Consider the following 130,000-nt stretch of genomic DNA (forward strand, 5'->3'; position numbering starts at 1 on the left):
CTCACTCTTGGTGTTAGGGGTAGGCTCACACTTGGTGCGCACTGAGCTGTAAGTTGGCAATCTGGAAAATGTTTTAATAGCAGACGGGACATGGGCAGCGGCACGAGCAGAGGGAAGAAAGTCGCACCTGTGCGTGTCAACGAGGTGGACGTGACCAAAAGAGATGCGACTACTGTCGCTTCTCAAAAACACGACAACAGCCGCTCGTGTAGGCTGCGGGCACTTGACGCACATTTGCGCAACAACTGCCGCAACCGCGCGCAACTGGACTGCCACAGCGAAGGGCACGACTCCGAGTTTTCTGCGGAGGACGAGGACATAATAGATGCGGGGGGACTGGAGCCGGTTCTCACGGACTATAAGGATCAGGGCGGGGCTGCGAAAGGGACAAATCCGCCCAAGAAGTCTTTCATCAGATCCAAAACGTATGGACTGTGTAACTTCAGCCGCGTCCACACCCAGGAGGACGAATTCAACTCTCCTGGGTCTCCTGCCGAGGAGCCACGTGGCTCACATGGTGCTTCAGGAGATGTAAACAACACACCTTCCTGCCCCAGTCAGCACAGCGTAAGCCTACTCGTTTAGCCTTGATTGATTATAATATTAGCCTACATAGAGCCTATTTACTAGCCTACTTTCTTATTGTAGTAGCCTACATGATTAATATTGTAGCCTACAAATTGCACATAATGCCTTTCTGTTTATTTTGTTTGTTTTTTACATATTTTTGTATTTTATTTTATTTTATAACAGGTGGCATAATTCCCCCTGGGGATCAATAAAGTATTTCTGATTGATTCTGATTGGGGGGCGGGGCACTGTTATGGCTAAACACCAGCCTATCCCCCTATCACCTATCTCCTATATGGCATCACTAGCCTATAGCCTATACTATTCTTATAATATTCCTTCAAGGAGTTATAGTTTTATTATGTTATTTTACAGTATGCTATTGCCGGAAATATATGCCTATAGTCTTCTTAGGTCCTTTGTAGGCTAGGTCATGAGATCATTAGTTTAAAGGAATAGTTCACCCAAAAATGAAAATTCTGTCATCTCCCCCTCATGCCAGTGTAAACACAGAGGAAGTTAGCTCCTCCCCCTCATGCCAGTGTAAACACAGAGGAAGTTAGCTCCTCCCCCTCATGCCAGTGTAAACACAGAGGAAGTTAGCTCCTCCCCCTCATGCCAGTGTAAACACAGAGGAAGTTAGCTCCTCCCCCTCATGCCAGTGTAAACACAGAGGAAGTTAGCTCCTCCCCCTCATGCCAGTGTAAACACAGAGGAAGTTAGCTCCTCCCCCTCATGCCAGTGTAAACACAGAGGAAGTTAGCTCCTCCCCCTCATGCCAGTGTAAACAGAGAGAAGTTAGCTCCTCCCCCTCATGCCAGTGTAAACACAGAGGAAGTTTGTCCATATAACACAACTCCATAGCAGCCTTCTCCAAAACACCTGAGGTCAGTGGGGATCAGTTCTTCAGATCAAAAAAGACATATTGACTCTATTCAGTGGAAATCTGAACTACAGCTGACTGCTTTGCAACAGATACTGGTCCTTCTATTCAACGTGTCATTGTTTCTGTTTTGAAACTCCTAAAGAATAGTCCCCATTGACTTGACTTCATTTGTTTGGAGAAGGCCATCTATATGAAGTTGTGCTGGTAACCTCCCTTTCTTATGGACTAACACATTTACACTTGTGTTTATCTATATGAAGTTGTGCTGGTAACCTCCCTTTCTTATGGACTAATACATTTACTTGTGTTTATCTATATGAAGTTGTGCTGGTAACCTGCCTTTCTTATGGACTAACACATTTACACTTGTGTTTATCTATATGAAGTTGTGCTGGTAACCTGCCTTTCTTATGGACTAACACATTTACACTTGTGTTTATCTATATGAAGTTGTGCTGGTAACCTCCCTTTCTTATGGACTAACACATTTACACTTGTGTTTATCTATATGAAGTTGTGCTGGTAACCTCCCTTTCTTATGGACTAACACATTTACACTTGTGTTTATCTATATGAAGTTGTGCTGGTAACCTGCCTTTCTTATGGACTAACACATTTACACTTGTGTTTATCTATATGAAGTTGTGCTGGTAACCTGCCTTTCTTATGGACTAACACATTTACACTTGTGTTTATCTATATGAAGTTGTGCTGGTAACCTCCCTTTCTTATGGACTAACACATTTACACTTGTGTTTATCTATATGAAGTTGTGCTGGTAACCTCCCTTTCTTATGGACTAACACATTTACACTTGTGTTTCATTTGGCATGAGAGCGAATAGATGAGCACTGGAGAATTTTCATTTTTGGGTAAAGTATTCCTTTAAGTCAGTACATTTTGGAATATCATTAACAGCATGCTGATTTATTAATTAGGCTACTGTTATGTTAAAGGGTATATAATGATACAATCATTTTTTTAATCAATTGTCACACCTCCTCACAGAGCTTTTTGACAAGGAGTCCTTGTGTGGAGCCAGTTCCCAGATCAGAGAAACAGACGTAAGTAGCCTGTCGACCACTCTGATAAATAATTGATGCTCGGGCTCAGCGATGCTCACTACGAGGTCTGTAGTAAAAGCCGACCAGAGCCAGATCAAATTCACCTTGAAGGGGGTCGAAATACCAAACTAACTGTTCTCAGTGCAGATCAGATTAGTCAGACAGATGTCGGAAAACTACTGTATGTAGCCTATTCATTTTTGCATAAAGGCCTATCATTTGTGCCTCTCAAGCATGACACACTGATTAATCAGATGGTTGGCTATACCAGTGGTTCTCAAAGTGGGGTCCGGGGACCCCCAGGGGTTCCCTAGCAAAAAGGCGGACCATTTATTTTCACTAGCCTATAATTCCATCCATAAGTAAGCTAACACCATGACAGAATGTACGACTATTTTGGTCATGGGTTTCATACACTTTCTGGAATAAAACATCTAGGAGCAGATGAGGGACCCTGGGCACAAAACCTTACCAAATGGAGGTCTGTGGTCTAATTTGTGTCAGTTTAGGGATTCTTGACGTGAAAACGTTTGAGAACCACTGGGCTATACTGTATGATTAATCAGATGGTTGGCTATACTGTATGTAAGCTAAAATTTACTTCTTGAAAATAATCCATCCAGCTGTACTTATTATTCAGCATCTTGTTGGTGTGTTCCTGCACTCTGCCCAGGTCTTTTGGCTGCTGCCACAGCCCCTCTCTCACCATGCCAGTCATCCTGTACGATGGATCAGAAGAGGAACTGATGGATACTATTGAGAGGGAGTTTAGTTGACCCCCAGCTGAGACTGCTGCAGTGGAGAGGCTGCAGCTGGCCTGTTCCACCACCTTCTTGTTATAGAGCACACAGTTGCCTGAAGAAAAGTTAAAGAGGGGGTCTGTTGTCAAATTTCCTGCCATATCCCAGGCTCCAAGTGAGATCAGAAATGCTGCGTTCATTGTGTTTATGCAGGGTTTTTTTCTTGGTTAGATTTAGCATTGTTTGTGTATATAACCAAAACAGCTGCTCCAGTCATTTGCCTAACTCTTATTTAACGACATGAAGCTGTGTAATTGCACAGGTACAACAACTTGAATTGATGCCAGTAAGACTCCCCAGTCAGACCAGGGTGTGATAACTGACAGAGGCCACAGGTGTCACTAGCCTGGGTAAACCCAGCCCCCAGTGACCTGCTCTCAGACAGACCCTGATCACCAGTCACAAGTGAGCAGGGTCTGTCTGAGAGCAGGTCACTGGGGGCTGGGTTTACCCAGGCTAAGGTGTCACTGTCACCCCCTGAATCCTGTTATGCTCCTACAGAGCACGCACTCACTTATTTGTAACCTATTACTTGACTTTAACTTGTCTGTTAATAGGAAACAGGAATGATGTGCTGAAACATTCCTGTTGTTGGTTAACCTCAGCATAGTTTTCTACAAAATACCCTTACAGAAAAACCACATGAACTTCACATCAGAAAAACCACATGAACTTCACATCAGAAAAACCACATGAACTTCACATCAGAAAAACTACCGTACATGAACTTCACATCAGAAAAATCACATGAACTTCACATCAGAAAAATCACATGTGACCCTAATACTGCACGAGTGTATATATTATATATACACAAAGTAAAGTAGTATGGTCACATTGGGGCTATGTGCTCCACTGCCAGGGTCATTGATTGTGTATTTTCTACTGCTATTGCTTCCTGAATATGGATCACATGTGAAAACATGTGCTTTGCCCATGGGAAGGGTGTGGTTTTGGAACGTTTTCACATGTGAAATGTGTGAAACCCATGTAAATTCCCATGCGATTACATGTGAAACCTATGTGATTACATGTGAAACCCATGTAAATGTTGTTTTCCACCTATGGAAAACATGTTGCTATACAACATGTGGCAAAACATGTTATCACATGTTATCACATGATATAACATGTGTTCCACATGTGAAAATGTTCCAAAACCACCCGCTTTCCATGGGTGTCACGTGTTCCACATGTTTTCACATGTGAAATTGTTTTTTCTGTAAGGGATACAGTCGCAGGTCACACACTGTTGAATGAACTGCATGATTATATCACATACAAAGATTGAATTCTCCAGTTTTGCACGCTGTGGGCAGTTTCACTTTTTTAGTAAGTGGCAACTGTGCAAAGGTAGGAGCTGGGATTGTTTACTTAAGGTTCATTTCCTGACCACACTTCCTTACAAGGAATGTGTGGTGGCAGGGAGGTTTGAGATCAGCTCAGCGTGGCCTCTTCTTTGGCAGCTGCTTTTCTGCCGATGGAGACAATTTTCCAAGTTCCAGCCATATTCAAAGATAAGGTCCTTACTGCCACTCAGTGGTGGAACAGAAGAACTGTGTGCACGCTTGCACTTAGGCACAAATGCACGCATGCTTGTAAGGTTGTATGTAGGTTATCAGCATGTAAGGTTATCTACATTTCAATAAGAAATCTACAGCAATAATTTTGTAACTTTTATATTACAAATAAAAAAATAATTTAGCATTTTTTATATTGTGTGAAGTTTTTTGTACCAATTGTGTATGTATGTAATGTGTGTGTATGCGTGCAGCACACACATGCGTAATAGAACATTCCAGTAATTTAGTAAAGATTGATACCTAAGCTACTGAAGACATCAGGCAAAATCTTTTTGATGTGGCATTTATTCAACACAGTAGCTGCAGCTATTTCTCAGCTGGCAGACAGTACAATAAGATATCTGTAACACAATAAAATATGCACAAAATGTTTTTCAAAATGAAAATGCTGTCCCAAACCATGACAAAGCTGTTCAACAGTGAAGGGAGTATAGTATTTAAATAATAAGTTGTGTTGCAATGGATTAGGCTGGGCATGCATGTTCCATTCTGATGCCATGATAAATCACTTGCTTGTATTATCAATTTATTTGGTCTAAATTCAGAATTTTATTATTTAGAGAAATGAATAGTCAGATAGTCTGGAAACAAATATTTTCCATACTCTTTTCCTTTTTCCAGACCTGGAAAATACTGAAATCCCATACTTTTCCATACTTGTGTAGGTAGTAAATAAATACGTTCCATCAACTGAGCATGCAAACACACTGACTGATGTCATGCCCCACAATCATGAAGGACGGACAGTCAGTCAGTTATAGAAGTGGCTTCACTGTTCTGATGATGTCATATTAAACGCCCCCGACTGATGTCAAACCCACGGTCAGGTATCACAATCGTCGAGTGGGCCAGTGGTGACTGATGGTGTCATACCCACTGATGATGTCCCACTGATGTCATAGCCATTGTGACATTGTCTGCAATGTCATAGGCATTGTGACATCATCAGTGATGTCACTTAAGCAATTGTAGTGTTTTAAATCCTAATCATAATATAGAAAGAAGTGTCACACTGTGGCTCCATATAATTTATTTCACAGGAAACATTTCAGGTCAAAATCCACATTGAGTCCATGAGGGGACAGGGTTCTCAGGTGTTCTCAGGTGTTCTCAGGGTTCTCAGGTGGTGGATCCAATAATGTTCCCTCCTGGAAAGCAAGAGATCAAAGTGACCTCCTCTAAGAGGGAGTGAGACCTTCTCAATACCAATATATCTTAGAGTGGAAATTGGATGATTGAATTCAACAAAATGAGCTGCCAATGGATAATTCATGTTTTTGCATCTAATCGTGCTTCTATGTTCAGCGATACAGGTTTTCAATGTTCTACTTGTCTTACCAACATATGATTTACCACAAGGGCAAGTGACTGACTTTGTTTGACATGAGATGACTCCTTTTATAGGAATCACTTTACCTGTATGTGGATGTTTAAAGTTGTTACAACGGTAAGTATAATTACACTTAGTACAACAACCACAGTGGCGATTGCCATCTGGGATAGGTGTTAGAACAGTTTGGGCTGGTACTGATTGAAGAGGAGGTAAATGTGAATGTACCAGATGGTCTCTCAGGTTTTTACCTCTTTTATACACCAGGAGAGGCTGTTCTTTGAACACAATATTGAGTTCACAGTCAGATTCAAGAATATGCCAATGTTTTTTTATTATTCCCTTAATCTTTTCTGAACCTTTTGAATATTCCGTAGTGAACATTATCCGGTTGCTTGATTTACCTGTAGGTTTATTTTTTAAGAGGTCAGACCTAGGTCTGTCTATTATTTTAGTGGCAGCAGCATTAAGGACAGATTTATTATATCCTCTTTGTTGAAATTTATTTTGCATTTCACTCATGTTTCTGTCAAAATCCTCCGTTTTCTGGCAAATTCGTTTTAGTCTGCAGAATTGACTAAAAGGGAGACTATTTTTCAATGGTAACGGGTGATCTGAGTCTGCCCTTAGTAAAGTGTTTCTAGCAGTTGGTTTTCTGAATAGATCTGTATACAAGTAATTATTTTCTCTAATGATCCATAAATCCAGAAAGCTGAGGCGTTTGTGATCTTAATCCACAGTGAAAGACAGAAATTCGGAACATGAGTTAAGATATGCAAAAAAAGATTCCAGACCCTTTAAACAAACAAAAAACATAATCCAAGTATCTTTTCCATAAGAATATATTTCCCTTGAAGTCATGATTGGAGTAAATAAACTTAAATAAACAAGCCCAAATATAGGTTAGCAAAAGAAGGTGAAAAGGAACTACCCATAGGTACACCATGTTTTTGAATATAAAAAAAGGATCTAAAAGGATCTTGAAACATCCAATAGTTGTGTTTTAACACCAAGTTGATTTGTCCAAAAGACAGTCCTCAGAGGGACCACCGTTTTAACTTGACAACAATAACAACCGTCACAACCCACCTGAATATCCGGTTTACTTCCTGTATACATAGCTGAGCGCAGGCTGGTATTCGGCTCATAACGTTAGGCCGTGTCTCCGACAGACACATTAACAAGGTAGCCTATTTCTGTCTTTATGTCTTGTAGGTAGTAGTAGTTGTTGTTGTTGTTGTTGTTGTTGTTGATAGTTGCCATAACAACCACCCCTGTCGGAAAGACGTGCACACGCTGGGTAGGAAGCGTTGTTGTCCCGGAGGCCCGATATTTTCTTTTGGATGATGGCGAAGGCATAACCCGCCCCTCTCTGCCTCTGATTGGTCTAGCGTCAAACTTCCATCCAAACACATTCGCTTGGCTATCCTTAGTCTGGGCACCTTCCACCCCGCTTTTTGTCATGGGGGCGTAAACCCCGGACCCAGAATTAACACCGGATGGCAATGCGCCTAACAACGTCTTTGTTGCCGTTAGCTTGACGCGGTGATGTTACCTAAACTAGAGTCTGATCAAAACAAAGCTAGCGTTACATAAAACAAAACGTTCATGCAATATGGCATCTCCGCCACCACCGCCTGACACACCGGTCAAAACGGTGAAAGAGGATTCTGATACTTGGGTCAAATTGTCAAGTTAACGTGAAAGTTGACGAGCTAGAAACGCTGCCATCCGGTCTAGGGCGGGCTCTAGGCCGGACCCAGTAGGGTGACAAAATCAATTGTGGGCGGGAGCCAGGCTCTTTCTCGCCGAGAAGAGCCTGGTGACGCGAGGTTAGGCTATCCTGCATTACATCTCTTTCTACAGTCTGTGGTCAGTACTTCATTTGAATTTGATTATAGTATCCTACTGTGTTCATTTGAATTTGATTATAGTACTGTGTTCATTTGAATTTGATTATAGTACTGTGTTCATTTGGCACCCCTAAATTAGTGGGTGCAGTAATTCCAACAAAATTACCATGGCATTCGGCTACATTGAACAGTTCTGATTGGACATATGTCGTTGAACTTGCAATGATTTCACATCAGATATGAACGAGACGTGATTGGAACAATTAGTGCCAGTGTTGCATTTAATCCGACATATTCAAGTAACAAGCACAAATGCGAAGTAGCAGCTACAATGTACAGATCCTTTCCAAAAAATTAGCATATCATGGAAAAGGTAGTTTTTTCCATAATTCCTTTCAAAAAGTGAAACTTTCATAGATTATAGATTCATTACACACAAAGTGAAATATCTCTAGCCTTTATTTGTGTCATTTTTCATCATTTTGGCCTACAGCTCCAGAAAACCCCCCAGAACAGTATTTCAAGAAATTAGAATAGTGTGAAGAAAATCAGCAGTTACTTCTCAGTTATGACTGACTCCAGCCTCAGTCCACTCCCTCTGAATCTCCGCCAAATTTTTGAATCGTCTGCTTGACAATCCACTGAAGCCCACGGTCATCCATGGTATTTCCATGATATTCAATTTTTTTGAAAGGATCTGTATGTGTATGTAGCCTACATGAATTCAAGCTTTCTCTCTCACACACACACTTTTGTAACATTCATGGTGGCAGATGCAGGATCCACTCTACTCTGCCACCCTGCAATTATTAAATATGGCCCCCATTGCCCCCTTTTTCCATCAATTGACATGAACACAAACACAGGCGCACACATGACACGACTACCTTGCCTCATTTAACCTAAGTGTGGTGAAATTGTTGGGGAGGGGCCAACCGACAGAATGACCTGCTGAGCTGCTGGTCACAACTCTTAAATTAAATAGGATTTGAACATTTAATAACTTGTCAAATACTTTCCATTGACATTTGTCTGGTCATGTCTGTGCACTGTGCAGGTGATGGAAACGCAAATGAGCATCTTTCTAGGACATGGATCTACTGGCTCCACCCCTGTACGATCTGCTTCCAGCTCTGCGAGTAAGTCCTGCCCTGCAAGGCCTGTCATGTTTGGTATTCACCTCTGTAAATAAGTCCTCAGATTGACTGTTACCTTTTCCATTCCATACACAGGACGGAGAATTCAGGACTCTTTCCGAAGAAGAACATTGAACCAACCTCAAAGAGGCAATTATTTTTATTCTTTTTTAGTAATCTCTGGTGAAATGTGTATTGACGAGCAATAATGACTTGAAATATGTTTAACTTAAAGTGGAACTGTCATGGTGAAGCCCATGCCCTATAATAGTAATATGCCAAACAGTAACATTAGCTGGATGAAATTAGTATTTGTTTGTAAATATTGTAAATACATTACACCTTGGGGGCTACACAAGAGGTGGTGGTTAATTAAGTGGAGCACTGTTTGTTGTTGTTTGTTGTTGTTTGTTGACATTTTATTAGCTAATGACTTTATTGGGAAACATTGTGTAACCCTAACCCTGTGCAAAACGTTCGTACCGTGTGTTTTCTCACCGTTTCATTTCTCTTCCTGATCTGCCCGGCCCGCACACAGACTGCAATCATCAAGACAGGTCTCATCTACTATTAAAGGTAAGATGTGAGGCATCTTTATTACATTTAGACTGTTTAATAACAATTGAAAATCTTGCTCGTACACTGCTCAAAAAAATTAAAGGAACACTTTGAAAACACATCAGATCTCAATGGGGGGAAAAATCATGCTGGATATCTTTCCTGACATGGACTTGGTAATGTGTTAGGAACGAAAGGATGCCACATTGTTTGGAAAATAAAATGATCAACCTGCACTAGAGGGGCAACAATAGAGAGGCAAAGTGACCGCCTACTTCCTGCTTCAGCACTGTACCAGAGAATTTCATCTGCCATTTATTTTCCCATAGACATTTCGTAAAATGCTTATAAAATAGTTTGTCGAACCAAACGGTTCAGCTAACGCTATAATCGGGAGAGACCATAGAACATTTCACTTGGACCAACAACAAAAAAACATTGAAAAAATATTTTCTTTAAACCTGCATTTGTTTTACGTTTTGGTCCCAGTGAGATGTTATGCCATCTCTCCTGTTTCTAAATATATCTGTACCGTTTGGTTTGAACCAGTACAACTATTTTTATAAGCATTTTACAAAATGAAAATACATTACAACTATTTCATCAATTTATTCCTAACTTGTAACTATATTTTAACTATCACAGGTCTAACTCCCATCCCCCATCTCTCTCCCACAGTACTCTGTCTACTGCTGCATCCTGTCTCTCATTGCGTCATCATCCTCGGCTGCAAGAAGGAGCTCTTCATGGCCTATGGACGCATCCTCTATCCACACGACTGGAACTGCAACAGGTGGGACTGAACTCTGGATGTCAACCCTGTATCCTGTCACATGGTCTTATTGTACTGTGAGGGGGGAGGGGGTGCTCATGCATTACAGGATATGAGTCATAATTGAACACTAGTCACTCACTCTAGTCACTTAGATTTCATGCATCGTCTAGTTCAGTCTCATGAAGTATTTCAGAGGTGGTGAGATCTTATCAGAACCACTTACAGTGACCACCATAGTATGATGATCATCTTAACCCAGGGCTGCTGCTGGCCATTTGGGTGCCCTAAGCGTAATTGTTTTGTGGTGCCCCCCCCCCCCCCCCGTAAAACTTTCAATAACTGTCAAACGAAAGACTGCAAAATCATTAATTATGAACGATACTAGTGTATCTCACATTTCATTACATGTGGGAAACAAACAATTGTTAGAATTACTGTACATGTCAGCAAACAAGTGATTGTTAAACTGTACATGCAAGCAGGGGCGGACTGGGATCATAATTCAGGCCGGGCATTAGATACCATGCAGGCCAGGCCGATACAGGCCGACGTGCGAAAAATTTGGGCTGTTTGAAGCCCAATTTGGGCTGTTTGAAGCCAGATTTGGACCATCTGAAGCCCAATTTGGGCCGTTTGAAGCCCAATTTGGGCCGAGTCCAATTTTACACTGAGATGCACCCTGAATAAAGTAATAAAACCACTAGTAAACCAGTAGGCGGCGCCTGGCCTGCTGTTCAGTGAGTGGCCTGACTGAGGGCACCAAAAAAAAAAAAAAAAAAATTTTTTTTTGGTGCCCTCAGTCACATGATGCCCTACGCAGTCTGCGTACTTTGCGTAATGGGGTGCGGCGGGCCTGTCTTAAATACCTTGATACCAACATCATTAGACAACCAGGGTCAAAGACACAGAGACAAACGAACAAACAATGTTACAATTAGTAACCCTAATTATTCCTGCATCCCTAAAATGACCATGTATGAATAGGTGAAACATTTCAAATGAAACTGAGGTCCAACCATGAATTCCCCTTTGTGCTACAGCATTAACGATGCATCTGTCCTGAATGAGCTTGGCCTGGTTAAACACCCCCAGGTGATGAGCTGCATATATATCACCCTGTTCCTGGTCACTATGCTCATCATCTCACAACAGGTAAGGAGAATGCTCCTCACCCCATTTCCCTCCCCGTTTTTATCCCTTATTTCTCAGAGACACACACACACATGAATAACTTTGTATTGCTCACAGGCATAAAGACAGACTGATAGCATCCCTATAGAGTTAACGGTGCCTCGCAAGTACCTGGATGGCAGATGTGTGACCTTTGGTTCCTAACCTTTCTTACATCCCTCCTTCATGGCCCTCCTCTCTTTTACCTAGTGTAAGAGCTGCTTTTCTGCCAGTGATGTGGCTTTGACTATGTAACAAGTAGCTTCTTGCGTCTTATGCTATGCTGGAGTTTGTCATTTTGCTTTGAAATAACAGTTTTCTCAAAATAATTTCTCAAATTGAGTGCAAACCTCTCCAACCTCTATATCTAAATATATATATATATATAAATATATATAAAAAAAAGTATATATATAATATATATATGAAGAGTTCATTTGCAAAAACAGGTAAACGCCATTCTTAAAATGAACAAACATCTGTTTGATACTCCCTGGAGTGCACATAGAAAACATTGAGTTGATTTATGTGGAAATTATCAGATGAATATGTTTTATCAATACATCAATATATAAAATAAAATGATAAAAAATCCAAACGGAGATACCTGTTTTTGCAAATGAACTCTTCATATATACTTTTATACATAATATACCGTATATATATATATATATATATATTTTTAGAAGAAGAAGAAAAAACACCTCCCTCATCCTCACCACCTGTCTCTCTCTGCTAGAACGAGTCGTGCTTCCGACTGCTGAAGAACAAGAACCACACGGATCAGGACGAGATCGAGACCAGGGAGAACCTGAACCACCTGCTGCTGGAGAACGTTCTGCCGGCCCACGTGGCCGCGTTGTTTGTCGGGGAGAACAAAAAGAACGAGGTGGGACTCCACTCAAACTCTTTACTTAAGAGAAGCACAAGGTAGGCGCCCCGGGTTACAGGTGGATTTCTGTGACCAACCACCTTCCCTCCCCCCTCCACGTCTCCATCACTCCACTGGCTCTCATTGGCATGTCTGGTGACTTTGACACCGGTACACACGGTTGACATGAAATTAAGCACCCGGGTAGTGCAGCAGTAGATTTCCTGCCTACCTTTAGCTCGGCAGTACCAAAAAAACTTTAATTGCCGATTTCTTACATTTGTTCTCTGCGGGGAAGCCTTCCTGCCTGGGCGATAGTTAACACTCCGTGTGCTGTGTCCACGTAATCCTGCAATCTCTCACGTTGTAAAATCCCTTCAAACAGTTAAATAACAACACAGAGACATTTTATTAGCTAATGACTTTATTGGGAAACATTGTGCAAAATGTGTGTTTTCTCACCTCTTCTCAGTTCTCAGTTTCCTGGTCTGGACTGAGGAGGTGAAACGGAGGCAGATGGGTCCAACCCATGGTCCAACCTCACTTGTAGACGGGGAGCAGTGGAACATGCCAAGTGTGGTTGAGTAGGGGGGTTTAATTGATTACAGTTTTTCACAATTGCTTAAACACATTTCCTGATAGACTACCTCACTTTCTCAAAACCCGCAACACAAATCTCAAAACTCACACACAAAATCCTACACTTCTCTTGCAAAAGCACACTTTGCCCTCAAAACAGTGTTAACTCTTCACTAAATGGTATTTTCTTTTCAAATGACAAACACATACATCATATGAGTAGACATTTCTAAGCACCCATTGAACACTGGTGTGCAGAATGGAAAACACTATATGAATGCTTTATCAGTAGAATTATGCCTTTGCATGTTCAGTTTCAGGTTGTGCACATTGTGTCTAATGTGTTTAAACAATTGTGAAAAACTGTAAAACCAATTTTTGAGGGGTTAAACTACTTGGAGTCATTATAAATGGAGTCATTATAAATGATGACGTATGGGAAAGTCAATGTAATAATAGTTGTGTTGAAGGGGACTCTTGTTGTATTGTGTGGTTAATTGAAAACTAATTATGTTTGTCTCTGCATAGGAGGGGCTGAATTCTTCAATGGGGGATTCATGTCCCTGCTTCTGACAGGGGAAGGCACCAGGACTGCTGCCTACATACTGTAACTGGACCCATTTGCAGGGGCTTAGCCTACTGTATGTGTTTGGTTTAGTTCAGTTTTGTCTTGTCAAGTTTTGAATAGTGATCTGTTTATTAAGGACAATAAAACCTTTTCGAGTCGTTTGTTGGGGAAAGCCATAACAAAACTGCCTAGAGATCCATTGTGGGGGGTGAGAGAGAGGACCAGGCAGGAGAGAGAGAGGACAGTGAGAGAGGCAGGAGAGAGGACAGGGAGAGAGAGGCAGGAGAGAGGACAAGGCAGGAGAGAGAGGACAAGGCAAGAGAGAGGACAAGGCAGGAGAGCTGACCATCCTGTCTGGTGATAACAGAGATCCAAACTGATGTGACAAAATATATACACAACAAAATACATTATGAAATATTATGATACACAATTAGATGCAACAAAAATACTCAGACAGCAAGCTGATTTTCACCAGCTGCAACCCCACAGCACTTCCTTTTTCTCAGCTTCTTCTGTGTTTTATGGCGGTTGGCATCCTTAAATGTTGCATTACCGCCACCTGAATTGTATCAGCTTCACAGTGCTAACTATTGACAGTGTCCACTTTCTCAGCTATTCAGGGGAAAACACTGACATAGCCTACTTCTATTTCTATTTTTGCTATGTAAACGTTTAAATGTAAAGATAGGCCTATGCGTGCAATAACGTACTGATAGTCAGCTTACTCTGTAACATGTAGCTTTTATTAGCCTCTCAGGCTAGCTCCGGGACGCAATCTTTTTTTTCCATGATGGTGAAGGCTAGGCGAAGGCATGACCCGCCCCTCTCTGCCTCTAATTGGCTGACTGCACTCGCCTGCTTCCCAGGCGAGCCAGAAGTCATCTCAAACGAGCCTATACTTTCATTCAATGTCACGATGCTGCGGGGGAAGTAGGCTACTTCATAGCTTAACTACGAAAATAGTGTTGGCTGTTTATCTCCCTTTCTGCAGCAGCATGTTGAAGAAATAAATGTTCAGTTTGAACAACACCCATTCTGGTCATTATAGAGCAAGATGATCGCTTCCACTACCAGGGCCGCCCAGAGAGATGGCAGTGCCCCTGGAGGGGTCCAGCCACTATGCCCCCCCCCCCCCTCCCCCGCATGCGCTTGACTCATATCCCCGGATACCCCGCCCATAGGGGGGGGCGGGGGTAAAGGGGTAGGCTTCAAGGGGCGCCCCCCACCGCTGGTGGCGCTCTCCTCCTCTCCTCTCCTCTCTCCCCTTCTCTCCCCTCTCCTCATCTCCCCCTCTCCTCTCCCCCTTCCTCCTCTCCTCTCCCCTGGTTCCCCCTCTCCTCTCCCCCTCTGCTCTCCTCTGGTTCCCCCTCTGCTCTCCTCTCCTCCTCTGCTCTGGTCCCCCCTCTCCTCTCCTCTCCTCTCCCCCTCTGCTCTCCTCTGGTTCCCCCTCTGCTCTCCTCTCCTCCTCCTCCCCTCTCCTCTGGTTCCCCCTCTGCTCTCCTCTCCTCTCCCCCTGGTTCCCCCTCTCCTCTCCCCCTCTGCTCTCCTCTCCTCCTCTGCTCTTCTCTCCTCCTCTCCCCCTGGTCCCCCCTCTCCTCTCCTCTCCTCTCCCCCTGGTTCCCCCTCTCCTCTGATTCCCCCTCTGCTCTCCTCTCCTCTGGTTCCCCCTCTGCTCTCCTCTCCTCCTCTCCCCCTGGTTCCCCCTCTCCTCTCCTCTGATTCCCCCTCTGCTCTGCTCTGCTCTGGTTCCCCCTCTGCTCTCCTCTCCTCCTCCCCTCTCCTCTCCTCTCCCCCTGGTTCCCCCTCTCCTCTGGTTCCCCCTCTGCTCTCCTCTCCTCCTCTGCTCTCCTCTCCTCCTCTCCCCCTGGTCCCCCCTCTCCTCTCCCCCTGGTTCCCCCTCTCCTCTGATTCCCCCTCTGCTCTCCTCTCCTCCTCTCCTCTGGTTCCCCCTCTGCTGTCCTCTCCTCCTCTCCCCCTGGTTCCCCCTCTCCTCTCCTCTGATTCCCCCTCTGCTCTGCTCTCCTCTCCTCCTCTCCCCCTGGTTCCCCCTCTGCTCTCCTCTCCTCCTCTGGTTCCCCCTCTGCTCTCCTCTCCTCCTCTCCCCCTGGTTCCCCCTCCTCTCCCCCTGGTTCCCCCTCTGCTCCCCTCTCCTCCTCTCCTCTGGTTCCCCCTCTGCTCTCCTCTCCTCTCCCCCTGGTTCTCCCTCTCCTCTCCCCCTCTGCTCTCCTCTCCTCCTCTGCTCTCCTCTCCTCCTCTCCCCCTGGTCCCCCCTCTCCTCTCCTCTCCCCCTGGTTCCCCCTCTCCTCTGGTTCCCCCTCTGCTCTCCTCTCCTCCTCTCCCCCTGGTCCCCCCTCTCCTCTCCTCTCCCCCTGGTTCCCCCTCTCCTCTGGTTCCCCCTCTGCTCTCCTCTCCTCCTCTCCCCCTGGTCCCCCCTCTCCTCTCCTCTCCCCCTGGTTCCCCCTCTCCTCTGGTTCCCCCTCTGCTCTCCTCTCCTCCTCTCCCCCTGGTCCCCCCTCTCCTCTCCTCTCCCCCTGGTTCCCCCTCTCCTCTGGTTCCCCCTCTGCTCTCCTCTCCTCCTCTCCCCCTGGTCCCCCCTCTCCTCTCCTCTCCCCCTGGTTCCCCCTCTCCTCTGGTTCCCCCTCTGCTCTCCTCTCCTCCTCTCCCCCTGGTCCCCCCTCTCCTCTCCTCTCCCCCTGGTTCCCCCTCTCCTCTGGTTCCCCCTCTGCTCTCCTCTCCTCCTCTCCCCCTGGTCCCCCCTCTCCTCTCCTCTCCCCCTGGTTCCCCCTCTCCTCTGGTTCCCCCTCTGCTCTCCTCTCCTCCTCTCCCCCTGGTCCCCCCTCTCCTCTCCTCTCCCCCTGGTTCCCCCTCTCCTCTGGTTCCCCCTCTGCTCTCCTCTCCTCCTCTCCCCCTGGTCCCCCCTCTCCTCTCCTCTCCCCCTGGTTCCCCCTCTCCTCTGGTTCCCCCTCTGCTCTCCTCTCCTCCTCTCCCCCTGGTCCCCCCTCTCCTCTCCTCTCCCCCTGGTTCCCCCTCTCCTCTGGTTCCCCCTCTGCTCTCCTCTCCTCCTCTCCCCCTGGTCCCCCCTCTCCTCTCCTCTCCCCCTGGTTCCCCCTCTCCTCTGGTTCCCCCTCTGCTCTCCTCTCCTCCTCTCCCCCTGGTCCCCCCTCTCCTCTCCTCTCCCCCTGGTTCCCCCTCTCCTCTGGTTCCCCCTCTGCTCTCCTCTCCTCCTCTCCCCCTGGTCCCCCCTCTCCTCTCCTCTCCCCCTGGTTCCCCCTCTCCTCTGGTTCCCCCTCTGCTCTCCTCTCCTCCTCTCCCCCTGGTCCCCCCTCTCCTCTCCTCTCCCCCTGGTTCCCCCTCTCCTCTGGTTCCCCCTCTGCTCTCCTCTCCTCCTCTCCCCCTGGTCCCCCCTCTCCTCTCCTCTCCCCCTGGTTCCCCCTCTCCTCTGGTTCCCCCTCTGCTCTCCTCTCCTCCTCTCCCCCTGGTCCCCCCTCTCCTCTCCTCTCCCCCTGGTTCCCCCTCTCCTCTGGTTCCCCCTCTGCTCTCCTCTCCTCCTCTCCCCCTGGTCCCCCCCTCTCCTCTCCTCTCCCCCTGGTTCCCCCTCTCCTCTGGTTCCCCCTCTGCTCTCCTCTCCTCCTCTCCCCCTGGTCCCCCCTCTCCTCTCCTCTCCCCCTGGTTCCCCCTCTCCTCTGGTTCCTCCTCTGCTCTCCTCTCCTCCTCTCCCCCTGGTCCCCCCTCTCCTCTCCTCTCCCCCTGGTTCCCCCTCTCCTCTGGTTCCCCCTCTGCTCTCCTCTCCTCCTCTCCCCCTGGTCCCCCCTCTCCTCTCCTCTCCCCCTGGTTCCCCCTCTCCTCTGGTTCCCCCTCTGCTCTCCTCTCCTCCTCTCCCCCTGGTCCCCCCTCTCCTCTCCTCTCCCCCTGGTTCCCCCTCTCCTCTGGTTCCCCCTCTGCTCTCCTCTCCTCCTCTCCCCCTGGTCCCCCCTCTCCTCTCCTCTCCCCCTGGTTCCCCCTCTCCTCTGGTTCCTCCTCTGCTCTCCTCTCCTCCTCTCCCCCTGGTCCCCCCTCTCCTCTCCTCTCCCCCTGGTTCCCCCTCTCCTCTGGTTCCCCCTCTGCTCTCCTCTCCTCCTCTCCCCCTGGTCCCCCCTCTCCTCTCCTCTCCCCCTGGTTCCCCCTCTCCTCTGGTTCCCCCTCTGCTCTCCTCTCCTCCTCTCCCCCTGGTCCCCCCTCTCCTCTCCTCTCCCCCTGGTTCCCCCTCTCCTCTGGTTCCCCCTCTGCTCTCCTCTCCTCCTCTCCCCCTGGTTCCCCCTCTCCTCTCCTCTCCCCCTGGTTCCCCCTCTCCTCTGGTTCCCCCTCTGCTCTCCTCTCCTCCTCTCCCCCTGGTTCCCCCTCTCCTCTCCTCTCCTCCTCTGCTCTGGTTCCCCCCACCCACCCCCATCTGCAGTCGCCTTTTATACACGTCCTAAACAACGCAGGACAACGTGATTGGCTGGCTCAGATTTGAACAGATCTGAGCCAGCCAATCGCGTTATCCTGTGATGACGTAATGTCCTGTGCGCCATGACCGGATGGACCATATATGGACTTCCTCCCCCCCCTGGCTGCGCTATCATAGCTGCTACTGTTACTGCACTATCCGTCAGATCCCTTTGCAATCAACCCTGTGCAATCCATAAAGGTACATGGACGTTACTCTGCAGAAACTACAGTAACAAAATCACAAATTGCTCTGTTTTTGGAGCTCTGCATGTCTGTGTTTGTCTAGTTAATGTGTTGTTAGCTAACGGCTAACATTCGCTAGTTAGCCAACCAACCAGCAGCTAACATTAGCTAGCTAGCTAGCTTACCGGAAGCGATATTTTTTTCGGATGATGGCGAAGGCATAACCCACCCCTGGCCCTCTCTGCCTCTGAATAGTGGCAGCGTTATAAACCATAGATATGACTATATTAAAAACATAAACACACTGGCGTCTTTCATGCAGGCTAGCAAGCGTAACTGCTGTATGTCTGTCTGACCCACTGAGTCTGACGGTCTGACCACAGACTGTAGAAAAGAGACGTAATGCAGGATAGCCAAGCCAATGTGTTTACATGGAAGTTTGACGCTAGGCCAATCAGAGGCAGAGAGGGGCGGGTTATGCCTTCGCATAGCCTTCGCCATCATCCGAAAAAAACATATCGCCTCCGGGACAACAACGCTTCCTAAATAGGCTACCTTGTTAATGTGTCTGTCGGAGACACGGCCTAACGTTAACATTTAATATGAGCCGAATATCAGCCTGCGCTCAGCTATGTATACAGGAAGTAAACCGGAAATTCAGGTGGGTTGTGACGGTTGTTATTGTTGTCAAGTTTTAAAACAATAGCCTATTTCGGTCTTTATGTCTTGTAGTAGTTAGTAGTAGTTGTTGTTGTTGATAGTTGCCATAACAACCACCCCTGTCGGAAAGACGTGCACACGCTGGGTAGGAAGCGTTGTTGTCCCGGAGGCGATATTTTCTTTTGGTCAGTACTTCATTTGAATTTGATTATAGTAGGCTACTGTGTTCATTTGAATTTGATTATAGTAGCCTACTGTGTTCATTTGAATTTGATTATAGTACTGTGTTCATTTGAATTTGATTATAGTACTGTGTGTGTTCATGTGGCACCCCTAAATTAGTGGGTGCAGTAATTCCAACAAAATTACCATGGCATTCGGCTACATTGAACAGTTCTGATTGGACATGAAGTTATGGCGTTGAACTTGCAATGATTTCACATCAGATATGTGGAACGAGACGTGATTGGAACAATTAGTGCCAGTGTTGCATTTAATCCGACATATTCAAGTAACAAGCACAAATGCGAAGTAGCTGCTACAATGTACAGATCCTTTCCAAAAAATTAGCATATCATGGAAAAGGTAGTTTTTTCCATAATTCCTTTCAAAAAGTGAAACTTTCATAGATTATAGATTCATTACACACAAAGTGAAATATCTCTGCCAAATTTTTTAATCATCTGCTTGACAATCCGCTGAAGCCCACGGTCATCCATGGTATTTCCATGATATTCAATTTTTTTTTGAAAGGATCTGTATGTGTATGTACATGAATTCAAGCTTTCTCTCTCACACACACACTTTTGTAACATTCATGGTGGCAGGTGCAGGATCCACTCTACTCTGCCACCCTGCAGTTATTAAATATGGCCCCCATTGCCCCCTTTTTCCATCAATTGACATGAACAGAAACACACGCGCACACATGACACGACTACCTTCCTCATTTAACCTAAGTGTGGTGAAATTGTTGGGGACCGGCCAACCGACAGAATGACCTGCTGAGGTGCTGGTCACAACTCTTAAATTAAATAGGATTTGAACATTTAATAACTTCTCAAATACTTTCCATTGACATTTGTCTGGCCATGTCTGTGCACTGTGCAGGTGATGGAAACGCAAATGAGCGTCTTTCTAGGACATGGATCTACTGGCTCCACCCCTGTACGATCTGCTTCCAGCTCTGCGAGTAAGTCCTGCCCTGCAAGGCCTGTCATGTTTGGTATTCACCTCTGTAAATAAGTCCTCAGATTGACTGTTACCTTTTCCATTCATTACACAGGACGGAGAATTCAGGACTCTTTCCGAAGAAGAACATTGAACCAACCTCAAAGAGGCAATTATTTTTTATTCTTCTTTAGTAATCTCTGGTGAAATGTGTATTGACGAGCAATAATGACTTGAAATATGTTTAACTTAAAGTGGAACTGTCATGGTGAAGCCCATGCCCTATAATAGTAATATGCCAAACAGTAACATTACCTGGATGAAATTAGTATTTGTAAATATTGTAAATACATTACACCTTGGGGGCTACACAAGAGGTGGTGGTTAAGTGGAGCACTGTTTGGGTTGGAGATGTGTGTCTTCACTGTAGTCTGTCGCCCATGTCACTGCAGCGTCTCAGCCGTGCGGGGAAGCCTTCCTGCCTGGGCCATAGTTAACACTCTGTGTGCTGTGTCCACGTAATCCTCCTGCAATCTCTCACGTTGTAAAATCCCTTCAAACAGTTAAATAACAACACAGAGACATTTTATTAGCTAATGACTTTATTGGGAAACATTGTGTAACCCTAACCCTGTGCAAAACGTTCGTACCGTGTGTTTTCTCACCGTTTCATTTCTCTTCCTGATCTGCCCGGCCCGCACACAGACTGCAATCATCAAGACAGGTCTCATCTACTATTAAAGGTAAGATGTGAGGCATCTTTATTACATTTAGACTGTTTAATAACAATTGAAAATCTTGCTCGTACACTGCTCAAAAAAATTAAAGGAACACTTTGAAAACACATCAGATCTCAATGGGGGGAAAAATCATGCTGGATATCTTTCCTGACATGGACTTGGTAATGTGTTAGGAACGAAAGGATGCCACATTGTTTGGAAAATAAAATGATCAACCTGCACTAGAGGGGCAACAATAGAGAGGCAAAGTGACCGCCTACTTCCTGCTTCAGCACTGTACCAGAGAATTTCATCTGCCATTTATTTTCCCATAGACATTTCGTAAAATGCTTATAAAATAGTTTGTCGAACCAAACGGTTCAGCTAACGCTATAATCGGGAGAGACCATAGAACATTTAACACATTGACTGCCAGACGTTTTTCTTTGCTGTAGATAGCTTCTGCCAAGCCGTTTTTTGAGGATTATGGCTCATTTTATAAGAGCCGAGGATTCGTTTCAGCTTGGAGTTTGTGAACATACAATATCTCAAAAGTACTAATAGAATGTGTACTTTCTCTGTCTAAAAGAGTTAGTTTGTAGAGTTAGTAGTTATGTAAGCATTAGCAGTTGAATACAGCATGGTTTTAGCGTGAAAAAGAATATTCAGAGATAAACGGCTTTTTGTGAAATTGGATGGAACGGTCACTTTAACCATTCATTTTTGGCTCTCTCTCTCTCTCTCTCCCTCCCCCTCTCGCTCTCTCTCTCTCTCTCCCTCCCTCTCGCTCTCCCTCCCTCTCTCTCTCTCTCTCTCTCTCTCTCTCTCTCTCTCTCCCTCCCTCTCGAGTTGCTTCAACTCCGCCCTCCGTGGGCGGACAAGCTTGTCACCAGTCAGTGCTTTGCTGCTCTCCTGTGCCTGCTGCATGTCTGGGCCGCTGTTTGAGGAAGTCGGGAGGGACTCGCTCGTTTGGAGTTTTGGTTGAGAGAAGCTTTTGCGATTCTGGTCATATTTATGCTGCGTGTTTCAAAGTGTGTTCCTGCACCTGTAATCTATCACCCGATCATAGTAGATCGGCTGAATCTATTATGTAAATTTGCAATCCCGCATCGCCAGCAATCAGCGCGAAAAGGAGAATGGCTGGGCTGAGAATGGCTTGACAAGTTAAAAAAATGCTTTCCTTCCTCTAGCAAGGAGAGCACTGTTGCCACTTAGTGGGTCGGTGGAATGGGTTGTAAACGTTCGGTGGCTCCAATAATTATATAAGAGATGTAAAAGGCTTAGATGCACAACCCACCGTCAAAAAAAAAAAATCGATGCCAAAAACGTGTAAACACGTTGTTGGCAGGGAACAGCTGGATTCTGAAAACGTGTTCATACGTTGTTGGCAGTGAATGAGTTAACTTGGACCAACAACAAAAAAACATTGAAAAAATATTTTCTTTAAACCTGCATTTGTTTTACGTTTTGGTCCCAGTGATATGTTATGCCATCTCTCCTGTTTCTAAATATATCTGTACCGTTTGGTTTGAACCAGTACAACTATTTTTATAAGCATTTTACAAAATGAAAATACATTACAACTATTTCATCAATTTATTCCTAACTTGAAACTATATTTTAACTATCACAGGTCTAACTCCCATCCCCCATCTCTCTCCCACAGTACTCTGTCTACTGCTGCATCCTGTCTCTCATTGCGTCATCATCCTCGGCTGCAAGAAGGAGCTCTTCATGGCCTATGGACGCATCCTCTATCCACACGACTGGAACTGCAACAGGTGGGACTGAACTCTGGATGTCAACCCTGTATCCTGTCACATGGTCTTATTGTACTGTGAGGGGGGAGGGGGTGCTCATGCATTACAGGATATGAGTCATAATTGAACACTAGTCACTCACTCTAGTCACTTAAATTTCATGCATCGTCTAGTTCAGTCTCATGAAGTATTTCAGAGGTGGTGAGATCTTATCAGAACCACTTACAGTGACCACCATAGTATGATGATCATCTTAACCCAGGGCTGCTGCTGGCCATTTGGGTGCCCTAAGCGTAATTGTTTTGTGGTGCCCCCCCCCCCCCCCCCCCCCCGTAAAACTTTCAATAACTGTCAAACGAAAGACTGCAAAATCATTAATTATGAACGATACTAGTGTATCTCACATTTCATTACATGTGGGAAACAAACAATTGTTAGAATTACTGTACATGTCAGCAAACAAGTGATTGTTAAACTGTACATGCAAGCAGGGGCGGACTGGGATCATAATTCAGGCCGGGCATTAGATACCATGCAGGCCAGGCCGATACAGGCCGACGTGCGAAAAATTTGGGCTGTTTGAAGCCCAATTTGGGCCGTTTGAAGCCAGATTTGGGCTGTTTGAAGCCAGATTTGGACCGTCTGAAGCCCAATTTGGGCCGTTTGAAGCCCAATTTGGGCCGAGTCCAATTTTACACTGAGATGCACCCTGAATAAAGTAATAAAACCACTAGTAAACCAGTAGGCGGCGCCTGGCCTGCTGTTCAGTGAGTGGCCTGACTGAGGGCACCAAAAAAAAAAAAAAAATTTTTTTTTTTTTGGTGCCCTCAGTCACATGATGCCCTACGCAGTCTGCGTACTCTGCGTAATGGGGTGCGGCGGGCCTGTCTTAAATACCTTGATACCAACATCATTAGACAACCAGGGTCAAAGACACAGAGACAAACGAACAAACAATGTTACAATTATTAACCCTAATTATTCCTGCATCCCTAAAATGACCATGTATGAATAGGTGAAACATTTCAAATGAAACTGAGGTCCAACCATGAATTCCCCTTTGTGCTACAGCATTAACGATGCATCTGTCCTGAATGAGCTTGGCCTGGTTAAACACCCCCAGGTGATGAGCTGCATATATATCACCCTGTTCCTGGTCACTATGCTCATCATCTCACAACAGGTAAGGAGAATGCTCCTCACCCCATTTCCCTCCCCGTTTTTATCCCTTATTTCTCAGAGACACACACACACATGAATAACTTTGTATTGCTCACAGGCATAAAGACAGACTGATAGCATCCCTATAGAGTTAACGGTGCCTCGCAAGTACCTGGATGGCAGATGTGTGACCTTTGGTTCCTAACCTTTCTTACATCCCTCCTTCATGGCCCTCCTCTCTTTTACCTAGTGTAAGAGCTGCTTTTCTGCCAGTGATGTGGCTTTGACTATGTAACAAGTAGCTTCTTGCGTCTTAAGCTATGCTGGAGTTTGTCATTTTGCCTTGAAATAACAGTTTTCTCAAAATAATTTCTCAAATTGAGTGCAAACCTCTCCAACCTCTATATCTAAATATATATATATATAAATATATATAAAAAAAAGTATATATATAATATATATATGAAGAGTTCATTTGCAAAAACAGGTAAACGCCATTCTTAAAATGAACAAACATCTGTTTGATACTCCCTGGAGTGCACATAGAAAACATTGAGTTGATTTATGTGGAAATTATCAGATGAATATGTTTTATCAATACATCAATATATAAAAAATCCAAACGGAGATACCTGTTTTTGCAAATGAACTCTTCATATATACTTTTATACATAATATACCGTATATATATATATATTTTTAGAAGAAGAAGAAAAAACACCTCCCTCATCCTCACCACCTGTCTCTCTCTGCTAGAACGAGTCGTGCTTCCGACTGCTGAAGAACAAGAACCACACGGATCAGGACGAGATCGAGACCAGGGAGAACCTGAACCACCTGCTGCTGGAGAACGTTCTGCCGGCCCACGTGGCCGCGTTGTTTGTCGGGGAGAACAAAAAGAACGAGGTGGGACTCCACTCAAAGTAAGAGAAGCACAAGGTAGGCGCCCCGGGTTACAGGTGGATTTCTGTGACCAACCACCTTCCCTCCCCCCTCCACGTCTCCATCACTCCACTGGCTCTCATTGGCATGTCTGGTGACTTTGACACCGGTACACACGGTTGACATGAAATTGGGCACCCGGGTAGTGCAGCAGTAGATTTCCTGCCTACCTTTTGCTCGGCAGTACCAAAAAAACTTTAATAGCTGATTTCTTACATTTGTTGTCTGCGGGGAAGCCTTCCTGCCTGGGCGATAGTTAGTGTCCACGTAATCCTGCAATCTCTCACGTTGTAAAATCCTTTCAAACAGTTAAATAACAACACAGAGACATTTTATTAGCTAATGACTTTATTGGGAAACATTGTGCAAAATGTTTGTACCCCCGTGTGTTTTCTCACCTCTTCTCAGTTCTCAGTTTCCTGGTCTGGACTGAGGAGGCGAAACGGAGGCAGATGGGTCCAACCCATGGTCCAACCTCACTTGTAGACGGGGAGCAGTGGAACATGCCAAGTGTGATTCAGTAGGGGGGTTTAATTGATTACAGTTTTTCACAATTGCTTAAACACATTTCCTGATAGACTACCTCACTTTCTCAAAACCCGAAACACAAATCTCAAAACTCACACACAAAATGCAAAATCCTACACTTCTCTTGCAAAAGCACACTTTACCCTCAAAACAGTGTTAACTCTTCACTAAATGGTATTTTCTTTTCAAATGACAAACACATCATATGATGTGAGTAGACAGAAGCACCCATTGAACACTGGTGTGCAGAATAGAAAACACTATATGAATGCTTTATCAGTAGAATTATGCCTTTGCATGTTCAGTTTCAGGTTGAACTGTAAAACCAATTTTTGAGGGGTTAAACTACTTGGAGTCATTATAAATGGAGTCATTATAAATGATGACGTATGGGAAAGTCAATGTAATAATAGTTGTGTTGAAGGGGACTCTTGTTGTATTGTGTGGTTAATTGAAAACTAATTATGTTTGTCTCTGCATAGGAGGGGCTGCATCCTTCAATGGGGGATGCATGTCCCTGCTTCTGACAGGGGAAGGCACCAGGACTGCTGCCTACATACTGTAACTGGACCCATTTGCAGGGGCTTAGCCTACTGTATGTGTTTGGTTTAGTTCAGTTTTGTCTTGTCAAGTTTTGAATAGTGATCTGTTTATTAAGGACAATAAAACCTTTTCGAGTCGTTTGTTGGGGAAAGCCATAACAAAACTGCCTAGAGATCCATTGTGGGGGGTGAGAGAGAGGACCAGGCAGGAGAGAGGACAGGGAGAGAGAGGCAGGAGAGAGAGGACAAGGCAAGGCAGGAGAGAGGACAAGGCAGGAGAGAGAAGACAAGGCAAGAGAGAGGACAAGGCAGGAGAGAGCGGACAAGGCAAGAGAGAGGACAAGGCAGGAGAGAGGACAGGGAGAGGCAGGAGAGAGGACAAGGCAGGAGAGAGAAGACAAGGCAAGAGAGAGGACAAGGCAGGAGAGAACAGGGAAAGAGGACAAGGCAAGGCAGGAGAGAGAGAGGACATCACAGCAAGAGAGGACAACCAGGACAACCAGTCCACCACCATCCCCCACTGGCTGACCTCCCCTCCCGACCTCCGTCACCTCAGCCCCCTGTCCTGTCTCCCGTCCTCCCTCCAACAAAATTCCCTCCTCTGCCATCTATCTATGTATCTCCCAGCCTCCTTCCTCTCACCCTGTTCGCACTCAACCACTCTACTACCATCTCTGCAGGGACTGACCCGCAGAGGAGAGAGGGGAGCGGGCACAGTCCCTGCAGAGATGGTGAGAGTGGTTGAGTGAGAACACGGTGAAGGAAGGAGACCGGGAGATGGCAGAGGAGGGAGGGGGGGAGGGGAGGAGGGAGGGGTGGGGGGATGGGATGGGGGGGAGAGGGAGGAGGGGTGGGGGGATGGGGGGGAGGGAGGCCAGGAGAGGGGTGGGGGGATGGGATGGGGGAGGGGGGGAGGGATGGGATGAGGAGGAGGGGGGAGAGGGGATGGGATGGGAGGGAGGTGGGGGATGGGGGGAGGAGAGGGAGGGTGGGGATGGGGAGGGAGGAGGAGGGGGGCGGGGGAGGGGAGACGACTTCAAATCCCCTGCAGGAATCGAACCTGCACTTCTCCGCATACAATGCGGTCTGTTAAGGTGACCGCCTTAACCCCTAGACCATCAGCCTAGGTAACTTACAATGGATCTCTAGGCAGTTTTGTTATGGCTTTCCCAATGAAAGACTTGAAAAGGTTTTAGTGTCCGTACCGGGATTCAAACCACAAACCTTTGGGTTGGAAGGCATGGTCTTTCACCACTGGACTACAACCCAGCTCAAACACACAGAACATGCAGCAAGTCAAATAGATGTGGTTAAGATTAGGGTTTTCTTAACCACGACCATACCCTAACCCAATTGATGTGGTGGTGGGGGGGGGGGGTATATATATATTTTTAATATTTTGTTTTCAATTATTAATATTATTATTTTCACATTTACTAATCATTAACCACTCTATTCAGGAATTGACCGACTAATCAGCAACTATCTAATGATTAACTAATATATTCACGAACTGACATGTATTAATCATTAAAGTAACAGTTAACTACTCTGAGTCTGCACTGAGTGCTCATAAGTGTCAAAATAGAAAACCAGATTCAAACATAGGCAGAATGGTTCCAGGTCCATGTTTATCACCAGGCTGTTATTGAAAATAAGAATTTGTTCTTAATTAACTTGCCTGTTTAAATAAAGGTTGATGATACCAGAATGTTAGCACAACAATACAAAACTCACAGCAACAAGTAGACCAGTGGTTTATTGATAGTATTCTGTGACATCACCACACAGACATATTGGTCTGATTGTAATCAATTAACAGGTGATTACAATCTAATTACACATAGCCAATGAGCTGTGTGTAGTGTAAAGTGCCATATTGGTCAGAATGTGACATCATGGGAATACTATGAATAGACAAGTCCAAGTGAATCAGTTGTTATTAAGCTTTATACGAGGCGGACGAGTCTGTTGTGGCCTTCACCTTGTCAGTCTCACCGTGAGCATGGGCGCCTGGCCAATCCCGGCGCTTGACTGCTGCGTAGGCGGGCACAGGGCGTGGTTGTTGCGTAACCTATGTGCGAATAGAAATCATGCCTCATTCCCTTTAAGCTTTATTTTCTACTTATAAACAACATTAGCAGTGCTTTTAACACATGATAGACACACACGTCGCAAGTGCCCCACTCCCAGGGACTGAGTATATTATTGTTTTAAAGTAATAAAACCATTTTCCTTTGTTTGACACATTTGTGGCAAATGGATTTTGAATGTTGATAGTATGATATGTTGAATTAAAACAGTAGCTAGCACCTCTTTCCAAGAAAATATCTGTTGCTTGGTTCAGCTCACAGTGTGTTATGCTCGTGGAATTTTGGCTACAATCATGACTCATTTTTGTTGATGGAAAAACACTTTGTTTAGGCCCTAATATAGTCTTTAATGAGGATCCCAGTCAAAATGTTTAACTTCTGCTCACACAGAAAGATATCTACCACGTGCTACGTCCTGCCGGTGAAGCTCCCCGCTGTCAGGTGAAAAGAAGCGGCTGGCAACTGCGCATGTGTCGGGGGAATCATGGTGCTAGTCTACGGCTCTCCCCAGATCGACAGAGGGTGGAGCAGCGACCATGGCAGTGGGGGGCGAATTGGCCAAGTACAATTGGAGAGAAAATTGGGGGGGGGGGGGATCTGGAAAAAATCAATCAATAAAAATGTGTTGTGTAAAGTGTTAAAAATTAAAATGATATGTTTAGTTTGTCTTGGTTAGTGTGACCAGGCAAGCTGTTGTGTTACAGGTTGTCCATAAACATGCCAGGCGAAGTTAAAGTGTCCGCTACCAAACTGAACAGATGGGGGCGCACATGGGCCTGTAAAGAAGCGTGGGATTTATTTATGGATACAGAACATGCAGACGGTCATAATACTGTGCAGACTTTCTACGTCATTTACAAACATGAAGAGGATTAAATATTGCTATCAGATCAGTAGTACAGCGCCACTATTTGAACTGTTTGGATGCAAGTGGTTTTATCTTTTAGATGGAATGCGTCTTATGCAGAAGATGTTTTTCTTCACGTGTAAATTAATAACAATGAATAATAACAATTGATTCCAGCTTGTGTTTATTCTTTCTTGAGTCCAAATTTACCTTTGAAACACATTTTGTGCAAACCAAACAAATAAGAAAAAAAGTCCTACTGATGAGGCATTTCAGTGCAATGTTGCTCAACAATATAGCTTATAGTAATCTTTCAGTTACTGATTTAAATGCTACAGGAGCCACATAAGAACATTTTAAAGGCTGTAAAGTTATAATCCATCATACGATCTTCCTCTAAATAAATGTCTGTTAAGTCACTTTCTATCTCATAGTGAGTGAACACAATGGTGATTGAGCCTATGGCTCATTGATGGAAGTCTTAGCATTTTCAGTATTGCAGCATTTATCAACTTGGTGTCTGTGGTGACACAGGGTGGGCGGAGCTAACACAATAGACTCACTGTACTAGAGTCTGTAAGTTACTGTAGGTTCCCGACAACTCTTGTGTGAAGTAGGATAAGAAGCTAAATTTTTCCGGTCTGCTCGCATTACAGGTGGTTACTATGGCCGAACATTCAAACTGACTATTGTCACATAATTACACTGTTTGGATCTCACCTGCAATTACCACTCACCGCCATTGGTGTCACCCAAGAGAACAAAAGTGAAATCTTATGGATTATAACTTTAAAGCCTTCTTCAGTAAGTAATGATTAAACACTTTCAAAACACAGGAACCACACAATTCCACACAATATATAAATTATAAACAATATATACATATGAGAACTAAAAATAAAATTGCCATAGGTGCTTGACTGATTGATTGATTGAAACGACTGAGGATCACCTGTGAACCTTGGTGGACAGTCAGAATTCACTTTCCACGGAGCCATGACACTTCACTATTGTTAATTGCTTTTAACTCATTGAGTGCCAATGACGACTAAAGTCGTCAATTGCGTTTTTTGACGGTGGGACGTGGATCAAAGCCTCATGCATCTCCTGTAAAAATATTGGAGCTATTGAAGGTGTATAACCTATTTTACGGACCCATTAGGTGGCGACAGTGCTCTCCAAGTTAGAGAAAGTTGAGGAAAAACAGCAGAAAAAGCCATGATGAAAGAGAAACCGATGCATGAGCCAGAGCGGCACAGATTGCTCTGGCTGGAGCTAACGTTAGCTGCGAATCCGCTCCCACAACTGAGCCCCTCTGTCTCTGCTGCATAGCTTCTCCACACGATTAGCCGCCAGAAAAGAAAACCAAAGCCAAACCATTCTCATGAGAATGGCTTTTCGGTGTCGCGCTGGGAGCCGGCGCACAAGGCAGAGCGCTCCGAAAATAGACTCTGGGTGCAGGCACTTTGAAACGCGCAGCAGAAAGCCTAGAATCGGACGCAGCTTCATCCCAGCTCACAACCGAAACCCCAGAAACGCAGATGAACTCAGCGAGCCCGATCCAGACTCCCCCGATGAGCGGCCGCCATCCGAACGTGGATCCGCAGGCAGCAGAGCCTGCCATAGCAGGCAGCAGAGACTCGCCTGACACACGCAGCAGAGCGAGCAGACCCACCAGAGACACTCCCACGGAGGAGGAGTTTGGAGTTGAGGGGGGTGGGGGTGCTGTTTATTGAAGGAAATTACTGTTCAGATGTTTCAGGTCATAAATATTAGCTTCAGAGTCAGTGATTTGCTTGAAATGCTTCATTTCACAAAAGGCTAATTATCTCAGCTTCTAGATGGAAACGTCTGTTTTTGGTGAAATCAACCTATCTTCTCCGGCTGATAACTAAAGAACAGAAAATGATATCAATAAACTTTTTTTTGCTGATGATAGAAGAGAGTCTCATCGTTCTTTGAGCGTGTTCGGTGTTTACATAGTAATATCACACAATATTCTGTGGGCCTCAAGAAATCACTGAAAACGCTCTGAAACTCTGGCACTGGGAGCATCCGTTTTCCAAAAGTGGCTGGCACTCAATGAGTTAAAAGGGATACGCCAACATTTGTGGAGTTTGGTCCATTTGTCATATTGCCTAAATACACAACCATGATACACAATGCCTTTAACATCATTCTCCATGCAGTATACAGTGAGCTACAGTCGTTCAGTTAGTTAGTATTGCCAATTAATTGGAGGAAATGGTACAGCCGTTCAAAGTCACCAAAAACACATTTCTAACAGCGCCAAAAAGCTCTATGTACATGTTGTGACTCGGGTACTCACCACGAGATGAAATATTAATCCAAAATGCTGAGAAATGCTCTTTTTTTTAAGGTAAATAGATTCAAACAAGGAAGTAACTCGGTGTGGGGATTTACTATGAAAATGATGTTTCACGTAACTATGGATTATTATTTCATCGCATGGCGAGTACCTCGAGTCACAACATGCACATAGAACTTTTAAATGTGTTTTTAGTTACTTTGAACGGCTGTACCGTTTCCTATAATTCATTGGCGATACTAACTGGACGACTGTAGCTCACTGTATACAAATAGTATACTAATAGTATACACTAACAGTAATACTGTACGGAGAGTGACGGTAAAGGTATTGTGTATCTTGGTTATGTATGGGTGATATGTCAAATGGGCAAAACTCCCAAAAGTTGGTGTATCCCTTTAAGCAAATATTTTGTGGCACACTGGCAAAGTACTACCTGCTCTTAGAGTACCAACCAGTACTTTCTTTAGTACTACCTGCTCTACCAACTAGGGATGTTCATCAATTATCGAAAATCGATAATCGATCGTTAAGGATTGGAATCGATCCTGTGGCATTTGGATCGATTTTTTAATTATTAAAAAAATTTTTTTTTTTTTTTTTTGACTAGGTTTGGGTGGAATTCGTTCCTCCTCGCCCCACTCCATTGCACAGCCGACTAACGTGAGGTGGAGCTTCATATAGTCTCTAGTTTTCTGGCTGGGCACGGGCCTTTGTGCCAACAAAACTGTTTTAAACATGGGAAATTCACACCGGCATGCGCCGGGGACAGCAGTGTTGGAGAGGAGACACATTGAAATAAAGAGTTCATTGAGGAGAACACGTTGTCTTTCGTATTTTCTGCCATAGGCATTCATTTTGTAAAAAAAAAAAAAAAAAAAAAAAATTGAAAATATTGAAAATTTTCTAAGTACGGTATTAATAAAATCGATGATCGATAATTGATCGTTAATATTCACCGATTATCGATTTTGGAAAATTTTCAAAATGAACATCCCTACTACCAACCAGTACTTTTCCCTCAAATCTTCTCCATGTCTTGCGTACATATCACCCCCTGGAGTGGACTGATGGCTTCCTCCTAGACTAGGAGCCCAGTGTGTTGATGCGTGCCATTCTCTGCTGGAGGCTATGCAGGAGGTGTTTGGGCAAGTAGTCCCAGGAACTAGCCAGGCGCTCCCTATGCTGCAGAGCAGCCTCCATACAAAATCTGGAGACAGATGATAAACAGGATCCAGATGTATAACATTTAGCATCAGAAGGAGAATATCAAATACAAGTCCACTTTGTTAAGCAGTGAGTTCCCTTCTGCTCATACTCACCCGACTAGTGATTTGGGCTGAACATTGAAAACCAACAACTCATTGCTGTGAGCCTGTTCGGGGGGGAAGGGCAAAGAGAGAATGTCAACATCAAGAAAGAGAGTCTCAATATCTTCTGTACGGATAGCATGGTTTGATCTTTGTGTGTGTGATGTGAGGTTATGTGTATGTGACTCACAGCTCTGTGGTGAGACAACAAGTTGTTGGCACAACCTCCAAACACAAACACCTCCCCGTCTGGACCCGAGCACGCTGTGTGCCACAGTCTGGAACACACAAGCACAAAGTCAGGAGATGTCGTGCTCGAGCCACGTGCTCTTTTATGGGTAGTTGTGGCTCTTTTAAGTCTTACTTAAAATAAATATAGAAATAAATCAATCAATAAAAAAATAAAGGGAGGAACGGGACTTTTTTTTTGATTGTGGCTCTTGCAAAGATGTTTTGTGTGTCAATGTGGCTCCTGAGTAGGGCAAGGTTGTGTATCACAGACCCCCAATAGAAACATGATTCATGTCAGTGTCTTGCACAGGAACATTACAGCAGGGAGGGTCAAATGCTGCTTGCTGAAACAGTTCACAGGTTCAAGAACAGTCTACCTACTTAAAGCTGCATTCAGTGATGTTTTTGTGTTAAATGATTCTATATTCTGACAGCAATCACTGAAATAGAGTGTTTGGTGAGTGACTTGAAACCCCCAACTGTCCTCTATCTCTCTCCTGTAGTCATGCCTGCAGGGCGGACGTATCTCTGCAACTGTAACTCATAGAAACTCACAGATGGCTGCATTGGATTTGGGGTGGAAAAATACATATAGGTCATATATATATATATAGGCATCGGGATCTGTCCTTCCCTTTCCCAGAAAAACATTTATCTGATTGGATAGTGGGAGGTTGACGCCAAATTTGTATCCAATCAGAGAAATGTTGACATTTTCTGGGAAACGGAAGGTCAGATCCGTGAGTCTCTACGAGTTACGGTTGCGAAGATACGTCCGCCCTGCCTGAAGGACTACAGGAGAGAGATAGAGGTCAGCAGATACGTCTGCCCTGCCTGAAGGACTACAGGAGAGAGATAGAGGTCAGGAGATACGTCTGCCCTGGCTGAAGGACTACAGGAGAGAGATAGAGGTCAGGAGATACGTCTGCCCTGCCTGAAGGACTACAGGAGAGAGATAGAGGTCAGGAGATACGTCCGCCCTGCCTGAAGGACTACAGGAGAGAGATAGAGGTCAGGAGATACGTCTGCCCTGGCTGAAGGACTACAGGAGAGAGATAGAGGTCAGCAGATACGTCTGCCCTGGCTGAAGGACTACAGGAGAGAGATAGAGGTCAGGAGATACGTCTGCCCTGGCTGAAGGACTACAGGAGAGAGATAGAGGTCAGGAGATACGTCTGCCCTGCCTGAAGGACTACAGGAGAGAGATAGAGGTCAGCAGATACGTCTGCCCTGGCTGAAGGACTACAGGAGAGAGATAGAGGTCAGGAGATACGTCTGCCCTGGCTGAAGGACTACAGGAGAGAGATAGAGGTCAGGAGATACGTCCACCCAGCCTGCAGGACTACAGGAGAGAGATAGAGGTCAGGAGATACGTCTGCCCTGGCTGAAGGACTACAGGAGAGAGATAGAGGTCAGGGGATACGTCTGCCCTGCCTGAAGGACTACAGGAGAGAGATAGAGGACAGGAGATACGTCTGCCCTGCCTGAAGGACTACAGGAGAGAGATAGAGGACAGGAGATACGTCCGCCCTGCCTGCAGGACTACAGGAGAGAGATAGAGGACAGTGGGGGGTTGGGGGTTCCAAGTCACTGACCAAACACTCTATTTCAGTGATTGCTGTCAGAATGTAGAGTCATTTAACACTTATTTTAACACAAAAACATCACTGAATGCAGCTTTAATATGCAACTGCACACACACTGTGAGCTGAGAGAATTACCTGTGGCTCTCTGTGTGACCATGTTTGAACAGTTTCCACTCATTTCTGCTCACGCAGTACAGCCAGGCATCACCTGTAAAACACAGATTACCCCATCTAAGTCACACAAATGTGCTGTCACTGTCCAATCTGTAGATGTGATACAGCATCCAAGACAACTCTGAGCACAACTTTCAATCCAGATTTTTTCCCCGACCCCCCGGAATAGTTGCGCTCACGCCATTTGTAACTCAGAGACAGTCGGAGTTACAAAAACATACACAGCTGGCTAATTTCATTGGTAAAATAGCTGTTGAATTCAACAGATTGCTATAATCAAAGTGAAATCTAAACAATATAATCACATATTGCATAATTACACCTCAAATTAGGTCAACAAACACTTTGATGACGTCAACTCGGACAAATTGGAGCTCAAAATGATACCCGGATTTCTGACGTGTAATTCCGACCTCGACGACTGTTTTGACAATTTGTTTTTTACAGGTCGGAGCCCACTTTGTCGTGCGTTCCGAGTTGTGGTGAACACAACATGAGTCACACATGCGCGAGTGTAAAAGGTTATGGCACAGACCTCCCGTTACCCATGAGCTCACTACCACACATTCATGTGTACCTGAATGTAGTCTCACACTTGAATAGCATTCAGGTTGATGTAGATGTAGTAGTTGGATGTTGTTGCGCTATATCATGAACAGGGCAGAGTATATGTTTTGTCAGATTATTTGGAGCTTTTACTTTGAAGAATGTCAAGTTACATTTTATTTTACGCAGAGTATTTTATTTTGTAAACGGCTGTTCTTGTCGCGCGTTGGCCAACTTGGTACTTCCTCTTGGTTCCTGGACTTTTCCTGGGAAAGGTATGCGCTACTTTGCTCTCCGTATTTTCAATGGTTTTGGTTGTAAATATAATGTTAATTTAGTGAGGAATACTCCTAAAGTCATTGTAAAGTCACTGTATCTACACTGGTATGTTTTAGGTTTGCAGTTTTATTTTGTTTCATGCATAAATCTACTAAGTAGAGGCGAAGTGTGTTGAGGTTGTGTGAGTCACATGGACGCTGTGAATCTCGTCATCTTAGAGTGTCGCGTTACTTTCAAGAAAATGGCGCTAGCCACTAGTATGAGACAGATAGTGATTTCACTGTTATGTTATACAGATGCTGTGAGAGACCATTGTGATTGACTGAGCTTCTGAATGTGCTTTCTCATTGTCAATACAGGTATGTGGGTTTATGCTGTTTATTATTTTTGATGTAAATTACCATGTGTAAGAATTATTTATTTATACAGTGCACTTTATGTATTTATTATTTTTATTATTTTATTTTATGTACATGTTGTTGTCTCTCTTGGTTCCTGGACTTTTCCTGGGAAAGATGCTGTGAGAGACCATTGTGATTGACTGAGCTTGGCCTGGGGCTGGACGCCTGAACACCCGGGACAGGAACGGCTGCTGAGCTGTGGCGCGCCCCGTGCCTTCTCATTGTGGCTACGTTGGCGGCCTGTGGCACGGCCGCTTCGCCGGTGTCGTCAGGCGTCTCGGAGGGCAAATACGCTCCGTGGCTGATCCGGAACGGGGTATCGTTGTTTAAGCTGTCGTCACTGTCCAGGACTGCTCTGGCTCGGGATCCGACATGCCAGGAGTGGGTGCTGATTCGGTCTGCAGATGTGGTGCAAAACAGCCGCAAAACAATGCTTCGGAGGACGGCTTCAAGGGAGATAGACTGCCGTGAACTAGCTGCTGCTATGATCGGCCAGAGAGAGAGAGGTGACGTAGAACCCTTGCTATATATATGAGGATTAACTGACGTCATGTTTGACGTCATAGCAGACGTCATACTAGGACTTTGACTGACCACGTTATGCTAGAACTTGACTGTCGTCAGGGGATGATCGGATTATGCATGAGTGGCCTTCTTCTTGAAATATGGTCTGGAGACCTCACTTCTGAATGTGCTTTCTCATTGTCAATACAGAAACATTGTTCAAACAGCCCTGGGGAACTGTCCATTATTTAATTCATCAAAACACAACGCAGAGTCAGACCCATTACATAGACTCACTAGCCAACTATAGCTTTTATGTTGCCATGGCCATTTTATTAAATCACTAGTTACCGAGTTGGCTAGGTAGCTAACTGATGTAGCAAACAAATCCATCCTGTTTCACATCACATCAGCCAAAGTGATGATAAATATGGATAGTGCTTTGTTTCCAATACTTGTTCACCAAAGCTAGCTAGCAGCTAAAATGTTGTCAAATACGACTTAGATCAGGTAGCAACTCAGATTGGGTCGTGACAATGAGTCAAATAACTGGCAACTAAACAGGCAGTAAGAACTTGGGTTAGAGATTGCCTGGGACTGGGGATCATTTTGGATTATTTGCTCCTCCAGGACAAGTGTCACACTCACTCAGTGCCTCTCTGTCTGTGGTGAAACCTCCGAAGAGGAAGATGTGGTCTGGTGACACAGGAGTGAAGGAGTGCCAAGATCTGCCCACGGGACCCTGCTGGGGGACACTCCTGTGGGGACAGAAAGTCAATGAGCTGTAAGCCAGAATAGTCATTGTGAGGCCAGACTGATATAGGCTGACATCTCTGCAACACCTACATTTCATGCCACTCCCATGTCTCCATGTCAATGTAGTACAGGTCATTTAACCGGTAGTTCTGTGGAGGGGATGAGAGGTGTTGAGATTGACTGATAAACATTTTGGGCATCATTTGTGATAATATATGCAAACCTGATACATTGTGAAGTTCTGTATATTAAACTGAATGTTTTGCATTTTTTTTATCGTTTAGCTATTTTGGCAATCCATGCTTACAATACATGACAGAAATTCTCAAGCAATAGAGAGCCAAAGTGAAACGTCACTTCCTGCTTTCTCGCGCTCAAAAGCTTTGCCGGTAGAGAAAGTGACGTCACTTAGGCGACAGTGTATGTAGTCTTTCTGATTTATAACTTCTAGTGCAACAGTTTAGCGACAAACTGCGACTTTCTTGACATGCAAAGTTATGCTTTAAATTGACAAAATGTACGTTGGCACCCCGTGGCACAATTCAAACGGGATCAAAAAAGTAATGTTATTCTCCGTTCACCGCCATTCATATTCTTCAGCAGCTGGTACAGGGAGAAAAGCAGGAAGTGACGTTCACTTTGCCTCTCTATTGGCTAAATAGGCCCAAATGTTAAATTGTTGCTTTTCTCTGACCTTGTATCGTCCTCCAAACACATAGCCTCTGTTGCCCACTGTGGCACAGCCATGTGCAGCTCGGGGGGACGGGGGGTTCCCCTAGATCACGTCAGATAGAAAGATTTAGGGGTCTTTTTCAGCAGTAAAAACTGGATTACGGCACATAACAGGTACAAGGTATGAAATAAATGGGGTTTATTATGAAATATGAGGCTACTGTTTGCTATTAGGAAACACCAGAGTTTAAAGCTAAGTGTTAAATAGTTTAAAGCTAAGTGTTAAATAGCTTAAAGGTAAGTGTTAAATAGCTTAAAGGTAAGTGTTAAATAGCTTAAAGGTAAGTGTTAAATAGTTTAAAGCTAAGTGATACATAGCTTGAAGGTAAGTGTTAAATAGTTTAAAGGTAAGTGTTAAATAGCTTAAAGGTAAGTGTTAAATAGTTTAAAGGTAAGTGTTAAATAGCTTAAAGGTAAGTGTTAAATAGCTTAAAGGTAAGTGTTAAATAGCTTAAAGGTAAGTGTTAAATAGCTAAAAGGTAAGTGTTAAATAGCTTAAAGGTAAGTGTTAAATAGTTTAAAGCTGTGTTAAATAGCTTAAAGGTAAGTGTTAAATAGCTTAAAGGTAAGTGTTAAATAGCTTAAAGGTAAGTGTTAAATAGCTTAAAGCTAAGTGTTAAATAGCTTAAAGCTAAGTGTTAAATAGTTTAAAGGTAAGTGTTAAATAGCTTAAAGGTAAGTGTTAAATAGCTTAAAGGTAAGTGTTAAATAGCTTAAAGGTAAGTGTTAAATAGTTTAAAGCTAAGTGATACATAGCTTGAAGGTAAGTGTTAGTTTAAAGGTAAGTGTTAAATAGCTTAAAGGTAAGTGTTAAATAGTTTAAAGCTAAGTGATACATAGCTTAAAGGTAAGTGTTAAATAGTTTAAAGCTAAGTGTTAAATAGCTTAAAGGTAAGTGTTAAATAGCTTAAAGGTAAGTGTTAAATAGTTTAAAGCTAACTCATTGAGTGCCATGGACGAGTATGTTCGTCAATTCGTTTAGTAACGTAGAGTGCCAAGGACGAGTATGTTCGTCAATTGCGTTTTTTGACGGTGGGACGTGGATCAAAGCCTCAGGCATCTCCTGTACAAATATGGGAGCTATTGGATGTGTATGACCTATTTTACGGACTCATTAGGTGGCGACAGTGCTCTCCAGATTAGAGAAAGGTCCGGAAAACATCAGGGAAAAGGCGTGATCAAAAATAAACCGATGCATGCTGCAGCCAGAGCCATATAGATTGCTCTGTCTGCAGCTGACGTTGGCTGCGAACACAGTCAATCCGCGCCCACAACTGAGCTCCTCTGCCTCTGTCTGTCTGTCTGCATATAGTTTCTCCACACGATTACCCGCCAGAAAGGCAGCACCCGACGCCGAAGGGCCAAACCTTTCCCTGCAGTCCGGTTTGGCATTTCCGTGTCGCGCTGGGAGCCGCCCGGTGCACAAAAACTGAGCGCTCCGAAAATAGACTGGGTGCGTGTTAGGCTGTGTGTTAGTGTGGGGAGGAGTTTGCAGCTGAGGGGGGGAGAGGGGGGTGGGGCACGCAGGCACCACACAACTACACCACGTCACTACATCAGAAAATATTAGCTAGAGTCAGTGAATGTGCTTGAAATGCTTCATTTCACAAAAGGCTGAATATCTCAGCTTATAATTTGAAACCTGTCTTTTTGCTCAAAACAGCCTATCTTCTCCGGCTCATAACTAAAGAATGGAAAATGGTATCAATAAACTTTTTTTTGCAGATGATAGAAGAGAGTCTCATCGTTCTATGTGCGTGTTCAGTGTTTACATAGTAATATCACACGATATTCTGTGGGCCTCGAGAAATCACTGAAAACGCTCTGAAACTCTGGCACTGGGAGCGTCCGTTCTCCAAAAGTGGCTGGCACTCAATGAGCTAAGTGTTAAATAGCTTAAAGGTAAGTGTTAAATAGTTTAAAGCTAAGTGTTAAATAGCTTAAAGGTAAGTGTTAAATAGTTTAAAGCTAAGTGTTAAATAGCTTAAAGGTAAGTGTTAAATAGTTTAAAGCTAAGTGTTAAATAGCTTAAAGGTAAGTGTTAAATAGCTTAAAGCTAAGTGTTAAATAGCTTAAAGGTAAGTGTTAAATAGCTTAAAGGTAAGTGTTAAATAGCTCTACATTCCGACAGCAATCACTGATAGTGTTTGGTCAGTAATGTGGGTCTCCCAGTGCCTCCGCTCTGCAGCAAACAGAAAATACATTTATGGAATCCTCTCTGCTGATTGGATACAAGTGGGATGGAATCCTCTGCTGATTGGATACAAGTGGGATGGGATCCTCTCTGCTGATTGGATAAAAGTAGGATGGGATCCCAGAAAATGTATTTTCTGTATAGGCTACTGCAGAGCAGAGAAGAGGACCCATGTTACTGACCAAACTAGGGATGGTGAAAATTATTTTTTTCTCCCCTGACCAACAACCGACGCTCATGAACCGAAATAACTAAATAAATATAGCCTCATGCATTCCCCTGGCTGGCTACATGCTCTCTGTGTCTGTCTGCACTGACTACGTAGGCTACATGCTCTCTGTGTCTGCCTGCACTGACTACGTAGGCTACATGCTCTCTGTGTCTGCCTGCACTGACTACGTAGGCTACATGCTCTCTGTGTCTGCCTGCACTGACTATGTAGGCTACATGCTCTCTGTGTCTGGCTGCACTGACTACGTAGGCTACATGCTCTCTGTGTCTGCCTGCACTGACTACGTAGGCTACATGCTCTCTGTGTCTGCCTGCACTGACTACGTAGGCTACATGCTCTCTGTGTCTGCCTGCACTGACTACGTAGGCTACATGCTATCTGTGTCTGCCTGCACTGACTATGTAGGCTACATGCTCTCTGTGTCTGGCTGCACTGACTACGTAGGCTACATGCTCTCTGTGTCTGCCTGCACTGACTATGTAGGCTACATGCTCTCTGTGTCTGCCTGCACTGACTACGTAGGCTACATGCTCTCTGTGTCTGCCTGCACTGACTACGTAGGCTACATGCTCTCTGTGTCTGCCTGCACTGACTATGTAGGCTACATGCTCTCTGTGTCTGCCTGCACTGACTACATAGGCTACATGCTCTCTGTGTCTGCCTGCACTGACTACGTAGGCTACATGCTCTCTGTGTCTGCCTGCACTGACTATGTAGGCTACATGCTCTCTGTGTCTGCCTGCACTGACTATGTAGGCTACATGCTCTCTGTGTCTGCCTGCACTGACTACGTAGACTACATGCTATGTGTCTGCCTGCACTGACTACGTAGGCTACATGCTGTGTCTGCCTGCACTGACTACGTAGGCTACATGCTCTGTGTCTGCCTGCACTGACTACGTAGGCTACATGCTCTGTGTCTGCCTGCACTGACTACGTAGGCTACATGCTCTGTGTCTGCCTGCACTGACTACGTAGGCTACATGCTCTGTGTCTGCCTGCACTGACTACGTAGGCTACATGCTCTGTGTCTGCCTGCACTGACTACGTAGGCTACATGCTCTGTGTCTGCCTGCACTGACTACGTAGGCTACATGCTCTCTGTGTCTGCCTGCACTGCACATGAGCGGGAGAAGGACAGCGAGACCCTGCTGGCCGGTCCAAGCGACAGGGCAAGATGTCTCCCCTCGTCTTTAAAGACCTTAGTTCAGGGGTGGGCAACATGTTTTTCCTGAGGGCCATACTGACTTAAAGTCCCTGGAAACCAGAATCCACAAAAACGTTCTAACTATGTTATTTAGGGTCTTATGTTAGTAATTGTGTCCCTCAGAAATTATTATACAGTACATTACTTTCAACCCAAAGCCTTAAAATCGACACTTTTCTACAAGATTCTACAAGGTACTTCCTCATTGAAGAGAGCAGTGCGCGAGGTGCTAAAATGCAGGAGCTTATGACGTCATAAGCTCTATATAACCTTTGTACACGTGCGCAACTCGCCCTTCTCCTTTTGTCCGTTCTTTGCCCCCACAGCGCTCACTCAGTGTCTGTGTGTCTCTCTCCCACTCTGTGTGCCGAGCGCTATGCTTTGCTATGCTATGCTATGCTCGCTCTCTCTCGCGCTCTCTCTCTCTCTCTCTCTCTCGGGACTAGTGAGAGAGAGAGCACAGAGAGAGACACACAGCCTGGTGACGCGAGGTTACACACACAGGGTAGCGCTGTGCAGTCGCAGCAACAGTCTCTCCCTCTCCGAGCAACGAACGAACACACACACACACACACACACACACACACACACACACACAGTGTGTGTGTGTTCGACACACGCACTCAATCTCTCTTTCTCCGTTTCCCCCCCCCCCTCTCTCTCGCGCTCTCTCTCTCAGAGACCTGTAGTCTTGCACGCACACACACACACGGGACTCGCCCACACAGTCTGCGGGAGAAAATACACTCTAAAATCTAATTGATTCTCATGACTTTTGTCATGACTGTCAAACCTAAATTTATATACTTTGCGACGTTCATCATTGTTCAAATTTGGCTGGTGGCTTATTAACATAGATTCCTGTGATGTGATGAACTCAAAATGCTAAATAATAATAAAATATTTCTGGTTTCCAGGGACTTTAACTCATTGAGTGCCAATGACGACAGTTGTCGTCAATTCGAATACTAACGTAGAGTGCCAAAGACGACGATTGTCGTCAATTGCGTTTTTTGACGGTGGGACGTGGATCAATGCCCGATACATCTCCTGTACAAATATTGTAGCTATTGGAGGTCTATAACCTATTTTACCGACCCAGTAGGTGGCGACAGTGCTCTCCAGATTACAGAAAGGTCCGGAAAACAGGAAGAACTAGAACGACCGCAACGCGGACTTATGCCTCCGCCATTAGTTCATTCTTGAGTCCAAGTGGATGTAGGAGCCAAATTGGAAGAAATTGCATCAAGGCGTTTCTTTGCAGAATTGGATATTTGAGCCAAATGTGAAGAAATTTAGTCAAGGTGTTACTGAGATATGGCGTTACCGAGCTTGAAAATGGCATTTGTTAGGTCACTGTGACCTTGACCTTTGACCTTTGATAACCAAAATGGAATCAGTTCATCCTTGAGCCTAAGTGAATGTTTAAGGCGAATCTGATGAAATTCCGTCCAGGCGTTCCTCAGATATCGCGTTAACAAGCTTGAAAATGGTGTTCGAGAGGTCACAGTGACCTTGACCTTTGACCTTTGACCACCAAAATCTAATCAGATCATCCTTGGGCCTAAGTGAATGTTTAAGGCGAATCTGATGAAATTCCGTCCAGGCGTTCCTCAGATATCGCGTTAACAAGCTTGAAAATGGCGTTCGAGAGGTCACAGTGACCTTGACCTTTGACCACCAAAATCTAATCAGATCATCCTTGAGCCTAAGTGAATGTTTAAGGCGAATCTGATGAAATTCCGTCAAGGCGTTCCTCAGATATGGCGTTAACAAACATCCGTACGGACGGACATCCGTACGGACGGCCGGCCGTACGGACGGACAACCCGGATCCATAATGCCTTCGGCCTGGCTTCGCCGGCGGAGGCATAAAAAGCCGTGATCAAAGAGAAACCGATGCATGCTGCAGCCAGAGCCATATAGATTGCTCGCGCTGGGAGCCGCCCGGCGCAAACAAACGGAGCGCTCCGAAAATAGACTGGGTGCGTGAGGCTGTGTAGTGTGGGGAGGAGTTTGCAGCTGAGGGGGGAAGAGGGGGGTGGGGCACGCAGGCACCACACAACTACACCACGTCACTACATCATAAAATATTATCTTCAGACTCAGTGAATGTGCTTGAAATGCTGCATTTCACAAAAGGCGGAATAACTCAGCTTCTAATTTGAAAAGTGTCTTTTTGCTCAAAACAGCCTATCTTCTCCGGCTCATAACTAAAGAACGGAAAATGGGATCAATAAACTTTTTTTTGCAGATGATAGAAGAGAGTCTCATCGTTCTTTGTACGTGTTCGGTGTTTACATAGTAATATCACACAATATTCTGTGGGCCTCGAGAAATCACTGAAAACGCTCTGAAACTCTGGCACTGGGAGCGTCCGTTCTCCAAAAGTGGCTGGCACTCAATGAGTTAACATCAAGTAAGTGAAGGGCCACACATTGGAGATTATACCTGCCACACTCCTGATTTTCATGGGAGTCTCCCTATTTTTAACCCTCTCTCCCGTTGTGATTGGTAATTTCTTGTTAATCTCCTGATATAATAGTGATACAAATCCAATGGCTGTAGCAGATAAGATTTATTAACATAATTCTGCCTTTTATTGAGTTTTTTAGGGTCGTTTTGTTTTTCTTTGAGTCCGGCCCTGGGGCCACATTTTGCCCCCGGCCCCAGGGCTGCAAGAAATGACTGTAGAACAGTCATTTCTTACACATGAGATTACTTTAAGCCTTTTAGTCATGAAGATTATTGAAAGATATTCCATATTCCAGACTGAAGTGTTATAACAGAAGTGGAGTATTGGCCAGAATGACATGAACATTGTCTACTTGTTTCTTTTTAGAGCACGCCATGTGAAATTACTTCTATCTCTCGCATTTCTCCCAGTCTCTCGCCTCTCCTCCGTGTGTCACTCGCTCGCAGCAGCACTGGGAAGCAGGCCACAGACAGGCAGAATCGATGATATTTGATTGGCTGAGTAGCATCACGTGTGATGATTTACAGCGCATGCATTGGTCTGTGAGCTTCCTGGCAGATAAACCAGTAACATAAAGGCTAGAAAAGCAGGTGCCGGTTAAAATAGAAACGCTCCGTGAAAATGTAACAATTCTCAATGATTTGTAGGTTATAGGGCTCGGTCCGGACAGTACGGCATCTGGCTCCGGATGCGGACCGGAGTCCAGACTTTGAGGATCGCCACTTTATTCTATTTTTAATTCAGTTTTTAATTGAATACCACTTACAGCACCTTTAAGAGTAGTTGGCTCTCTGTCTGCACACTATTGGCTCAATTCCACCACATTTTACAGCCCTGCACAGCCCGTCACCACTCGGCTCTACTTGCTTCAACCCGATGGACGTTCTGCTTCGACCGCCCTTCATCTGCCCCCGCCCACACCTGGTCGTCACAGCGACCGCATATCTGCCCTCCACCCATGTTCTGAAATAGGCTATAACATAACGTTACAATTAAATCCATACACAGAACTTTTAAACTGTTTATGAAATACTGGTGCCTCTAAATTACCTACAGTGTGTGTGTGTGTGTGTGTGTGTGTGTGTGTGTGTGTGTGTGTGTGTGTGTGTGAGAGAGAGAGAGAGAGAGAGAGCGCTAGAGTGAAGCCTCTACCCCCGCGGCCTCTCACCAGGCAAAACCGCGGCTTCACCAGGCGCCTGCGGCCTAGCGGAGCCGACGCAGCACTAACTACACAAGCGCTTCAGAGCAGCGGACTTTTGGACAATTGAAACCACCGCGCCGATTTTATTTCACCAGAGGCGAAGGCAGCAAAACAAAAGACTGATAGAAAAGCATAATAGAAGAGAAAAGAAGGTAAACTGGTATGCAGCGCTGCATTGACAGTCAGTAGGATATGGAGAGTAAACACGATTCTGCCTGACCAATCAGTCGCCTACAATGTTTTCACGTCACGGTATGGACCCGGGTTGACAGAATAGAACCCCGACGAGGCAGGTACTAAAAGTAGCCCAGCTCAGCCCCAAATCTAACCGAGCTGGGCCGGTTTATACCGGTGGGATGAGACCAAAAGTCGAGTCGAGCGGAGCGGGACCGCGCTACTAGCTGCGGTGGGATTGGGCCATAAGTGTATGTGTGTTGACATTGGCTGTGTGTGTGTGTGTGTGTCTGTGTGTGTGTGTGTGTGTGTGTGTGTGTGCACATGTTCACCTTGGTGATGGGTTGGCTCCATGTTGATGTCTCCAGGTCCAGGATATGGATGTGATTGTTCCAACCTCGCCCAGGACTGTCCCACTGCAACACAACCACAGGGAGTTTAAAAGAAGAATGAAGTTTAAAAGCACTGGACTAAAAAAGTACAAACAAGACATTTCGGTGTTCATCCAAACACCATCATCAGTTGTAAATTCATGCTAGAAAAGTCACATGACAAACATGGCATGAAGTCACATGATTTGTTGAGATGTAGTGTGTTTGCCAGAGAAGATGATGCTTTGTCCATAAAGCTCCAAGCATTTTGGCGCTTTTTTTAAACAGCATTGTAGGCTGAGGAAAAGTGATGTCTCAACCCCCCCATGCGCCCGAGTCGATAGACTCGGGCGCATGCTCATGCAGCGACCAGCAGCAAGCGTAGAGTGCGTGTCTGGTGTTTTACGTTGTTTTTATGTTGTTTTTTACGTCTTCTAGTACTAGCAGTTCATTGTGTTTAAGTGTTCCTACAACTGAAGTTTGTTCTGCAACAATCGTTAGTAACGTTGCGTTGAAATTGCGGTCTTTCTTTGTTTCCCAGTATCCTGTGCTAGCCTGTGCTAAGCTAACAGAGCTAACACCACGGCTCCTGTTGTACCGATAGCCAGAGGACTTATCTCTACTAATTGTCCTCCTATACCAAGAGACTCCGGTAGAATTCTACCTCTACAGAGCTCGGCTAATCGGGAACCCTTCCACAGGAGCCCGCTGAACCAAGAAATCTCTGCCACCGTCTGCGCCCGTTGGTATCTGGTAGCAGGCTAGCTACCCTACCAGCTAGCAAGCTAGCTTCCCTCACGCTGACACCAGCGTCATCGCCAGCTGCCTTCTTTTGCAAAGCGTCCCGTCTTTCTTCACCGTGGGACCCAGCGGCCTCTCTACAGAGCTCGGCGACACAGGAATTCTCTTTTATGGGCCTGGGAGGCTCAAGAGCCTGCTGTCCCTGGGAACCCTCTGCTTGGTGACTCTCACTAAGCAGCAAGCATGGATTACTATGCTACGTTTCTGGCGTGGCTGGCGTTTCACCTAGTCTGGAGCCTGGGTCACACGCTTCTGACTCCCGAGCGCCCTGCCAGACTCCAGTATAGCAGGGAGCTACTTTTACAGTGGAACACATACGATCCTCCGGCTGACCTCTCACTTCCCAGCTTCGATGTGCTCCGGTCTACAGGCTCTCCGGACCTCCCCGGGGGACGTGATCGTAGGTCCAGGATTAGGAAGCGGGGGAGAAGTGCCGGCGCTCGTTTGAAGCTGAAAAACCAGCCGCTCTCCCGTATTCCGCTGCCTTCAATTATCTTATCGAACGCTCAATCCCTGCGTAATAAAACTGATGAACTTCAGGCACAGGTCCGATATAATCATGACTTTCGTGATGCCTGTATTTTAGCCTTCACCGAGACTTGGTTGTCTTGATAGGGACTCGGACACGGACCTTGAGACTGAAGGTTTCGGGTCTCCTTTCCGGCTGGATAGAGATCCAGTGGCAACAGGCAAGTCCTCTGGAGGCGGGGTATGTTTATATATTAATAAGCGATGGTGCAAATCTGTCATTGTCCGGGAGAAAATCTGTACTGCCGATGTAGAGCTGCTCTCTGTGTCACTCCGTCCACCTTATCTGCCTCGTGAGTTTCCCCAACTGTTTGTGACAATTGTTTATATTCATCCGAAGGCGAATGAGAGCAAAGCCTGTGAAACTATCTATCAAGTTGTACAAAGACTCCAATCCATTTCTCCTGATGCTCCCAATATCATTCTAGGTGACATGAATCACTAACCTGACGCTGCCAGATGGACGGTATAGCTCCACATAGGTTTCACTAAACCAGTCGATCTGGGTTTGAAGTCACCAGACCCGCTGAAGGAGGCGGGCACTTTGTCCAAGCTACTTGGCAGGTGATTGGATGACCCATCTGTCTATCACCGCTGGTGGGTGTTAACTTCAACCAATCAGATCGCGGAAGGTGCCTGTGGATGATCTCCGTGGTATTCATTGATTGAGTCCTCGCGGTCGTAAAGTCACCTTCGAAGCATTTAGTTAGATTATAACGAACTAGTTGTGTGGCTTAGCCTTCCCAAATGTTGAGGGTCGTTTTTTAGAATTTAATACATAGAATTGGGAACATTACATTCAATTTCATTCAGACTGCCTGTCACTTCCGCGATGTTGACGAGTGAAAAGAACTACAAAGACCATGTACCCACTACTTGCCCAGACGAGCCTGCCCGCCTACGGCCGCCGCTGATTCGTCGGCCCGGCAATGGCCGGCATGGCTCGACCAATCATCTTAAACTGCCTGTGCGGGTCCAGACCGTCACGGAGAACCAAATGAAATGTGAGTTCACGTGACGGGCGGTTTACCAGGCTAATGAATCACTGCACTCTGAAGAAAACACTCAGAGACTTTCATCAGTATGTCACTTGCCCAACAAGACACAACAAAACACTGGACTTATGTTATGGCTCCATCAAAGGTGCATACAAATCCATCCCCCTCCCTCCTTTAGGTCTGTCCGATCACAATTGCATCCATCTAATTCCTGTCTATCGTACAGCATTAAAACGTGGTAAGGTGCAGACTATCACTGTTAAAGACTGGAACGATGATGCCTGTTTAACTCTACAAGGTTGCCTTGACTCCACTGACTGGGAGATGTTTCAAGAATCCTCTGTAGACATTGATGAACTGACTGATGTTGTTAGTAGCTGGTCCCATTATTGTGAAAGCATTGTGATTCCAGATAAAAAGATTAAGATCTTTCCTAATAGTAAGCCCTGGGTGTCTAAGGCCCTTAAAATGCTCCTTAGCCGTAAGAGAAAGGCCTTCAGAGAAGGAAAACTCTCTGAGATGCGCAGCCTGCAGAAGGAGATTAGACAGGAGATATGGAAAAGTAAAAGGAAATACAAGGAGAAAATAGAGTCTCAGCTCCGTACAAATAATCTAGGTTCCGCCTGGGACAGCATGAAATGTATTACTGGGCTCAAGGTAGGTAGTAAGAAGAATATCCAGTTAAATGGTTTTCAGTCTGATGCTGATCTGGCTCAGAGTTTTAATGACTTCTATGGTCGATTTGAGACTCGCGATTTTAGTGAGAAACACTCTGTGATGAGAGACAGTCTCCTTCTGGCCCCCCCTTTGAACCGCTTCTTCGACGAGCAAAAGGTAATAAGATGTCTCAAAGGGTGCAAACCTAAAAAAAGCCCTGGCCCAGACAACTTAAGCGGGCGTATTTTAAAGGTATGTGCTGAGCAATTAGGTCCCATTTTCAGCCATATTTTTAATCTGTCACTCCGCCAGCAGAGGGTGCCGTCCCTTTGGAAAAAATCGATTCTAGTTCCTGTTGCCAAGTGCACCAATCCAAAATCACTTAACGACTTCCGGCCAGTGGCCCTAACCTCCCTGGTCATGAAACAGTTCGAGAGGCTAGTGAAGGATGAGCTAGTAACAAAAACTGACTCTTTGCTCGATCCACTTCAGTTTGCCTATCGTGCTAATAGAGGCGTGCAGGATGCTACAGCCACCTTACTGAACCTCATATTCAAGCATCTAGAGGGCAGTAAGAATCACGTTAGACTGCTCTTTGCTGATTTCTCATCAGCATTTAACACCATCCAGCTGCACATTCTGGTGGAGAAATTAACCAGCTCTTTCGGTCTGGATAAGTGCCTCGTTGGTTGGATTCTAGACTTTCTAACGAATAGATCTCAGCAGGTGAGGGTCAATGGGATACTGTCCAGTATCTTATTGTCCTCTACCGGCTCGCCCCAAGGCTGTGTTTTATCTGCTTTCTTATATATTCTATATACCAACGACTGTCGCAGCCGTTTCGCCAACAGATTCATCGTCAAGTACGCTGACGATTCTGTCATCGTCAGTCTGCTTGACGATGATGATGTAGGACACGGCCAAGTCATTGACGACTTTGTTTCTTGGTGCGAAAACGCTTCCTTACAACTCAACGTTTCCAAAACGAAAGAGGTTTGTATTGATTTGAGACGTTCCCCCCCCTGTTCCCCAGAGCAGTTTTGTCAACGGTCAGCCTGTCGATATAGTGACAGACTACAAATATCTGGGTACGGTAATTGACAGCAAGCTGAAGTTTGATCTGAATACCGACATGCTGTGTAAGAAAGGTCAGCAGCGCCTTTTCTGCCTTAGGAAGCTGGCCAAATTTCAGGTTGATAAAACTCTGATGAAAATGTTCTATAGTGCTTTTGTGGAGTCTGTCATTTCATTTTCCATAATCTGCTGGTATGGTAATTAGGGATGGGTACCGAACTCGGTACTTTTACAGGCACCGACCGAAAGTGGGCGGTACTACCGAGTATCAGTTCACATGACATGAAACGGTACCTCATTTCGGTACTTTTTTTTTTCTATTATAATTTAAAAATGTCGGTACTTGAACGCATCTCAGTGATACAAAGACAGCGAGCGAGATAGAAATTCCGACGCAAACTTGAAGGCAACACACACGAGGGTGGGTTACGTCATCACGTCACTGCCAAAACAAGCTGAAGAGAAGAAGATGGCCTCTCGCTTGCGGTCCAAAGTGTGGCACTGGCTACACTTCACAAAGATAGACTCAGACAACGCTCGCTGTAACATTTGCGATGCGAAGTGCAAAGCTGGCCAGGGGAACACCTCTAACTTGAGGAAACACTTGGTCAAGCATAAAATCTTTTTAAATGCGGAAGACTGTAAAGTGTTCGATAGCCTGAGGGTGGACGCTGCAGCCCCACCAGCAGCAAAGCACCTACAGCCAGCAGCTCCTCTGCTTCGTTAGCTGAAACGGACAGCGACGACGACGAAACTTCAAGTGTCGCAAGTGAGGCGTCGACTTCTTCAACATCAGGTAACGTCATTTAATTAGCTAACGTTAGCTGGATAGTTGTAGCTTATAGCTTAGCATGTTTAGTAGCGTAACTAGCGTTGCTAACGTTATTATTATCCTCAGTTCGTGTCACCGTGAGACGTGTTATTCAACGTTACACTCTTGCTTTCTTTGCTAGGCCACCGTGTGAGAGTCGCACAGGAGACACCCTTCACCCTGGCGAAGAAAGCAGCTTTACCCCGGCAGAAAGTAAATGAGTGCCACAGGGCCAGTGACTGCCTTCATTGTAAAAGGCATGTTGCCCTTCGCAACGGTGGAGTCTCCATGGTTCAGGTAAATTATTTATTTATGTATAAATGGGTGATAATGTGTGTGTGTGTGATATTCATAGAGTAAGCTAAGTTACTAACAATAGTTATTTTTATTGTCTATATATAGGGAGATGACAGGGACCCTGAACCCAAAATACTCCCCTCCCTCCAGAGACCTTCTCACAAACACACTTATTCCAGCTTGGTGTCGTGTTGAGAAGAAGAATGTGAAGGAGGAACTCAGGGCAGTTGACCATATTGCAGTGACCGCTGATGGATGGAGCAGACCATTACCTTGCACAAGTAAACTCTTGGTTTGGGAGGGAAGAGGGAGGGAGGGAGGGAGGGAGGGAGGGGTTTTATTTTGTTGGGTGCTGCTGCTAAACAAAAAAAAATCTAAATAAAGAACAATGTTGAAATTGAGAAGTTTGGACTTATTTGTTTTAGAAACTGTACATTTTTGTTGTAGCAATTTTTTTTTTTTTACTCAAAAAAGTATCGAAAAAGGTACCGTTTTTGGTACCGTACCGAATTCCAGGTACCGGTACCGTACCGGTATCGATTCAAATGTGAACGGTTCCCAACCCTAATGGTAATCTTTGTACTAAAGACAAGAACTCCCTGGGGAGAATAGTGAAGGTGGCTTCGAAAATAGCCGGAACCCAGTTCAGAAGCCTGGACCAGATCTGTAATAATCAGGTGCTGAAAAAAGCTGTGTCCATCAGATAATGCCCACCCTCTGAGGTTTGAATATGAGCTGCTTCCTTCCGGGCTCTGCCTTCGTGCCCCCATAGTTAAAAAGAACAGATACAGAAATTCCTTTGTTATGTTTATGTTATGCATAAATAAAGTTTAAATTGATAAACGGACATTTTACTTTCAGAATAATGGGAAGAAAGGAGACTGCCTTCTAAAGATTTATTTTCCATACATTTTCTTTTCTTTTTAGATTAGGTGTTCATGAGTGAACACACACTATCCATGCAATGAGATACGCATGGACTAAAACATTCAGCTACCCAGTTTCTAAGGTAGCATAAAATAATAAAATAATAATTGTTTGTTGTATGTTTATCATTATAATGCACATGTCTTTTTTTTGTTTGTTTTTTGTTTGTTACACGCGCTCTTCTGATTCCTCGGGACAAAATAACTACACAGAAAACTTGAAATCCTACATACATTTTAGTAAAACAAAATATTTAACTCTTAGGTACATTTCTTCTGAAATAAATGGGTGATCTGAATATTATTTCTCAAAATGTAAATGGTCTCAATAATTGTATTAAGAGAAAAAAGATCCTAATACAGATGAAAAGAGAAAAGGGGGACATCTTGTTCCTTCAAGAAACACATTTGACACAACAAGAACATAAGAAGCTAGGTAAAATTGCAAATGCTCAAGTTTTTTCCTCCTCATACAGCTCATCAAGAAGAGGAGTGGCCACTATTATAAAAAATCATTTACCATTTCAGAAGATAAATAGTATAGTAGACAAGGAAGGAAGGTTTGTTTTGGTTATGGGCAAAATAGAAAACATTGAAATAACTCTTATAAATATTTACTACCCCTCAGATGAGAGCACTGAGTTTATGAATCAAATCATAGATTTAATAGTAACCCAAGGAAAAGGAACAATTATTGTCGGGGGTGATTTGAATCTAGTTTTAAATTCCAATTTAGACTCAACAGCCAAGGTAAAACATACATCTGAGAGAAAAGCGAATATTCTAAGGAGGGCATGTAAAGATGTGAGGTCTCTAGACCATATTTCAAGCTGAAGGCCATTCGTGCATAATCTAATCTGATCACCCCCTGACGTCAGTCAAGTTCTAGTATGACGTGGTCAGTCAAAGTCTTAGTATGACGTCTGTAACGACGTCAGATATGACGTCAGTTAATTCTCATATATATAGCAAGGGTTCTACGTCACCTCTCTCTCTCTGGCCGATCATAGCAGCAGCAGCTTCACGGCAGTCCATCTCCCCTGAGCCGTCCTCCGAAGCGTTGTTTTGCCCCACCCACCTCCCCAGTCCGCCACCAACGAGTCGTGACTCCTGATCCCCCACTGGGGGGGGATCTCCTAGCCTACGCAGATGCCCTCCTCTTGCCTCAAGAGCAGCGCCACTGGCTAATGGAGTCATGCGCCAAAGTATTTGCCATGCATGCCGATTGCTAAATAAAGTTTGTTAAATCCTACCAACTGGCCTCTCATGATTGAACTGGGAATCATAGATGTATGGAGAACACTTCATCCAAAAACAAATGATTATACATATTTTTCTAATAGACACTCTACATATAATAGACTGGACTATTTTCTCATGTTTAATAAGGATATAACCACTATTAAAAAATGCACTATCGGAACAATGACATTATCAGACCATGCTATGGTTATTCTAAGAGTGAATTTAAACTTAAAAAAAAGGGAAATACTTATGGAGGATGAATAATTCCCTTCTACAAGATGAAGGCCTAAAAGAGACAGTCAAAAAAAATCTTAGTGAATATCTGGAATTAAACGATACAGAAGAAATCAATAGTATAATCCTATGGGAAGGGGCGAAGGCAGTCCTAAGGGGAGAAATAATCAAGTATTCATCAATAAAGAAAAGACAACGGGAACAAATTAAAATAGAACTTGAACTACAAATAAAAACACTGGAAAATAAACATAAAAAATCACAGGATTCTAAACTAAATAAAGAGCTGAAGAAGAAACGTGCTGAATTAGATAAATTATTGACAGAAGAAGTGGAGAAATCATTAATATTTACAAAGCAAAAAAACTATGATGGGGGAATAAAATCAATGAAAATTTTAGCCTACAGACTTAAGAAACAAAAAAGCAAAGCTTATATTACTAAGTTAAAAGATGATACAGCTAAAACTTTAACAGATAAAGACGAAATAGCAGAAGCCTTTGCTAAATACTATGAGGACCTGTATAAAGATGATGTTAATAATATAGATATAACCAGAACAGAAAAATACCTTGAGAAACTTAAATTAAATCAAGTCTCGCCACTACAAAACTTTAAACTTATAAAAAAAATAACAACAGAAGTTAAAAAAAGAAAAAGCCCCAGGAGATGACGGGTATACTAATGAATTCTATAAAGATTTTGAAGAACTACTGACACCTCTATTACAAAATGCATACAACTTTGCCCTAGAATCGGGTACTTGGGCATCAACATGGAATTCATCTGTAATTACAGTTATACATAAAGAAGGAAAGGATAAAACAGATACATCTTCATATAGACCAATATCATTATTGAATACAGACCAAAAAATATTAACAGCTATTATAGCAAATAGGCTTAAATATATCTTGCCAGAAATAATAGATCGTGATCAGTCTGGTTTTATTTTTAATAGATTATTATCAGATAATATAAGACGCACTTTAAGTATAATTGACTACTCACAAAAAAATAAGAAAGATTTACTTCTGTTGACGCTTGATGCGGAAAAAGCCTTTGATAGGGTCTTGTGGCCCTACATCTTTACAACAGTAAAAACATTTGGTTTTCATTCCACTTTTATTTCATGGTTAAAAACAATGTATAAAAACCCAGTTGCACAAGTGAGAGTTAATGGCACTTTATCAAGACGCTTCAATATATATAAGGGGACCAGACAAGGGGACCCGCTGTCTGCACTTATCTTCGCTCTTTGTATGGAACCGCTTGCTGAAGCAATCAGACAGCAAGATAAAATAAAGGGACTAACTATAGGTCAGGAAAATCATAAATTAGCCCTATATGCTGATGATGTTATCCTATATCTTACCTCTCCTGAATCCTCACTTCCAGAACTTATAAAAACTATAAAATAATACAGTGACTATTCAGGATATAAAATTAATGAAAGTAAATGTGAGTCCATATGTATAGGCAAACAATTGACAGAGGAGTGTAAAGGAAATATCAGGTTTAAATGGAACCAAAGTATAATAAAATATTTAGGAATAAGAATCCATAGTGATTTAAGCCAAATTTATGAACTCAATTATCAGAACCTAGAGGAAAAAATTAAACAAGACCTCAATAGATGGAAAACAATACCCGACTCAATTTTTAGTAGAGTAGATACTATAAAAATGATGGTTCTTCCACGTTTCCTCTTCCTCTTTCAAGCCCTACCGGTTTCAATACCCCCAAAAAGTTTTAAAAGATGGAATGGAATGATAACTAATTTCATCTGGAATAACAAAAGGAAAAGAGTTAAATTTAAAACACTGATCAAATCCAAACAATATGGCGGATTAGCACTGCCAGATCTACAGAAATATTTTCAGGCGACACAAATCAGTACTATAATGAAGTGGACTAACGACAACACAAGAGCTAAGTGGTTTATGATAGAAAAAGAGCTGGCACCATTTTCAATAAAGACCTTACCTTTTATAGATAAAAAAGACATGGCACAATTAAAAGGACAAAATAGATGCACGAATAATACATTAAATAACTGGAAACAAATCTGCAAAAAATATAAAATAAATAATGAACTACTTTATCTCAGAGAAATGGCTTGGGATCCTCAATTTAAACCGAATAAAATGGACAATATATTAAAACTCTGGTCATCAAAAGGTTTACAAATATTCTCGCAAATGTTAATTAAAAATGATATAATTTCCTTTGAAGCAATATCAAATAAATTTATTTTAGCCCAGTCAAACTTTTATAAATATCTACAACTTAGGAGCTATATCAGTAATTTCCAAAATAGAGAAGGCAATCAAGAACAGCATCCTTTAACAAGGTTTATGATAAAGAACTATAATGTAGACACTAGGCATGGGTCGATTTCCGGTTTTACCGGTTCGGTTCGGTATACGAGCCCAAACCGGTTTGATCACGTGCAAACCGAAAAAACCTAAAAAAAAAAAAAAAAAAAAATTTTTTTTTTTTGCCAGTCCATTCTGATTGCACTATTGTTCGTATTAGCCTCTTCTCAAGTTGCACTAGTAGGCAAAAGTCTTATTTTGTTTATTATGTTGATGTTTGAAGAAAAGTTAAGCTGAATAGTTATGAGAAATAAAAACAGTGTGTTGTTACAGTTAAAAGGTTCTGCTTATTTGTATTCAGTGTTCGTGCTGGTTGGCAGCATACCAGCTTAGAGGTGCATTATCGCCACCAACTGCAGCCGCTTTGATACGTTTTTTTGGGGAATATCGAACCGGTTTCAAAATGTTCAAACCGACCCATGCCTAGGCCCTATATTGTGTGAATTTGTGAGTTTTGAAGTTTATAAGGCAGCTCAGCTGTAAGCCAATCCATTCTGATTGCACTGCTTGTGTTTTTATTAGCCTTTTTCTCAAGTTGCACTATAGGCAGAAGTCTTATTAGGGGTCCAAGCACGAAGTGCGTGGATCCCTATTGTATCTGTTCCGTTTATTATTATTATTATTATTTTTTTTATTCTCCGCTAAAACAGTATGCACGGCAACAACCGTAAGGGGTACAGTAGCCAGACTTTGCACATAGGTTGGAAATGTGCCCCACTACTCAGAGACAAAAAATTAGCCATATTGACCAGATGGTGGCGCTATAACAGACCATTTCACGTATTGGACCATAACTGCTGAACCGTGAGGCGTAGAATCAAAATTCCACATCTGCTGGATTCCCTGGATCAATACGCATCTATCCATATAGACCACGCCCATTTAAGTCTGCTAGATTTTCCGCCAACTTGGACTTTCTCAAAAAAAAAAAAAACGAACTCGTCCTAGGCCATTTGCCCGAATGAGCCCAAACATTTTGTGTGTCATCTCTGGACTTCCCTGATTAAAAATCTTAGAAAGAATTTGGATACGTGAAACCGTCTTGAAATGATAAATGTTTAAACTTTTGTGTATTTACTTTTGTTCTTTTCCTGCCCTAAAAGTGTGTGGATCTCAGAAACCATACACCCCCCATCACCCAAACTTTCCACACAGGTTCACGACATCACCCACTACTCAGAGTAAAAAAATTACACCAATCCACCAGATGGTGGCGCTATAACAGCCAACCACCACTACTACTGCCGCTGCTGCTACTACTACTACTACTATTCTTAGTACTTCTGCTGCTACTATTGCTACCACTCCCACTACTACCAACACTACTACTACTACTATTACTACTACTGCTACTACTACTACTACTAGTACTGCTTGGAAACCGTCAGGTCACCGGATCTACACACACACACACACACACGCGCGCACACACACACACACGCGCACACACACACACACGTACACACATATACACCACACCTGCACCTAATTCTGGACTGATCACCACACACCTGCACTTAAGATGCTAATCAGCCTCTACACTCAGTGTGTGTCCGTTACTGCAGTAGAGGCTGTGTTGGTGTTTCAGTTGGTGTTTATCCTCCCTTCAGATGCATTATTAAGTAAGTTGTAGTTTTGTTAGCCATTGTTGAATTGCCATTCCAAGCCATCCTGATCTTAAAGGTGAATTGCATATGTTTTTCTCTTTAGCCATGGTTAAAATATATTGTTTATTGTTTGTTTGATTGTTATATTGTTTTTTATTGCTAAACATACTACTTCCTATGACTATTTTGTCTGTTTGCACACGCACACGCACACGCACACGCACACACGCACACACACGCGCACACGCACACTAAAATGGCCACCACTGGTGTACTTCATCTCCCAGAGTGCTTCACTCACTCACTTTGATTGTGCCATGTGGGTGGGGAGATGGGTGGAGCTATGGCTATAAAATAAGTGCAAAACTTGCCCCAAACCCCAGTCTGCTGCTACAGAGGTGCTGTGAGCCAGTCCAACTCATGCTGACCTTAAAGGTGAATTGCATATGTTTTTTTCTTTAGCATGGTTAAAATATATTGTTTATTGTTGCTTTAATTGATTGTTACATTGTTTGTTTATTGCTAATTTGATGTCATTTGGATTGCTTGTTAACATTGTGTATTTGGGTAAATAATTCTGTTTGTGTTCTTATCCACAGACAACATGCTGATTGCCTCACTGTCACTTTTGATGTTGGGAAAATAAAATCACCCTGCACCTTGTCCTGCTGTGTGCCTGCCATCTTTCCTTGTGGTTTTATCTGGGTCCAGTGCTGAGGGGTCACATTGCCCTCACCTGTTCATAGGTGTGACACGCATTAACCGCTCATCCTGGCTGATATTTTACCACATGTTGAGCAGAGTTGCTTTAACTTAAGAACACATAATTTGATAATTGTAAACCCAGTTCACCAATGTTTACACTGCAAAATGTATCACCAATGTATTTTACATGAAACAGAAGTTGGCGGGCTTGTAATCCTGCAGTGTGACTGACATCAATCTGAGCCAATCAGAGTTGGGCTGTGGTCAGGCTCTGTACCAGGTGCACTGAATCACTGATGAATGGAGATGGTGCAAGACAGTTGGCAGTATAGAGGGAACGTTTTTTAACATCCAATTCAACTTATCTTTGAAACCTGCTGAATGAAACCTCCAAAAGCCAAATCCGTGAGTTTAAAGGGAGGTTTACACAATCTGAAATATATTTTCAATGTTATGTAAAGGGAGGTATGAAGGTAATTTGAAGTGACGGCAATGTGTTGTGATTTGAAATGTATTCCTATCTTGTGTTTTAATTAAAGCCAACTGAGATGTTAGTTTTGGCCTTAAAGGGACACTCCACCGGAAACAATGCTTATTTATTTTGCACATCTCGCACATCCGAAAACAGTTTAGCAGGCATTCATTTAGTTGGACACTTATTGAGTTGATTTGTGAAAGGTATAGTTTGGTTTATTTGAAGTGGGGTACTATGCGGTACTTGCATGCAGTCGGTGTACTGGGTAAAGCACTCTGGACGCATCACACACAGAGATAGAACTGTACTCTAACCACAACAGGCACAGAGCTGTCTGCTGAGTGAAGTTGACCATGAGCAAAAACATAGAAAAAACAAATACATAGAATGCTTCCATACTGCTCAGCTGGTGTAATCAAACTCTCCACAAGCCCTGAGATGCCAAGTTGACTTGAAAATGTCATTTACACCCTGATTCTAGCTTAAATGTTCACTGTAGCAAGGTTGTACCTTAGTTGGTGTAATTCAGCCGCTAGCTCCAGTGCACATTGCCACACACATATACACCTATATACACACACACACACACACATATACTCACACATATACACACACATATATACACACACACATATACACGCTTACACACATATACACTAACACTACTATTACTACTGCTACTACTGCTTGAACCCGGTCAGGTCACCAAATCTCAACCAAACTTTGTGCACTTGTGCACATACCAACTCTGATTAAATGTGCAATTCAGTGTCTATATTATCTGACATACACCCCCCAAGTCACCGGAAGCTTGGACCCCGCATCGCCGCTTGCGGCTATATTTTCATTTATTATTTTGATGTTTAGAAGAAAAGTTGAGCTGAATAGTTATGAGAAATAAATACAGGGTGTGTTTGTTACACAGGTGTCCTGCTTCTTTTTATTCAGTATCATTGCTGGTTGACAATACCAGCTTAGAGGTGTATTATCGCTATCAGGTGGACTGAAGTTGCACTACAGACAGTTATGGGCCACACTCGGGAGCCCTGCTTGGAAAAAAAAAAAAAAAAAAGAAAAATTATTAAAATTTTTTTTTTTTTTTTTTTAATTAAAAAAAAAATCGGTATACCGGTTCGATCCGGTTTAGACAGCAATATCGAACCGGTTTTAAAATTTTCAAACCGACCCAGCCCTAGTAGACACTAACAATATCCTCTCCAAAATATATCAAATGCTAGAAGAAAATAATGAAATACAAGAAGACACAATAAGGACTAAATGGAACGCAGAACTAGGCTTATGTTTAAAAGAATAAGAATGGCAAAACATATACAAAACAATACATAAAACAACGAACTCTAAGTTTTGGAGGGAGTTTTCGTGGAAAATATATACAAGGTTCTTTATCACACCAATAATACAGTCCAAGTTTACAGCATCTATTAAACCAGATTGCTGGAGAAATTGTGGTGAAAAGAGTGCAAACCATTCACATGTTTTCTTTTTTTGTCCATCACTGAAAACTTTCTGGCAATTAATTATAACCTGTCTTACAAACATTTTACAAACTAAAAAGGCATTTGAACCAAAACATATCATTTTAGGAATACCACCACCTGAACTCACATTAGAAATAGATAGATATCTTTATAGAATACTTAGAATCGTAGCCATGAAGCAGATAACAAGGAATTGGTTAAAACCTACTCCACCCGTCTTTAATAAATGGAAGTCAAATATAAACAACATTCTAGAAATGGAAAAAATAACTTACAGAATCCAAAACTTAGAGGTAGAGTACGGTACTTGAAACGATGGAATAAATGGATTAACTATACGGAACACACCTGAAAATAAAGTTTTTCTGTGCCGAGGAATTACTGAAGAGTTAAGGGGCGTGTGTGTGTGTGAGTGTGGGTGTGTGTATGTATGTACATATGTACGTGTGTGTGTGTGTATGTGTGTGTGTTGTGTCTGTGTTGTTTTTTTTTTTTTTTTCTCTCTCTCTCTCTTTTCTTTGTGTGTGGAAGCATGTGTGTGTGTGACTGTGTGTATGTGAGTAGGCATGCAAGTTTTCTTTTCTTTTTTTCTCTCTCTTTTTTTTTTTAAATTTAAAGTATTTGTTGCTGGGGTTTTTTTTTTTTTCAATACAATGACCATGGCTGTTGTATATTATTGTCCTTTTTCTTTTCTCACATAAAAAATACATAAAATATTGTAAGTATGTTACGTAGAAGTATAAACAGGTAATGTAAATCTATGTAAAAAACAAACTGAAATCTTGCAATAAAGTATAAAAAAAAAAAAAAAAAAAAAAAATCCTTTGTGCCTGTCTCTATCAGAGCGTTGAACGCTGCTGGGGTACAAATGTAATGTCTCCTCATCTGCTGTTGCTGTTATTTTGTTATTTATTTATTTTATCCTTTTATTCTTTTATCTTTATTTATTCTTAGGGGTACAGTACAGTATATCTGTATTATATACTTTGTCTGCCCTTTGGTCTGGACCGAGGTTTTCCTTTGTGCTTTAATACAATGATACATTGTAGCTCTTTCTTGTGATATAAATGTGCTGCTGTGAGTGAACTGCACTTTGCTACTATGCACTTTATATCTCTACTGTGCACTTTAGATCGTTGCTACTGTTGTCATTTGCACTTTAACTATTGTGTTGCACTTTAAACTGCTGCTCTAGACTGTTTTTACAATGTTTTTTTTGTCTTATTTGTTTTTATGTATGTACTTTGTACTACGCTTTTTGCAATCCAATTTGCCCTTTTGGGACACTTAACTCATTGAGTGCCAGCCACTTTTGGAGAACGGACGCTCCCAGTGCCAGAGTTTCAGAGCTTTTTTCAGTGATTTCTCGAGGCCCACAGAATATTGTGTGATATTACTATGTAAACAATGAACACGCAAAAAGAACGATGAGACTCTTTTCTATCATCAGCAAAAACAGGTTTATTGATATCATTTTCCGTTCTTTAGTTATCAGCTGGAGAAGATAGCTTGATTTAACAAAAAAGAGCAGTTTTTTTCTAGAAGCTGAGATAATGGCTCTTTTGTTAAATTAAACATTTCAAACACAACACTGACTCTGAAGCTAATTTTCTGATGTAGTCACACCTCAAAAATAATTTCCTTCAATAAAACAGTGAAGGCCAGGGAATTTTGTTTGGCAGAATAATATTTTTAGCTGCAACCAGCAGCGCTGGCCCCTGCGTGCGCTGCTGGTTGCAGCTTCTTGCTGCTGGTGGGCATCGGATATTCTGGCTTGCGTTTGCCAACCCTGTCCTGCTGCTGCCTGGGTCTGTCTGGGTGTTGTGTGGCTGTGTGCTGCTCTGCGTGCCCCCCCCCCCCCCCCCGCCCCGCCCCGCCTCGCCTCAACTGCACACTCCTCCTGTATGGGAGGTGGCTCTGTGCTGAGTTTGCTCTGCACTGTGAAGGGTGCGCGACATCTAGCTTTTTCCGCGTGTGTTTGTCACCGGCTCCTATGCTTCCAGTTGAGAATAATAACGTCTCCACGGCTGTTGCAGCGGACATGGAGGAGCTCAATTGTGGGAGCAGATTGACTGCTGCAGGGACATCTAACGTTAAAACGCTTCATGCATATCGATGCATACGGATGCGATGCGATTTCCGTTTCCCCCAACGACTTATTCTCTGTTTTTCTCTGCCTTTCTGTTAACCTGGAGAGCACTGTCGCCACCTAAGGGTTCTGTAAAATAGGTTATAGACCTCCAATAGCTACAATAGTTGTACAGGAGCTGCGGAAGGCTTTGATCGACGTCCCACCGTCAAAAAACGCATTGGACGTCGAAAGACGTCCGTGGCACTCTACGTCACTATTTAATTGGACGTCGAAAGACGTCCATGGCACTCAATGAGTTAATAAATCTTGAATCTTGAATCTTGAATCTCCTCTATTTAGTGAAGGCTGTTCCACTTTAACATAGATGGCCTCCTTGTCACCGCTTTCCAACGACCCATCTTCTCTGTCCAAGATGTGGACACCATGGTCTTGAAAACTGTGTTCCTTGTGTTGTTAAGTGGGTGTAGACTGCTGAGTCTTGTCCAGAGGAGTTTGCTCGCCTGTGTTGGAACATGCGTCTATTGAGTGGCTGTTTGGTTTCCCCAATATAAAGATCTTTGCACTTCTTCTTATTGCATTTGACCACAGATTAGGGATGTTCATCAATTATCGAAAATCGATAATTGATCGTTAAGGAATTGAATCGATCATGTGGAATTTGGATCGATTGTTGTTATAATTAAAAAAATAATATATATATATGTATATATATGTATATATTATTGCGTACTAGGTTTGGGTGGAATTCGTTCCTCCTCGCCCTACTCCAATGCATAGCCGACTAACGTGAGGTGGAGCTTCATATAGTCTCTAGTTTTCTGGCTGGGCACGGGCCTTTGTGCCAACAAAACTGTTTTAAACATGGGGAATTCACACCGGCATGCGCCGGGGACACAAACAAACGCACCCAGCGGTCTGCGGACCTCAGTGAGGCTCAGGCCTGTTGATTTGACTCTTGTGCTGTCAGCTAAGCTGGAAGACGCCGATTGCCTTACATCATGTAACCTGACATGTAACATGTTTGTTTACCTGGCCACAGCGCTAGCTTATGATATTCTTACTACACAGCGGCATCGCCATTATAGCTGGCCGAGAACGCGCAACGTTATTACCAGACCAGAGTAAAAAAAAAAAATATATATATATATATATATATATATATAATTATTACGCTATCGATAATCGATTAATCGATAATTGATCGTTAATTTTCCCGATTTTCGAATATGGAAATTTTTCAAAATGAACATCCCTACCACAGATACCAGGTTGCTCTTTCAGATGTTTTGGAATCTGGTCGTTCAGATGGACCAAAGGCTGTGTCGGTGTCTCTGTGTCTCTGTGTCTCAGTGTCTCTGTGTCTTCTTAGGTTTGAAACACACAGGGATGTTGTGCTCTGAGAAAACCCTTCAAAAGCCCAGCCACATCACCTCACCTGTAAGCTGCTGGGAACACCATCTTCTCTGGCAAACACAGTAGGGACTAACATCTCATGTGACTTTTATTTAACCTTTATTTAAACAGGAAAGTCCCATTGAGATTAAAAATATCTTGTTACTTCCTGTTGCAGTCATTACAACTGATGATTGTGTTTGGATGAACTCCTAAACATTGTTTGTACTTTAGTCCAGTGTTTAATTATTTTTTTTAACGTTCTATCACCTGGGCATTTTGAAATTTTAATTGAAATTTATTTGAAAATTTGAAAACATTTCGAAGTCATAATAATGCGACAACCCAAAATCAAATTACTCCCGTATATTATCATCAAATAAGTGTCTCTATGGTGGGCACTCAAGCCTCTTTGTATAACTTGCTATAAATAGGATGAAAATCATTTATTTTTCTCCTTTTTAGTTTGAAACAAATGGCATTAAAAATGATGCGACAATTGAATTGAGTGTTTGCGTTGACCGTGTGATGGGTGTTATTCAAACCATGTGATGGGTGTTATTGTTTACGAACCACAAATGCCATTGATGAGTCATCATATTCAAAGGTCCCTCGATGAGGTCCTTGTACAGCGTAGCCATAGCCCCCAAAGAATATGAGTCTGTGAACAGAATATGATCAAGACATAACTTCTTTACAATATCTCTCCTGTGAAAACAATCAGTGATTCCTCTGTGTACTCTTGACGCATTTCTCACTGTAAAGTTTAAACCAATAAAAAATAACTGAAATTAAAAAAATAAGAGCTTTGTTGAATACGGGTAATGAACACATTATTCTGAGTCTGTTATTGTTGAATAACAGGCTGCTGTTACACATCTAAGTATATCACTACTAAGTAGGGATGTCAACGGTTAACCGTTAATCGATTAACCGTCGCTAACGTCGTTGTTCGGTTATTGCCGTCGGTCTATCAGTTAAAGGTCCCATTCCGTGCAAAAGCTGTTTTTACTTGTAAATGCATATATACTGCTGTCAGCCCTCCCTGTAATGAGTGGTCACACGCTCAGAACTGCCACAGTTGGATTTGTCCCTATCCAGCGTCCCTCTGCAGTCTCCTCCAAGCCACACCCCCAAACGCTTCGTTTGCCCAGAGGGGAATCTGGGGGAATCGGGACGTCACTAGCTTCCTCCTGCATACTGCGCGGGTCTCTCTCACACAAGCTACCTGCACCATTTAGTCTATAGCCACAAAATTAACACTTCTAGCTGGAGCGACGCCAACTGTACGTGATCCAGCAACTGCAGAGGTGCATTCGGTAAGTCTAGGCATTTTGAGATGTCCTCTTTAGCGTAGTACCGTTTAGTTAACGATAACTCGCAACCTAGCATGCTGGTCCACAGACGCTAATCTGATTGGCCGCTGGGAGCCTGGGGCGGGCTCTCCCTCAGCGGCCAATGGGAACTGTTAGTTCTGAATATATTATAGAAACAGGCCGTTCTTGGGAAGCCACCAGAAGAGGGAGTGAGAACTCCGTCACAACAAACGGGTTTGCTATATTTTCGACAGATTAATCCAGAATCATGTTTTATGGACCAGAGACACACGTTTTTAAGAGGTTACAGCTGCACGAATTGGGACCTTTAATATATATATATATATTTTTTTTTTTGTCTATTTACTCAATGAGCTCATGCCCAAACAAGGCGTGTCTATTTAGATGCTGAAATGTTAATGCTTTTTGTGTTAGAATTATGCCTTTATTTTTTGTTGGCTTTGCTGAAATTTATAAGTTTATTGCCACATTTTGATCAGGTAATCATTCCAAAATCATTCTGGCTCTTATATGGATGACAAGGAAATATATTTTTGAGAGCTTTATTTCCTGTTTATGTAAACATTACAACAACAACAATCCCTTTTGGGGGATCTCCTAGCCTATGCAGGTGCCCTCCTCTTGCCTCAAGAGGAGCGCCACTGGCCAATGGAGTCATGCGCCAAAGTATTTGCCATGCATGCCGATTGCTAAATAAAGTTTGTCAAATCCTACCAACTGGCCTCTCATGATTGAAGTGAGGTCTCCAGACCATATTTCAAGCAGAAGGCCACATAACGTGGTCAGTCAAAGTCCTAGTATGACGTCTGCTATGATGTCAAATATGACGTCAGTTAATCCTCATATATATAGCAAGGGTTCTACGCCACCTCTCTCTCTCTCTGGCCGATCATAGCAGCAGCTAGCTTCACGGCAGTCCATCTCCCTTGAAGCCGTCCTCCGGAGCGTTGTTTTGCCCCACCCACCTCCCCAGTCCGCCACCAACGAGTCTTGACTCCTGATCCCCCACGGGGGGGGATCTCCTAGCCTATGCAGGTGCCCTCCTCTTGCCTCAAGAGGAGCGCCACTGGCCAACGGAGTCATGCGCGTTGTTGTTGTAATGTTTACATAAACAGGAAATAAAGCTCTCAAAAATATATTTCCTTGTCATCCATATAAGAGCCAGAATGATTTTGGAATGATTACCTGATCAAAATGTGGCAATAAACTTATAAATTTCAGCAAAGCCAACAAAAAATAAAGGCACAATTCTAACACAAAAAGCATTAACATTTCAGCATCTAAATAGACACGCCTTGTTTGGGCATGAGCTCATTGAGTAAATAGACAAAAAAAAAATAAAAAAAAAATATATATATATATATATATATTAAAAAATTATATTAACCGATAGGTTAATCGATTATTAGCGTCGGTTAATCGAAAGTGAAATTAACCGAAAATTGACATCCCTACTACTAAGTCTAGAGGTCTAGTCCATTATGTTGGATTTCTGTTGGCAGAAACTGGTAAATTACTTTAACTTCTAATAAACACATTTTAAATCAATCTTTCATGTCTTTGTCTTTCAAGTCTGGTACAGTAACTTATTGTACAGTAACTACTGTACTACAGATAGATAGACAGACATACAGGGTTAGGGTTAACCCAACCCCTAACCCTAACCCTTCGTACCGAACCGGGACCCCAAAACTGAGGTACGTACCGAACTGTGACTTTTGTGTACCGTGACACCCCTAGCGTACAACAAAATATTCAAATTCATATCACCGATTTGCAAACCAAGATTTTCATTTTTTATTTTAATTTATTGGGCTAAATCATTAATAAACAAAGCAAAGAGGGGAGGGGAAATAACGTCACCCTGTTTGACCCCAAGTGGGATAGAAAACCACCTCGTTTTCATATCGTTCACCTGCACACAGGCAACCAGGGATTTATATAAAGGCTTTATACAATTTTCCATCCACACCAGCCGAAATAAGTTTAAACTCCATTAAATCCCTGTCAACGCAGTCAAACGCTTTCTGAAAATCAATAAAACAAAGAAAAAAGTGGATTTCCCCTCAGAAATCCTAGCTCTAATGACTGTATTCACAGAGTAAACATGATCTAAACAGGACCTGTGTGTTCTGAATCCTCCACAAGTATGTTTTCAACCTCTGGGAACTGAGACAGCCTGGTGTTTAAAATGTTAGAGTACAACTTATAAACTGTACTTAAAAGGCTAATGCCCCTGTAGTTAAAGGAGAATTTTGGTTTTTTACACCACGGTCCTCATTTCCAGCTTAAAATATGATGTTTTCTACCCCCAAATACTTTTGGGTTCATTCGGATCCCCACAGAAGATTTGTCGCACCGAGTACACTCCTCAAACACTCAAACAGGCTAGAACGGGAGCCTGCGGGGCATGCTGCATGCGCTCTGTAAATGACACTTTTTCTGTCACATCGCGGTAAATTATGGTTCAATCAGGAGAGGCCAGTTGGTAGGATTAGACAAACTTTATTTAGCAATCGGCGTGCATGGCAAATGCTTTGGCGCTTGACTCCATTGGCCAGTGGCGCTGCTCTTGAGGCAGAGGAGGGCGCCTGCATGGCGCTTGACTCCATTGGCCAGTGGCGCTGCTCATGAGGCAGAGGAGGGCGCCTGCATGGGCTAGGAGATCCCCCCCCCGTGGGGGATCAGGAGTCAAGACTCGTTGGTGGTGGACTGGGGAGGTGGGTGGGGCAAAACAACGCTTCGGAGGCCGGCTTCAAGGGAGATGGACTGCCGTGGGCTGCTGCTGCTATGATCGGCCAGAGAGAGAGAGGTGACGTAGAACCATTGCTATATATATGAGGATTAACTGACGTCATGTTTGACGTCATAGCAGACGTCATACTAGGATTTTTGACTGACCACGTTATGCTAGAACTTGACTGACGTCAGGGGATGATCGGATTACGCGTGAGTGGCCTTCTGCTTGAACTATGGTCTAGAGACCTCACTTCAATCAGGAGAGGCCAGTTGGTAGGATTAGACAAACTTTATTTAGCAATCGGCGTGCATGGCAAATGCTTTGGCGCTTGACTCCATTGGCCAGTGGCGCTGCTCTTGAGGCAGAGGAGGGCGCCTGCATGGGCTAGGAGATCCCCCAAAAGGAAGATCTGATTACCGGAGGTTAATTGAGATCTGCAGGCGCCAGTAGTTGATTGCACTTTTCCGGCCTTCGACCTTTTTAGCGACTTACAGCTATTTGCGGCTGGCGCTCCCAACTCGGTCGGGCACCTCGCGATAGCGCTTCCCAGCTTGGCCTACCTGGCCGCCTTGGCGCTTCGCGATCGTACTTTCCGGCCTTCGACCTTTTTAGCGACTTACAGCTATTTGCGGCTGGCGCTCCCAACTTGGTCGGGCCTTCGATCTTGCTTTTCCTGCCTTCGACCTTTTTAGCGACTTACAGCTATTTGCGGCTGGCGCTCCCAACTCGGTCGGGCACCTCGCGATAGCGCTTCCCAGCTTAGCCTACCTGGCCGCCTTGGCGCTTCGCGATTGTACTTTTCCGGCCTTCGACCTTTTTAGCGGCTTACGGCTATTTACGGCCGGCGCTCCCAACTCGGTCGGGCCTTCGATCTTGGTACATTAAAATTTAGCTTGGCGCTTCCCGGCTTGGCCTACTTGGCTGCCTTGGCGCGACTACCCTGACTTTCTGCTCTCTCTTTCTCTTTCTCTACCCCCCCCCCTCATGGCGGTGCTCTGGATACACTTCACAGATCACGTCACGGTAGACGCCGAACGTGTTCAGGAAGTCACATAAGGACAGGTCTTTGGGCAGGCGGGGGTCGGACGACTTTAAATAAACAGGGCCATCTGGGTCACCCGTAGCCTTCCTTTTACACTCGGGAGATGGCAGGAGTATGCTAACTAAATTGATGTCTCTGCCCTTTAAAATCTGGGACCTTAGCCTGGGCGAAATATCAGCACAGGGAGAAACAAAAGACATACCGAATGGGCTGGCAGGCATGGCGGACGCCAGAGTGTTCATCTGGGCGGGTTGGGTGGTGGTGGGGAGCATATCAGCTTGCTGCATGGGCGGGGGTAGGATCGGCTGCTGCGCCGGGGTTTCCAGGGCGCTCAGACGGGCTTCTACTGCTCTGCTTGCATCTAGCAGAGACAGCAGGATGGCTCTTGACGACCCCTGTCGGCTCGGCGGAGCTACGAATGGGGCCGCTTCCGCTTCCGGGGCGGCGGCCTGGAGGTCAGTGCGACCAGGAAGGACGAGGCGTCTCGCGGCGGCCCCGCGGCCTGCGTTTCCCCGGCGGCTCCCGGCTCTCGGGGCTGCCTCTACTGGTCTTCGCCCGCGGCCTCTCGCGCGTCCGCGCCGAGCGGCCTCTCCTTCCGGCACGCTCGCACGCGTACTTGGGCGTCCACGGGCCGTCGCAGTGGCGCGCCCCGTGCCACGGGAACGCGTGCTGGGCCTTCTCGTTGGGGCTATGCTAGCAGCCTGTGCAGCCTGTGGTCCAGCCACTTCGCCAGCCCTTCTCGTTGGGGCTATGCTAGCAGCCTGTGCAGCCTGTGGTCCAGCCACTTCGCCAGCGTCTTCATCAGAAGACTCGGAAAGCAGGTACGCTCCGTGGCCGGTCCGGAACAGGGAAGCGATGTCTAAGCTGTCGTCGCTGTCCAAGGACAGCTCTGACTCGGAGCTCGACATAACGGAATGGAGTGGGGAGCGTTGAAATCTGCGGTGAATATCCACGGGTGGAGAAGGCTTGAGGATGCTGATTCGGTCTGCAGATGTGGAGCAAAACACGCTTCGGAGGCCGCAAAACAACGCTTCGGAGGCCGGCTTCAAGGGAGATGGACTGCCGTGGGCTGCTGCTGCTATGATCGGCCAGAGAGAGAGAGGTGACGTAGAACCCTTGCTATATATATGAGGATTAACTGACGTCATGTTTGACGTCATAGCAGACGTCATACTAGGATTTTTGACTGACCACGTTATGCTAGAACTTGACTGACGTCAGGGGATGATCGGATTACGCGTGAGTGGCCTTCTGCTTGAACTATGGTCTAGAGACCTCACTTGTAAATATATCTGATAGAGAATAAAATCTATTCTTTCCGCTAAATGTATATGTAAATGTATATCCTACTTTTATGGTAAATCTTCCTGGACTCATTGGTTTCAATTCATTTGGTATTAGATAAGCTGTGATATACATTTACATATACATTTAGCGGAAAGAATAGATTTTATTCTCTATCAATTGGCGTCACGAACAGGATATCTACGAGAGCGGGTAAGTCTGAATTAATTTCATAATTAATTACTGAAGCTGTCGTCTGATATCTAAAAGAATCTGAAATGTTTGCATGTTGTGGGTGTGTCAAAATGACATTGTATATAACTGTAAATATGTATATTAACCTAAGTTAGTATTTTGTGGGCTTCTTGAGACAAAGGGGGGACGCGTCAATGTAAATAATACAGATGACCTCAGGACCATTACAAACTCTCTTGACCGGCTGTATTTTGCAGTGACCAGGATGGTCCAGTGTTAAGCTGCACAGCAAGAGAGCCTGAGAAGCGTTATCACATATTGCCTAAAAAGGCCATAAGGCTGCATTAGCAGCGACTATTATAGTCCAGTGGGAAACTGCGGTGATTCTAGGCATATGCTTGATACGGTCTTTAAGAACCACACGACATACTAAATAAAACCAAAAGATCTCCCCATAACATACCACTCACTCGAGGGGTGTGTGTTGCCCCATGGCGCGCTGGCTAGGATCGGCCAGAGATATTGAGCACCGAGCGAGACTGGGAAGCAATCATAGTTGTCTAACCAATATGGTTGATATGTTTTTAAAAGTATATTTAATAGCTTACATTCTCTGCAATACATGTATATTGACAGAGGGCATGAATCTCAATGTACACATGTATCGATGTACAGAGTCAAATATTCAGCCGCGATGTCACAATTTGACATACGCTTTATACTGTAAAAAGAAGAGGAGGAGGAAAAGGCAGAGAGGAGGGGGTGTTGACTTGACTTGGAGCCTACAGTGCTGCCTGTCTGTATCAGCAAGTGTTCCTGTCTCATGGCCATTGTCATGCTGAGTTTCTGAAGGCCAGAGCAAAGGGGAGAAATCTCCTGCTTGATAAGCTAGTTATGTGTCTCTGCATAGTGCAAATATGCATTTGTGAGATGTCATGGGTGAATCTATATGTCAGATGTCATGTCATAATGTGTATGTCATGTCATCGTTTATAGCATTAATTATGTGTATGCAATTATAGCTTATTGATTAGGAAATGGCAATGGAACTTATATTTTTCTCCAACAATATCTATGTTAGAAATCACGCATCACCGAGGCGTGATTTCTAACCCCACATAGGATAAGCAATAACCACGCCCTGTGGCGCTGGGATTGGCCAGGAGCATTGAAGCTTGGGACTAAAGCACCTGGGGTTTTTCATCTTTTAAAATAAAGATGTTTAAAAAACTATTGCTTGTTACATTTTCAGTGCTGTACCTTTTCTCTGGGTAAGAATTGAGCTTGAAATTAACGATATGATACATTATATTATATGAGCTATGAACGTGAACACAACACGTTTATATTATTGCATGTTTTTGTAGATTGTGTACATTGTGTGGATTACAATTATTATACTTATTATTATTATTATTACTATGCTAAGGAAGGTAGGTGACCATAATTCATTTCAATGTCCGCTCTCAATGTCCGCTCTCGAAATCGCTGTCCGTTCTCAAGAGCTATTCAGTTGGTTCATGAAATCGCTGGGCTGCGTGCCCTCCAGTGTTGCTCCTGGCCAATCCCGGCGCCACAGGGCGTGGTTATTGCTTATCCTATGTGGGGTTAGAAATCACGCCTCGGTGATGTTGTTAGCTTAGCTTTTAGCTTGGCATTATTATAGATATCTGATGTCAAGATTATGGACGTTTCAATTCCATTACCGCTCGTGTGGAATCATGCCACATATCGTCAACAACAAACAGCAGCGGGAGATGTGATCTATCTATGTGATGGACACCCGGACAGCAAACGGAGTGGGCTGTCGGGACTCCCAGCAGACAATGGTTAGTTAGATATCGATTTCATGTTCTCATAATTATATTTACAATCATAATGAACCGCGATGTAACAGAAAAAGTGACATTTACAAAGCGCAGGCACCTTGCCCCGTATGCTCTCGTTATAGCCTGTTTGAGGAGACTACTCAGAGCTCAAAATCTTCCGTGGGCATCCGAATGAAGCCAAACATATTTCGGTGAGTAAAACATCATATTTTAAGCTGGAAATGAGGACCTTGGTGTAAAAAAACGAAATTCTCCTTTAAGTGGCTACAAGTGGGACAGTATTGTAGCTTCTGCTTCACATGATTCTTGAGTGGCCTTGTAGAGCTTATTTTGCAATAAAGATGGGCTTGCTGTACTGTATCCCTTATTTGCATCCTACCACTTTCCCAAGCAGAGTGGGTGAATACCTGGGATTTGAAACGTATTCATACTCTAACATCTTCTTTAAAGGGACAGGCCAACTTTTTGAGAGATCCACCTATTTGCCATATTGCCCATACATGAACAAGATAAACAATGTTTTTATTGTCACTCTCCGTGCAGTACATTGTGAGGTACAGCCCTGTAGTTAGTTAGATTCGCAAATGAATGGGAGTTACCGGTTCAGCTCCATACCCCCGTTCAATCGCCCAAAATACACCATTCCAACAGCGCCAGAAACACTCACATATACATGTTGTGAGCGGTTGTATACTCACCACCACGCAATGAAACAATCCAGGAAACGGCCATTTTTCAAAGTAAATCCACACACCGAGATCTACCAAAGATTAACCAAACTAAGCAAGAGTAACTCATGTTACTTCCTAGTTTGCCATGAGGCGCTGTACACAGGTGCATGCGCTGTGTACAGCGCCTCATGGAAAACGAGGAAGTAACTTTGGTTGTACTCTGTTAGTTCGGTGACTCTGCGTTTGTTTGAGGAGCTGTGTGAAATCACTGCACCTGGCTGCCGTGTTTGGAAAGTAGTTGTGGCGATCTATTTACCTTCGAAAATGACCGTTTCTCCGCATTTTGGATTATTATTTCATCACACGGTGAGTACACGAGTCACAACATGACTTGAGCTGTACCGGTAACTCCCATTTATTTGCGAATCTAACTAACTGCAGGGCTGTACCTCACAGTGCACTGCACAGAGAGTGATGACAAAAGCATTATTTATCTTGTATGGGCAATATGGTGAATCTCTCAAAGAGTTAACAGATTAACGTTTGGTGAAAAGCAAAAGAGTGTGAGACACCTTGTATTCATCCCTCACCTGTTCTTCTGAACCCAGCAGCCTAGTTTGTCCTTGCAGGATGGAGGAGGTCCTTTCAGATCCCTCATTTCCTCCCAGACCAGGCGGGGAGCTCTCAGGGGGAGCCGGTAGATCTGGAAACAGCACAGAATACAGTTGATTACAAGTTGAGATGGTCCAGGTAGAAGATCAGCACAAATGGCACTACTCTTGCATTCAGACTAGCTTGCTACCATCTGACTCTGCACATACTGTATATTGATACTGAAAGGGTTCCTAAAGCCACAAATATGGACAGAGTCAGCGTGATGATGTCAACCATTGGTTTTTGGACTCCCGCTTTGGAGTCTAGTGTGGCCGTCACCATCTCAGGGTTGTTGCACAGCTGTTGTTGGGGTTGTTGCACAGCTCGCCTCGCGCGAGACGGGAGAGCAGGAACTTCCCAGAGCCACAGCTCCACATGGTTCAGCAGTCCGCAAGCTGTGCGATCACTCGACAGACGACCTGTCATTCTATCGCACACATGGGCAAAATACGGCGCCCCCAGTGTGGCCCGCGATGGAATTGCAAATCTTTTTTTTTTTTTTTTTTAACAATGCACCTGAACACAATATGCAAGATACCCGCTGAATAAGTTTCCAAATGTTCATGTCATTCTGGCCAATACTTCACTTCTGTTATAGCATTTCAGTCTGGAATATGGAATATCTTTCAATAATATTTATGACTAAAAGGCTAAAAGTAATCTCATGTGTAAGAAATGACTGTTCTACATTGAAGTAGAAATTTAATTCTACAACAGCATGAGTGAATACTGGATTCTGATTGGCTAGCAACAGTGGTAAATAGGCCAACAATCTACAGTTCGGCTCCAACCGCAGTATCACTCCGCTCCCTGATGAATGAAGAACACCTGTGCTGACTCCGCCCACTGTTAGCCTGTCAGTCTACAAATCTCTAACAAGGAAATGTCCGATTTCGTAGTAACGTTTGATTTACTGGGTGGATTGAGTTTTGAGCAGTGGTTAGATGAAGATGAAGGTGAAGTGAACAAAGAACGATATGGTGAAATTGGGGAGAGAGAACTGGCTGAGCTTGAGTTGTCACGGAGTGAACCTGGGACTGTCAATGGAACTATATTCTGTGGCGGAAGGATAAATGTATTCTGAAACCAGTAATGATTGTAAATAAATGAATTGAATGTTACAATTGTGTATTTTTTATATTATGTGGTAGCTATTGTAGAAAAGAAATTTACCACTCGAGGAAGGGGGTTGTGGCCACATTTACCACTGGTACAGAGTTTATGGCACTCGGCTTCGCCTCGTGCCACAACCCTGTACCAGTGGTAAATGTGGCCACAACCCCCTTCCTCTCGTGGTAAATTTCTTAAATAATTAACTTGTTGGTTTTGGATTTATTTAGCTTCAACAGTGCATTTTTGTTCTTGTGTGACCCTCAACACAGGCTTTGAGAATCCAGGGCCACTTACTGATACTTATGCTTAAATTAACCCACTCATAGTCTGGTCTATTTCAAGAAAAACATTTCGGCTAGTGGAAATTCTAATTGGCTGGTAACTTTAAAATCTAGCAGCTAGATTGGCAGGTGGTCAACAAAGTTAATTTCAAGCCCTGCAGGTAGAGCAGGTGGTGACATATAGTGAGTGAGTGAGAAAAGGATCAAATATTGGTGGTTAAGACTGAATAATGACATCACAACTGTTAATTATAAATGAGTTATTCCTCTAAACTAGGGATGCACCGATTGCCATTTTCTTGGCCGATTCCGATTTCCGATTTTTGAATAGTCTGACTTGCCGATACCGATTTTTGCCGATTCCGATTTTTTTTTCTAAAAACAACAATTGACAGCTTACACAAACGTTTTTGTAACTTTGTTTGAAAATTAAGATTCAAAGAACAATTCTTACATCTAATGGGGATCCAAATAAACAAATAAACAATTCTTATCATTTGCATGAAGTAGGACCATCTCACTCAAACACATCTCAAAATAAAAGTGTTCCAGGTTAGGCTACTTGACAGAGCTTTTTGTGCAAATACAATGAATACAAAAATTTAATTAAATCCAATAGCCTATATCCCACAGCTATCATGCATTTACTTTTCCAAAAGAAAACAGGTGCAACAGAACATCAAAATGATCCATGGACAAGGAGTTTATAGCCTGGCTCCAGACCAGTCCTCTTGAGTAGAGGGGAAATGAGTTTATGAGTAACAGTAACGATCTTCAGTCTGAATATCAGGCGGAGTTTACACACAGTCCGAAGTTTGGTATGCGTATTTTTATCTGCCATCCGAAAAAATATCGTCACGCACAGAAAACCTGGCACACTTGTGAGTCCGATGCATTTTTATTATTATGTCCGTCGTTCTCATGTCGTTCTATTTGCAATACGAAACAAATAAGTCTCTTCCACGTTACAACATGAGTGACAGGCTGAGGCAGCAGCAGTGATGTGGAATGGAGAATGCAGGTCGGGGAATGGTTATACTGGACACAATGCTCACGTTCACCTCGCCAAGCCGGCTGTGCGCGGTGGCCGGGTGCAGCAGCACTGCTTCCCGGGGAGAGAGAGCAGAGAGAGGGGGGCCAGTGAGGTGAAGCGAGCCACTCAGACTGGACTCCAGCCGAGCGGGACTCGGCCGCACCTCTGTCTCCACGGCTTATTTTCGACTTGCATGTGTGACAAACTGCGAGCTTTGTCTACTTCACTGACGGTGAAAAAAATCCATAACGAGGAAGGTATGCTGGCGTGTGTGGTGTGGTGGCTGGGTGCCTGTCTCGGTGCTTTGGGGTGCGCGCACGTCTTGTGAAAATCGGCTCACAGAATCGGCTATTTAGAGTGACCGGCGCAGATCACCGATCGAGGCCGATCACGTGAAAATCGGCCATTTCCGGTCACGTGCCGATCGATCGATGCATCCCTACTCTAAACCTGGCTTCAAATGCCCCAAATTTTTCACGCTGGCCCCGTTCAGCCCTTTTTTGTGGCCCTCTCTATCATCAAAGTTCCTGGGTTACGGCATGACAATATTTGTTCGGCCCCCGGCAACAATCTGGGTTTCTCATGTGGCCCCCCATGAAAAATAGTTGCCCACCCCTGTTCTATCGTCTATTTTACTCTAAAGTTTAAACAGGTGAGTTCTATAGAAATTCACCCCGTGTACAGTTGTTATGAAAGGGATTTCATAACCAAATGATGATGTTTTGAACCAGGCTGTAAACATGCTTAATCCTGTCGTAAAGACGGGCATTTTATCATGGGGGTGAATGGGGAACTCCCTTGGAGCCAGCCTCAAGTGGCCATTCGAGGAACTACAGCTTTCAGTATCTCTTCTGCTGCTTCCTCTGTCAAACCCTGATTGAAAATTGTGAGATTTTATTGAGACAACTGAATAAAAAAATAAAAAAATCTAAATTTGTATGGAATTATAAATAAGACTAATGATGCACTTAGCAAATTGTATCCCATTAAATTATTTTGAAAAGTAATTTGTTTTTTCTTTAAGATATTGATACTGGACTCTTGATTTGTTCTGATTTGACTTGGTGTTCTACATTTAGACTTGAGAATGTGCCTCCAGATTTGAAACTGTGATATTTTTAAATGAGGATTTCAAAATGACAAGAGGATGTTGCGGAATTTGCTTGGCACAAACTTTACCCTGTTTGGGGGCATCTGGGTAGTGTAGCGGTAGATTCCCTGCCTACCAACACGAGGGTCGCAGGTTCGCACCCCTGTGTGTCACCTCCGGCTTGGCGCCCCTCAGTCGGGGTGGAAGGGAACTGGTGGGAATAGCGTGATCCTCCCAAGTGCTAGGTTCTGCCAGTGAAGCTCCACGCTGTCAGGTGAAAAGAAGCGGCTGGCAACTACGCATGTGTCGCCTGAGCTATGGTAAAAAAATGGTAAATGGGACTGTCACTGCATTTATATAGCGTTTTTTATCCAAAGCGCTTTACAATGTGCCTACATTCACCCATTCACACACCGAAGGCGGCCAGCTGCCACGCAGGCACAGCCATCGGGAGCAATTTGGGGTTCAGTGTCTTGCCCAAAGACACTTCGACATGCAGACTGGAGGAGCCGGGGACCGAACTACTGACCTTCTGGTTGGTGGACGACGCGCTCTACCTCCTGAGCCACAGCCGCCCCGGCTCTCCCCAGATCAGCAGAGGCTGGAGCAGTGACCGGGGCAGCAGGTGGGCAAATTGGCCAAGTACAATTGGGGAGAAAATGGGGGAAGGAAATCAGGAAAGAAAAAAAATTACCCTGTTTGTGTTTCCCCTGGCATGATGCCCTCCAAACAGATACAGGACTCCATCGACACAAACCCCACAGCTGCCTGACATGGACGTGTGCAGGTTCCCTCCCGTTATGTGCTTTGTCCTGTCAATACATGTGAATTTGTATTAGTGACCCTACAGTACTTTCCTTTCATTTCTGTGACATGATACTGATGATGGTTGCTAACCGTTATGTTATCAATACACAATAGAAATGGTTATTACCATACTCCTGACTCCATATTATATGCCCAGATCTCAACTCTCGGCAGGTACAAGTCAAAGAATCCGAGGTTTTGAGCGTTCTTGTTGCAGGGGGAGAAAAGAATCGCTTAGATAAACATGTCATCTGTGGGCAGAATACATAAGAATATGTGTCAGGCTCTTCATGTAAGATGCTTACCTTGTAGCCGCCCCACACATACATCAAGTTCCCATCGACCACTGCAACATGACCACTGCGTTCAGCCGGGGCATCCAACTCAAACGACTCTGACGCTTCTTGATCCAGCAGCGGCATTCTGTCCACCACGTCCTCCTCCTCCTCCTCTTCCTCGTCTTCCTCCTCATCATCTTCGACTAACCAGTCAAATTCTCTATCCTCTTCATCTCTGTCTGAGTCATCGTCCACGTCCCCCGGCGGCACGAGGTCTCCATCATCTTGCTCCATCTCTGCCATGGTGTCCTGCTGGGGCAGGAGAAAGAGGAGGAGTCAGTCTCTGGTTCAAAAGACAAATCACCCACTATTTCTGTGAATGATGTCACCCAGATATGAGAGACAATGGGACATTAGCCACATGAACATGCTAGCCAAGGGTAACTGACTTGGTATATTCTGTCTACCAGGGTTGGGGTCCATTCCTTAATGAATCAATTCCAATTCAACGGATGAATTGGAAACAGAACTTGAAAATATCTGCAGGAAATATAATTAGAATTTCAGGAAGTTTAATTTATGCAAAGAAATTGCATTATTATTATTTTTTCTTTTCCACATATCTCAATTTTGAATATCATAAAATGTATATTCATGTAATCATAATACATACATTATGACTGAATGTATTTGATTTGTTTTCATTCTTAATTGATTAATGTTTGATTTATACGGAACAAACATATACATACAATACTTTTGTTTTTGCTCCCATTCTTCTTGATTTGAAATAAAGGATAAAAGACTTCTTCTATGCACACTAGGGATGTTCATCAATTATCGAAAATCGATAATTGATCGTTAAGGATTGGAATCGATCCTGTGGCATTTGGATCGATTTTTTAATTATTAAAAAAAAAAAATTTTTTTTTTTTTGACTAGGTTTGGGTGGAATTCGTTCCTCCTCGCCCCACTCCATTGCACAGCCGACTAACGTGAGGTGGAGCTTCATATAGTCTCTAGTTTTCTGGCTGGGCACGGGCCTTTGTGCCAACAAAACTGTTTTAAACATGGGAAATTCACACCGGCATGCCGGGGACAGCAGTGTTGGAGAGGAGACACATTGAAATAAAGAGTTCATTGAGGAGAACACGTTGTCTTTCGTATTTTCTGCCATAGGCATTCATTTTGTAAAAAAAAAAAAAAAAAATATTATAAATTAATTTTCACCGATTATCGATTTTGGAAAATTTTCAAAATGAACATCCCTAATGCACACAAAATACTCATTTTTCGCTCATATTTTGTTCAGATTTGTTTAAATCCACATTCTTTACCAAGATAATCCATCCACCTGACAGCTGCCTGTGGCATATACGAGGGATCCGCCGAGCAGCATTTTGGTAAACAAACTGCGTCACTGGGTGGCAACGGCAATGGAAATGGAACCCTATGAAGCCTGAGCTTTGGGAGGCTTGAGTGTCTGACTCTTAGCCTGGTAAACCAGCCCGTCACGTGAAGTCACATTTCATTTGGTTCTGCGTGACGGTCTGGCCCCGACAGCATGGGGGGATTTTAGCAGGGCCGGGAGCATGGGCGGGCGTAGTTGCCTTGACAGACAACTCCGTCGGATCCAATCAAACCCAAATCCACTCGGGAGAATGGCAAAAACATATTTTCCGCCGAGAAACTCTGCGGTTGCGGTGATACTCCTGTACTTGTTTAATTGTTGTTATTGAGTCTATTTCTGCAATAACTGCACTTTATGGCTGTTTAAACTAGACAAACACTGACATGACTCCTCGAGACGATCTGGCAAGGAGGCGGCCATTACTGTTTTGTTAGTGCAGTGCTAGTGGCGTTCCTGATTGGCCAACTTGCGCTGTCAATCACAGCGGAGTCGCTGATTGGCTCTTCCGCTCTTCCGCTTCTGCTAAACCCCCCCACTGGCGTCGGGGCCAGACCGCCACGGAGAACCAAATGAAATGTGAGTTCACGTGACGGGCTGGTTTACCAGGCTATCTGACTCTAGCCCGCTGACTCTGTTTACATTTTAAAAACTGCAACAGTTCACACAACTTTAACACAACATGCATATATTATACATCAAACTCTTGAGCTACTTCTGCTCTCACTCAGAATGTCCAAATATAAGTGATGTGATGTATAGTTTTTGAGATATTAAACGTTTGTTTGGCACAACTCATACTAATAACTGCTGCGGGGTTCCACATTTCTGGGTGGCAAGTGACGTCACGCTGATTCGTCCTATTAAGATGCTGATAAACAGGGGCGTCACAGGGTTTTCCCACTAGTGGGTGAAAATAGTAGCCAGCATGGAACAGGGCGGGGGAATCTGCATATGGAAGTCCGAACACTGCCTAGCCGGGAAACTAGCCTTCTCATGAAGCGACACCTCTGAGTTACACACAGCACAAACAGCATGCTTGTGACGGTGTTGGTTGGCTTGTCTATAGCACAGTATTGTCTATATAGCACAGTATTGCAATATTGGTTATTGTGACAGAAAGAAAGTAGCCGGCTGGAAATGTTTCAATGTCCGGCCATTTAGCTGCAGCTTATGGAAAACCCTGGCGTCATGCAAGCCAAAATTCTGAGGGGGCGACATTCGGCAGTGACCAAAGGTCCCCGGCTAAAGGATTTCGGTGGGGACAGATAAAGTGTGCTGAATCCACTCATGATTGATTGATTTATCTATCAATCGGTCCATTTGAAGCCATATTATAATATCTCATTTTAAATTAGCATTAGGATTAGACTTATCTCATTATTCAGTTGTAACCAACAATATTTTTGCTCCTTTTCTCATTAGGGTAAATATTGTGTATGGAGGGTTTACCCATTTATTTCTGTTGTGGTAAATATTGTATATTTATTTAGAGATTTTGGTCAATTATGTGTGGTTTTATGTTATTAGCTCTACACTGCTGCCACTTTTCTTGAAATAGCTCAATCTTGCTTAACCCAACATGTTATTCACATAAAAAGACTATATCCACAATGTGAATTATTTTAGAACTGCATCTTGACCTGGAGACATCAAATGGAATTCAGTGTTTTGCTAACTACACTACAGTATAACGTGAGTTCGGTAAAGTTGGAAATAGTGGTGGTAAAGACTAACAGCTCACTGCCATAACAGCTCTGGCTAACATTAGCTGCATGGTAGGTACCCTATGGTAGGTACAAGTAGCCAACTAACTATGCAACATAAGTCACAGTAACTAACAGCATTTCATTTCCACATGTTTGTTAAGGGGATTGATGCTCTATACTACTTCTACTACTACTGACCGCCATGATCCCCCCTGCCCACACACACACACCCTCAGTTTCAATAGGCACGTCGCTTCTGCTGATAAACAGCATTCCTCGTATGCAATCTTGCATATTGTGGCAATAAAGTGATTCTTGTTGTCACTTTCACTCAAATGTGCAGTTTTAGCACACAACACAATGCCACAGATGTCATAAGTTGGACCCAGATCATAAGCGTTATCCAAGGCAACGTTAGAAAACACAACTTAGCTTGCAAATTGTGTAGCAACTTACCGGATGATTACTTCGGTATGTCAAACTGGCTAGTTTGAGCTGTTAGCGTCGTTTCTGTAATCGAGCGGAGAAACCAAATGAAGCCCCATTATCGACACTCAACATATTTTGTGCTCAGCAGTAGGTCAGCGAGCACCTAACAGCTGTTCACCAGAGAACAACGCTACGTCAGGTAAAATAAGTTGCCTATAATGTTACACTATCGTCTCAGTGTGGTATTAAAAGCCTTCTATCTCCAGTGGAAAGTATTCGCACCTGTCTTGGCCTACCTTGTCAGATGTTTGTTTTCGTGTACATTTCAAAAGCAGAACGCCATTTTTGTTTTTGTGGTCTTTTTAGTCTTCTTCTTTTAAGATTTATTGGCGGTTGGCAAACTACGAATTGGTGCATTACCGCCACCAACTGGTATGGAGTGTGGATCAGAATGACCAGAATCTAGTACACAAAATGTAACAATTATGGTTAAAATGGGAGGGGGGGGGGGGGCACACTTCTCAACTGACACGGATAGATTTTAACTAGCCATTTCAATTGTCAACCTTTTGGCACCAACTATTGACTGAGATACACATCTACAAAATAAATGGATTCAATCAAGGTTAAATAAACTTTGTAGAAAAGTTATTTTGAATATGAATTCAAATTCCTTTTGCACATGGCCTTTGATAGAATCTTGAATGTTTTTGTTAAATGTTCTCAGCCATTAGTCAAATACTAATTGGAGTAAAAGCAATAATTGTAGAATGGCATCAAGTCTCCATTTGGTGGTTTTATTTAATTTATATTACATCGAAATAGTCTCAGATGATTAGTCCACATTGCAGGAGTTTACTCCCGGACACTAGGGGGCAGTGCAGTACTGCCTGTGGAACAGTCTAGGTTAGAGTGTGTTGTTGCCACGTCCTTTTCCTTCCGGTCCTGTGCAAGTGTGCACTTTGTCTCTCCTCTCTCTTCAGCATGTGATTGCTTGTTTGATGTAAGTCTGCTATTATTTATACGCTTTATGTGACAAGATTTATGTTAACAATGTTCACTCATGTTATAGTGCTATGTCATGCATTCGTTCATGTGTTGTTATGTCACCCGCAGGGTGTTGTCATCTTTGTGGAAATAAAATTGCTAGCAGACATTGAGGAGTCTTTCTTCATGACAACACCATCATGCTGGTCAAATGCCCCTTCCCCGGCTGCGACTTTGAGACCGGAGACGTCTCAGAGGGACTTGCCATCGCGCTGCTGACGACCCACGGACATGCCCATCGGGATGCAGCGGCCCTGCCCCCAGCTCACCAAGGCCCGAAGCTGGAGCGGCCTAGAGTCGACACCGGCATCTCGACAGAGGAATGGAATGTGTTCGCCCGGCGTTGGAATGTCTTCTGCACAGGCTCGGGCATAGGAGCAGCCCAGGCCCCGTTCCAGCTGTTTCAGTGTGCGGGGCCCGAACTTGGTGACAGCCTACTGAAAGCGGACCCGGATGCCGCCTCCGGGACTTTGGCTGACCTACTCGCCGCTATGCGCTCGCTGGCCGTTGTCCCGGTCGCCACATGCGTCCTGCGCACAGAGCTGCTTCAGTTGCGTCAGGAACGCGATGAGACATTCCGCGCCTTTACCGCCAGAGTGCGTGGGAAGGCAGAGACATGTTCCTACGTTGCTGTCTGTGAATGCGGCAGGGATGTGAGCTACACCGATCACATCATCCGCGATGTCCTTGTCAATGGGATCTACGACTCAGACATACGCCGCGAGGCGCTAGGCACACCTGACATTCTCACAAAGCCCGTGAACGATGTGATCGCACTCGTTGAGGGCAAGGAAATGGCTCGTAACGCCCTCCCGTCATCCGCCCTGTCGGCTGTCTCCTCATTCCAGCGCTCGAGGAAGAGCCCACAGCTGAGCCCACAGCCAAGCCCACAGCGGAGCCCCTCCTTGGCCCCGAGCCCAGCTGATATGGCGAGACGAGCCGCGTGCCCAGGATGTCAGAACACCTTTCCTGTCTTCACAGAGGGGTCTCGTGGATGGAATACCAAGCCTCACCAGCTCTGTATCGACTGTTTCAGGGCCCGCCGACGCAAGCGGCGGCCGCCACCATTTGACGGTCAGCAGGCCACCATGGGGTCCGAGGAGCAGTTGCAGACGCCGTCTGACGGTCAACAGGCCGCCCTGGAGTCGGAGCCGATCTCCCAGCTCTCGACCATTCAGTCTGAGGCGCACCCAGGCCACTATCACGGGAGCCGTCGCCAACGCCGCAAGGCAGCACCAGTCAGACTCGAGCACCATATCTTCTCCAAGGGCGAATGGAGGCGGGCCAGGCTGAGGGAACACCCCCGGGCACTGATCACCGTCTCGGTTGACAATCCGGTCAGTCAGGGGGACGGCGCCGGCCGTCGGCCATCGGGGATCAAGGTGAAGGTGTCTGCTATCGCAGACACAGGTGCGCAGTCGGACATTTGGTCTCTAGAGGAGTACCTCGCCTGCGGATTCTCGCGTGACGACCTACGCCCTGTCAGCCTCAGCCTCTCGGCTGCCAACCGCTCCCCCATAGCCATTGATGGCGCATTCTTCGCTAGACTCTCTGCGGTCCCCAAGAGCGGCGGGGGGTCGTCCTGCCGCTCCATGGTGTATGTAAGCAGCTCGGTCCGGGGCATGTACCTCTCCTATGGGTCGCTGCTCAACCTCGGCCTCCTGCCCAAGGACTTCCCGACAGGTGGTGCGGGGCAACCCAGGGACGAGCGCGATTCCGTCCCCCCTTCCTCGCCGGACCTGCCCTTGTCTGTCAACGCAGTGAGGTACGCCAACGACGGCTGCGACGGCCATGACCCCCATGGCGCCCGGTGCGCATGCCCACAGCGCGCTGTCCCTCCGTCGCGCCCCGCGGCACTGCCATTCCCCTGCACGCCTGAGAACAACGACCAGATGAAGAGGTGGTTGTTTGAGAGGTACGCCTCGTCCACATTTAACACGTGCCCCCATCGGGCGCTGCCTTGCATGGAGGGGCCGCCCATCGAGATGCACGTGGACCCTGCCGCCACTCCTACAGCATGCCACACCGCAGCCGGTGTGCCTCTCCACTGGCAGCACAGGGTCCGCGATGACCTTCTCCGGGACGAGGCCCTCGGGGTCATCGAGCGCGTGCCATACGGCGAGCCGGTTACATGGTGCCACCGTATGGTGGTTACCCGGAAGCACGACGGATCCCCCCGCAGAACCGTGGACCTTTCCCCGCTCAATAAGTTCTGCCAGCGTGAAACTTTCGCAACTGAGTCCCCATTCCACCTTGCACGTCGTGTTCCGAAGGGCACCTGGAAGACGGTCACGGACGCTTGGAATGGTTATCACAGTGTGCCCCTGCGCGAGTCTGATCGTCATCTGACAACCTTCATCACTCCCTTTGGCCGGTGGCGTTACACCAGGGCGCCACAGGGTTTTCTGTCGTCGGGTGATGGCTACAACCGCCGCTTCGATGCTGTCCTCTCAGACTTTGAACGCAAGGAACGTTGCGTGGATGACACGGTCCACTACGACACAGACCTGGAGCAGCACTGGTGGAGGACCATCGACTTCCTGATACGTGTCGGGCGGTCGGGCGTCGTGTTGAACCCGGACAAGTTCCAATTTGCGCAGAGGAGTGTTGATTTTGCTGGCTTCAGGGTGTCGGAGGCGACTATCGAGCCACTTCCCAAATACCTGGATGCCATTCGGGACTTCCCCCGCCCGGTCTCCACGACGGATATCAGGAGCTGGTTCGGCCTCGTCAACCAGGTGACTAACTACGCCCAGTTGCGCGACACTATGGCCCCCTTCAAGCCCTTCCTCAGCCCACGCTGCAAGTTCTTGTGGTCACCTGAGCTGGAGGAGGCCTTCCAGGCGTCCAAGCATGTCATAATTGGGGCCATTCGCGAAGGTGTGGAGATCTACGACATGCAGAAGCGCACCTGCCTCCGCCCCGACTGGTCCAGGCGAGGCATTGGCTACTTCCTTCTCCAACAGCATTGCAGCTGTGCCTCAGGCGTGCCGGACTGCTGCCCGGGGGGTTGGAGAATCACACTCGCTGGGTCGCGCTTCCTGTCCCCGGCGGAGCAGCGATATGCGGCTATTGAAGGGGAGGCCCTGGCCGTGGCCTGGGGCCTGGAGCAGACACGATACTTCACGCAGGGATGCGACAACCTCGTCGTGGTCACCGACCACAAGCCCCTGGTGAAGATCTTCGGGGACCGCACTCTCGACGAGATCACGAACTCACGCCTGTTCAGGCTGAAGCAGCGTACCCTCCCGTGGCGTTTCGAGGTTGTGCACCTTCCTGGCAAGAGCAACCATGCCGCTGACGCTGCCTCGAGGCACCCTTCCCCCTCGGGCTCGGCTAACGGCCTCTCTCTGGAACCGCCGGGCGTGTCTGACGCCGTGGAATTGGCGCTTATGGCTTCGATCCGCACCGATGCTCAGGAGCTCGGCACCGTCTCCTGGCCCCTCCTCGCACAAGAGACAGTGGCTGACGCGTCCCTCGGCCGCCTACTGGGCATGATTGAGCACGGGAACGGGGTGGACGCGCATGACCCTGCCGTGGCGAGTTTGTCACCGGCCTGTGACTCCTTCTATGCGCAGGACGGGGTCTTGCTGTACCAAGATCGCGTCGTGGTTCCCCTGTCCCTCCGCGAGAGGGTCCTTCGGCACCTTCATGCCGCCCACCAGGGGGTTTCAGCGATGGAGCAGCACGCCCGGGCCATAGTCTACTGGCCTGGGATGTCAGGGGATATCCGCGCCGTCAGGAACGGGTGCGCAGACTGCAACCGCAACGCCCCATCGCAGGCGGCCACGCCCCCCCTGCCATCTCCGCCACCGTCGGCCCCATTTGAGGGGGTTTTTGCGGACTTCTTTGACTACGGGGGCCGCCACTACCTGGTCGTCGGGGATCGGCTCTCGGGTTGGGTGGAGGTCCTGGGCGCTGCGGCCGGGACTGATGCTGGAGGCGCGGCTGGCCTCGTTCGCCACCTCCGCTCATTCTTCCGTACCTTTGGTGTGCCTGAGGAGCTTTCGAGCGATGGCGGCCCAGAGTTCATGGCGAGCCACACTCAGGACTTCCTCCACCTGTGGCAGATCAGGCATCGTGTGTCATCCGTCAGTTTCCCACAGTCCAACGGGAGAGCGGAGGTCGCTGTCAAGACTGCGAAGCGCCTTCTGGTGTCCAACATTGGCCCGGTGGGCAGTCTCGACCAGGATCGCTTCCTGCGCGTGATGATACAGCTGCGCAACACACCCGACCCGGACTGCAACCTCTCACCGGCGCAGATCATCTTCGGTCACCCCCTTCGAGGGTCGCTCTCCTTCGTCAACCGGCTTGAGAAGTTTTCGAACCCACATATCCGTCCGCTCTGGCGTCAGGCATGGGCTGCAAAGGAGGATGCCCTTCGTACGCGGATGTCCCGCACTACCGAGTCTCTGGGGGCTCATTCGAGACCGCTCCGCCCTCTGGCTCTCGGTGAGAGGGTGTTCGTCCAGAATCAGCAGGGCCCGAGCCCCAACAAGTGGGACAGATCCGGGGTGGTGGTAGAGTCGCTTGGCCACGATCAGTATCGGGTGAGAGTCGATGGTTCGGGACGTCTGACTTTGCGCAATCGGCGGTTCCTCCGTGGCTATACGCCGGTCACCCCCTATACCCAGCAGCTGCCGCCGCCGCCTCCTCTGCTTCCTCCCTCCCTGGAATGTCTGCCCCCGGCTACCCCCCCTGGCCCGGTGGTGCCCCAGGGTGACGCACGGCAGTGGACAGACGGGCCCCGTGATGCAGATTTGGGCCCCTCTCTGCTGGCGCCCTCAGGCGGGCGACGTCTCTCCCCGCGCCTTGTTCCCGCTGGTGTGGCCCCTGCCGCAATTCTCCCAGCACCGTCGCCAGTGCGGCCCACCCCTGCTGCATCTCTTCCTGCGCCGTCGCCGCTACGGCCCGCCCACCCGGCCCGCGCCAGGGGGCCGCCCAAGCGTTACGAGCCGGAGACCGGCCGATGGACTTTGAACCGAGACCGTTAACCCGCGGTGGTTCGTGGCTTCCCGGTCTGGGGGGGATGCAGGAGTTTACTCCCGGACACTAGGGGGCAGTGCAGTACTGCCTGTGGAACAGTCTAGGTTAGAGTGTGTTGTTGCCACGTCCTTTTCCTTCCGGTCCTGTGCAAGTGTGCACTTTGTCTCTCCTCTCTCTTCAGCATGTGATTGCTTGTTTGATGTAAGTCTGCTATTATTTATACGCTTTATGTGACAAGATTTATGTTAACAATGTTCACTCATGTTATAGTGCTATGTCATGCATTCGTTCATGTGTTGTTATGTCACCCGCAGGGTGTTGTCATCTTTGTGGAAATAAAATTGCTAGCAGACATTGAGGAGTCTTTCTTCACACATGTAAAATACATGTTTCCTCATCTCAGCCACCATGAGACTCATAGTGGCTGATTGGTCCAGTTTAGGTGTGTGTCATACTTGTGTAGGAACTAGGAACCCTTGCATAGTAATGGAAATCTGTTAAAAAAAAGTTGTGTTGACACGAGGGTTGCGGGTTCGCACCACCGTGCTACCTCCGGCTTGGTCGGGCATGGGAAGCCGGATTGGGGGTATGTGTCCTGGTCGCTGCACTAGCGCCTCCTCTGGTCGGCTGGGGTGCCTGGTTCGGGGGGGGAGGGAGCTGGTGGGAATAGCGTGATCCTCCCACGTGCTATGTTCTGCCGGTGAAGCTCCCCGCTGTCAGGTGAAAAGAAGCGGCTGGCAACTGCGCATGTGTCGGGGGAATCATGGTGCTAGTCTACGGCTCTCCCCAGATCGACAGAGGGTGGAGCAGCGACCATGGCAGTGGGGGGCGAATTGGCCAAGTACAATTGGAGAGAAAATGGGGGGGGGGGAAATCTGGAAAAAATCAATCAATAAAAATGTGTTGTGTAAAGTGTTAAAAATTAAAATGATAAGTTTAGTTTGTCTTGGTTAGTGTGACCAGGCAAGCTGTCACGCATCCTCTTGTGTTACAGGTTATCCATAAACATGCCAGGCGAAGTTAAAGTGTCCGCTACCAAACTGAACAGATGGGGGCGCACATGGGCCTGTAAAGAAGCGTGGGATTTATTTATGGTTACAGAACACGCAGACGGTCATAATACTGTGCAGACTTTCTACGTCATTTACAAACATGAAGAGGATTAAATATTGCTATCAGATCAGTAGTACAGCGCCACTATTTGAACTGTTTGGATGCAAGTGGTTTTATCTTTTAGATGGAATGTGTCTTATGCAGAAGATGTTTTTCTTCACGTGTAAATTAATAACAATGAATAATAACAATTGATTCCAGCTTGTGTTTATTCTTTCTTGAGTCCAAATTTACCTTTGAAACACATTTTGTGCAAACCAAACAAATAAGAAAAAAAGTCCTACTGATGAGGCATTTCAGTGCAATGTTGCTCAACAATATAGCTATAGTAATCTTTCAGTTACTGATTTAAATGCTACAGGAGCCACATAAGAACATTTTAAAGGCTGTATATTATAAACAATATATACATATGAGAACTAAAAATAAAATTGCCATAGGTGCTTGACTGATTGATTGATTGAAACGACTGAGGATCACCTGTGAACCTTGGTGGACAGTCAGAATTCACTTTCCACGGAGCCATGACACTTCACTATTGCTAATTGCTTTTAAAAGGGATACGCCAACATTTGTGGAGTTTGGTCCATTTGTCATATTGCCTAAATACACAACCATGATACACAATGCCTTTAACATCATTCTCCATGCAGTATACAGTGAGCTACAGTCGTTCAGTTAGTTAGTATTGCCAATTAATTGGAGGAAATGGTACAGCCGTTCAAAGTCACCAAAAACACATTTCTAACAGCGCCAAAAAGCTCTATGTACATGTTGTGACTCGGGTACTCACCACGAGATGAAATATTAATCCAAAATGCTGAGAAATGCTCTTTTTTTTAAGGTAAATAGATTCAAACAAGGAAGTAACTCGGTGTGGGGATTTACTATGAAAATGATGTTTCACGTAACTATGGATTATTATTTCATCACATGGCGAGTACCTCGAGTCACAACATGCACATAGAACTTTTAAATGTGTTTTTAGTTACTTTGAACGGCTGTACCGTTTCCTATAATTCATTGGCGATACTAACTGGACGACTGTAGCTCACTGTATACAAATAGTATACTAATAGTATACACTAACAGTAATACTGTACGGAGAGTGACGGTAAAGGTATTGTGTATCTTGGTTATGTATGGGTGATATGTCAAATGGGCAAAACTCCCAAAAGTTGGTGTATCCCTTTAAGCAAATATTTTGTGGCACACTGGCAAAGTACTACCTGCTCTTAGAGTACCAACCAGTACTTTCTTTAGTACTACCTGCTCTATCAACCAGTACTTTTCCCTCAAATCTTCTCCATGTCTTGCGTACATATCACCCCCTGGAGTGGACTGATGGCTTCCTCCTAGACTAGGAGCCCAGTGTGTTGATGCGTGCCATTCTCTGCTGGAGGCTATGCAGGAGGTGTTTGGGCAAGTAGTCCCAGGAACTAGCCAGGCGCTCCCTATGCTGCAGAGCGGCCTCCATACAAAATCTGGAGACAGATGATAAACAGGATCCAGATGTATAACATTTAGCATCAGAAGGAGAATATCAAATACAAGTCCACTTTGTTAAGCAGTGAGTTCCCTTCTGCTCATACTCACCCGACTAGTGATTTGGGCTGAACATTGAAAACCAACAACTCATTGCTGTGAGCCTGTTCGGGGGGGAAGGGCAAAGAGAGAATGTCAACATCAAGAAAGAGAGTCTCAATATCTTCTGTACGGATAGCATGGTTTGATCTTTGTGTGTGTGATGTGAGGTTATGTGTATGTGACTCACAGCTCTGTGGTGAGACAACAAGTTGTTGGCACAACCTCCAAACACAAACACCTCCCCGTCTGGACCCGAGCACGCTGTGTGCCACAGTCTGGAACACACAAGCACAAAGTCAGGAGATGTCGTGCTCGAGCCACGTGCTCTTTTATGGGTAGTTGTGGCTCTTTTAAGTCTTACTTAAAATAAATATAGAAATAAATCAATCAATAAAAAAATAAAGGGAGGAACGGGACTTTTTTTTTGATTGTGGCTCTTGCAAAGATGTTTTGTGTGTCAATGTGGCTCCTGAGTAGGGCAAGGTTGTGTATCACAGACCCCCAATAGAAACATGATTCATGTCAGTGTCTTGCACAGGAACATTACAGCAGGGAGGGTCAAATGCTGCTTGCTGAAACAGTTCACAGGTTCAAGAACAGTCTACCTACTTAAAGCTGCATTCAGTGATGTTTTTGTGTTAAATGATTCTATATTCTGACAGCAATCACTGAAATAGAGTGTTTGGTGAGTGACTTGAAACCCCCAACTGTCCTCTATCTCTCTCCTGTAGTCATGCCTGCAGGGCGGACGTATCTCTGCAACTGTAACTCATAGAAACTCACAGATGGCTGCATTGGATTTGGGGTGGAAAAATACATATAGGTCATATATATATATATAGGCATCGGGATCTGTCCTTCCCTTTCCCAGAAAAACATTTATCTGATTGGATAGTGGGAGGTTGACGCCAAATTTGTATCCAATCAGAGAAATGTTGACATTTTCTGGGAAACGGAAGGTCAGATCCGTGAGTCTCTACGAGTTACGGTTGCGGAGATACGTCCACCCTGCCTGAAGTACTACAGGAGAGAGATAGAGGTCAGGAGATACGTCTGCCCTGCCTGAAGTACTACAGGAGAGAGATAGAGGACAGGAGATACGTCTGCCCTGGCTGAAGGACTACAGGAGAGAGATAGAGGTCAGGAGATACGTCTGCCCTGCCTGAAGTACTACAGGAGAGAGATAGAGGACAGGAGATACGTCTGCCCTGCCTGAAGGACTACAGGAGAGAGATAGAGGTCAGGAGATACGTCTGCCCTGCCTGAAGTACTACAGGAGAGAGATAGAGGTCAGGAGATACGTCTGCCCTGCCTGAAGGACTACAGGAGAGAGATAGAGGTCAGGAGATACGTCTGCCCTGCCTGAAGTACTACAGGAGAGAGATAGAGAACAGGAGATACGTCTGCCCTGCCTGAAGGACTACAGGAGAGAGATAGAGGTCAGGAGATACGTCTGCCCTGCCTGAAGTACTACAGGAGAGAGATAGAGGTCAGGAGATACGTCTGCGCTGCCTGAAGGACTACAGGAGAGAGATAGAGGTCAGGAGATACGTCCACCCTGCCTGAAGTACTACAGGAGAGAGATAGAGGTCAGGAGATACGTCTGCCCTGCCTGAAGGACTACAGGAGAGAGATAGAGGACAGGAGATACGTCTGCCCTGCCTGAAGGACTACAGGAGAGAGATAGAGGTCAGGAGATACGTCCACCCAGCCTGAAGTACTACAGGAGAGAGATAGAGGTCAGGAGATACGTCTGCCCTGCCTGAAGGACTACAGGAGAGAGATAGAGGTCAGGAGATACGTCCACCCTGCCTGAAGTACTACAGGAGAGAGATAGAGGTCAGGAGATACGTCTGCCCTGCCTGCAGGACTACAGGAGAGAGATAGAGGTCAGGAGATACGTCCACCCTGCCTGAAGTACTACAGGAGAGAGATAGAGGTCAGGAGATACGTCTGCCCTGCCTGAAGGACTACAGGAGAGAGATAGAGGTCAGGAGATACGTCTGCCCTGCCTGAAGGACTACAGGAGAGAGATAGAGGTCAGGAGATACGTCTGCCCTGCCTGAAGTACTACAGGAGAGAGATAGAGGTCAGAAGATACGTCTGCCCTGCCTGAAGGACTACAGGAGAGAGATAGAGGTCAGGAGATACGTCTGCCCTGCCTGCAGGACTACAGGAGAGAGATAGAGGACAGGAGATACGTCCGCCCTGCCTGAAGTACTACAGGAGAGAGATAGAGGTCAGGAGATACGTCTGCCCTGCCTGAAGGACTACAGGAGAGAGATAGAGGACAGGAGATACGTCCACCCTGCCTGCAGGACTACAGGAGAGAGATAGAGGACAGGAGATACGTCCACCCTGCCTGAAGGACTACAGGAGAGAGATAGAGGACAGGAGATACGTCCGCCCTGCCTGCAGGACTACAGGAGAGAGATAGAGGTCAGGAGATACGTCCACCCTGCCTGAAGTACTACAGGAGAGAGATAGAGGTCAGGAGATACGTCTGCCCTGCCTGAAGGACTACAGGAGAGAGATAGAGGTCAGGAGATACGTCTGCCCTGCCTGAAGGACTACAGGAGAGAGATAGAGGTCAGGAGATACGTCTGCCCTGCCTGAAGTACTACAGGAGAGAGATAGAGGTCAGAAGATACGTCTGCCCTGCCTGAAGGACTACAGGAGAGAGATAGAGGTCAGGAGATACGTCTGCCCTGCCTGCAGGACTACAGGAGAGAGATAGAGGACAGGAGATACGTCCGCCCTGCCTGAAGTACTACAGGAGAGAGATAGAGGTCAGGAGATACGTCTGCCCTGCCTGAAGGACTACAGGAGAGAGATAGAGGACAGGAGATACGTCCACCCTGCCTGCAGGACTACAGGAGAGAGATAGAGGACAGGAGATACGTCCACCCTGCCTGAAGGACTACAGGAGAGAGATAGAGGACAGGAGATACGTCCGCCCTGCCTGCAGGACTACAGGAGAGAGATAGAGGACAGTGGGGGGTTCCAAGTCACTGACCAAACACTCTATTTCAGTGATTGCTGTCAGAATGTAGAGTCATTTAACACTTATTTTAACACAAAAACATCACTGAATGCAGCTTTAATATGCAACTGCACACACACTGTGAGCTGAGAGAATTACCTGTGGCTCTCTGTGTGACCATGTTTGAACAGTTTCCACTCATTTCTGCTCACGCAGTACAGCCAGGCATCACCTGTAAGACACAGATTACCCCATCTAAGTCACACAAATGTGCTGTCACTGTCCAATCTGTAGATGTGATACAGCATCCAAGACAACTCTGAGCACAACTTTCAATCCAGATTTTTTCCCCGATCCCCCGGAATAGTTGCGCTCACGCCGTTTGTAACTCAGACACAGTCGGAGTTACAAAAACATACACAGCTGGCTAATTTCATTGGTAAAATAGCTGTTGAATTCAACAGATTGCTATAATCAAAGTGAAATCTAAACAATATAATCACATATTGCATAATTACACCTCAAATTAGGTCAACAAACACTTTGATGACGTCAACTCGGACAAATTGGAGCTCAAAATGATACCCGGATTTCTGACGTGTAATTCCGACCTCGACGACTGTTTTGACAATTTGTTTTTTACAGGTCGGAGCCCACTTTGTCGTGCGTTCCGAGTTGTGGTGAACACAACATGAGTCACACATGCGCGAGTGTAAAAGGTTATGGCACAGACCTCCCGTTACCCATGAGCTCACTACCACACATTCATGTGTACCTGAATGTAGTCTCACACTTGAATAGCATTCAGGTTGATGTAGACTCACTAGCCAACTATAGCTTTTATGTTGCCATGGCCATTTTATTAAATCACTAGTTACCGAGTTGGCTAGGTAGCTAACTGATGTAGCAAACAAATCCATCCTGTTTCACATCACATCAGCCAAAGTGATGATAAATATGGATAGTGCTTTGTTTCCAATACTTGTTCACCAAAGCTAGCTAGCAGCTAAAATGTTGTCAAATACGACTTAGATCAGGTAGCAACTCAGATTGGGTCGTGACAATGAGTCAAATAACTGGCAACTAAACAGGCAGTAAGAACTTGGGTTAGAGATTGCCTGGGACTGGGGATCATTTTGGATTATTTGCTCCTCCAGGACAAGTGTCACACTCACTCAGTGCCTCTCTGTCTGTGGTGAAACCTCCGAAGAGGAAGATGTGGTCTGGTGACACAGGAGTGAAGGAGTGCCAAGATCTGCCCACGGGACCCTGCTGGGGGACACTCCTGTGGGGACAGAAAGTCAATGAGCTGTAAGCCAGAATAGTCATTGTGAGGCCAGACTGATATAGGCTGACATCTCTGCAACACCTACATTTCATGCCACTCCCATGTCTCCATGTCAATGTAGTACAGGTCATTTAACCGGTAGTTCTGTGGAGGGGATGAGAGGTGTTGAGATTGACTGATAAACATTTTGGGCATCATTTGTGATAATATATGCAAACCTGATACATTGTGAAGTTCTGTATATTAAACTGAATGTTTTGCATTTTTTTATCGTTTAGCTATTTTGGCAATCCATGTTTACAATACATGACAGAAATTCTCAAGCAATAGAGAGCCAAAGTGAAACGTCACTTCCTGCTTTCTCGCGCTCAAAAGCTTTGCCGGTAGAGAAAGTGACGTCACTTAGGCGACAGTGTATGTAGTCTTTCTGATTTATAACTTCTAGTGCAACAGTTTAGCGACAAACTGCGACTTTCTTGACATGCAAAGTTATGCTTTAAATTGACAAAATGTACGTTGGCACCCCGTGGCACAATTCAAACGGGATCAAAAAAGTAATGTTATTCTCCGTTCACCGCCATTCATATTCTTCAGCAGCTGGTACAGGGAGAAAAGCAGGAAGTGACGTTCACTTTGCCTCTCTATTGGCTAAATAGGCCCAAATGTTAAATTGTTGCTTTTCTCTGACCTTGTATCGTCCTCCAAACACATAGCCTCTGTTGCCCACTGTGGCACAGCCATGTGCAGCTCGGGGGGACGGGGGGTTCCCCTAGATCACGTCAGATAGAAAGATTCAGGGGTCTTTTTCAGCAGTAAAAACTGGATTACGGCACATAACAGGTACAAGGTATGAAATAAATGGGGTTTATTATGAAATATGAGGCTACTGTTTGCTATTAGGAAACACCAGAGTTTAAAGCTAAGTGTTAAATAGCTTAAAGGTAAGTGTTAAATAGCTTAAAGGTAAGTGTTAAATAGCTTAAAGGTAAGTGTTAAATAGCTTAAAGGTAAGTGTTAAATAGTTTAAAGCTAAGTGATAAATAGCTTAAAGGTAAGTGTTAAATAGTTTAAAGCTAAGTGTTAAATAGCTTAAAGGTAAGTGTTAAATAGTTTAAAGCTAAGTGTTAAATAGTTTAAAGCTAAGTGTTAAATAGTTTAAAGCTAAGTGTTAAATAGCTTAAAGGTAAGTGTTAAATAGTTTAAAGCTAAGTGTTAAATAGCTTAAAGGTAAGTGTTAAAATAGCTTAAAGGTAAGTGTTAAATAGTTTAAAGCTAAGTGTTAAATAGCTTAAAGGTAAGTGTTAAATAGTTTAAAGCTAAGTGTTAAATAGCTTAAATGTAAGTGTTAAATAGTTTAAAGCTAAGTGTTAAATAGCTTAAAGGTAAGTGTTAAATAGTTTAAAGCTAAGTGTTAAATAGCTTAAAGGTAAGTGTTAAATAGTTTAAAGCTAAGTGTTAAATTGCTTAAAGGTAAGTGTTAAATAGTTTAAAGCTAAGTGTTAAATAGCTTAAAGGTAAGTGTTAAATAGCTTAAAGGTAAGTGTTAGATAGCTTAGAGGTAAGTGTTAAATAGTTTAAAGCTAAGTGATAAATAGCTTAAGGGGGTCTTAATCGGCCTCGGCTGGGTCAACTGGGCGAGGGTGTATGATGTTGAACTGACCCGAAACACCTTATGACCCCAGTCAACATCACTGATGACGCGTCCCAGCGCATGCTGAAGTATGTTTAATGTAACTATATAGCTCTGGGTTTTCTGACCAGTGACAACTAGGAATAGACTAGGTGACAACCAGGTATAGATTGGTGACAAACTGGAGAGACAGTTGACGGTCGGAGAGACGGCAACCCGGTACGGGATGGGTTAGCACCCCAGACTGGTTCTCTCGTGAGGGAGAAATCCACAAACGCTACAGATTAGTCTCCCGAAAATCTGTGTGAACATCGGCGCGGCCTGGGGTCCTTCAGGCTAGAGCGAGGTGCTCGGCGCAGCCGGATGACGTGCAGCGCACAGGCCTTCTTGAGGCATCTTTTCCACTGGATGCCTGACAACCAGGCATATAGCCCGATGCCTGTGTTGCTGGGAGGGCCTGGTAAGACGAAGGAGGAGAGCGGCTGGCAGACAACCCACAATGGCTTAGCCTCCATGCACTGAAGGGTCTTTCAATGCTGCGGCGTAGCACTAGCTTTATTGCAGCGGATTGGGCATGATCAACCCTTCCGCGGGCAACGTTGCAGATAGAGTAGGAGGGCTGATCCGTGTGCGGCTGCTTCTGGGATGCGGGTCGGGGTCTTAATCGGCCTCGGCTGGGTCAACTGGGCGAGGGTGTATGATGTTGAACTGACCCGAAACACCTTACGACCCCAGTCAACATCACTGATGACGCGTCCCAGCGCATGCTGAAGTATGTTTAATGTAACTAAAGGTAAGTGTTAAATAGTTTAAAGGTAAGTGTTAAATAGCTCTACATTCCGACAGCAATCACTGATAGAGTGTTTGGTCAGTAATGTGGGTCTCCCAGTGCCTCCGCTCTGCAGCAAACAGAAAATACATTTATGGAATCCTCTCTGCTGATTGGATACAAGTAGGATGGGATCCTCTCTGCTAATTGGATAAAAGTAGGATGGGATCCCAGAAAATGTATTTTCTGTATAGGCTACTGCAGAGCAGAGAAGAGGACCCATGTTACTGACCAAACTAGGGATGGTGAAAATTATTTTTTTCTCCCCTGACCAACAACCGACGCTCATGAACCGAAATAACTAAATAAATATAGCCTCATGCATTCCCCTGGCTGGCTACATGCTCTCTGTGTCTGCCTGCACTGACTATGTAGGCTACATGCTCTCTGTGTCTGCCTGCACTGACTACGTAGGCTACATGCTATCTGTGTCTGCCTGCACTGACTACGTAGGCTACATGCTCTCTGTGTCTGCCTGCACTGACTACGTAGGCTACATGCTCTGTGTCTGCCTGCACTGACTATGTAGGCTACATGCTCTCTGTGTCTGCCTGCACTGACTACGTAGGCTACATGCTCTCTGTGTCTGCCTGCACTGACTACGTAGACTACATGCTATCTGTGTCTGCCTGCACCGACTACGTAGGCTACATGCTCTCTGTGTCTGCCTGCACTGACTACGTAGACTACATGCTCTCTGTGTCTGGCTGCACCGACTACGTAGGCTACATGCTCTCTGTGTCTGGCTGCACTGACTACGTAGGCTACATGCTCTCTGTGTCTGGCTGTACTGACTACGTAGGCTACATGCTCTCTGTGTCTGCCTGCACTGACTACGTAGGCTACATGCTCTCTGTGTCTGGCTGTACTGACTACGTAGGCTACATGCTCTCTGTGTCTGCCTGCACTGACTACGTAGGCTACATGCTCTCTGTGTCTGCCTGCACTGACTACGTAGACTACATGCTCTCTGTGTCTGGCTGCACCGACTACGTAGGCTACATGCTCTCTGTGTCTGGCTGCACTGACTATGTAGGCTACATGCTCTCTGTGTCTGGCTGTACTGACTACGTAGGCTACATGCTCTCTGTGTCTGGCTGCACTGACTACGTAGGCTACATGCTCTCTGTGTCTGGCTGTACTGACTACGTAGGCTACATGCTCTCTGTGTCTGCCTGCACTGACTACGTAGGCTACATGCTCTCTGTGTCTGGCTGTACTGACTACGTAGGCTACATGCTCTCTGTGTCTGGCTGTACTGACTACGTAGGCTACATGCTCTCTGTGTCTGCCTGCACTGACTACGTAGACTACATGCTCTCTGTGTCTGGCTGCACTGACTACGTAGACTACATGCTCTCTGTGTCTGGCTGTACTGACTACGTAGGCTACATGCTCTCTGTGTCTGCCTGCACTGACTACGTAGGCTACATGCTCTCTGTGTCTGCCTGCACTGACTACGTAGGCTACATGCTCTCTGTGTCTGGCTGTACTGACTACGTAGGCTACATGCTCTCTGTGTCTGCCTGCACTGACTACGTAGACTACATGCTCTCTGTGTCTGGCTGCACCGACTACGTAGGCTACATGCTCTCTGTGTCTGGCTGCACCGACTACGTAGACTACATGCTCTCTGTGTCTGGCTGCACCGACTACGTAGACTACATGCTCTCTGTGTCTGGCTGCACCGACTACGTAGGCTACATGCTCTCTGTGTCTGGCTGCACTGACTACGTAGGCTACATGCTCTCTGTGTCTGGCTGCACCGACTACGTAGGCTACATGCTCTCTGTGTCTGGCTGCACCGACTACGTAGGCTACATGCTCTCTGTGTCTGGCTGCACCGACTACGTAGGCTACATGCTCTCTGTGTCTGGCTGCACTGACTACGTAGGCTACATGCTCTGTGTCTGCCTGCACTGACTACGTAGGCTACATGCTCTCTGTGTCTGCCTGCACTGACTACGTAGGCTACATGCTCTGTGTCTGCCTGCACTGACTACGTAGGCTACATGCTCTCTGTGTCTGCCTGCACTGCACATGAGCGGGAGAAGGACAGCGAGACCCTGCAAGACAGGGCAAGATGTCTCCCCTCGTCTTTAAAGACCTTAGTTCAGGGGTGGGCAACATGTTTTTCCTGAGGGCCATACTGACTTAAAGTCCCTGGAAACCAGAATCCACAAAAACGTTCTAACTATGTTATTTAGGGTCTTATGTTAGTAATTGTGTCCCTCAGAAATTATTATACATTACTTTCAACCCAAAGCCTTAAAATCGACACTTTTCTACAAGATTCTACAAGGTACTTCCTCATTGAAGAGAGCAGTGTGCGAGGTGCTAAAATGCAGGAGCTTATGACGTCATAAGCTCTATATAACCTTTGTACACGCGCGCAACTTGCCCTTCTCCTTTTGTCCGTTCTTTGCCCCCACAGCGCTCGCTCAGTGTCTGTGTGTCTCTCTCCCACTCTGTGTGCCGAGCGCTATGCTATGCTCTCTCTCTCTCTCTCTCGGGACTAGTGAGAGAGAGAGCACAGAGAGAGACACACAGCCTGGTGACGCGAGGTTACACACACACACACACAGGGTAGCGCTGTGCAGTCGCAGCAACAGTCTCTCCCTCTCCGAGCAACGAACACACACACACACACACACACACAGACACACACACACACACACACACACGATCTCTCTTTCTCTGTTTCCCTCCCCCCCCCCCGTCTCTCGCGCTCTCTCTCTCCCTCTCTCTCGGAGACCTGTAGTCTTGCACGCACACACACACACACGGGACACGCCCACACAGTCCGCGGGAGAAAATACACTCTAAAATCTAATTGATTCTCATGACTTTTGTCATGACTGTCAAACCTAAATTTATATACTTTGCGACGTTCATCATCGTTCAAATTTGGCTGGTGGCTTATTAACATAGATTCCTGTGATGTGATGAACTCAAAACGCTAAATAATAATAAAATATTTCTGGTTTCCAGGGACTTTAACATCAAGTAAGTGAAGGGCCACACATTGGAGATTATACCTGCCACACTCCTGATTTTCGTGGGAGTCTCCCTATTTTTAACCCTCTCTCCCGTTGTGATTGGTAATTTCTTGTTAATCTCCTGATATAATAGTGATACAAATCCAATGGCTGTAGCAGATAAGATTTATTAACATAATTCTGCCTTTTATTGAGTTTTTTAGGGTCGTTTTGTTTTTCTTTGAGTCCGGCCCTGGGGCCGCATTTTGCCCCCGGCCCCAGGGCTGCAAGAAATGACTGTAGAAGAGTAATTTCTTACAGATGAGATTACTTTTAGCCTTTTAGTCATGAAGATTATTGAAAGATATTCCATATTCCAGACTGAAGTGTTATAACAGAAGTGGAGTATTGGCCAGAATGACATGAACATTGTCTACTTGTTTCTTTTTAGAGCACGCCATGTGAAATTACTTCTATCTCTCGCATTTCTCCCAGTCTCTCGCCTCTCCTCCGTGTGTCACTCGCTCGCAGCAGCACTGGGAAGCAGGCCACAGACAGGCAGAATCGATGATATTTGATTGGCTGAGTAGCATCATGTGTGATGATTTACAGCGCATGCATTGGTCTGTGAGCTTCCTGGCAGATAAAGCAGTAACATAAAGGCTAGAAAAGCAGGTGCCGGTTAAAATAGAAACGCTCCGTGAAAATGTAACAATTCTCAATGATTTGTAGGTTATAGGGCTCGGTCCGGACAGTACGGCGTCTGGCTCCGGATGCGGACCGGAGTCCGGACTTTGAGGATCGCCACTTTATTCTATTTTTAATTCAGTTTTTAATTGAATACCACTTACAGCACCTTTAAGAGTACCGTAAATTCCGGACTATAAGCCGCGGCTTTTTCCCCGTTTTTTGGCCCTGCGGCTTATATAACGGTGCGGCTTATCTATGGATTTTTTCAGAAAAAGAAAAGAAATACAAATAAAATCTCTCTTTTTTAGCACTCTTTCTAACTATAAATCCACTTCTGTTTTAATTTCCTCTCTTGCCCTCTTTTCACCACACCGCGGACACTGTGTGCACTGTAAAAATAAACAAAGGTGGTGTTGTGTTATGTTGTTTTGTTGAAATGTTACGGTAATACGGTAAATGGGAGCTTCCTCAAACAGCCATCTCTTTCCCGACAATCCCCTCTGTGCGTGACCCCTTACATATGGTAATTACGGTAAGCAAACGGCCACTCGGCCAACAACTCCCTCCCCCGACTACCAGGAGAAAATCACAAACTTCGGCGAATTCACACAAAGGAAGATCAAGGAATATTCCATCGAACCGGAGCAGATCATAAATATGGATGAAGTGCCTTTGACATTCGACCTGCCACTCACTCGGCCTGTTAACAAGAAAGGTGAATCGTCGATCACATTGAGAACCACTGGGCACGAGAGAACGAATTTCACTTGTGTTCTGGCCTGCTCTGCATCTGGAGTAAAGCTGCCGCCAATGGTGATTTTTAAGCGGATTACGATGCCGAAAGAGAAAATTCCCAGTGGGATATGCCTCAGAGTCAACAAGAAAGGGTGGATGATGGAAAGTGTCATGAAGGAGTGGCTGGCTGAGTGCTACGTCAAGCGCCCTGGAGGATTCTTTCACCAAAAAAAAGCTTTGCTCGTTCTCGACAGCATGAGGGCTCATATAACAGATTCCGTGAAAGCAGCCATCAAGACCACAAACTCCATTCGGGTTCCGAAAGGCTGGACTGCTGCGTGATGATGACGCCGGCACAGCTGGGCGCCTTCAGAGGCTGTTCGATTCCGACACCGACAGTGACGAAGAGGAGTTCCTTGGTTTTGAGAGTGACAACGAAGGAGAGAGGAGAGTGGTTGACGAAGCCACCCTGAACCTGTTCGTTTCCGACACTGAAGTTGAGGACTTTGCTGGTTTCAGTACGGAGGAAGAAGAGGAAGACGAGGATTAGTGACTTGACTTTGACTCTGACTCTGTTTTTGACGCTGCACCTTCACCTAAAAGATGAAGACAAGGATTACGGTACCTGGTTTGATTGTTGACAGCACCTTTTGTTGAAATGTTAATAAATGGGAGCTTCCCCAAACAGCCATCTCTTTCCCGACATTCCTCTCTGTGCACGAACCCTTACATATGGTAATTAAACATCAAAACACCCGCGGCTTATAGTCCGGTGCGGCTTATATATGTAAAAAACAGTCAATTTTGCTGCTGCGGCTTATATACCGGTGCGCCTTATAGTCCGGAATTTACGGTAGTTGGCTCTCTGTCTGCACACTTATGTGTATGTGTGTTGACATTGGCTGTGTGTGTGTGTGTGTGTGTGTGTGTGTGTGTGTGTGTGTGTGTGTGTGTGTGTGTGTGTACATGTTCACCTTGGTGATGGGTTGGCTCCATGTTGATGTCTCCAGATCCAGGATATGGATGTGATTGTTCCAACCTTGCCCAGGACTGTCCCACTGCAACACAACCACAGGGAGTTTAAAAGAAGAATGAAGTTTAAAAGCACTGGACTAAAAAAGTACAAACAAGACATTTCGGTGTTCATCCAAACACCATCATCAGTTGTAAATTCATGCTAGAAAAGTCACATGACAAACATGGCATGAAGTCACATGATTTGTTGAGATGTAGTGTGTTTGCCAGAGAAGATGATGCTTTGTCCATAAAGCTTTTTTTAAACAGCATTGTAGGCTGAGGAAAAGTGATGTCTCAACCCCCCTCCTCTATTTAGTGAAGGCTGTTCCACTTTAACATAGATGGCCTCCTTGTCACCGCTTTCCAACGACCCATCTTCTCTGTCCAAGATGTGGACACCATGGTCTTGAAAACTGTGTTCCTTGTGTTGTTAAGTGGGTGTAGACTGCTGAGTCTTGTCCAGAGGAGTTTGCTCGCCTGTGTTGGAACATGCGTCTATTGAGTGGCTGTTTGGTTTCCCCAATATAAAGATCTTTGCACTTCTTCTTATTGCATTTGACCACAGATTAGGGATGTTCATCAATTATCGAAAATCGATAATTGATCGTTAAGGAATTTAATCGATCATGTGGAATTTGGATCGATTGTTGTTATTATTTAAAAAAATATATATATATGTATGTATATATATATATATATATATGTATATATTATTGCGTACTAGGTTTGGGTGGAATTCGTTCCTCCTCGCCCTACTCCATTGCACAGCCGACTAACGTGAGGTGGAGCTTCATATAGTCTCTAGTTTTCTGGCTGGGCACGGGCCTTTGTGCCAACAAAACTGTTTTAAACATGGGGAATTCACACCGGCATGCGCCGGGGACACAAACAAACGCACCCAGCGGTCTGCGGACCTCAGTGAGGCTCAGGCCTGTTGATTTGACTCTTGTGCTGTCAGCTAAGCTGGAAGACGCCGATTGCCTTACATCATGTAACCTGACATGTAACATGTTTGTTTACCTGGCCACAGCGCTAGTGTCTGATATTCTTACTACACAGCGGCATCGCCATTATAGCTGGCCGAGAACGCGCAACGTTATTACCAGACCAGAGTAAAAAAATATATATATATATATATATATATATATATTTATAAAACGGCTCTCTCAAATCAAGCAATCTGATTGGTTCACAGCCATCGTATAAATCCCGTAACCCACTCTCATAACCCATGGCCATGGGACACAACTCTCTTACTAAAAGGCTTTGGTTACCTCAAATGACAATGTAGAAAAAACAAAATGGCGGAGACAGCTGTCAGATCCTTGTGAATCGATCTTCGCTTATAACTTTACTAATACTTCACAGAAAATTATGTTTTGTACAAGAATAGACGCGGGCTAATGTCTTCTTTGCAAAAAAAAGGCTGTTAACCCCGCATTTCTAAATAAGACGTAACGTTAGTTGGTGTCGGGCTTTGCAGAAAGCTCTCAGCTTCTCAGCAAGCGCTGAGAATGCAGCGCTGCGCTCAAGCTGCGTGTCGGGCTTTGCAGAAAGCTCTCCGCTTCTCAGCAAGCGCCAGGATTGGCCAATGTCAACTTCAGTCTCCAGAACGATCCAATCAAATCACCCACACGTCTATCTTCTTGCTAGAGGTCCCGCCTTTCAGTAGTGTTTCAACTGACTCTATCAGAATGTCATGCCAGTCGGACTTATAGTATTATTATTATTATTATTATTATATTATCATACTTGGAAACCGTTTTATAAAAGCAATATAGCATGAGAGCCAGTGTGTTGTGGCAAATATTTCCCGCTGATAAGCTGTTATCCCACGAGGCCGCTGCTGAGCAGCGGGATATATGCCACAACACACGCAGCTCGAGTGCTATATTGCTTTTTTTTTTATTAAATAATATATTTAATAATAATAAATATATTATTATTATTGTGCTTGCAGATAGGCAAGCACAATCTTAGAATCTCTCATACTTCTTTATTTTTCTTTATTCTGTTTTCTTCTATCCAAAAGTTGTGTTCGCCATTTCTCCTACAGTTTTCACACTACACAGACATGGAAGACATCAAAACGTGCGGCTCATTGAGGAATCGTGTGCATTTGGATTGCTAAGGGTTTCGTTAGCCGGTTTTCGCGATATTGGCGTTAACGTACAATTTTTTTTCCCATTCACTTGAATGGGGTTTCGAAATCGTTGGCATTAAATTAGCTCTAGCTCAGACACCGTATGACCTGCTATTACTAAACTTTGTAGGTAGGTTTACAGAGTCACCTTTTACTATGTGCGGGAAAATTACACTATTTGACCAGATGGTGGCGCTATAACAGCCGTCCTTACGTTTTGTTCCATAACTTTTGAACCGTAAGGGCTACATTAAAAATTATTTTTTCCCTGGATTCCTTGGGTCATTCCGCATCTGCTGATATAGGCCCCGCCCATTTCCGTCTAACTAGATTTTCCGCCATTTTGAATTTTGTTGAAAAGCGTTTTTTCGCTATTTCTCCTTCAAATTTGGCCCGATCTTCACCAAACCACATCACAGAGCGTGTGTGGACTGTCCTGCACAAAACTTATTTTGCGTATTTTTTAAATTCCGCACCGTTGCTATATAATCGACCTCCAAAGTTCTGTGGGTGGGGCCTATTTCACAAAGATCGTCCGATGCTAACCAAACTTGGTACAGGTGTGGACGGATGTACTCTGAGCCTATAGGACAAATATTGTGTCATTTCGCCTCTAGGGGGCGCTATAGCAGCATTCAGTACCTGTACCTTCTAAATTGTTTTTTTTTAAGGGCGGCAGGAAGTGCTAATTCATTAGAATTATGGCCAGCCTTCCTTCTTGTATTGACACTTGACACTTCTGAGCTGATTTCAGAAAAGAAAGTGTCATTTGGCCTGTAGGGGGCGGGGGTGGGTGGGGCCTACTTCACAAAAACCGCCATAACTCCGGACCACATTGTCCGATCCGAACCAAACTTGGTCCAGGTATGCACATATGTACTCTGAGCTGATAAAAATAAAATTGTGTTATTTCACCTATAGGGGGCGCTATAGCAGCATTCAGTAGCTGTATCTCACAAACTGTAAGAGTGACTGTTCCCAAATTGGGTACATAGGTTCATAGAGTACTCTTCTAATCTGGCCTAAAAAATTATACCAATTGACCTCACGGTGGCGCTATAGCTGCCCTCTTTATGTTTTGGTTTGTAAGTTTGGAACCATAGCTTCTACGATCAAAATTCTTTCTGCCCTGGTTTCCTTGGCTCCTCCCGCTTGTACTCACAAAGGCCCGCCCATTTCCCGCCCACAACTACTTAGTACACCCTAGCAACGATCTACGAATGCCCTATACCGATGAGCCGAAAACACCATAGCATCCAGTTAATACACCCTTGCAACGGCCTAAACACGTCCTAGCTACACATTGCCGATTGGGGCTGTATTGATACTGGATGGGAGGGCGGGGTCTAAGGCAGGGGCGGTGCAAAGGGGGCGGAGCGTCACGCGGGAGCAAGCACAATCAAATTTGCTTCAGCAAATTTAGCCCGTTCTAGTTATTATTATTACGCTATCGATAATCGATTAATCGATAATTGATCGTTAATTTTCCCGATTTTCGATTATGGAAATTTTTCAAAATGAACATCCCTACCACAGATACCAGGTTGCTCTTTCAGATGTTTTGGAATCTGGTCGTTCAGATGGACCAAAGGCTGTGTCGGTGTCTCTGTGTCTCTGTGTCTCTGTGTCTCAGTGTCTCTGTGTCTTCTTAGGTTTGAAACACACAGGGATGTTGTGCTCTGAGAAAACCCTTCAAAAGCCCAGCCACATCACCTCACCTGTAAGCTGCTGGGAACACCATCTTCTCTGGCAAACACAGTAGGGACTAACATCTCATGTGACTTTTATTTAACCTTTATTTAAACAGGAAAGTCCCATTGAGATTAAAAATATCTTGTTACTTCCTGTTGCAGTCATTACAACTGATGATTGTGTTTGGATGAACTCCTAAACATTGTTTGTACTTTAGTCCAGTGTTTAATTTTTTTTTTTAACGTTCTATCACCTGGGCATTTTGAAATTTTAATTGAAATTTATTTGAAAATTTGAAAACATTTCGAAGTCATAATAATGCGACAACCCAAAATCGAATTACTCCCGTATAAGATTATAAAATAAGTGTCTTTATGGTGGGCACTCAAGCCTCTTTGTATAACTTGCTATAAATAGGATGAAAATCATTTATTTTTCTCCTTTTTAGTTTGAAACAAATGGCATTAAAAATGATGCGACAATTGAATTGAGTGTTTGCGTTGACCGTGTGATGGGTGTTATTCAAACCATGTGATGGGTGTTATTGTTTACGAACCACAAATACCATTGCATCATCATATTCAAAGGTCCCTCGATGAGGTCCTTGTACAGCGTAGCCATAGCCCCCAAAGAATATGAGTCTGTGAACAGAATATGATCAAGACATAACTTCTTTACAATATCTCTCCCGTGAAAACAATCAGTGATTCCTCTGTGTACTCCGATGCATTTCTCACTGTAAAGTTTAAACCAATAAAAAATAACTGAAATTAAAAAAATAAGAGCTTTGTTGAATACGGGTAATGAACACATTATTCTGAGTCTGTTATTGTTGAATAACAGGCTGCTGTTACACATCTAAGTATATCACTACTATGTCTAGAGGTCTAGTCCATTATGTTGGATTTCTGTTGGCAGAAACTGGTAAATTACTTTAACTTCTAATAAACACATTTTAAATCAATCTTTCATGTCTTTGTCTTTCAAGTCTGGTACAGTAACTTATTGTACAGTAACTACTGTACTACAGATAGATAGACAGACATACAGGGTTAGGGTTAACCCAACCCCTAACCCTAACCCTTCGTACCGAACCGGGACCCCAAAACTGAGGTACGTACCGAACTGTGACTTTTGTGTACCGTGACACCCCTAGCGTACAACAAAATATTCAAATTCATATCACCGATTTGCAAACCAAGATTTTCATTTTTTATTTTAATTTATTGGGCTAAATCATTAATAAACAAAGCAAAGAGGGGAGGGGAAATAACGTCACCCTGTTTGACCCCAAGTGGGATAGAAAACCACCTCGTTTTCATATCGTTCACCTGCACACAGGCAACCAGGGATTTATATAAAGGCTTTATACAATTTTCCATCCACACCAGCCGAAATAAGTTTAAACTCCATTAAATCCCTGTCAACGCAGTCAAACGCTTTCTGAAAATCAATAAAACAAAGAAAAAAGTGGATTTCCCCTCAGAAATCCTAGCTCTAATGACTGTATTCACAGAGTAAACATGATCTAAACAGGACCTGTGTGTTCTGAATCCTCCACAAGTATGTTTTCAACCTCTGGGAACTGAGACAGCCTGGTGTTTAAAATGTTAGAGTACAACTTATAAACTGTTCTTAAAAGGCTAATGCCCCTGTAGTTAAGTGGCTACAAGTGGGACAGTATTGTTGCTTCTGCTTCACATGATTCTTGAGTGGCCTTGTAGAGCTTATTTTGCAATAAAGATGGGCTTGCTGTACTTTATCCCTTATTTGCATCCTACCACTTTCCCAAGCAGAGTGGGTGAATACCTGGGATTTGAAACTTATTCATACTCTAACATCTTCTTTAAAGGGACAGGCCAACTTTTTGAGAGATCCACCTATTTGCCATATTGCCCATACATGAACAAGATAAACAATGTTTTTATTGTCACTCTCCGTGCAGTACATTGTGAGGTACAGCCCTGTAGTTAGTTAGATTCGCAAATGAATGGGAGTTACCGGTTCAGCTCCATACCCCCGTTCAATCGCCCAAAATACACCATTCCAACAGCGCCAGAAACACTCACATATACATGTTGTGAGCGGTTGTATACTCACCACCACGCAATGAAACAATCCAGGAAACGGCCATTTTTCAAAGTAAATCCACACACCGAGATCTACCAAAGATTAACCAAACTAAGCAAGAGTAACTCATGTTACTTCCTAGTTTGCCATGAGGCGCTGTACACAGGTGCATGCGCTGTGTACAGCGCCTCATGGAAAACGAGGAAGTAACTTCGGTTGTACTCTGTTAGTTCGGTGACTCTGCGTTTGTTTGAGGAGCTGTGTGAAATCACTGCACCTGGCGGCCGTGTTTGGAGAGTAGTTGTGGCGATCTATTTACCTTCGAAAATGACCGTTTCTCCGCATTTTGGATTATTATTTCATCACACGGTGAGTACACGAGTCACAACATGACTTGAGCTGTACCGGTAACTCCCATTTATTTGCGAATCTAACTAACTGCAGGGCTGTACCTCACAGTGCACTGCACAGAGAGTGATGACAAAAGCATTATTTATCTTGTATGGGCAATATGGTGAATCTCTCAAAGAGTTAACACATTAACGTTTGGTGAAAAGCAAAAGAGTGTGAGACACTTTGTATTCATCCCTCACCTGTTCTTCTGAACCCAGCAGCCTAGTTTGTCCTTGCAGGATGGAGGAAGTCCTTTCAGATCCCTCATTTCCTCCCAGACCAGGCGGGGAGCTCTCAGGGGGAGCCGGTAGATCTGGAAACAGCACAGAATACAGTTGCTTACAAGTTGAGATCAGTAGAAGATCAGCACAAATGGCACTACTCTTGCATTCAGACTAGCTTGCGATCATCTGAACGCACCTGAACGCAACATGCAAGATACCCGCTGAATAAGTTTCCAAATGTTCATGTCATTCTGGCCAATACTCCACTTCTGTTATAGCATTTCAGTCTGGAATATGGAATATCTTTCAATAATCTTTATGGCTAAAAGGCTAAAAGTAATCTCATGTGTTAGAAATGACTGTTCTACATTGAAGTAATCATTTAAATAATTAACTTGTTGGTTTTGGATTTATTTAGCTTCAAGAGTGCATTTTTGTTCTTGTGTGACCCTCAACACAGGCTTTGAGAATCCCGGGCCACTTACTGATACTTATGCTTAAATTAACCCACTCATATTCTGGTTTATTTCAAGAAAAACATTTTGGCTAGTGGAAATTCTAATTGGCTGGTAACTTTAAAATCTAGCAGCCATATTGGCAGGTGGTCAACAAAGTTAATTTCAAGCCCTGCAGGGAGAGCAGGTGGTGACATATAGTGAGTGAGTGAGAAAAGGATCAAATATTGGTGGTTAAGACTGAATAATGACATCACAACTGTTAATTATAAATGAGTTATTCCTCTAAACCTGGCTTCAAATGCCCCAAATTTTTCACGCTGGCGCCGTTCAGCCCTTTTTTGTGGCCCTCTCTATCATCAAAGTTCCTGGGTTACGGCATGACAATATTTGTTCGGCCCCCGGCAACAATCTGGGTTTCTCATGTGGCCCCCCATGAAAAATAGTTGCCCACCCCTGTTCTATCGTCTATTTTACTCTAAAGTTTAAACGGGTGAGTTCTATAGAAATTCACCCCCTGTACAGTTGTTATGAAAGGGATTCAACCAAATGATGTTTTGAACCAGGCTGTAAACATGCTTAATCCTGTCGTAAAGACGGGCATTTTATCATGGGGGTGAATGGGCAACTCCCTTGGAGCCAGCCTCAAGTGGCCATTCGAGGAACTACAGCTTTCAGTATCTCTTCTGCTGCTTCCTCTGTCAAACCCTGATTGAAAATTGTGAGATTTGTTCCACCAGACAACTGAATAAAAAAATAAAAAAATATAAATTTGTATGGAATTATAAATAAGACTAATCATGCACTTAGCAAATTGTATCCCATTAAATTATTTTGAAAAGTAATTTGTTTTTTCTTTAAGATATTGATACTGGACTCTTGATTTGTTCTGATTTGACTTGGTGTTCTACATTTAGACTTGAGAATGTGCCTCCAGATTTGAAACTGTGATATTTTTAAATGAGGATTTCAAAATGACAAGAGGATGTTGCGGAATTTGCTTGGCACAAACACAAACTTTACCCTGTTTGGGGGCATCTGGGTAGTGTAGCGGTAGATTCCCTGCCTAACAACACGAGGGTCGCAGGTTCGCACCCCTGTGTGTTACCTCCGGCTTGGCGCCCCTCAGTCGGGGTGGAAGGGAACTGGTGGGAATAGCGTGATCCTCCCAAGTGCTAGGTTCTGCCAGTGAAGCTCCACGCTGTCAGGTGAAAAGAAGCGGCTGGCAACTACGCATGTGTCGTCTGAGCTATGGTAAAAAAAATGGTAAATGGGACTGCATTTATATAGCGTTTTTTATCCAAAGCGCTTTACAATGTGCCTACATTCACCCATTCACACACCGAAGGCGGCCAGCTGCCACGCAGGCACAGCCATCGGGAGCAATTTGGGGTTCAGTGTCTTGCCCAAAGACACTTCGACATGCAGACTGGAGGAGCCGGGGACCGAACTACTGACCTTCTGGTTGGTGGACGACGCGCTCTACCTCCTGAGCCACAGCCGCCCCGGCTCTCCCCAGATCAGCAGAGGCTGGAGCAGTGACCGGGGCAGCAGGTGGGCAAATTGGCCAAGTACAATTGGGGAGAAAATGGGGGAAGGAAATCAGGAAAGAAAAAAAATTACCCTGTTTGTGTTTCCCCTGGCATGATGCCCTCCAAACAGATACAGGACTCCATCGACACAAACCCCACAGCTGCCTGACATGGACGTGTGCAGGTTCCCTCCCGTTATGTGCTTTGTCCTGTCAATAGATGTGAATTTGTATTAGTGACCCTACAGTACTTTCCTTTCATTTCTGTGACATGATACTGATGATGGTTGCTAACCGTTATTAGGGGTGCACCGATCACGTTTTTTGCCACCGATCACCGATCACCTATGAGAAATATCTGCCCAACCGATCATCGACCGATCACCGATTACCGATATATATATATATATATATTTATTTATTTTGTAAGCAGCTATAGCAGTCTATTATAGAACAGTTTCCATTTTACATATAGGCCTACATTTCATGCATCAAATTGAAAGTGCAGCACATTTTCTTTTTTTTCTACATCAATATTTTATACTGTGTAGGCTAAAGGAAACCGCCAACATGATTTTTTGTGTGTGAGATAATTGGAGCACAAGACATGTTGAACTAAATGGCTCGTAGTTCAGTCCAGTTCCCTCAGTTCAGTTTATAAAAGAACAAAAATCGTTCCACTTCGGGATTTCCATGTTACCAGTTCAATGCAGTTCAGTTCACTCAACAAAAATACTCCATTTTCCGGGATTTCCCTGTTACACAAGAAAAATAACTTCGACCCAAGTAAACTATTTTATCGATTAAGCTAAAGCGGCTAAAGCTAACCGGCGCTATTAACGTTACGAGGATACACGCACATATGGATCAAACACGGACTTAACAGCATGCAAATGCCTCGGTAGGCGGGAGGACTGGAGGTAACTTCTCTCTGCTGAGTCTGCTCTAATCACCAGCTGATGTGTGTGATTCAAAGACGCAAGGGGTGTGTTGACAGTCTGGTGTGGTGTGTGGAGGTGAGTACACTGACGAAAGCAAAGCGTGTGCTTTGCAACACAATGATATAAACGTTAGAGCACAATATGAAAGTTAAACGATAGACATTGAAGACATGAAAATGGGCTGCCTCATGTTTCTCACGTGCAGCATGATCGGCTATGCAATCGGCGACAATAAAGTAATATCTGCAATCAGCAGATCACATATTTGAGGTCAAAATCGGCCGATACAGATTGCGTGCCGATCGATCGGTGCACCCCTAACCGTTATGTTATCAATACACAATAGAAATGGTTATTACCATACTCCTGACTCCATATTATATGCCCAGATCTCAAATCTCGGCAGGTACAAGTCAAAGAATCCGAGGTTTTGAGTGTTCTTGTTGCAGGGGGAGAAAAGAATCGCTTAGATAAACATGTCATCTGTGGGCAGAATACATAACAATATGTGTCAGGCTCTTCATGTAAGATGCTTACCTTGTAGCCGCCCCACACATACATCAAGTTCCCATCGACCACTGCAACATGACCACTGCGTTCAGCCGGGGCATCCAACTCAAACGACTCTGACGCTTCTTGATCCAGCACCGGCATTCCGTGGTCTCCATCATCTTGCTCCATCTCTGCCATGGTGTCCTGCTGGGGCAGGAGAAAGAGGAGGAGTCAGTCTCTGGTTCAAAAGACAAATCACCCACTATGTCTGTGAATGATGTCACCCAGATATGAGAGACAATGGGACATTAGCCACATGAACATGCTAGCCAAGGGTAACTGACTTGGTATATTCTGTCTACCAGGGTTGGGGTCCCTTAATGAATCAATTCCAATTCAACGGATGAATTGGAAACAGAACTTGAAAATATCTGCAGGAAATATAATTAGAATTTCAGGAAGTTTAATTTATGCAAAGAAATTGCATTATTATTATATTTTCTTTTCCACATATCTCAATTTTGAATATCATAAAACGTATATTCATGTAATCATAATACATACATTATGACTGAATGCATTTGATTTGTTTTCATTCTTAATTGATTAATGTTTGATTTATACGGAACAAACATATACATACAATACTTTTGTTTTTGCTCCCGTTCTTCTTGATTTGAAATAAAGGATAAAAGACTTCTTCTATGCACACAAAATACTCATTTTTCGCTCATATTTTGTTCAGATTTGTTTAAATCCACATTCTTTACCAAGATAATCCATCCACCTGACACCACCTGACCTATACGAGGGATCCGCCGAGCAGCATTTTGGTAAACAAACTGCGTCACTGGGTGGCAACGGCAATGGAAATGGAACCCTATGAAGCCTGAGCTTTGGGAGACTTGAGTGTCTGACTCTTAGCCTGGTAAACCAGCCCGTCACGTGAAGTCACATTTAATTTGGTTCTGCGTGACGGTCTGGCCCCGACACCAGGAGCATGGGCGGGCGTAGTTGCCTTGACAGACAACTCCTTCAGCCAATCAGCGTCGGATCCAATCAAACCCAAATCCACTCGGGAGAATGGCAAAAACACATTTTCCGCCGAGAAACTCTGCGGTTGCGGCGATACTCCTGTACTTGTTTAATTGTTGTTATTGAGTCTATTTGTGCAATAACTGCACTTTATGGCTGTTTAAACTAGACAAACGCTGACATGACTCCTCGAGACGATCAGGCAAGGAGGCGGCCATTACTGTTTTGTTAGTGCAGTGCTAGTGGCGTTCCTGATTGGCCAACTTGCGCTGTCAATCACAGCGGCGTCGCCACTGGCGTCGGGGCCAGACCGCCACGAGAACCAAATGAAATGTGAGTTCACGTGACGGGCTGGTTTACCAGGCTATCTGACTCTAGCCCGCTGACTCTGTTTACATTTTAAAAACTGCAACAGTTCACACAACTTTAACACAACATGCATATATTATACATCAAACTCTTGAGCTACTTCTGCTCTCACTCAGAATGTCCAAATATAAGTGATGTGATGTATAGTTTTTGAGATATTAAACGTTTGTTTGGCACAACTCATACTAATAACTGCTGCGGGGTTCCACATTTCTGGGTGGCAAGTGACGTCACGCTGATTCGTCCTATTAAGATGCTGATAAACAGGGGCGTCACAGGGTTTTCCCACTAGTGGGTGAAAATAGTAGCCAGCATGGGACAGGGCGGGGGAATCTGCAGGAAGTCCGAACACTGCCTAGCCGGGAAACTAGCCTTCTCATGAAGCGACACCTCTGAGTTACACACAGCACAAACAGCACGCTTGTGACGGTGTTGGTTGGCTTGTCTATAGCACATGTCTATATAGCACAGTATTGCAATATTGGTTATTGTGACAGAAAGAAAGTAGCCGGCTGGAAATGTTTCAATGTCCGGCCATTTAGCTGCCGCTTATGGAAAACCCTGGCGTCATGCAAGCCAAAATTCTGAGGGGGCGACATTCGGCAGTGACCAAAGGATCACAGTAACTAACAGCATTTCATTTCCACATGTTTGTTAAGGGGATTGATGCTCTATACTACTTCTACTACTACTGACCGCCATGATCCCCCCCGCCCACACACACACACCCTCAGTTTCAATAGGCACGTCGCTTCTGCTGATAAACAGCATTCCTCGTATGCAATCTTGCATATTGTGGCAATAAAGTGATTCTTGTTGTCACTTTCACTCAGTCAAATGTGCAGTTTTAGCACACAACACAATGCCACAGATGTCATAAGTTGGACCCAGATCATAAGCGTTATCCAAGGCAACGTTAGAAAACACAACTTAGCTTGCAAATTGTGTAGCAACTTACCGGATGATTACTTCGGTATGTCAAACTGGCTAGTTTGAGCTGTTAGCGTCGTTTCTGTAATCGAGCGGAGAAACCAAATGAAGCCCCATTATCGACACTCAACATATTTTGTGCTCAGCAGTAGGTCAGCGAGCACCTAACAGCTGTTCACCAGAGAACAACGCTACGTCAGGTAAAATAAGTTGCCTATAATGTTACACTATCGTCTCAGTGTGGTATTAAAAGCCTTCTATCTCCAGTGGAAAGTATTCGCACCTGTCTTGGCCTACCTTGTCAGATGTTTGTTTTCGTGTACATTTCAAAAGCAGAACGCCATTTTTGTTTTTGTGGTCTTCTTCGTCTTCTTCTTTTAAGATTTATTGGCGGTTGGCAAACTACGAATTGGTGCATTACCGCCACCAACTGGTATGGAGTGTGGATCAGAATGATCAGAATCTAGTAGGCCTACACAAAATGTAACAATTATGGTTCAAATGGGAGGGGGGGGGGGGGGGGGGCATCTCCAGTCATAAGTCATCTTAACTATTCCCAATCCTAACCCTAAAATACCCGTTTTGCTAGTCTTTTTTTTATAACTTTGTTTATTAGTTTTTATAAGAAAATAAAGACATCACAAAAAATACAATACAGAACACACAATACAATACAAATAAAATAAAAACAAAATGGTGGTGATACACAAGAAAGGTTACATACAGGATATCGGATGTAAGTTATATGGAGATGACGGAAGACACAGTCTCATACATTGTATTTTCCCAGCAGGTTGACCATGGGTTGCCAAATTTTCTGAAATACCCCTTCTCGGTTTGAGATAGTAAATCGGATTTTCTCTAGATGCAACACATTTCCTACTTCCTTAAGCCACATATCAAATGTAGGACAATTCTCAGATTTCCAGGACTGTAACAGCAGTTTTCTGGCTAGCAGAGTGGATAGAGAGATGGCCTGGGCCTCATATCTGTGGATGAGTTTAAGTATCTAGGGCTCACTTTGGACTCCACACTCTCTTTCAAGAGTCATATTAAAAGGGTATCGAACACTCTAAAATTCAATCTCTGCAATTTTAGGCAGATTAGAGCATCTCTGACTGACAGTGCGGCTCTAACCTTTCTTCACTCAATGATTTTTGCACATATAGACTACTGCCTCACGAGCTGGTCCTTCTCAGGAGCAACCACCTTGAAGTCCATCGAGTCTCTATATAAAAAGGCCCTGAAAATTTTGGATAAGAAACCTATATCTTACCATCATTGCAATATACTTCTAAAGTATAAGCTCCTCAGCTTCGACAATTATAGAAAATTTAAAATTGCTTGTATGATTTATAAGGTTCTTCATGGGCTAGCACCACCTCCTTTAGAATGCTTTATCAAACGGAGAGCTACCCAGAACATCACGCGAAGCTCGTCGAGAGGCGACTGTGAACTACCTCTGAGACGGTCCTCGATCGGACAAAATGTTTTGTCCTATGGGGGCAGCAAACTATGGAATAGCCTACCAATGTCAGTCAGAGAGAGTAACAGCTTTCACACCTTTAAGGGGCTGTTAAAGTCATGGCTCAGATCAGATCAAACCTGCGATCACATTTAAACCTTTTTGTTTTATGTGTTGTTTTTGTATGTCCTTGAAAGTCCTGTGTCCACCTTGGTTAATGTCCCCAATGTTCCCTGTTTTTGTTTCATTTGTGTTGTGTTGTTTGTGTTTACCCTATGTGCATGTATGTGTCATTTACATTGCTGTATGTGTATGAATGCCCTACGTATACACTCATTTTCTTATTTCTTCTTTTAAACTTTTCTGTACCCCACCTGTCGAGGGACTGCGGATGGAAACTAGCTAAAGCTATAATCCGGCACATTTACATGAAAATGTTCATTAATGTTGCACTGTCCCTGAAATAAATAAATAAATAAATAAATAAATAAATCTATCTCTCACCCTGCCCGGCTCAACTACACCAAACAGTGCAGTTAGAGGATCAGGAGGAAACTCCTTATCAAAAGCTTTAGAAAGAAAATCAAATAAATTACCCCAAAAAGTTTGCAACTTATGGCATTGTATAAATAAATGAGATAGAGTTCCCTCATCTTTCAAGCATTTCACACAGAGGGCTGAGGAATCTTTGAAAGTCCTATGCAACCTAGAGGGAGAAAAGTGCAATCTGTGCACTACTTTGAATTGTATCAAAGCGTGCCTGACATTTATACAACTACTGTGAATATTGTCAATACAGGCTTCCCACATCTCATCCGTCATTTCAGTGCCCAGTTCTCTCTGCCAGCCCTCCTTAAACCAATTTGATGATGGACTATTTACATTCTGAAAGCTGCCATAGAAACGAGACACTGCGCCTTTAATGAAAGACAAAAAACTATCCAAAGCAGCATGGTTAGGTTTCTGCTGATATTGGGGGACATGAGCCCTTAAAAAGTGACGCAATTGTAAACTAGAACGACCGCAACGCGGACTTATGCCTCCGCCATTAGTTCATTCTGGAGTCCAAATCGCCATTTGAGGCAAATTGGAAGAGATTCCGTCAAGGCGCTCCTGTGATGTTGCGTTACAGAGCTTGGAAATTGGGTGTGTGAGAGGTCACAGTGACCTTGAACTTTGACCACCAAAATGTAATCAGTTCATCCTTGAGTCCAAGTCGATGTTTGAGACAAGTTTGATTAAATTCCGTCAAGGCATTCCTGAGATATCGCGTTAACAAGCTTGAAAATGGCGTTGGAGAGCTCACCTTGACCTTTGACCACCAAAATCTAATCAGTTCATCCTTGACTCCAAGTCGATGTTTGAGACAAGTTTGATTAAATTCCGTCAAGGCATTCCTGAGATATCGCGTTAACAAGCTTGAAAATGGCGTTCGAGAGGTCACAGTGACCTTGACCTTTGACCACCAAAATCTAATCAGATCATCCTTGAGTCTAAGTCGATGTTTGAGGCAAATTTGATGAAATTCCGTCCAGGCGTTCCTCAGATATCGCGTTAACAAGCTTGAAAATGGCGTTCGAGAGGTCAAAGTGACCTTGACCTTTGACCTTTGACCACCAAAATCTAATCAGATCATCCTTGAGTCTAAGTCGATGTTTGAGGCAAATTTGATGAAATTCCGTCCAGGCGTTCCTCAGATATCGCGTTAACAAGCTTGAAAATGGCGTTCGAGAGGTCACAGTGACCTTGACCTTTGACCTTTGACCACCAAAATCTAATCAGATCATCCTTGAGTCTAAGTCGATGTTTGAGGCAAATTTGATGAAATTCCGTCCAGGCGTTCCTCAGATATCGCGTTAACATCGTACGGACGGACGGACAGCCGTACGTACGTACGGACGGACAACCCGGATCCATAATGCCTCCGGCCTGGCTATCGCCGGCGGAGGCATAAAAACAGAACATACTGTATGTGATGGTGGGAGTTGAAAAGCCTGCTGCAATTGTTGAAAAGAAACTAAATAATGATCAATGTATAAGTCTAAGAGAGACAATGCCTTTCTCCCTCCAGGCTGTGAAGACCGGATCCTCCAGACCTGGTTTAAATACATGGTTGAAGCATATAGGGGTGTCCAAGTACATTTTAGGGGCCTTCAGCATCTGTAAGACCTGAGACCAAACCTTCAAGGAGTTATGTATGATGGGATTATTCCCGTACACGGCCCCTTTAATCCTCATTGGACTATTAAGGAGTGCTGGAAGACATGAGCCCTTACAAGAGAGATGTTCAATCTGTAGCCAGCCAGGCATCTTTCTTAGGTTACAACCAGGAAGGCAACTACGCCAGAAAGAAAACATATTTAGATGAGCAGCCAAATAATAAGATCTAAATTGTGGGAGACCAAAACCGCCCTCACTCCTATCTTTACACAAATGCTTTTTGGAGATTCTGGGCGTCTTACCAAACCAAATGAAACAACAGAGTGTAGCTTCTTAAAGCATGATTGAGGGATGCTCACTGGAAGTGCCTGGAAGATGTATAAGAACCTAGGCAACGTTACCATTTTTATAGCATTAATGCGGCCCACCATTGAAACAAGGCAAAGGTCTTCCAGAACTCTATGTTTCTCTCCAGTTTTTTCATTTTCTCATCTCAATTATGCTTCAATAGCTGGCTCAGTTTTCTTGTTACTGTAACACCCAGACTAGTGAGTTGATCTAAGAGCATCTTGAAGGGGGTAGTCTTCAGGAATGCCTTATCTTATCTAATGACTAGAAGTCTGACAGGCAAACCTATAGGTAGCAGGAAGGAGGTTTGTCTCCACTTGTCTTCCAGGCAGGTTACAATTGAGCTGCTTCAAAGCACACATACTCAAACTAGGACTTTGCCATGAATATCGTGCTAAATATAGATGTCAGTCAGTTTAAAAATAACATTAATTTAAGGAGTAAGAACCTTTATTTTTTATGGTAGAAAAGGTAGGCTACATACAAAATAAAATGGCAGAATGGGTTCATTACCAGTTCATTTTAAACATATTTTACAACAGTATTGTACAAAACAATGAACAAGATCCACTTGTCAATTCTCTTTAGAGTCCTTGAAGTTTGCTGTGAACACAGAAGAACATGACGCAGATTAGAAATAACAAACATATAACCTATAACCAAACGTCCTCTTTTTTTGTTACACGACTTGTGGTTCTAATTAGCGATGCACCGATATGAACATTTTGGCCGATACGATAGACGATATTAACATTACTGTTATGGCCGATAATCCATATTTACCGGTGTTGATATGATCTGTATAAAAACACATTTCTATCATAATCAAATTTTGTACATACTGAAAAACACGTAAACACTGTATTTGAAAAAGTTATGCATTTCCTTATTTCCAAAATATTTGGCAAAGCCCATGAATCATAGATTTACCGCATTGTTTCCCTTCAATGTTAACATTTTGGCCAATACCGATAACCGATATTAACATTGCAACATCGGACCGATGCCGATATGTAAAAAAATGACTAACATCGGTAGGGGTGTGTGTGGGGGGGGGCGGGGGAATCGATACAGCATAGTATCGCAATATTTTGTGGGCAATATATCGTATCGTATCGAATGCAAAGTATCGTGATATTTTATTATACAAAATGTCAAGTGCATCATGCAACAGTTATGACAGGTTTTTATCACAGTGTTGGTCAGTCTGTCTGCTTGACAATCCCATTTTGCTGCAATCAAAATGATTGAAGTGAGATGAACAGACTGGAAACTTTATCTCATTAGATAAAACACATGTTGACAAAGTCTTTTCCTTTAGAGACATCATTTGCAGTTGAAAAAAGGTAAGAAATCACAATACTAGCATATCACAATAATAATAATAATATCGTGGGGCATCTGGTGATTCCCACCCCTAAACATCAGCTGATACCGATATGACACACACACACACACACACACACACACACACACACACACACGGAAGAAAAGTGAATATTTAAGGCGAATCCACCCCACCTGTCCTCAACAGTCCTGTTGGATGGGTAGTACACCTTGAATGTGAAGCCACTTTTTGGGAATGAGCCCTGTGATAAGAAATCAATGGCCAAACGTATTAGCAACAGGCACTTTGTTTGTCAATAAATAGCACTTGAGTAGAGTACACACAGAGACCTGAGTGACGGCACTTTCAAAAGGGATAAAGAAAATAATAGCTGGAAAAACACTTTTCGCTCAGTTTCTGTCTGAAGAGAATTCACTCCAAATGAAACTATGAATGATCGGTTTGTACCGGGTTAATGCAGAGGCAGTCTGTGTTGGAGATGCTGAAGGGATCGTATTTGTCTGCGAATATGATGACATCAGGGACGGGGTAGACACGCAGGGCATAGTCGTACGACCAGAAGACAGGACTGACATACAGAGGCAGCGGAGTCAAGTGGCCCTGGGACAGGACGGTCTTCACAAACTGGGGACAGACAGGAGGAAAGTAAGTGACCCCAACGCCTTTGGAGAATGTCAGCAATGTTTCAAGTTGTGTTTTCAGCAGGTGCAGTTTTCAGATCAGGTCATGATGACTTTACCAACAGGTTTGGTGTAGCAAGCTACAAGAAATATGACTAAAAGAGGAAAGGAAAGACTTAAGGTTTAAAACAACTCATTACTTGTCTATATAATGAGAGGTGTTTCACTCAAGTCTACACAGGCTTGAAGCTGAAACTCACATGGTTTGGAATGTCAAGATTGTTATTGGGCAAGCGGACGCAGTTCCTGCACATCTTGTTGACCAGGTCTTCTCGAACGATGACGATCTCCTGGCTGCAGTACTGGATCCTGACAGGAAAGACATTTCACCAGAATCACGGCCCGGTTTCACAGTTTTTAAGAATAGAAATACTGACCTAGGATCATGACTCAGGTCACAGGCCACAAACTTCTCCAAGGCAAACTGGTGTATGATTAATAATTAATTAATCACTTGCCAAATACTATAATTGCAATATGAATTGTGATTCTACAGCCTTTTCAGCAAGAAAAAAGACCAAACGGAACCCAAAAAAACGGTTGGATCTCTGATTTACTGGTTAATGTGTAGACTGGGCCTTTGCATAGCACAAGAAAAGCTTTGTTCAGCAGCTGTCTGAAACACCTCTCCCTCCCTATGATGAAAAGCTGCAGCTTCTTGAGATTTGAAAATTGCATGGGTCAATCTTTTGATTTAGATTTTTATGCTATGGCTGCATCATGCAGCCCTAATTAAAGGTGCTATACGTAGCATTTTATAACATCAATATATCATTGTCTGTAAACAAACAAGACCATTAGTGCTAATTTTAATTTATTTATCCTGGTTGCTGCTCCACCCTCTGCCGATCTGGGGAGAGCCGAAACTGGCTCCATGCTTCCTCCGAGACATGGGCAGTTAGCCAGCCGCTTCTTTTCACCTGACAGGGGAAGCTTTACCGGTAGGACATAGCACGTGGGAGGATCACGCTATTCCAACGAGTTCCCCTCCCTCAGAACAGGCGCCCCTAACAACCAGAGGAGGAACCACATCAGTGACCAGGATATTGCATGTTTTTGGTGAGGGGTTCCTATATGAAGGAAACCCCCGTGCCCGGGGGCACGGGGAGAAGATGCAAACTCCACACAGAAAGGACCTTTTGACGACCCCACCCGGGCGGTGGGCACTCGAGGACATGCGGACGGGCACGCACTCCTTCAGCGCTCACAGCGTCCCAGGTGGGAATCGAACCCAGGACCTTCTAGCTGTGAGTCAGTGCTTCTTAAACAGGTAGAGCAGGGGTGCAAAATAGGTAGATTGTGATCTAGCGGTAGATCTCAGGCCATCAATAAGTAGCTCGCCAAAGAAATACAAAATGTATTGTTTTTTTAGGGATAAACTAAATCCCACTCATGTATAGCTAACTCAGTATATCTACAGTATTTAACATTATAAGATTATTAAATAATGTTAAATAAATAATATAATACTGTTAAAATGTGCTTAATACGTACTGTACTTGGGGAGAGGAAGTAGCTTGTGACGACTAGTTGTTTTTTTGTGAGTAGCTCTCATCCTAAAAAAGTGTGGGCACCCCTGAGAGGCTGCCAGTGCCAATCTTCTCTGTTTACAGCATTTATATCAATGAATGTAGTCATTGTTTATTGATGTTAGAATTTTCCACATCGCGACCTTCAACAAAAACTTGCAACCTATTGCAAGTAAAATTACACTTGTCAATTGAATGAAAGCCACATATGACCTTATATATCATATCTTATCTTATTATGGGTTGGTGGTGAACACATATCTGTCTCACCTGCATGTGTTGGTGGTGAACACATATCTGTCTCACCTGCATGTGTTGGTGGTGAACACATATCTGTCTCACCTGCATGTGTTGGTGGTGAACACCTATCTGTCTCACCTGCATGTGTTGGTGGTGAACACATATCTGTCTCACCTGCATGTGTTGGTGGTGAACACATATCTGTCTCACCTGCATGTGTTGGTGGTGAACACATATCTGTCTCACCTGCATGTGTTGGTGGTGAACACCTATCTGTCTCACCTGCATGTGTTGGTGGTGAACACATATCTGTCTCACCTGCATGTGTTGGTGGTGAACACATATCTGTCTCACCTGCATGTGTTGGTGGTGAACACATATCTGTCTCACCTGCATGGGTTGGTGGTGAACACCTATCTGTCTCACCTGCATGGGTTGGTGGTGAACACCTATCTGTCTCACCTGCATGGGTTGGTGGTGAACACATATCTGTCTCACCTGCATGTGTTGGTGGTGAACACATATCTGTCTCACCTGCATGTGTTGGTGGTGAACACCTATCTGTCTCACCTGCATGGGTTGGTGGTGAACACATATCTGTCTCACCTGCATGGGTTGGTGGTGAACACCTATCTGTCTCACCTGCATGGGTTGGTGGTGAACACCTATCTGTCTCACCTGCATGGGTTGGTGGTGAACACCTATCTGTCTCACCTGCATGGGTTGGTGGTGAACACATATCTGTCTCACCTGCATGTGTTGGTGGTGAACACATATCTGTCTCACCTGCATGTGTTGGTGGTGAACACCTATCTGTCTCACCTGCATGGGTTGGTGGTGAACACCTATCTGTCTCACCTGCATGGGTTGGTGGTGAACACCTATCTGTCTCACCTGCATGGGTTGGTGGTGAACACCTATCTGTCTCACCTGCATGGGTTGGTGGTGAACACATATCTGTCTCACCTGCATGTGTTGGTGGTGAACACATATCTGTCTCACCTGCATGTGTTGGTGGTGAACACCTATCTGTCTCACCTGCATGTGTTGGTGGTGAACACATATCTGTCTCACCTGCATGTGTTGGTGGTGAACACCTATCTGTCTCACCTGCATGGGTTGGTGGTGAACACCTATCTGTCTCACCTGCATGGGTTGGTGGTGAACACATATCTGTCTCACCTGCATGTGTTGGTGGTGAACACATATCTGTCTCACCTGCATGTGTTGGTGGTGAACACATATCTGTCTCACCTGCATGTGTTGGTGGTGAACACATATCTGTCTCACCTGCATGTGTTGGTGGTGAACACCTATCTGTCTCACCTGCATGGGTTGGTGGTGAACACCTATCTGTCTCACCTGCATGGGTTGGTGGTGAACACGGAGAAGGGAACCCGCTGTCTGAACTCCTCAGTGATGTGATCTGCCAGCGGAGGCCTGAGGGAAACATGTTTGAGTATTTGTCAAATACACTGAATAGAAGTCACATGATGAACCTGAAAGCTAGATGTGTGAGTGCTTGACCTTGGCAGGATGGTGCTGGGCCCAGGGTCTTCTGGACCAGGTACAAACACAAAGCGGCTACTGCAGGTTTAAGATGAAGACATCAAGTCAAACACGCGTCTCATGTGAGCTGAAACTTGAATAGAAGAGGTACAGAACAAGGACCAGGATTGAGCAACTACTCTCTACTCTCACAAACCTCTAGGACATCCAATTCAACGACTTTCCAGACCCATATATATACCGGTATATATAATATATATATTTTACCTGCTGTCTATATTACCTGCTGTGAATGCTGGGGTACTACCTTTTACCTGCTGTATTATACACACACACATATCTATATATATATATATATATTATACAGTATATATTATACATATATATTATATATATTTTACCTGCTGTCTATATTACCTGCTGTGAATGCTGGGGTACTACCTTTTACCTGCTGTATTATACACACACACATATCTATATATATATATATATTATACAGTATATATTATACATATATATTATATATATTTTACCTGCTGTCTATATTACCTGCTGTGAATGCTGGGGTACGCGCAGATGGCATCGGCAAGAGCCTTCAGTGACTCTAAGAAAAGAGAAGAATACATCACAGTCTGAAATGCTGTCTATATATATATAATATATAATGTCTATATATCTTTGTTGGCTCTATAAATATACAAAGAGATCTCAAGAAGAACATTATGAGTGATGAGAATCAGGGATTCCGTTAGCCGGTAATTGCCAGCTTTTAGCCGGTATTTGTTGCCGTGGGCCGGCAAATTAAAAGGTCGCCAGCTCAAGTAGCCGGTTGGAAATGCCAAATAAATAAATCCATTATATAAAATAGCCTAATATTGTGTGACCATTACATTACGTAATTTGGCAGACGCTTTTATCCAAAGCGACTTACAATAACACATTTTTGTCAGCAATAGAGCGATCAACTATGGAGCACAGTCTATGACAACTACAAATTCTGAAGGAACAGTGGTACAAGTTTAGTTTAGGTTACCGGTAGTTTTTTTTTTTTTTTTTTTTTAGAAAGAGAGAGAAAGAAGTTAGATCAAGAAGGGCCCAGATGGAGCCTGAAAAGGTGTCTTTAGTCTTTTCCGAAAGATCGGCAGTGATTCAGCCGTCCTGACCGAAGGTGGAAGCTCGTTCCACCATTGAGGTGCCAGGGACGAGAAGAGTCGAGATCGGGATGAGCGACTTTTGAGCCCCCGTAGCGAAGGAGGGGCGAGGCGACCTGCACTGGTGGAGGAGCGAAGGGAGCGCTGAGAGATTTGGAACCTGACCATAGATTGCCGGTACAGGGGAGCTGACTGGTGTACTGCCCAGTAGGCCAGAACCAGTGTCTTTGAATTTGATGCGTGCCTAGATGGGAAGCCACAGTGATGTTGCCATAAGCTACAACTTAAATATAGACTTAAATATTATATATTTTCGCCCCGCTGTTATGTTGAGTGGTTAGGGGGGGGGGGGATAAAAAAATACAGCAGACGCTCTCTAACTGCCATGCACACACTGCAGCTGTTCAGCATCCCGCAGCCAACATCGCTTTTGCGTGACACAAGAGACCGAAATGTCAACGCAGACATCCCTCGACCAGTTCTTTTTATGTAACGATGGTCCAGAACAAGATCCAAACAGCCATGAGAAGCTGCCACAGCGAGGAAAAGTTGGGTTGATAAGAATCGCAAGTTGGCTTTGCACTTGTAGCGGAGCGCTGATCATGAAGAAACTGCCGCAGGCGTATTGCGAGAATTCTCGCAGCGACAGAGAAGTCCTCTGCAGGTTGTAAAGCTTATTATTATGTCCGTTAATTTAGCCACTAATGTCAACATCATTTCAGCAGAAATAACCTACTAGAACCTCAGTTGATTTGCCATTTAAGGAGGAGTATTTAATGGGCAGCTTTCATTTATTTGTCTGAACGACTTTATGCATCATCTCAAAGCTCACAACACGCAACAAGGGATTTTGTTCTCAGATGTAGGCTACAGGGAACACAAGGCTAATATTCTTACCTTTGCCCTTCAGTTGAAAGTAAAGCAAATATTCTCATGTTGTGAAATAGGCTATGGGCTCTATCGTTGCAGCCGCGCAGTTTCTAGGCCGAACGCCAGCCGCAGCGCAAAGCAGTGGGCGTGGAAAGGCGCACTTGATATCTTGGTATCGGCGCTAAACTCAGCCTCAACCATTATAACCACGCCTTTTAAGCGTAAAATTATGCATTGTCCGCTCATTGGAGAATTGCAGGGAAGAGACACACGCTTGCCTTTTAAGCTCCAATTCCTGGACAAATCCGGTAAAACCAGACAAAGCCAAGGGCTCCGCCGCCCCCCCCTCCCTTCATCCGGTCTGTCTATCTCCATATATAGGCTATTATTCCATATTATTATGCTTCTCAAACCAATAACTGCAGTTAAAATACTGCAAGCATGTAAATACGCTACACTATAGCAAGACCAAAGTGAAAATAATTTCTAAATGCATCTGATAGAAAAAAATATTGCCTATGGCTGGATGTCATGAGATTAGATGGCCAGAATGATATCGTTTTATCTCTCCTCCCCCACTGCACGATGCAACATCCTCTGAATGACACCTATCACTTTTACTGGATCTGATAACTTAATTCTATTTAATTTACAGGATTTTATTATTGAGTACGGTAATAGTATTTTATTTGGCCTATATATGCGTCCCCCCCACCCCCTGCCCACAGGCTCTGACAAATATGTTCATTCTCAATAAAATCTTCAGTAATCAATCAGAGGGGCTTTAAAAGCCAGATTGGCAGCAGCTGGCGCAGTGTGATCAATATGGCAGACGAAAACCGATCCACTAAATTCACAGCTGAGGAGAAGATGGTGCTGGCGAATCAGGTGATATATCTGTCCACCATTCATTTTGAATAGCTACAAAACAACTCTTTACTTAAGTTGTTTATTCATCTATCCATTCAGGTTCAAATGTACCATCGCGCACTGTTTGGGGAGGAGAATTACCCCGCCGACGCCCCGCGCCCAGTCCTGGACCGCCTGAGTGAGCCGCCCCAGGTGGCCGTCTATGCGCTGCGCTTGTTCAGCACCTCGGACAGCTCCGCTGCCACAGACGGGGGAAACATTTGGAAATAATTATAACTTTCTATGCTTTGCACACAGAAAAAATAAATACAACAGACAATTCTGTAATGAATAGCTGTAATGAAGAGTGGGGTTTGAAGAAGCGCTACACAACAGTTGATCCAGTTTATCTCTTTCTCTCTTTTCTTTCTCTCTCCCTTTCTCTCACATTAAACGATATACATGCCTATAATGTCAATTATCTGAATGAAATAATAATACATATTAATTAGGAATATTAGTAATATTAGTAGCCTAGCTAATTTCGGGGGGGGGGGGTAATAAAACGTAGAGCTATATTACACATAAATGGGGATTATTATGATAGCCTAAACTAAATTAATGAAACTGCATTACAGCTTCACCCAAAAAGCCTGAGAAGGGTTGCAATCTTATATTCTATTGTATTCTAAAGTATTTTTTTCTATATATTGTATTCTCCATTCACTTTCCTGTCCCCGGTGCACAGAATCCTGCTTTAGGCCAGCTTTTCAAAAGCGCAAAGCGCTAAAAGTCGGCCAGGTCGGAAGATGGCTGGAAGATAGTAGTACGCCGGTATTTAGCGCCGCCACGCCCACTTCGGCGCATTCAGGGACTCCGCCACGCCCATTCGGCCTAAAGCGCATTTGGCAGCCTAAAGCCTATTGCTATTTTCCCGAAACAGGCGCAAGGCACGTTTTTTTGCGTTTAAGGCCCGTTTTAGCGCCGAAGGCCTGTGGGAGAATAGGGACCTATAAGTCCGTTCTGAAAGCGAGTTGGATGCCCGCGTGTCAACCAGCTGCAGTCCCTCGTCATCGTTGTCAATATAGACCCGCTTCAGAAAATATAGGCTATAAAGTTTGACTGACTGCACGTCTCATCTCTGGCTTGTTGCAGGTAGGCAACTTCTTAATTTAGATTATCTTTCAAGTTATTTAACTTCACATTCTTGGATGCAAAGAGACATTTAATGTAGGCCCGCCAGTGTCTTTCTTTAGGCTTAATTAAACGGGAATATATGACAAACTCAGTTCACAAAGTTTGTGACGAGTTCATTCACTATAATAAAATACATTTGTTGGACGATTGGATAATAGATTTTGTTTTTTGTGTTTTGATTAATCTTAATGGGTCTGCAAACCCGAACCGAATTAATTAATTAAATAAGGAGCGGTGTGTAGCTCGCTCCCTTTGCACTCGCAAGCGCAGACCGCAGTGAATAGTTAGAAAATTATTTGGAAATCAAAAAATGATTTAAAATTAACTCATTGAGTGCCAGCCACTTTTGGAGAACGGACGCTCCCAGTGCCAGAGTTTCAGAGCGTTTTCAGTGATTTCTCGAGGCCCACAGAATATTGTATGATATTACTATGTAAACACCGAACACGCACAAAGAACGATGAGACTCTCTTCTATCATCTGCAAAAAAAAGTTTATTGATACCATTTTCCGTTCTTTAGTTATGAGCCGGAGAATATAGGTTGTTTTGAGCAAAAAGACACGTTTCAAATTAGAAGCTGAGTTATTCCACCTTTTGTGAAATGAAGCATTTCAAGCACATTCACTGAGTCTGAAGCTAATATTTTCTGATGTAGTGACGTGGTGTAGTTGTGTGGTGCCCTGCGTGCCCCACCCCCCTCTGCTGCAAACTCCTCCCCACACTAACACACAGCCTAACACGCACCCAGTCTATTTTCGGAGCGCTCCGTTTTTGTGTGGCGGCTCCCAGCGCGACACGGAAATGCCAAACCGGACTGCAGGGAAAGGTTTGGCCCTTCGGCGTCGGGTGGTGCCTTTCTGGCGGCTAATCGTGTGGAGAAACTATGCAGACAGACAGAGACAGAGAGGCTCAGTTGTGGGCGCGGATTGACTGCTGTTCGCAGCCAACGTCAGCTGCAGACAGAGCCATCTATATGGCTCTGGCTGCAGCATGAGCGGTTTCTCTTTCATCACGGGGATTTTTCCTGCTGTTTTCCGGACCTTTCTCTAATCTGGAGAGCACTGTCGCCACCTAATGAGTCCGTAAAATAGGTTATACACCTTCAATAGCTACAATATTTGTACAGGAGATGCCTGAGGCTTTGATCCACGTCCCACCGTCAAAAAACGCAATTGACGAACATACTCGTCCTTGGCACTCTACGTTACTAAACGAATTGACGAACATACTCGTCCTTGGCACTCAATGAGTTAAGATTTCGTTTGCTAAAAATTATACAATAATATGTTATGTATTTAAGAAATGATTAGGCTACATCTATATTTTTTCAATAGGCTACATTTTGCCCGGGCCGGTAAATATTCTATAAGGCCGGAATTCTGGAATGTCGCCGGCTCCATTGGCCGGCCAGAAAAAATGCTAGCGGAATCCCTGATGAGAATCTAAAGCTCTCACCTTTGAGTGATTTGATCTGTGTCTTCCCATACGGGGCAGAGGAGAAGTTTCCACAGAAGATGAAGCAGGTGGGAGGCATTGCAGCATAGCCTATAAGAACAAAAACACATGTTGAGGCTCTATCCAATCACATCTAAACAGTGGCAGTGGTGCGAGGGTGAAACGGGACCTTCAAATAAGGTTCAAGCTAATTTGAAGTCCATTATCCAGCGTTGTAATGCTTGAAAATAAAGTGAAGTAAATTTGTAATCATTTCAATTATGTCTTCAATCAATCAATCAATCAATCAATCAATCAGTTTAATACATGTCCCAGAAGGGCACTTTGGTTCACATCAGGCAGTAGTGGATATTACAACATCCTTACTAGTTTGAGAGCAGTAATAAAAGGCACACTTCAGAATTGTAGATTCCAAAAGACCATCTGCTGCCGTCAGCCGGGTCGCCACGTGCGCAGCGCCACGGTGGCGCTGCGTTCTTAAAGGAACAGTTCGCCCTAAAATCCAAAATACATATTTTTTCTCTCACCTGTAGTGCTATTTATCCATCGTTTTGGGATAGTTGCCCGAGTTTTGGAGATATCGGCCGCAGAGATGCCTGCCTTCTCTTAAATACAATGGGACTGAATGGCACTCGGCTTGTAGTGCTCGAAGCACCAAAAAATACATTTGAAAAAGTCAACAGCATTGTCTCTTTCCAGAAATCATGACCCGGTTACTCAAAATAATGCACAGACTTTGTTGTGAGCAGTTTCATGTAGGAACTTTTTTCTTTTGCAGTCTCATGTAGGAACTAGCTAGCAGCTAGCGGCTGTAGTTCTGTCAAAAGAAAATAGTTCCTAGTTGTATTGGAGAGAAGGCAGAAACTCTGCGGCCGATATCTCCAAAACTCAGGCAACTAA

The 130,000-nt window shown here is 44.5% G+C and overlaps 3 protein-coding genes and 1 long non-coding RNA gene across 5 annotated transcripts in view; 1 reads left to right on the plus strand and 3 right to left on the minus strand.

Moving 5' to 3' along the window:
- Positions 1 to 28,985: 28,985 nt before the first annotated feature.
- On the minus strand, positions 28,986 to 81,482 carry LOC310773412 (kelch domain-containing protein 2-like). Of its 2 annotated transcripts, none has more exons than XM_083633288.1 (14): positions 81,437 to 81,482; positions 77,622 to 77,903; positions 77,444 to 77,523; positions 77,204 to 77,321; positions 72,929 to 73,041; positions 63,814 to 63,901; positions 45,483 to 45,566; positions 37,629 to 37,709; positions 37,025 to 37,083; positions 36,827 to 36,936; positions 34,410 to 34,482; positions 32,648 to 32,735; positions 32,470 to 32,522; positions 28,986 to 32,357 (listed from the first exon to the last, which is right to left on the minus strand). In XM_083633288.1, exons 2-14 carry the CDS (start codon positions 77,895 to 77,897, stop codon positions 32,234 to 32,236), a joined length of 1,347 nt encoding a protein of 448 aa, XP_083489414.1. In that variant the 5' UTR covers positions 77,898 to 77,903; positions 81,437 to 81,482; the 3' UTR covers positions 28,986 to 32,233. The 2 variants fall into 2 exon arrangements, with proteins under 2 accessions (XP_083489414.1, XP_083489415.1); XM_083633289.1 differs by lacking the exon at positions 81,437 to 81,482 and adding an exon at positions 81,168 to 81,175 and having other exon boundaries at positions 77,622 to 77,906.
- LOC310773413 lies at positions 50,051 to 50,987 on the plus strand. Its single transcript, XR_014552534.1, has 3 exons — positions 50,051 to 50,375; positions 50,533 to 50,687; positions 50,793 to 50,987. It is a non-coding gene; the product is annotated as an uncharacterized lncRNA (long non-coding RNA).
- Positions 81,483 to 88,498: 7,016 nt separating the features above from the next.
- LOC310773497 (kelch domain-containing protein 2-like) lies at positions 88,499 to 114,635 on the minus strand. The gene is made up of 14 exons (XM_083633389.1): positions 114,596 to 114,635; positions 112,010 to 112,168; positions 111,832 to 111,911; positions 110,624 to 110,741; positions 108,522 to 108,634; positions 106,424 to 106,499; positions 101,981 to 102,064; positions 94,833 to 94,913; positions 94,230 to 94,288; positions 94,032 to 94,141; positions 93,016 to 93,088; positions 90,061 to 90,148; positions 89,883 to 89,935; positions 88,499 to 89,770 (listed from the first exon to the last, which is right to left on the minus strand). Exons 2-14 carry the CDS (start codon positions 112,160 to 112,162, stop codon positions 89,647 to 89,649), a joined length of 1,212 nt encoding a protein of 403 aa, XP_083489515.1. The 5' UTR covers positions 112,163 to 112,168; positions 114,596 to 114,635; the 3' UTR covers positions 88,499 to 89,646.
- Positions 114,636 to 118,746: 4,111 nt separating this feature from the next.
- The window catches only part of pole2 (polymerase (DNA directed), epsilon 2), a 24,442-nt gene continuing 13,188 nt past the window's right edge, over positions 118,747 to 130,000 (minus strand). Inside the window, exons 12-19 of the mRNA XM_083633387.1 lie at positions 129,101 to 129,190; positions 124,127 to 124,181; positions 123,596 to 123,655; positions 123,431 to 123,508; positions 120,500 to 120,608; positions 120,067 to 120,243; positions 119,793 to 119,860; positions 118,747 to 118,874 (exon numbers count right to left, since the gene is read on the minus strand). Of these exons, the coding sequence (XP_083489513.1) occupies positions 118,856 to 118,874; positions 119,793 to 119,860; positions 120,067 to 120,243; positions 120,500 to 120,608; positions 123,431 to 123,508; positions 123,596 to 123,655; positions 124,127 to 124,181; positions 129,101 to 129,190 (656 nt within the window). The 3' untranslated portion in view covers positions 118,747 to 118,855. The remainder of the gene's footprint in view (positions 118,875 to 119,792; positions 119,861 to 120,066; positions 120,244 to 120,499; positions 120,609 to 123,430; positions 123,509 to 123,595; positions 123,656 to 124,126; positions 124,182 to 129,100; positions 129,191 to 130,000) is intronic.

This window comes from Poromitra crassiceps (assembly GCF_964638095.1).
Source record: "Poromitra crassiceps genome assembly, chromosome: 3".
NCBI lineage: Eukaryota > Metazoa > Chordata > Actinopteri > Beryciformes > Melamphaidae > Poromitra > Poromitra crassiceps.

Bases quoted from the DNA above. Each gene is read 5' to 3' on its own strand.
- LOC310773412 (XM_083633288.1), bottom strand. From the start codon at position 77,897: ATGGCAGAGATGGAGCAAGATGATGGAGACCTCGTGCCGCCGGGGGAC. The intron at 63,902-72,928 runs GTGAGGGATGAA...TTCTGTTCACAG, and splicing joins TGCTGGGTTCAGAAGAACAG to ACTCATATTCTTTGGGGGCT. The intron at 37,084-37,628 runs GTCAGAGAAAAG...TCCCCTCCACAG, and splicing joins TGTTTGGAGGACGATACAAG to AACTACCGGTTAAATGACCT.
- LOC310773497 (XM_083633389.1), bottom strand. From the start codon at position 112,162: ATGGCAGAGATGGAGCAAGATGATGGAGACCACGGAATGCCGGTGCTG. The intron at 110,742-111,831 runs GTAATAACCATT...ATCTATTGACAG, and splicing joins AATATGGAGTCAGGAGTATG to GACAAAGCACATAACGGGAG. The intron at 89,771-89,882 runs GTGAGTATGAGC...ATCTGTCTCCAG, and splicing joins CAGCCCAAATCACTAGTCGG to ATTTTGTATGGAGGCCGCTC.